General features: G+C 40.2%; 2 protein-coding genes and 1 long non-coding RNA gene across 5 annotated transcripts; 1 reads left to right on the top strand and 2 right to left on the bottom strand.

Moving 5' to 3' along the window:
- The first annotated feature begins 919 nt into the window (after positions 1-919).
- On the top strand, positions 920-48,319 carry LOC131406169 (uncharacterized). The gene is made up of 4 exons (XR_009220079.1): positions 920-1,375; positions 37,945-38,019; positions 42,276-42,330; positions 47,753-48,319. It is a non-coding gene; the product is annotated as an uncharacterized LOC131406169 (long non-coding RNA).
- On the bottom strand, positions 2,478-6,352 carry FBXL22 (F-box and leucine rich repeat protein 22). 2 transcript variants are annotated; one of them, XM_058541820.1, is made up of 2 exons: positions 5,803-6,352; positions 2,478-2,850 (listed from the first exon to the last, which is right to left on the bottom strand). In XM_058541820.1, the coding sequence occupies exons 1-2, from the start codon at positions 6,135-6,137 to the stop codon at positions 2,505-2,507; spliced, it is 681 nt and encodes a 226-aa protein (XP_058397803.1). In that variant the 5' UTR covers positions 6,138-6,352; the 3' UTR covers positions 2,478-2,504. The 2 variants fall into 2 exon arrangements, 1 of the variants encoding a protein (XP_058397803.1); XR_009220078.1 differs by lacking the exon at positions 5,803-6,352 and adding an exon at positions 3,092-4,590 and having other exon boundaries at positions 2,771-2,850.
- USP3 (ubiquitin specific peptidase 3) lies at positions 8,810-105,647 on the bottom strand. 2 transcript variants are annotated; one of them, XM_058541796.1, is made up of 17 exons: positions 105,349-105,647; positions 75,017-75,077; positions 73,812-73,928; positions 70,998-71,129; positions 56,118-56,201; positions 52,933-53,014; positions 51,356-51,438; positions 50,022-50,135; positions 47,253-47,366; positions 40,524-40,670; positions 36,938-37,044; positions 36,679-36,759; positions 16,194-16,312; positions 14,872-14,985; positions 14,645-14,712; positions 11,455-12,563; positions 8,810-9,672 (listed from the first exon to the last, which is right to left on the bottom strand). In XM_058541796.1, the coding sequence occupies exons 4-16, from the start codon at positions 71,024-71,026 to the stop codon at positions 12,398-12,400; spliced, it is 1,308 nt and encodes a 435-aa protein (XP_058397779.1). In that variant the 5' UTR covers positions 71,027-71,129; positions 73,812-73,928; positions 75,017-75,077; positions 105,349-105,647; the 3' UTR covers positions 8,810-9,672; positions 11,455-12,397. The 2 variants fall into 2 exon arrangements, with proteins under 2 accessions (XP_058397779.1, XP_058397778.1); XM_058541795.1 differs by lacking the exons at positions 73,812-73,928; positions 105,349-105,647 and adding an exon at positions 101,765-102,095.
- Positions 105,648-121,896: the final 16,249 nt, after the last annotated feature.

Below are 121,896 nucleotides of genomic sequence, written 5' to 3'. Positions count from 1 at the left end.
AGGGCTAACCTGCCCTGGGTCAGAGGAGGCCAGAAACCAGGATCCTGTTGTTCCCCAGACGAAACTACCAACTCAGGGCAAACAGGACCTGCTGGGAACTGGGGCTTATTGGAGATGATGAAAGCAGGGCCCTGGGGTTGAAGGGGCTCAGTGTTAAACAAACATTTACCCCCCTGGAAGCCTGAGCTTGCTTTCAACATTGTTTGCAGTAGTGAGAAAATAAAATCCCTGCAAGGCCTCTGTCCAGAGTCCAGAGCAATGGTGGGCAAACTGGAAAAATCACCTGAAGGAAGCCTGGTCTCACAGGCTAGTGGCAGGCCCTCTCATTCCACTGCAGCTGGTGGCCTGAGGGGGCTGGCTCTCCCCACACAGGGTTGAGGAGGGATCATGCCCGGCTGGGGTTCAGTGCGGTTACCCCATTTCTGGGCTAAGCACTAGCCCAATCAGGGGGCCAGGGGCAGCAACTGAGGCCTTCAGCAGTCCCTGGAGGGGTTGAGGCCGGTGCGGTGCTACTTGCCTGCCCACAGGTTCTGCCTGGGGAAGTTTCAGCGCCTCTGGGCCTTCACCTGGATATCACCTCTGCTTGGGGCCCTGGCTCCTGCTGGGGGTAGGCTGGGTGGGGGGTCTCCAGCTCTCATTTCATGGTCACAATAACCTGCGAGGCCTCAAGGGCCTCCCCCATCCTTCATTTCTCCCATCTCCTCTCCTGCTGCTTTTCTCCTCACTGGCTCTGCCCCAGCCACACTGACCTCCTGGCTATGGCTATTCCCCAACACGTCAGCCCTGCTCCTAGTCTGGGGCCTTTGCATTGGCTGTTCTCTCTGCCTGGAATATTTTCCTCCCAGATGCTGCTGGCTCCCTCCCTCACTTCCTGTCTCAAACGCCACCTTCTCAATGAGGCTACATAGGTCAACCCCTTTTAAGTTGCTCCCCTCCCCCAACCCTTGCCAGCAATTCCCAGATATCCCCTTACCTTGTGCTTTTCCCCCTAGTACTGACGTTCTTATAAACAAGCTACGTACTGTCTGTTCCCCCACTACAAGGAAAGCTCCACGAGAATAGAATGTCTTTTTCCTTGCTGTTTTCCCAGTATCTGGGCAACGAATTAAGGAACCTGTGAGTAGGGGTCAAGATCTCCTTTCACAAAGAAACACCTGGCCTCAGGTGGGTAAAGGGCCTTGTTCACAGCCGGTGGTGGGCGGAGCCGGAGTGTGAGCATCGCCCACCATTCCACAATGCTCCCTGCCTCCCCACGTACCCAGAACCAGGAGGCTGCTGGGTGGCCGAGAGCCTTTACTTTGGTGGCTAAAGGTGGGACATCAGTGACTAAAGCTCTGACATTGAAGTCCAGGCGTGTGCCCACGCCCAGCGGCAGGTAAAAATCTAACTTTGCATCAGCTTATCTGGTTTCACTATCAAACAGTTTAGCCAGGATTGCTGCTTTTATTTATTTATTTATTTTATTATTTTTTTTTTTTGTGAGGAGATCAGCCCTGAGCTAACATCCGCCAATCCTCCTCTTTTTTTGCTGAGGAAGACGGCCCTGGGCTGACATCGGTGCCTATCTTCCTCCACTTTATATGGGACGCCGCCACAGCATGGCTTGCCAAGCAGTGCGTCGGTGCGCGCCCGGGATCCGAACCAGCGAACCCCGGGCCACCGCAGCGGAGCGCGCGCACTTAACCGCTTGCGCCACCGGGCCGGCCCCTGCTGCTTTTATTTTTAAATCTTTACTTTGGGGTTCCAAATGCTTTCTTTTTTCTTTATATGAGAACGCGAGAAATTAAGGATAACTACGCAGTTTATGTAAGAATCACATCAACAAGCGGATTTTCCAGAATCGCGTGTGCAGTCACTCCTAGGAATGCACCTGGCCAGGAAAGGCGCGCGGGCTGGTGTGGCCGCGGAGCAAAGCTGCGGGTGGGAGCTGGAGGCGGCGGGGCCCCGGCGTCTTCCCAGCCCCGGCGGAGCTTCTGTCTCGGGTTCGGCGGCTCCCTCCGGCCCAAGGCAGCACCGAGGCCACTTTCCAGGGAAGCTCGTGCCCGCGCCGTCGGTGGAGTCCTGGGAGGCGAGGGCCGCCGGCTCGCTCCGCCCCGTCCCGAGGGCGCCGGCGCGCGCCCCGCCTCGCCCCGAGTGCAGCCGGACAGCTCGGGTTGGGCACGCCTCCGGCCGGGATAATTTACATGCCCCCGACGGCCGTCGGAGTCCAGGAGGATGGTGCAGGCGCCTCCCGCCGCTGCGGAGACCGTGGTGCGCAAGAGGGACGGAGAAAGGTGCTGGTGTTTAGTGAGAACCACCCAAGTGTTTTCCAAGCAGCCGGTCATTTAATCTCGCACTCAGCCTGTGTATAAAATCGTAATGTGAGGTAGGCGTTAGTATCCCATTTTTCAAACGGAGAAACTGAGGCTCAGAAGATGTGGCGACAGTCTGGAAGGTGGAGGAGCTGGGTTCGAAGCCAGGTCGCTCCTTCCGCCGGGGGTCCTCCCCGCGGCCGGCCAGCTGGCCTAGCGCGGCAACAGCTTGCGGAGGGCCGAGCCGGGCGCAGGCAGGCCGCGCGGAGGCTGGTCGGGGATCATGGCTGCGCTGTGCTCGGCGCGCAGGGCCAGGCGCGGGCACGCGGCGCGCAGGCGGCGCAGGCCGGCGGCGCTCACGTTGCGGCAGAAGTCCACGTGCAGCGTCTGCAGCGCGCGCCCGTGCGCCGCCACGGCCGCCAGCGTGCGGTTGGTGACGCGCGCGCAGTTCTCCAGGCGCAGCTCGCGCAGGCGCGGGCAGCAGCGCAGCAGGCGAGCCAGGCAATCGTCGGTGACGTGGCCGCAGCCGGACAGGGTGACGGACGCCAGGTTGGGGCACCTGCGGAGAGAACGCGGTGACCGCCGGCCAGGGCCGAGAACAGCGTCCGGCCCACCTCCGCCGCTGGCCCGTCCAGGAGCTCGCGGGCTCGTTTGTCCCCCTAGCAGCCCTGGGAGACGGGGCGGAGGGAGAAATGGGCCCGGAGAGTTTAAGGAACTTGCCTGCGGTGGCGCGGCCGGGATCTGAACCAGGGCTCGTGTCCCATTTCCCCTGCTCTTTCTGCCACTGCACCCCACCATACCGTAATCTCTTCCCGATGGAGAACCCAAGCCCCGGTCCGCCAGAGGCCCAGGGGCTGGCTGCTGGGTCTAGGAGGGACAGCTGTCCTTTCTTTGGTTCTCTCCGGACTGGTTGCCTTGGGTGGGGGCGAGGGAAGCGGTGCGTGGTGACCGCTCAGCTTCAAGCTGAGGCCCTGATGCTCCCGGCAGGACGGGGGAGGGAGGGAGGGTTTCCTGTGGGGGTGGCTTAGTGACAGGCCGATTCCAGCTCTTGAGGCCTGGGGGCAGGCCTCTGAAGATTGGCTCTGGCTTCTAGAGCGCTGGTTGCAGCTCTGCTGACTGGGCCAGTTATAGCATCCCCACTGGGACCGCAGCCTGGAAATGGTCGGGAACCGGAGGTAGTTAGATCCCTGCCTGAGGTGGGGACAGTCAGGGACACACAGGTCGCTTGTCCAGAAAGCTTGGAGGTCCCTCTGCCCCAGCCTTACTAGCACGGGCCGGAGAAAAAGATCTTGAGTAAAGTTAGACTTGGTTTATTTGCGGTGTGACTTTGGCTGTCACTCATTCACTGAACCTTAGCTTCCCTCTGTGTTGGGGGGCGGAGGAGGCTGGGGGAGGGAAGGAATAATGCCTAGCAGTAGGGTTGTTGTGAGGGGTGAGATTTGGGGTGGAAAGAGCCTGCACAGGGCCTTCTATAGGCAATTGTAACCTACTTTTCTGGGAGCAAACAGGACCAGACTGCTTCCGGTCAAGAAGGACCTGTCTCCTGCATGCCCGGGGCCTTGGATCCCTGTAGCCAGAGGAAACTGGAGCCTGACCCAGAGGCTTTCACTTTCCCCATCAGCCTCTCCTTAGGGGCTCAGGAACCAAAGTAGACTGGGCACAGCCTCATTTCATATACTGAGTCCACTCCCTCTTCCCAAGTTCATTAGCTCGCCTGAGTCTTCACAGCAGCTCTCTGCACCCCCAGTTTGGGAATGAGGAAGCTGGCCCAGAGGGCTCAAGTGACTTGCCTGTGACGTATTTGCTGTCTGAACCTTGCTGGGCCACCTCATCTGTCAAATGGGAGAAATTGTTACCTTCAGGGTGGTTATGAGGAGTAGGTGTTTAAGCCCGAAGGGTGTTGAGTGATCCCTTCCTCTCAGAACCTTGAGAATAATCCTGATGCAGGAAGAAACCAGAGAAAAAAGAGCTGCCTCCCTCCCTTCCCCCCAGCTGATTGCCAGAACCACCAGATTCGGTGGACACTTGCTGATACCTACTGTGTGCTGGTACTACTGTGTCCTTTAATCCTTTTAGCCTGTGAGATAAGGCAATTCATCCCTTATCATTTTCCAGATGAAGAAATGAGGTTGAAAGAGTGTAAATATTTGGGATAGGGTCACGTGGTAGGACCGTAGCAGAACTGGGGGACTCGGCACAGAACCCTGAGCACCAAGCCTTTGCTCTTTTTGTGACGCTGGGGCCCTGTGCTGTACCCAGACAGTGCCTGGGAGGTCCACTCCACACCATGCTGGTTTGGGAGATTAAAACTGGTTCTCTTACAGCAAGAATGGAACAGCTTAAGGGCAAGCTTCCCCCCCCCCCCCCCATGCATATCTCCCTCCCGTCTGATTTCTGGGCCTTTTTAAACCCATCAAAATGGCCTGGTCCTGGGGCCCAGCGCCAAGTCCATCTTCTGTTTTCTCCCTACTGCCTTAAAAGAAAAAAGAAAGCAAGGTGGGGCCACTACACTATTTCCTTCCATTCCTGTTGTGCCATCAGCAAACAGCAGCTGTTAAACCTGGGTGGCAGCAAACTGGCTGAGCCTAGTTAGTAACCAAGGGGGACCTTTCCTCAAAGGCAGGACAGGACTGGTAAAGGCCCATTAAGAGCCTGGCCGAGGAAGTCTCTTCTTGCATGAGCTGCTCTAGGCAGGAGGCTGTGACCATGGAGGGGGCCTGGCCTATGGTCATCCTTTGTGCCCACTCTAGGGTTGACAGATCAAATACAGGATGATGTTATTTAGGAAATACTTATACCAAAAAATTATTCCATTTATCTGAAATTCAAATTTAACTTGGTGTCTTGAATTTTTATTTGCTAAAATCTGGCAATCCTAGACTGAGCGAATCACATGACCTCTCAGAGCTTTGGTTTCCTTGCTTGAAAAATTAGGCTAAAACACCCTCCCTTAGGGGTCCTGTGCAGATCAGTAAGTTTCTGATGAGGAAAACCATTATTGTTTATCAGCACTCCTAGCCCTGGAGTCTGGCTGGGTTCGGCTAACCCGGAGCACCGTAGCTCTCCTCCCTCAGCAGCATTGCACAAGCCTTGGGGTTTGCTTGCTATGGGGAGAGCAGAGGGCTGAGCTGATTACTGAACTTAGGAACCCTTTCCCAGGGCCTGATCGTGACAATCCAGGCCCAGCTGGACCCACTCAACACTTAATGGCTGCCAGGGAGGACAGCTGCCCAAAGGACAGCACAGCTGCAGCCAGTTCATCCTCTGCAGCTCTAGGCCCTGCGAGGCTAAGAGGAGGATTGGCAGTTGTTTCCCCAAGATTTTATCCATCTTCCGGGGACTGTGCTGTGGGGGGCCTGGAGGGTCCTCCTCGGGCCTAGTCTGAGGCTCCTTGAAGCGGAGCCATCGCCATCTTGGTCTTGTGATTTGCTCTTCCCTGCCCCCCGAGAAGCCTCACAGAGCTCTAGACGCCAAAGCCAGCAAAGCCAGCGCTGCTGAGGCAGTGGCCTACCTGTCGCACACCTGGAGGAGGAACTCATTGACCAGGCTCTCGTGCCGGCTGCAGATGCTCCTCTGGAAGGCGCTCTTGAGCCAGTCCTCAATGCTGCACACCTGCACGCGGCTGGAGTGCCAGCAGATGGAGAGGCTCCTGAGCGCCGGGCTCAAGAGGAAATTGTCCTTCTTGAGTTCTGTGAGGGAACGAAAGTGCAGCAGGGGCCAGAGTGCAGGGTCCTCAAACACATCCTGGAGCTGGGGGCAGGTCCTGGCCAGGTTCCTCCTGCTGTCCTTGTCCAGGAAGGAGAAGAGGTGCAGCAGGCACTCCCGGTTGAGCTGGGTGATGTGCATGGTGCACACGGCCACACCGAATGTGCTGGAGCCCAGGACCTGACCTAGCCCTGCTCCTCCTCCCTGGCGCGGGGCTGGTGGACATATATGGTTGAGGAATGGTGTTTATTTTTGGCCCACAACTGGTGCTGAAGCTCTGCGGGGGGAGCCAGGACCCAGACATACGTGCAGCAGGCTGTGGTTCTCCTTATGTTCAGAGGAATTGGAAATCCTGGCAGAAGAGCAGCCTATTGAAGTTAAATAGTTTCCTTAAAAGGGATTTCTTTTCCTTTTAGCTGACAATGGTGTTTAGCAGAGAGCTCTTTGGGCTTCTCCCGAGGCATTCTCATTCGAGGTAGCTGGCCAGACCGCCTCTGTCTGGGCTTGCAGTCTGCTCCTTGGGAGGGGCTCTAATCGTAAATGGTAACTATTTTTATTTTTTAGTACATCAATATGAGTCTTTTGCTCCGCTCTAACTAGGAAGAAGCCTGTTGTCTCTTAAAGAGCTAAGCGTGACAGTTTTGTGTTCAGAGCTACAAGCAGAGACCATGGGTAATGCCTCTCTGTTATCTTCGCTCAGTAGCGACAGTTGCCAGGCCAGGCTAACTACCTGCAAACCCTGCTGCCCTCCGCCAGGCAGAGGGAGTTCCTTGGCCTCCTAGCTGGCGCTGTTTTTACTCTGAGTTGTTTCATAAAAGATCTTAAGTAGCTTCGCTTTCCAAGGTTCTTCTGTGTGTATGTGTGTGTCATGTTTTAAACTTAGGTTCACTTGGCTTTATATTTTTCCAATTATGTGTCCCACTGTATCTAGCCCATATTTCCAAAAATGTCAGGATGGATGAGGTAGCTCATAATACAAACTGCTTGAAACAGTTGTAAGTTAAGTATTTTAGTGTAAGCTTGCCCTTTAAGTTATCCTCTTTATGATTACCTTGAGTTCCCCTGCCACCCCTCGCCCCCTCCCTGCGGGTATGACCCATTGTTCTCCCTTCCCGAAGAAACCGGGATTTCTCTGTGCAGTGGCTCCGTTTGCTCATAGGGCTTCACTCCCAGCTCTAGACCCAGCCCTACTGTGAAGTACTGGCTTTGGGTACTGGTTGGTCTGTTCGGGGAATGCTGACAGTCAAGGCATCGTTCTGCTGTTGCAGCAGTGAGGTGAGAAGCAGCTCTTCCTCCGCTAGACCCGGGAACACCGCCTCAGGGGTTACCTTTGCTCGCAAACCCATTTAATTGGAATTGGAATACTTTGTTTTCCAGTTGTGTGGAGTAATACAGATAAGCAACTCTGCTGGACCCTCTTCTGGAATGAAGGCTTGGTCAGGCCTGGCGCAGCTTTGCCTTTAAAAGCAGAAGGCAGCTAAGGAAACTAAGTAGCCCTTCTAGCCAGCTCCTTTCCTCTGAGAAGTCAGTCTCAGCGGTCCTCTGTGCCTCTATCACCCCACCGCTGCAAGGTGAAGCGGAAGGGGTGACTTTTCTTAGAAACAACGTAAACCAAGAAACAGGTAAAAGAAAGAAATTCTCAACGAAAGGGTAACTAGCTACTGCTAATATTTTAAGGTAATCATTTTAATTGTTCACAATTACAGCTGACAGAAGTACAGCTAGCCCAGAGAGGGCTAGTTGTACTTCTCCACTCAAGGCCGTGAACGTGGCAGCACCACAGATGGGTTTAATAGAAGGCCTTATTATGGCCCCTTTCCCTCCCAAGTCCTTTCCCAAGCAATACTTTTCAGAGGGCTGAGCCCTGGAACTAGGCAGTTCTTTCAGCTTCTTAAAAGGCAGAGCAGTGTAAGCACGCTGGCCACTGAGAAGAGTCATTTTGGTTCGTTGTGGCTTCCAAGCTGCACTCCTACAGCCCTGCTGGCACTGCAAAGGACTGGCCCCTGCTGCTCATTCTGGGTGGGTTGTAGGAGGCATCCCAGAATGCATGGTGGGCTCACGTGGCATGCATGCCTGAAGGGAGGGGTCTGGCTGGATGGTGATGACAGCAGCTCCTCCCTTGTTGTCTGTGGCGCTCAGCTCCTTGGCTGCAGCTCCTTGGCTGCAGCAACAGCAGCTGCATGGCCTCTGACCAGCACAGCTGCCAAAAGGGAACGTGCGATTCGGGACCTGGAGGAAAACCATTTGGGCTGCAGGCGCCTGTCTTCAATTTTAGAAGACTGATAGGAACAGGCAAATAAGTAACAGGAAAACGATGGGTGTAGACACAGGGCGGTTCTTGTTTTTTTCTGTTTGCAGGGGACATGGGGGCAGAGAAGTAGTGTATAGAGGCTTACCATAAAGTGGAGTATTTATTTTTTAGCAACAGCGCTTATTTGCCTGTTTTACTTTAAAAGATGTCCAATATCCTTTGCTCAGAGCCTAAAACCTGTTTGCTCAGGGTAGAGTCTAGCCTGAAGGAGGAAGCGGACCTCATTTTTTTATAGGATCTGCTGTCACAAGGAGACAGGATGATTGCATTCTGCACAGGTGAGCCCCTCAGGCTCCTGACTGCAGGCCCTAGAGCATCTCTAACCGCCACCCTCCGCCCCCACAGGTCACTTTAGCCGGGCCCACGTATAGCAGCAGCCCCAGATGGTAAGGATTCTGTAAGAATTTACTGCCTACTGACAGACAGAAGGCTCAGAGCTTGAGCGAATACATCATCATTTACTTGGCTCCACTGAAAAGTGTTCGGAAATAATAGTCAAAAGGAAAGAGTCCAGACCTTTAATGATACTTTCCATAAAACAGTTCAGGTTGGTGAAGCGGAAAAGGGATGTGATTACAACTTAAGTGAAATTGGTCACTTGCACAATTAATCCTCTCGGCATCATACAAACTAGGTTTTAATGGCAAACAGTTACATCACAGCACAACTAGCACTGGGGGAGGGCAGTCTGGAGTCCATCATGCTCAGACCTGAGGGGGGAGGTGCCGCACCCAGTGAGGCGATGCAGACCGTGGACTACGCATGACAGCACCACACGCCCACCTCTTCCTGTGCTGTGGGCGCGCTCCTGTGGTTACACTCCAGTCACCTAGGACCCGGGCCCTGGCTGCAGCAACAGACTTTGCTCGTGAGCTTTTCCAAGACCTGAGTGAAGAGGCCACTTCAGCAACAGAGGGTACATGAGAGAGCTCAGGGAACGGTGGAGGTTGAAGTGGGATAAGTATGTATCTAAATAGACTTATGTACACTAAACCAATGAAGGAGAGGTTTGGCTTTAACAAATAAATATGTCCCCAACCCCGGAAACCACGCTGCTGAGTAGGTTCCACAGGTGAGATACACATTTAACACATAACCAGGGCCAGTACACTTTCCTGGTTTAATTCTGTTATACTTGTCATCATTAGACACTGAGTAGAATACAGTGGATAAGCAAAGGTTTCTCCACCATGGAGAGAGATTTGTGTTGCCACAAACTTTATCACCCACCTGTGTGGGAGGACTTCTGAGAAAGTTTTCTTGTTCCAAGGAGCCATGTGACTTGGCATGAAGCCCTCCCTCAGCGTAAGGTCTGAGCGAGCAGCCACGTACATGCCAGAGACAACATGGCATGAGGGAAAAGCCCTGAAGAGCACAAAAAGATCAGCTTTTAAAATAGGTGTGATAAGGCTACATAGTTAAATTTTCAAAATACAAATAGGCACATTTACATCTCTGGTGTTCAAGTGCACAATTCAAACGGATCCAATCACTTTTCCAAAGAGCCTTCATGATATCAAATATTTCTGCTTAAGTAAAATCAAGCAATTCAAACAGGAGATGTGTTCATCTCTTAAGCCAACAGTGTTGCCTGTCTGAGGACCACTTTCCCCAACAAAGTAGTCCAGTCTGTTGCTAGTTCCATTTGGTATATAAAGACAGCTTGTCTCCAACATCAACACTGCCCAAGGCTCTATTGTTGAAGTCATAACAGCTGCCCATTCAGAGAGACTAACGATCTAAGTGCAAATGTGCCAAGTTACAGCTGTGTACCTTCCAAGCAAAAGAGCCTGGATTCAGAGGAGATACTCAGATCAAAGGAGATGCACATTTCAAGTTCAGTTACATATGGTGTTAATGTATTAGGTCAAATTATGTGAAACTCATTTTTGTCGATCAAAAACAATCAAATATCACAATTTCACATGGTTCAACCTAATTTAGTAATGTAATTCTTATTTATTTTGTAATTTTATTTTTTTTCCCCCAAATCCCCAGTAGATAGATGTATGTCATAGCTGCACATCCTTCTAGTTGCTGTACGTGGGACGCAGCCTCAGCATGGCCGGAGAAGCGGTGCCTTGGTGCGTGCCCGGGATCTGAACCCGGGCCACCAGCAGCAGAGCGCGCGCACTTAACCGCTAAGCCACGGGGCCGGCCCTAGTAATGTAATTTAGCATTGTAAACTATTTTAAATACCATGTTGCCCTCTTAATTACCTTCTAGACCCTCTGTTTTTAAGTTGTAAGACCTAACTAAACATGATGGCAAAGCTCTTTTCTCCGGAGTGAAAGTTTAGGCCAGTGCTGCCCGACAGGACTCGACACGTTGATGGGGCTGCGCTAGACCTGCGCGGCCCTGTGCCCACGTGGCTGCTGAGCACTTGGAATGTGGCTGGTGTGGCTGAAGAACTGAGTTTTTAATTTTAATTAAAATTTAAATAACCACACGTGGCTAGTAATTGGATAGTACAAGTTGAGACAATTGCAATTTGCTCCTGGTCACGTTCAAGTGTTTAGCGGATGTTTTCTGCTCTGAGAAAATGTGGGATTTATCCAGCTAATATTAAAGTGGAAATGGAACCACATCTGCTCTTGCAACTTCAAATATCTGACCTAGGAGAACAGACACTAGACTTTTCTTTTACATTCATATGCTTAAAAAAATCTTGACCATTTTTCCTTTTAATAGAAAAAACAAGATTTTCAAAAACTCTGGCTGGCCGGCTTAACATGAAATACATTCTGCCCCTTGAATTGAGAAGGAAGGAAAATAATGACTAGGACACGAGATGAACATGAAAAGAGTGCATGGTCCCAGGCCTACAGGCCTATTTTGGAGTTCCTTGTCTCTCTCAATAATTTGCAAGTAATGCCACCACCACCCCAAAATCGAGACTGGCTTGGAATACTTGCAGAGCTGGTTCCAATTTCAATTTGAGTTAAATCTAAATAGTGCTTGTACTTATTTTTCTTGAAAGCAATTTTAAAACAAGGACTGCTAAACTCAAGAACAGAAACTCTACTTACTGAAAGTGAGAATATTTTCATCTTGCTCTACTATCAGGATGGGCCAGTGAGAATTGTTAAAACCCAGAGTAACAAAGACTCGAATTTCCTTGTGTAGAAGCAGACCCCACAGTGTTACCTGAAGTGTAGGTCATGGTCAGAATCAACTCTGGAGCTTAGCATCTCAACCTCAGGTGGCCAGGCGAGAAGACTGCAGTGAGCATGCAGTTACTCCCGGTGCTACACTAGTCGGGGAGTTAGATGCTGATTCAAAAAGGCAAACAGAAGTTAGGGTTTCATCTCACTGGATAATCTAGCTGAGTCACAGAATTTTTTAAACATTAAATATATTTGGTCTTATTGGGACTTTTCTGTACTCCTATCTCCTCCATGAAAACACACACAAACAATACCCCCAAACCAAAAAAAAAAACAATAATTCTTGAATTTGCAGTACAGGTACAACTGACCCAACAAATTTATTTACTTAGTGCTGATAAACAGCAACCTTGAGAGATACCAAGAGCAGCAATTACCTGGTCTACTTAGGACGCCCTCTCCGTTACCTTTGACAAGCAAAAAGAATGATTACTGAGCAGTCGCTGAAATCTTGTGGGCCACAAATTACGTGCACACATGATCCTTGATTTAGAGTCAGCCTGATCTCCATGATAGCTGTGGAAAGGCAGCAGGCAGTACGTTGCTCTTCACACTCAGGAACGTATCTTGCTTTCAGCATGTGAGAGTAACAAAGCAATGATGTAAATGTGCCTCAAAGTGAGAACTGAAGACATTAATATAAAAAAGTCAAATAGAACTAAGTTCTTGAAACTACATATAAAAACTGAATTATTACAACTAAAGCAGCAAATCAAAATATCTGCTGAGGTTTTCTGGTAGAACTAAAAAAAAAAATTAGTTGGTGCCCATCTTCAATAAGTCACTACCATTGACAAAATAAAACTAAACCCAAAATAGGACATTGAAAAGTGCATAATGAAATTAAATCTTGGATCAAGTATTTATGGAGAATTGGAAATGTTTGTCCGGTATAGTTGACAAATAAAGATTTAAAGGAGGTATTAAAGTTTATCTGATCCAGCTTTGGCCTGGCGTTCCACATAAAACAAGATGTAGGCCTTTGCCTTCACAACGGTGTCTTCATCAGTCAGTGTTACAGTACTGTCATTGAAATGGAACCAGCGACCTTCGTGAGTTGCATATGCTGTGTAATGTCCAGAACCGACCCTGTAGGGAGAAGTCAAAAGATCAAGGAATAAGACTACAGAAATCACAAAAGGATCTGTGCAACCATATAATTTGTTAGATATATAATAAATTTTAATAAGTACTATAATAAATCCTTGAGACTTGTGGTTTAAGATGGTTGATTGAGCTCACATGTTTATTCTCTTCAAAACCCAGTGAAATGACAAGGAATATATTGACACTGGAAAATAGGGAAGAGTGCCATCAACTGACCAGAAATTGAGGATTTTCCAGAACCTATAAAGTAGTGTTCACATGGCACTGGATTTTTTTTTTCTTTTTATAATTTTTTTAATTTACTTTTCCCCCAAAGCCCCAGTAGACAGTTGTATGTCACAGCTGCACATCCTTCTAGTTGCTGTATGTGGGATGTGGCCTCAGCATGGCCGGAAAAGCGGTGCGTCGGTGCATGCCCGGGGTCCGAACCCGGGCCACCAGCAGCGGAGCGCATGCACCTAACCGCTAAGCCACGGGGCTGGCCCCCACATGGCACTGGATTAATGGAGAAACCAAACAAGGAACCCTCAACTAACAAGCATAGGACAAGGCCTATGGAAACATGGAAAACTGAGAACCAAATTTCCCATCAGAGTCTTAGAAAAAACCTGAGTTTAAGAAAGTAATCTGCTTTCAGGAAAGTGCCTTCCCCCGTACTTTGGCCATCAAGGGCTTTTCTCTGTCAGCATGACCCATCCACTCACACATGGAGCCCTCCAGGCAGGAGAAAAGCCTGCAGGTAGAACAGAGACCTTCATAACCACCAGACAAAGCCTTACCATTTACCAATAATGCTCAATCTCCTCTTTCATTTATTTGATTCTGAACAAACAACCAAATTCATCAAACTCTTGAGGGGAGAAAAACAGCATGAAAGAGAAGTACCAGGAAGAACAAGTAAAGCAGTTAACTGCTGAGGAATTTAATGCAGAAAACCAAAGAGAACTTTAAAAATTCTAATTAGTATCAATGGTTTTTAGACGATACTGCAACCATAAAATAGGAATAGGCTATTATGAAAAAGAGTTATCAGAAATATGTAATGGCCACAGTATAAAAATTTCATGGAGGACCTAATCTTCAATTTGGATACAGATGAAACCCAAATTGGTGATTTGGAAAAACAGGCCATGGCAGTCTTCAGAAAGAGATGGAAATTAACTATCAAAAAATAGTTAAAATGTGTGAAAGACAGATCCAGGAAATTCACTATACATCTAATAGGAGTTCCGGAAGAGAGAATAAGAGAATGGGGTGGAACAAATAAACAACATTTCCATGAACTGAAGACACCAGACTAAGAGTGTCTCTATCAACTACCAAGCAGGAATACATCTGATGTAATTTCTAAGTCCAAAGACAGAGGATCCTACAACCTTCCAAAGAGAAAAAAAACAGGTTGCCTATAAAGAAGTGAGAATCAGACTTGTAGTGGACTTGTCATTTATAACTCTATGAGTGGTGAAGTCAATGGAGCAATGTCTACAAAGTTCTGAGGGAAAAGGATTTTCAACATGGGTAGTGATTTGTTCAAGTATAGCAGTCCAAGTTTGACGGTAAAATTAGCCATTGTCAGAACAGAAATCAGAAGGTAAACACCCTTAATATAAATTTTCAGGAAAAAAGTAATCAAGAATTATTCAACCAAATAAAAAATGAATCTTTAAAGTAGATGACATGAAGTTATTCCAAATAATTTCCCTAATAATTCCAATAATTTCCCAAATAATTCTTCCTCAATTTAAATACCAATTGGCAAAGGAAATAAACAACTTTGGAGTAAAGACTGCTCAGGATTTTGTGGACAAATAAACTGGGTTCTGAGTGCTGGGCTCAAATGAACCATTCTCCATTCTGCTTTCATGTGTCTTCTCTGCATGCTTCACAACATCCTCTTAGGAATATTCTTTCACACCAAGGTTGAAGGAAAGTTCTACTTCACCCACTTTAATGTATCTGACTCCATTTTTTTGGGAGATCAGGGAAAATTATCAAGAGTGGTGCAAAACTGCAGGTCTTCATTGTGCTGTTCCCACCCATGAGAAGCCCACTGCCATACTCACCCGGAACCATGGTGCACCACCACAGCAGCGAGGTCGTAAAGGCAGTTCTCTGGGCCACTGTTCTCAGGCTACAGAACAAGGGAGGAGAAAGCATCCCAGGACTGAGTTAGGACCAGTAGTCAATGACATTAGTATCTCCTACCTCGATGACCTCTACCCTCTCTCAGTGAACTTAATTTTACTGAAGAGTCATCTTTTCACCCTTCTAACAAAAGTAATTACCTTACCTCTAGTAAGTAGCATTTCATGTCTAGGCCTCTCAGTGGAAATTCTACATAGGTATCAACTTTGTTTCTTAAATACGCTGTCCAATGAAACCTTTTCAAATGTAAGCATAGCACCTAGATGAGAGAGAAGGACAAAGATTGTAAACAAACACCTAATTTATCTTTCAATCAAAATTAACTACTTGGTACTAATGTCTCTCAAATAATATTTTAGGTGGCCTATCAGTTTTTCTTTTGATCCTTGATACCATTTTCTTCCACAAATATCTTACTGTGATATTGTGATTTATAATAAATATATATTTGGTCTTTGTCCCCATTGCTGGCACTGAGCTCCTAAAAGCCTTGGAATTTCCTAAGTGATGAGAACGCTAAAGGTATCTTTTGTTATGTTAATGAGCTGACTTTTGGACTGCACCTGAGGATGGGGGCTGATTGCCCGCAGAACCAACCAAGTGACTAGAGGGTTAGAACTTTCAGTCCCACCACCGCCCCCCTCCCCATCTCCAGTGAGGGGAGCGGGACTGAAAGTTGAATGATAATCAATGGCCAGTGATTTTAGTAGTTGTGCCTATGTATTGAAGCCTCCATAAAAACCCAAAAGGACCAAGTTTGGAGAGCTTCCAGGTTGGGGAACCAGAACATTTCCACGTGCCAGGCCCCAAACTCCATGAGGACAGAAGCTCTTTTGTTAAGGACCTTGCCCTATATATCTCTTCATCTGGTTGTTGATTTGTATCCTTTAATATCCTTTGTAATAAATCGGTAATCTAGTGAGTAAACTGGTTTTCTGTTTACTCACTAGAGTAAACCAGAGTTCTGAGAGCTACTCTAATGAATAATCCAACCCAAGGAGAAAGTCGTGGGAACTTCTGATTTCTAGCCAGTCAGAATTACAGATAACAGCCTGGACTTGTGACTGGTGTCTCAAGTTCAAGGAAGGGATCCTGAGAACCTCCAACTTGTAGTTTGTCAGTCAGAAGCATAAAATAACAACCCGGGTTTGCAACTGGCCTCTGAAAGGGCGGTTCCGTGGGACTGAGCCTTTAACCTGTGGAATCTGATGCTATCTCCAGGGGGACAGTGTCAGAATTGAGTTGAACTGTAGGACACCCAGCTGCTGTCAGAGAATTGCTTGTTGGTGGTGTGGTAGGAAACCTGCCCCCTCCACACATTGGAAATTGTGATCAGGACACATTTAATTATGCATTCTCAAAAGGGTTTATTCACATAGTCTAACGTTACAAAAGTAATCTGTCTTCTCATCAATCATAAGCAAATTTTCCTCGAAATTGCATTATAATTGGAAACTCAACACTTACCTTGGGTAGTTTTTGAATCCAAAACTTTTTAGTGGACTTTTGTTTCTTTTTGCATTTGTGGCACATATATAACTCTGTCTCATCAAGTTCTTCTAAGTCGGTAAAACTTCGAAGACAATCTAAAACCAAATTGATTTTGGCAGCGTTAAAAAAGGATGCCTTTGATAGAGGCAGTGTACTGCAGAAAAAAGACTGAACTTTGAAGCTGACCAACTCAGGCTCATCTCTGCTTTATTACCTATATGACCTTGGAAAAGTCAGCTTTTCTCAGTTGCAAAATAGAGACCAAAAAATAATAACAATACCTACTTTAAAGAACTGTTGTGAGGAAGAGAAAGTCACGTGTGTAAAGTGCCTGACGTCACTCCTGATGTCTGTAATGACCATTTAACTGCAGACAGTATTACTGTTGTTGGGTTTGCTATTATTAATGAAAGAATTAGTCTGGATAATTCTGATAAAAATGGTTCCCTAATGAAATCAAAGTTCGAACAGCAATATTCTCCCAATTTCTTACATTACAGAGGACAAAACCCCAAGTTCACAAAAGGACAAATTTAGATCAATTTTAGTCCTAACATTAAAAAATAAACATAGATTACAGAAGGCTACATTATGGACCTTCCTACTATACCCCCAATGAATCCTTTGTTTGAGACTCGACTCTCAATCCCCTGGATAAGCCACAGCTACGTTTTTTTCTTTTAAAGATTTAATTGTGTAATCTGGGGTTTGGTAAACTGCAGCCCCAAGCCAAATCCAGCCACCTAGTTTTGTAAATAAAGTTTTGTTGGGAAACAGACATGCTCATTCATTTATGTATTGTCTGTGGCTGCCTTTATACTACAACAGCAGAGTTGAGTAGCTGGGACACAGATTTTATGTGCTGTAAAGCCTAAAATATTTATGGCCCTTTAAAGAAAGTCAGCCAACTCCTGATGTGATCAGTAATACAGGCATACCTTGTTTTATTGCACTTCACTTTACTGCACCTCACAGAGACAGCATTTTTTTTTTTTTTTTTACAAGACCCTCCACCAGCAGAAAGATTGACTCACTGACGGCTCAGACGATGGTTAGCATTTTTTACCAATGAAGTATTTTTTTTTTTGGTCAAAGAAGATTAACCCTGAGCTAACATCTATTCCAATCTTGCTCTATTTTGTCTGTGGGTCACCACCACAGCATGGCCACCAACAAGTGGTGTAGGTCTGCACACAGGAACTGAACCCAGGGCGCCGGAGTGGAGCGTGCCAAACTTAACCACTAGGCCACGGGGCCGGCCCCGTCAACGAAGTATTTTTTAATGAAGGTATATACATCGTTTTTTTTAGACATAATGCTATTGCACATGTAATAGACTACAGTATAGTATAAACATATATATGCACTGGGAAACCAAAAAGTTGGTGTGACTCGCTTTATTGCGATATTTGCTTTATCGCAGTGGTCTGGAACCGAAGCCATGATATCTCCGAGGTATGCCTGTATATGCAGAAGTCTATATAAAATGTATGTATTGTTCTGTAAAGAATTAATAATATATTCTTTTTAAAGAAGAATATGAATGCCTATGTACCCACTACTCAGGTAAAGAAATGGATTCTCTCCAGTACTTGAGGAGCCAGAATTTATGTGAACGGCATCCCCTAGAGTTGTACAGTGTGGGAGCCCTGTTAGGAGCTTCCATATGCCTCCTCCCAGTCACCAACCCCCCACCCAGGGAGTAGCCATTATCCTGACTTTGGTGTTAATCATTTATTAGCTTGTCTTTATAGACTGACCATATATATGCATGTATGCATCTTTAAACAATATAATGTTTAGTTTGAAAAGTTGGGTAGCAAGCACAAACCTAGCTATCTAAGGGAAAGCAACACTGTCTCTGTACTTGGTTTTCAGGTCATAGTCAGCTTTGGCCTCCGTGAAAGTAACAGGCATACCTCGTTTTATTGTGCTTTGCAGATACTGAGTTTTTTACAAGACCCTCCACCAGCAAAAAGACTGACTCACTGAAGGCTCAGATGATGGTTAGCATTTTTCAGCAATAAAGTATTTTTTTAGTTGCTTTTTTTTAGACATAGTGGTATTGCACACTTAATGGTATAAACATAACTTTTATATGCACTGGGAAACCAAAAAATTCATGTGACTTGCTTTACTGTGGTGGTCTGGAACCAAAACCATAATATCTCTGAGGTATGTCTGCCTTTTTCAGGGGAAGTTAGTGGGGCAAGGTCTAGCAGGGCTTAGGTGTGGACTGGGTACTACACAGGCCAGTATGGGGCAGGTGGGCCCATACGTTCTTTTTTTGTTAATTGAGGTATAATTGACATATATCATTATATTAGTTTTAGGTGTACAACATAATGATTCGATGTTAGTATATACTGCAAAATGATCACACAGTAAGTCTAGTTAACATCTGTCACTATGCATAAACTTTTTTCTTGTGATGAGAGTTTTAAGATTTACCCCCTTAGCAACTTTCACAAATGCAATATGGCATTATTAACTATAGTCACTATGCTATATATTACATCCCCATGACTTATTTATTTTATAACTGCAAGTTTGTACCTTTTGACCCCTTTCACCCATTTCTTCCTCCCCTACCCCCGGCCTCTGTCAACCACCAATCTGTTTTCTGTATGTAAGAGCTTGGGTTTGTTTTTTTTAGATTCCACATGTGAGTGAGATCATACGGTATCTGTCTTTCTCAGTCTGACTTATTTCACTTAGCATAATGCCCTCAAGGTCCATCCATGTTGTCGAAAATGGAAAGATTTCATTCCTTTATATGGCTGAATAATATTCAATTGTGTGTGTGTGTGTGTGTGTGTATATATATATATCATCATTATCCATATATCCATCGACGTACACTCAGGTTATTTCCATATCTTGACTATTGTAAATAATGCTGCAATGAACATGGGGGTGCATAAATCTTTTTGAGTTAGTATTTTCATTTTCTTTGGATGAATACCTAGAAGCGGAATAGCCTGATCGTGTGGTAGATCTATTTTTATTTCTTGGAGGAACCTCCATACTGTTTTCTGTAGCGGCTGCACCAATTTACATGCCCACCAACAGTACACAAGGGTTCCCTTTTCTCCACATCCTTGCCAACACTTGTTATCTCTTCTCTTTTTGTGATAATAACTATTCTAACAGGTGTGAGGTGATATCTCCTTGTCGTTTTGATTTGCATTTCCGTGATAATTAGTGATGTTGAGCATCTTTTCATGTACCTTGTGGCCATCTGTATGTCTTCTTTGGAAAGATGTCTGTTCAGATCCTCTGCCCAGTTTTTAATCAGATTGTTTGGTTTTTTGCTATTGCATTGTATGAGTTCTTTATATATTTTGGATATTAACCCCTTATCAAATATATGATTTGCAAATATTTTTCTCTCATTTGGTAGGTTGCCTTTTTCCTTTTATTGATGGCTTCCTTTGCTGTGCAGAAGCTTTTTAGTTTGATGTAGTCCCACTTGTTTATTTTTGCTTTTGGTGTCAAATCCAAAAAGTCATAGCTAAGACCAATGTCAAGGAGCTTACTGCCTATGTTTTCTTCTAGGACTTACATGATTTCAGGTCTTACGTTCAAGTCTTCAATCCACTTTGAGTTAATTTTTGAATATGGTGTAAAATAGTGGTCCACTTTCATTTTTTGCATGAGGCTCTCCAGTTTTCCCAACACCATTTATTGAAGAGACTGTCCCTTCCCCATTGTATATTCTTGGCTACTTTGCTGTAAATTAATTAACCATATATGTGTGGGTTTATTTCTGGGCTCTCTATTCCATTTCACTGACCTATGTGTCTATTTTTATGCCAATACCATACTGTTTTGATTAATACAGCTTTGTAATATAGTTTGAAATCAGAGAGCATGAAGCCTCCAGCTTTGTTGTTCTTTCTCAAGATTGCTTTGGCTATTTGGGGTCTTTTGTAGTTCTGTACAAATTTTAAAATTCTTTGTTCTATTTCTGTGAAAAATGCTATTGGAATTTTGATAGGGATTGCATTGAATATGTAGATTGCTTTGGGTAGTATGGACATTTTAACAATATTCTTCCAATCCATGAGCAAGAATATCTTTCCACTTATTTGTGTCTTCAATTTCTTTCATCAATGTCTTGCAGTTTTCAGTGTACAGATCTTTCATGTTAGTTAAATTTATTCCTAGGTATTTTATTCTTTTTGATGCAATTGTAAAAGGGATTGTTTTAATTTCTCTTTATGATAGTTCATCATTAGCGTATAGAAATTTAACAGATTTCTGTATATTGACTTTCTATCCTGCAACTTTACTGATTTGTTTACTCTAACAGTGTTTTGGAGTCTTTAGGGTGTTCATATCATGTCATCTGCAAATAGTGACAGCGTTTCTTCTTCCTTTCCAATTTGGATGCCTTTTATTTCTTCTTCTTGCCTAACTGCTCTAGCTAGGACTTCCAAAATTTGTTGAATAAAAGGGGTGAGAGTAGGCATCCTTGTCTTGCTCCTGATCTTAGAGGAAAAGCTCTAAGCTTTTCACCATTGGGAATGACATCAGCTGTGGGCTAGTCATATGTAGCCTTTATTATGTTGAGGTACCTTCTATCTATACCCACTTTGTTGAGAGTTTTTATCATAAATGGATGTTGAATTTTGTGAAATGCTTTCTCTGCATCTGTTGAGATGATCATACGATTTTTATCCTTCATTTTGTTAATGTGGTGTATCATTACCAAATGATTTGTTGACTGATTTGCAAATGTTGAACCATCCTTGCATCCCTGGGATAAATCCCACTTGATCATGGTGTGTGATCCTTTTAACATATTGTTGAATTCAGTTTGCTAATATTTTGTCGAGGATTTTTGCATCTATGTTCATCAGGGATATTTGCCTGTCATTTGCTTTTCTTGTGTTGTCCTCATCTGGTTTTGGTGTCAGGGTAATTCTGGCCTCATAAAATGAGTTTGGAAGCATTCCCTCCTCTTCTATTTTTTGGAAGAGTTTGAGAAGGATTGGTATTAAGTCTTCTTTGAATGTTTGGTACAATTCACCAGTGAAACCGTCTGGTTCTGGACTTTTGTTGGTTGTGAGGTTTTTGATTACTGACTGAATCTCCTTACTAGTTATTGGTTTGTTCATATTTTTAATTTCTTCATGAATCAGTCTTGGCAGGCTGGATGTTTCTAGAAATTTATTCATTTCTTCTACGTCATCCAATTTGTGGGAGTATAATTGTTCACAGTAGTCTTTTATTATCCTTTGTGTTTCTGTGGTATCAGTTGTAACTTCTCCTATTTCTGCTTTTATTTGAGTTCTCTTTTTTTCTTGGTGAGTCTAGCCAAAGGTTTGTCAATTTTATCTTTTCAAAGAACTGGCTCTTAGTTTAATTGATCTTTTCTATTGTCTTTTTAGTCTCTATTTCATTTATTTCCTCTCTAATCTTTCTTATTTCCTTCCTTCTACTAACTTTGGGCTTCATTTGTTGTTCATCTTCTAGTTCCTTGAGGTGTAAAGTTAGGTTGTTTGAGATTTTTCTTGTTTCTTGAGGTAGACATTTATTGCTACAAACTTTATTTATTGCTATGAACTTCCCTCTTAGAACTGCTTTTGTTGCGTCCCATTAGTTTTGGTATTTTGTATTTCCATTTTCATTTGTCTCAAGGTATTTTTTTTATTTCTCTTTGAGACCCATTGGTTGTTCAGTAGCATTTTGTTTAATCTCCAGATATTTGTGAATTTCCCAGTTTTCTTGTAGTTGATTTCTAGTTTCATACCATTATGGTTGGAAAAGTTCAGAAAAGATGCTTGATATGATTTCAATCTTCTTAAATTTATTAAGACTTATTTTGTGGCCTAACATACAATCTCTCCTGGAGAATGTTTCATGTGCACTTGAGAAGAATGTGTATTCTGTTGCTTTTGGATGGAATGTTCTGTACGTATCTGTTAAGTCCATCTGGTCTAATGTGTCGTGTAAGACTGATGTTTCCTTATTGATTTTCTGCCTGGATCTATCCATTGACATAAGTGGGGTATTAAAGTTCCCTACTATTATTGTATTCTCCCTTTAATATTTGCTTAAGTATATTTAGGTGCTTCTATGTTGGGTGCATAAATATTTACACATGTTATACCTCTTGTTGGATTGACCCCTTTATCATTACGTAATGCACTTCTTTGTCTCTTATTACAGTCTTTGTTTTAAAGTCTGTTTTGTCTTATATAAGTATAGCTACCCCAGCTTTCTTTTGGTTTCCATTTGCATGGAATATCTTTTTCCATCCCTTCACTTTCAGTCTGTGTGTGTCCTTACATCTGAAGTGAGTCTCTTATAGGCAGCACATAGGTCTTGCTTTTTTATCCATTCAGCCACTCCATGTCTTTGGATTGGAGAATTTAGTCTATTTACACTTAAAGTAATTACTGATAGGTATGTACTTACTGCCATTTGTTAATTGTTTGCTGGCTGTTTTCTAGTTCCTTGCTGTTCCTTTCTTCTCTTGCTCTCTTCCTTTGTGGTTTGGTGAATTTCTTTAGTAGTATGCTTAGATTCCTTTCTCATTATCTTTTGTGTATCTACTATAGGTTTTTGCTTTGTGGTTGCCGTGAGGCTTACATATAACAACTTATACCAGTCTATTTTAAGTTGATAACAACTTAAGTTTGAACACAATCCAAAGCTCTGCGTTTTTAACCCCCGCACACACATTTTATGTTTTATGTCACATTCTACATCTTGTTATCTTGTGTATCCCTTAACTAATTGTAGTAACAGTTATTTTTACGACTTTTGTCTTTTAACCTTCATACTACCTTTATAAGTGATTAATCCACTACCTTTACTATATATTTACCTTTACCAGTGAGCTTTATACTTTCATATGTTTTCTTGTTATTAATTAGTGCCTTCTCTTTTCAGCTTAAAGTCTTTTTAACATTTCTTGTAAGGCCAGCTTAATGGTAATGATCTCCTTTAGCTTTTGCTTGTCTGGAAAATGCTTTACCTGGCAAAATTATCATTCAGAATTGAAGGAGAGTTATTGTTAGTTGGAAGTATTTTTCTTTCAGCACTTTGAATATATTACCCACTAATTCTGGCCTGCAAAGTTTCTCCTGAAGGTTCTTTTGTACATAAGTTTTTTTTCTCTTGCTGCTTTTAAAATTCTCTCCTTGTCTTTAGCTTTTGACATTTTCATTATAATGTATCTTCATGTGGGTCTCTTTGGGTTCCTCTTATTTGGGACTCTCTGGGATTCCTGGATCTGGATGTCTGTTTCCTTCCCTAGGTTAAGGAAGTTTTCAGCCACTGTTTCTTCAAATAGGTTTTCTGTTCCTTTCTCTCTCTCTTCTCCTTCTGGGAGCCCTATCATGTGAATGTTAGTCCACTTGATATTGTTCCATAAGTCCCTTAAGCTATCTTCACTTTTTTCATTCTTTTTTCTTTTTGCTGCTCTGATTGGGTGAGTTCCACTGCCCTGTCTTTGCGTTCCAGATCCGTTCTTCTGCTTCATCTAAGTGCTGTTGAACCCCTCTAGTGTATTTTTTCAGTTCAGTTATTGTATTCTTCAGCTCTGTGACTTCTATTTGGTACTTTCTTATATTTTCTATCTCTGAAATTCTCACTGTGTTCATCCATTCTTCTCCCAAGATTGGTGAGTATCTTTATGACCATTACTTTGAACTCTTTATCAGGTAAATTACTTATCTTCATTTTGTTAAGGTTTTTTCCTGAGGTTTTATCTTGTTCTTTCCTTTGGACCATATTCCTTTGTTTCTTCATTTTGCTTGATTCTCTGTGTTGGTTTCTATGCATTAGATGAAACAGCCATCTCTCCCAGTCTTGAAGGAGTGGCCTCATGTAGGAGATGAACCTTTTCATTCAACTCTGCCCTAGCTCTTGGTTTTCTCTCAAACCTTTAGATTGTCCAAGCAACCTGTTTTTGTGTGTGTGTGTGAGGAATATCATCCCTGAGCTAACATCCATGCCAATCCTTCTCTTTTTGCTGAGGAAGACTGGCCCTGGGCTAACATCTGTGCCCATCTTCCTCCACTTTATGTGGGATGCTGCCACGGCATGGCCTGACAAGCGGTGCGCACCCGGGATCCGAACCCTGGGCTGCCAGCAGCAGAGCCTGTGCACTTAACCGCTATGCCATGGGGCTGGCCCCAAGCAACCTAATTTTAATAGCTCCCAGTAGCTGAGGATGTGCCAAGACCTGTCAATGTCCCAATGGGGGAGGTCTCATTCAGCACCTAGATTCAAGTCAGGAAGCCAGACCCTCAGGCAGCAGCTTCTATAGTCTGCAAGTATATACATCCCTGTGAGGCTGCAAGCGCAAGCCCCACTGGCCCAGAGCTAGGTCATCTGGAGGTGTCCCCTGGGTGGCAGGCAAAAAAACTGTGGTTGCAGATGAATGTATAAGCTCCTTTCTAGGAGATGCTAGTGAACTGTAGTGAGGCAGAGAGAGAGTGCAAAGATGGCGTCCCCCAGCCTACATTCCCTGGGAGCATCTCCACAGGCCCCTAGATGTGTGCCACACCTGAAGTCTGTCCCTCAGACCGAAGCTCTAGGACAAGGCTGGAGCGAATAGACCTCTTTCACAGAAAGACGGGTGGGGTGTGTTTCAGTCTGCTGTCTGTGCAGTGCCCTGAGGGTGGCAGTCTGCCAAGAACTGTCTCTCCGAGTATGAGTCTGGAGGGACCCAGGAATGCAAGCCTCACTGGCCACCAGAGTCAGGTGATCAGGGGCATCCCCTGTGCAGCAGCCATAAAAACCGGGGTACTAGACGTGTATAAGAGTTCCTGGCACTCTGAAGTGTGGCAGAGGGAGAGTGCAAAGATAGCGTGCTCTCTCTGAGGTCTCTGGAAAGGATCACGGTCAGCCCTCAGCTGTGTGTCTAGTTAGACGCCTGCCCCTCAGGCTGCAGCTGTGATGATAAGCTAATAGGCTCTTTCACAGAAAGACTGGGCTCCTGGGTCTGTTGCCTCTTGTGCCCTGAGGGTGGTAGCGTTTAAGAACTCTTTCTCTATTGGTTACAGTTCTGTGGGACCCACGAGTGTAAGCCCCATGGGCCACCAGAGCCAGGTGATGTAAAAGAGCCCCCTGGCAGCAGCCACAAAAATCGGGGCGCCAGACAAGGGTATAAGCTCCTTTCTGGGAGATCCTGGCAAGGTGTGGAACAAGGCAGAGGGAGAAAGTAAAGGTTGCATCCACTTGCCTCCGTTCCCTGAGGGCAACTCTACAGGCCCCTAAGTGTGCCGAACTAGAAGCCTGCTCCTCAGGCCGCAGTGCCTGGACAAGCAAATAGGCCTCTTTCTTAGAAAGACCGGAGCGTTTCAGTTTGCTGTCTCTGCAGTGCCTGGGGTGGTAGCATGCCATGAACTGTCTCTCTGATTGTCACAGTTCCATGGGACCCAGGAACACAAGACCCCTGGCCTCTAGACACATGTAAAAGCTCCTGTTGGGAGAAACGGGCATCTGCAGTGTGGCAGAGGGAGAGCACCAAGATGTTGCCCACTAGCCTCCATCCCTGAGAGTATCCCTGCAGGTCCCTGCCCCTTGGGCCAGGGCTTTAAGATTAGCAAATAAGCCTCTTTCACATAAAGTCTGGGCGCTTTTCAAAAGGCTGCTTCTGCGCTGAGCCTTAGGGCGAATGAGTCCCTGTAAGAGCCCTTTTAGAGCCAGTTCTCAGTTCGCTACAGCCTTGTGGGTCTCGTGGATGCGAGCCCCACTGGTTTTCAAAGCTAGATGTTTCCTCAGGTGCAGATCTTAAAATTTGGGGTGCCCAAAGTGGAGTTTGAACTCTTCACTCCTCAGGGAGAAGTTCCAAGGTTTGAATTCCCTCCTGATTGTGGGTTGCCATGCTAGGAGTGGATTTATAGCAAGACTGCCTCTCAGCCTCCCCTCCCTGCTTCAATGTGGTTTCCTTCTTGCTTACCCAATGTGCAGGAGTCACTCAGCTAGGTTTTAGGGGTTTTTTTCAGAGGAAATTGTTCCATATGTAGCTATAGATTCAGTGTGTCTGTGGGAGGAAGTGAGCTCAGGATCTCCCTATGTCGCCATCTTGAACAAGAACCACCCCCATGCATTCCTGAATATGCCTTTGCTCCCTGATCCCAACACCTGGAATGTACATCCCACCCTTGTTACCCCCAGCTTAATTCTCACTTCTTTTTTTGAGCCTTTCCCAAGCTCTAATGAACAGTGACCATCTCTCTTCAACTTTGTCCTAATAGATCTCCTGAATACAACATTGCCAAATTGCTATTTTATGTCAAGGATGGTTCCTAGGAAAGGGTATACTGTTTCAACCTTATATTTCCTGAAGCAAGTCTCAAACACTAAACCCAAATTTGCAACTTAGAGTGATGTTGTCCTCAGGGGCCTCCCCAATTCCACATTTCGAGCTATAAGGAGCACTGACTACACCACAGACTGGCTGGTACCATGAATCCCTTTAGACTGACCACTATGGTGCTTATAAGCTCTGAAGCTGAAATCATGGGAGCTTTCATCAGCAAGTATTTGTTGCATCATGTAAAAAGTTGTAGCCTTGGGGTGGGCAATTAGCTATAGAAAAGAAAAACAGAACTTTCCACATTTCAAAATCAGCATGTTCAACACTCAAACTAGGAAAAGAAGGCAACTTCTTCAACATGATGAAAAACCCAAAGCAAACATTATACTCAGATTGAAAGCTTTGAAAGATTGAAAGCTTTTCCCTTAAGATCAGGAAGAAGACAAGGATGCCCGCTTTTGCCAATTCCATTCAACATAGCTTTGGAAGTTTTGGCCAGAGCAACTAGGCAAGAAAAAGAAAAGGCATCTAAATTGAAAAGGAACAAGTAAAATTATCTGTTTGCAGATGACATGATCTTATAGGTAGAAAACCCAAAAGATTTTTTTCTAAATGCTAGAATAAACAAATTTGACAAAGTTGCAGGATACAAAATCAACACACAAAACTCAGTTGTATCTATACACTTACTATAAACAATCCAAAGAGGAAATTAAGACAATTCCATTTATGATAACATCAAAAAGAATAAAATAGTAATACATTTAGCCAAGGAGATTTAACGCTGAAAACTACAAAATTTATGAAGACATAAATAAATGGAAAGACCTATGTTTATGGATGACATAGGTCTTTAACATGACAAAACCACCCATAGCGATCAACAGATTCAATGCAATCCCTATCAAAATCCCAATGGCATTTTTGGCAGAAATAGAAAAGCTCATTCTAAAATTCATGTGGAATCTCAAAGAATCCTGAATAGCCAAAACAATCCTGAAAAAGAAGAAAGTTGCAAGACTCACACTTTTCTGATTTCAAAACTTACTACAAAGCTACAGTAGTCAAAACAGTGTGGTACTGCCATAGAGACAGACATACAGATCAGTGGAATAGAATAGAGAGCCCAGAAATAAACCCTTGAACATATGGCCAACTGATTTTTGACAAGAGCAACAGGAGCATTCAATGGGGAAAAGACAGTCTTTTCAACAAATGGTGCTGGGAAAACTGCATATCCATATGCAAAAGAATGAAGCTGGACCCTTACCTAATACTATATACAAAAATTAACTGAAAATGGATCACAGACCTAAACAATAAGACTCTTAGAAGAAAACACGGGGGAAAAGCTTCATGGCATTGGATTTGGCAATGATTTCTTTGATATGACACCAAAAGCACAGGCAACGAAAGAAAAATTAGATAAATTGGACTTTGTCGAAATTAAAAACGGTGTATTAAAGGACACTCACAAGAGAGTGAAAATACAAACCAGAGGATGGGAGAAAAATATTTGCAAATCATGTCTCTGATAAGGGATTACGAGCCACAATACATAACTCCCACAACTCAGCAACAACAAAAATAAACCACTTGATTAAAAAATGGGTGGGGCCGGCCCGGTGGCACAGTGGTTAAGCGCACGAGCTCTGCTATGGTGGCCCAGGGTTCGAAGGTTCGGATCCTGGGCGTGCACCAATGCACCGCTTATCAAGCCATGCTGTGGCAGTGTCCCATATAAAGTAGAGGAACAGGGGCACGGATGTTAGCCCAGGGCCAATCTTCCTCAGTAAAAAAGAGGAGGATTGGCATCGGATGTTAGCTCAGGGCTGATCTTCCTCTCCCCACCAAAAAAAAAAATGCAAAGGACTTCAGTAGACATTTCTCCAGAGAAGATATACAAATGGCCAATAAGCACAAGAAAAGATACTCAACAGCATTAATAATTAGGCAAATGCAAATCAAAACCACAATGAGATACCACTTCACATTCATTATGGTGGTTATTACTAAAAAAAAAAAAGAAAAACAAGTGTTAGCTAAAATTGGAGAAATTAGGGGCTGGCCCAGTGGCACAAGCAGTTAAGCGCACGTGCTCCACTTTGGCGGCCCGGGGTTCACCGGTTCAGATCCCGGGTGCACACTGACACACGGCTTGTTGAGCCATGCTGTGGCGGTGTCCCATATATAAAGTGGAGGAAGACGGGCATGGATGTTAGCCCAGGGCCAGGCTTCCTCAGCAAAAAGAGGAGGATTGGCAGATGCTAGCTCAGGGCTAATCTTCCTCACAAAAAAAAGTAAAATAAAATCGGAGAAATTAGAACCCTCTTGCACTGCTGGTGAGAATGTAAAATGGTATAACCACTGTGGAAAATAGTTTGGCAGTTCCTCAAAAAGTTAAATACTATATGATCTAGCAATTCCACTCCTAGGTATATGCCCAAAAGAATTGAAAGCAGATAAACAGATATTTGTAAACTTATGTTCATAGCAGCATTATTCACAATAGGCAAAAGGTGGAAGCAACCCAAGTGCCCATCAACAGATTAATGGGTAAACAAAATGTGGTCTATACTTATAATGGAATATTGCTCAGCCTTAAAAAGGAGAGCAATTCTGATACATGCCACAACATGGATAAACCTTGAAAACATTATGCTAAGTAAAATAAGCCAGTTACAAAAGTATTTCACTTGTAATGAAGTAACTAGCATAAGCAAATTCATGGACAGGAAGTAGAACAGAAGTTACCAGCGCTAGGGAGAGGAGGAATGGGAGTTACTATTTAATTGGTATCGAGTTTCTGTTTTGGATGATAAAGAAGTTCTGGAAATAGTGGTGATGGTTGTGAGTTTACTGAATTGTACACTTAAATTATTAACATGGTAAATTTTTGTTTATATTTTACCAGCATAAAAAATTTTTTTTCTAAATATAGTCATGTGTTGCTTAACAATGGGGATACATTCTGAGAAATGCGTCATTAGGCAATTTCATCATTGTGCCAACATCAAAGTGTACTTACACAGACCAGACGGTATAGCCTACTACACACCTAGGTTATATGGTACTAATCTTATGCAACCACCATTGTATATGTGGTCTGTCATTGACTGAAATGTCATTACGCCACACGTAACTATAAGTGAAGATCTGCTTGAAACTTTCCCAAATAAAAGGCCAGGTAAAAATGATGATTCTGAGATGCTCTGTCATTCAGCCTCTCCATCCCATTAACCAGGTGGTTGTAAAACTCACCAAGACACTGCTTCTCACATCTTCCCAGCCACACAACACTGAGAAGCAGAAATGATTCAACAGCGGGAAAGCCTTTTTTCCTATGTTGAACCCGCACTGAACCACCTTCTGAAACAGCCTCTCCGCTGTTTATGGAAGCACAGAGTCATTCAGAGGGGGGAACTAATGAGTTAGCAGGTGGTACTGTAAGTCTCCTGTGGTAATTATTTAGAACCTCTAATTTCAGGAATTTGATACCGTTAGAAGTGTTGAGATTATTGAAAGAAAGAATATGTCAACATTTCACAGCAAATCATTTGCAATTTTGAGACCAAAATGTAAAATGCACAGAAAGACCGGACTGCTCTCCGGTCTCTTCTCCCTGCCCTGACACCGGTGGGCGCCTCTACAGCCACGCTGGCAGCCCTCTCGAGGTGGAGGCCCCTGCCCGCTTTCCACAGCCCGTGGCTGCATGGCCCTACTCCTTTTCTGAAAACAAAGCCCCTCTCTTCAGCAACCTTCCAGTCCTCATCTTCTCCCCAACTCAAAGGATGTTCTTTTCACGTTCCCCTAGCATCTTGCTTTCCAACATTTTCTTCCTCCCTGCCTTTTTGAGAGGCTTAAACTTACTGGGTGACCACCAAGTGGTCCCACAGCCGATTTCTGCACAACACAGTGCAGAGTTCCCTCCTTTTCATGTGAGGCCATGTGATAAAACCAAATGGAACAGAAGACATGAAAGGTCCATTAGAAGATTCATAAATAAGCAATACAAGCTTAGCCTGGTTTTTCAAACACCCAATTAAAAAAATGGTGGCCCAGACTGCCTCTAGGAGCCCTCTTTGTGCTCTCACACCTCTCTCTGCTGCTGCAACAGGCCTAGGAGCCCCACACCTGCCACTGTACCCCAGACAATGCAGCAGCCTCAGTCACAGCTGCAATAGGTCGGAAGACTGGTGTGCCTGTGGGCAGCCTCCAGGGAATTGTAATAAAGAAGCAACATTATAAACCCTGGCTGGATTAGTAGAGGAATAACCCCACCCTCACAGTCATCTCCCTATGGGTTTTAAAAAAGCTTCTTTAGCTCTCCTGAAAACCTAATGCCTATTTCTAATGGTTTCTATGGGTTAAAATAAAAAAAAAAACCCCACAATAATTCTAAAGTTCTGACTGCTGCCTTTTTATAAAATAGCTTTTAAATCAGTTTTTAAATTAAAATATCCTTTTTTTTTTTTTGAGGAAGATCAGCCCTGAGCTAACTAACATCCATGCTAATCATCCTCTTTTTGCTGAGGAAGACCGGCTCTGAGCTAACATCTATTGCGAATCCTCCTCTTTTTTTTTTCCCCCCAAAGCCCCAGTAGATAGTTGTATGTCGTAGTTGCACATCCTTGTAGTTGCTGTATGTTGGACGCGGCCTCAGCATGGCCCGAGAAGCGGTGCGTCGGTGCACACCCGGGATCCGAACCTGGGCCACCAGTAGCAGAGCACGCGCACTTAAACGTTAAGCCATGGGGCCGGCCCTAAAATATCCTTAACCACAGTATTTCTGAACAGTAGGCTTACAAGAGATGTTTATTTTCCTCTTTACGCTCTTTTGAATTTTCCCTAAATTCTACAAAGAACATACCAAGAATTTTCTTTCTTTGTAATAAGGAAAACCATTATCAAAACATATATGCACATTTCTTTAAGAGGAAGACTGCCTACATCTAGCATATCCTTGACATTCACAGATTTGACAATTGCCATTATAATTTGTGAAGAGTCTGAATGACCCTGAAATGTTCTACAGCTTAATATTTTGCAGCAGCATGAGTATGAATTTCACTTCCAAGTTCATATCTGGAAGTGAGTCACACGCCCAGTAAATAGTCTAGGAGCTACCCAGCATTCACATCTCAGCAAAGCTTTGTTGTTCTCTACTTACCTTCACTTCTCTCATTAAGGATCTGAGGAAGCTGCTTAAATTTTTCATTTGTATTTTATTGCATTTCATGAGGAAAAAAAAATATGTAATGGTGGTTTTTGAAACTCCTAAGATTTTCAAAGGTTTCAGGGCATCTCTCTCACAAGCATCAGTCTTCTACATTATATAAACTGTTAAATAGCAACCCTATGGAGAGCAGGGAATACAACTGGTTTGTTGAAGTTATTAGATCACCTTTATACACTATATAAATTTAATTTAGCAAAGCAGTAATTGGGGAGTATACATAAATTAATCCACATTTTGTTTTATTCCCCCCAAATATATAATTATAAAGGTTGACACAATAGCTTAAAAAAATTCAAACAATATAAAAGAGCATGAAGAAATACGTTATGCTTCCATTTCTTCCTGAATCCCACTCCCCTAAGATAATCACTGTGAACAGATGGAGTATGTTGCTCAAGAATTTTAATGCACATGTGAATGTTTTTTACTTACACAAATGGAATCATTTTATATACATACTTCCACAGACAGCGTGTTACTCTACAATATTTTGTAGCTATCTTTCTGTGGCCTGGCAATTGATCAACTTTTTCTTAACTTATACAGAGTACAATTTATTAAACCAATGCCCTACTGGTAAACACATAAATTGTTTTTATTTTTTGCAATAACAAAGAATGTTTCAATGAACATCTTTTACATATGTTATTGCCCACATTTGCAAGTCAAATTACTATGTCTCAGGGAATTCCCTTTAAAAATGGTGATCACTACCCTCCAAAAGCTGCAGCAATTATACTCCTAACACCAATATATGAGAGTGCCTGCTTTCCATAACTTTCACTAACAACGGATATTATCTATCTCTATCATTTTGACCAATTTTGCTTTACTTATGCTTTCTTGAATATAAATGACACAATATTTTTTCAGATGTTAAATTGACTATTTGCATTTCTTTTTCCTATTCATATACTTTGCCCAAGTACTCTCTTTCACATATGTTACAAATATTTGTTTCAAGTTTATCATCTCCTTTTCTACTTTATTTATGGTGTCTTTTATGAATTTTTTCCTTTACAGGTTCTGGCTTTGGTGACATACTTATAAAGATGTCTCCTGCAACAAGATCAAAAAGATGTTTTCATATAGTGTTCTGTGGTTTTATTAAATCTCGAAACCTCAAATTAATTTGGGAAAAGATATGAGTTAGGGATGAAATTAATATTGTCCCACATTTTCATTTACATTAACACCATTTATTGACTAATTTCTTATTTCCTCCACTGCCTTGAAGTTTTTTCTTTGCCATATAATAAATTCTCATATATACATTTTTACATCAGCACCTGCTAAATTAGTACTTCTAGGACATTTCCTACCTTATCACTATCCTGCTCCCTTATCTTCATTTTAAAAACTTTTTAAGCTCCTCTTAAGAATTTCTACTTTTGAACAAATTAGAATAAATTTAGGGAGTAATTCTGGGGAAAACTGACATCTCTACCATATTGAATCTTCCCATCTAAGAATATGACATGGCTCTGTTTGTTCAGGCTTTTATCTGTCCTTTTATGAAGTTTTATAATTTTCTTCATCTAGGTCTTACATATTTCTCAGTAAATTTATTCTTGAGATTTTATTGCTACTGTGAATAGGATCTTTTGCTGTGTACAGGAAAGCAATTGGTTTTTTGCCTATTTATTTTCTCTTTGGCCACCTTACTAAAATTTTTTGCTCCATGTTTAGAACTTATTTATCAAAGTAATACCTGTATTTAATTTTTTAAACATTGAGGGCTTTTAGAAAAGCAGGTCTCCTGCCCAGTCCTGCTCTCCAGAGATAGCTATTGTTAAACATTCTCTCACAATTTCCAACTGATTCTCTTGAAATGTTCTAGATGTGGACTCAGTTCATCTGCAAATGTTGCTAATTTGGTCTCTCCTCTGCATTATTTACTCTTATTTCTCTTCCTTGTCTATCACCTTGTCCCTCAGTGGTAGGTCTCCTGGCTGATTCCTGACTTGGAAAATCGTTAGTGCTTTAAGGTTAACTGTGATGGTCACTGATCGCTTTTGATGGATAATCCTCATCAAGTTAGGAACATTTCTGTTCCTAGCTTAGTAAGAGTTAATAAGAGGTCTTTTTTTCCTTCTTCTTTTAATCAGTAATGGATTTGGAATTTTACCAAAACCTACTTGCTCATTTTGATTTGTCTTCTCCCAATAAATTATATTTTATTTTTTAACTTTTTTTTTTTTGAGGAAGAGTGGCCCTGAGCTAACAGCTGTTGCCAACCTTCCTCTTTTTTTTTCCTCCCCAAAGCCCCAGTAGATAGTTGTATGTCTTAGTTGTACATCCTTCTACTTGCTCTATGTGGGATGCGGCCTCAGCATGGCTTGATGAGCGGTGAGTAGATCCACGCCCAAGATCCGAACCCGTGAACCTCGGGCCACCAAAGCTGAGTGTGTGAACTTAACCACTATGCCACTGGGCTGGCCCCTAAATTATATTTTCTAATATTAAATCAGTCTTGCCTTACTGGAATAAATCCTACTTGATCTCTGTATATTACTGTTTTAGTACAGTACTGGATTCTATTTGCTAATATTTTATTTAGGATTCTTTGATCTATAATATTGGTAAGATGAGGCTACATTTTCTTTCCTTTTTGATGGTATCTTTGTCAGGTTTTAGAACTGGGGTTATTTTAGCCTCTCATAATATGCACACTTTTAAATAATTTCAAATTCCAGAGGTCTTTCTCACCATCACCTTTCCTTTTTAAATGAAAACTAAGCTTAATTACAGATCCCAACAGCACACACACAGTTCTTGCCAAGTAGACTTATAAAGCATGTAAAAGCAAGACATTAGGTAATCACACATATCTAATCAACTGAAATTCATCACATGCTGGACATCCAAGAAAGGCAGTGCCCTTAACTGATAACAGCGGTAAACAAAAAGAGAATGAGGAGTTACCAGACCCTATCATCTACTTTTTTAAGCCGACAGTAAGCTCTTTAACAAAACAATAATCAGGTCTGAGAATTCAAAGGAAAGCCAGCTGAGAATACAGGAAACGTGTTTCCGGCCAAACGCTAAACACTTGAGGATGGTCTGGGCCCCCTGATGCTAATACCAGTCACATCAGATTTCAGTGAGTCTTTGCCAAGAAGAATACTCCTTGGGATGAGATGTAAATGCCATCAACCACCTAAGCTGTGTCATACACTCTCCTCCTGGACGTTCTCAAGAAAGGAAAGTCTCTCAGTATGAAAGCATCTGGGATAGTAGTAAGTGAAATGCTACAGAAGGCAAGTAAGAACCGTGTATATGACCAATTTGGTTTTGGGGGACAGTGCAGAAGAAAAGAAGCCTGAACAAACCAGTGTCTCTGGATCTTCCAACCAAAGAGCATCTTGACTTACTGGGTTTTGTTAAACACTAGGAAATATTGCTCAAATATATATCCACATGTTTATATCAAGAAACAGTATTTTTTACTAATGTCAATATTATTACAGTTCTTATTGAAGAAATTATAAAATGAAGTCATAATCCAATTTAGATTATACAGTTTGAGGTGCTCTAATTCCTTTAATAATTTCTTACTGACTTCCTCTCTGAGCAGATAACATTTGTTTTCTAAGTTAATTTGATATCAAATATATTGTGATATTTTCTTAATCTCAAAGAAGCCAAAAAACTTTGGAGAAATATACTGTAGCCATATATTTTAGGGGGAAGTGGAGTGGATGAGGCTTCCTGAAATTACTTCTGAACTCCTCTTCAAAAGAGACCATCAACACTGTTGCTTAGGTGGGGAACAAACTGAAAAGATCCACAAAATGTTTTATGAATGTTTAATATACAGAGTTGCTCTGCTCTCATTTCTTACAGTAGTCCAGCGTCTTTGACGGTCATCCCGAGAGATTTCAAGAAACTCCCTGAGTAACAGCGCTCTAAGCGAGACTGCTGCTGCTCCTCTTTTAATAAGCCAAATGCTGCACAGCGCACCTGTGACACCAGAAGCCTGTCCTTACCCCAACAGAAAGTCACATTTTTACTAGGATAATTTGATTCTAGAGCACTGCTGTCCAATAGAACTTTCTGCAGTACCTGAAATGTTCTGCATCTGTGCTGTCCAATACGGTAACCACTAGCCATATGTGGTTATTAAACACTTAAAATATGGCTTGAGCAACTAAATTTATTTCATTAATTTAAATTTTACCAGTCACATGTGACTCATGGTTGCCTTATTGGACAGTGCAGTTTTGGACCAATAGAGTCTTCTGTAGGAAAAGATTATATGTGTATATATATTAATCGTTATGACAATACTCCCTAAAATAGCTGAAGAAGAGAAAAGAATTACTTTTAGTGAACATACAATTCAGGGTAAAAATTATGTTATTTTTATATAACTCTTCAGTGAAGAGTTACTTAATGATACAACACACACTAAGTCATTTTCCTTTTTTCTATCCTACTTTCTTTTTATGACTAAGAAGAACAATTAGTCATTTTAGTGGTTGGTCAAAGATAGGTCTTTTGCCTTGACTAAAGCAGTTAATACTCATCAAGGAAAAAATCTGTTCAAAATCTCCCAAAGTAAATGTGAATCTCAACAGTCTTGAAATTAAAAGCAGGGCCTCAGGCTTAACCAACAGTTGGATCATCAATAGATTTCTCAAACTATCAGTCATACAAAAGAATAAATAACACGAGAAAAAGTTTTGTTACAGACTCTTAATTTTAAAACTAGTATTAAAAAGAAGAGAAAAGGTGAGAAATATTTTATGCTTGATCTAATATCTTTGGCAGGCATTCTTACTAAATTTTTTTGGATAAGAAGAGACATTCAGGTTTGACTTTTAAGTTATAACACAAATTCATTAAAGCAATTAACATAGCACATATAGATGGAACTTATAAATCTATTCAGTATTTCAGGGGAAAAGGAGAATTCTAGAACATTAAAATATCTTTACCTCGTAATGAACAAACTGGTCCATTTTCTTGGTTCTTAGAGCGCTTATTTCTGAACTGACTTGGAATATCTAATGAAAGATCTTAAAAGGAAATAGGAAAACAGAGAGCTGTTAAAGGCATATAACCACAGTCAAAAAATAATTTCAAAAATTGATGTATTTTTAGAGATGTATCTTTTTACTGTCTTAATTTTCAAAGAAACATTAAAATTATTATTTTAATAGAATATCATATCTCCACATGCCAAATATATCTTACCTAGGAATGGATCAAACTTTCTAGATTCTGTCCCACATATGAGGCAGTTAACCTCATTTTGGAGAATGCCTCCAAATATAGCCGTGACAACCGTAGATGCTCCATTTCTAAAGAAAATCACCACAAAGGAAAATATCTCAGTGAAAAACTAAAATAAATGTATAAAAGCTCCTATAGGTGACTCCCTTTGGGGGAATATGTATATCATTTATATTTATTTAAATTATGAAAAACAAAAACTTCAAAGCTATATAGATGTATACTAACTAAAAGGTTTAAGCCACTGACTGGCCTCCCCCCAGCCCCTCTTCCAATCCCATTACTTTCTCCAAAAGTAACTCACACCGGACCTTTGCCATTACTAACAAACGGATCACGTCCATGCCTCCACTCAGGGCAAGAGGACCCCTTCCCCCACAAACACATTCCCTCAGAAAAGAGGGAACTGCCCTATATTGGAATCTTTGCAAGGCCTCATATTACAGGGAGTTTTCTCAATTACTTTTCTTTACTTTGAACAACAACCTCAATCGGAGATAGTTTTAGATTTTTCACATGGTCATCTGTCAGATTTGGGGAAAAAGAGGTAAAGAAATTGAACACATTTAGTAATTACTGGCAGAGGTATGACTTTACAATTGAAGTGCTGGATCTCAGTGTCAACAAGACCTTTAAAAAGCTCAGTTAAAACAATGCTGTAAATAATTTCCGTGTGGAGATCAAGAATACACCACTTTAAGAACAATAAAAACCGATTGTCCTAATGTTACTTGACCTGTCTGTGCTTCAGCTGCCTCAAACGCACAACAAGAATAACACAGCTGCCTCAGAGGCCTGGTGTGAAGAATATGCACAGTAGTTTTAGACAAGTACTTACTACAAAGAAAGCCCTTAAAGTGTTGTAAGGCTATTTCATTAGCATAATAATTAGGATCATACCTGCCTTTTGCTTTTATTTTTTTTTCCCCTAAGTATATATCCTGAACACGCACCTCACTCTTTGACAGCTGCATGGTGTGCCACATTGTGGACAGAAAGGACGCAAGAACAACCGAGAAAGTGCACCATTGAAAGCATGATTGGTAAGCGCTTATAAAGCACTTACTAGATGCCAGACTCCATTCTAAGTACTTTCCATTTATTAAATCAATTAATCCTCACAACAACTCTGTGAAGTAGATATGATTACGCCCATTTCACAGACCAGGAAGCTGAGGTCCAAAGGTTAAGTAACTTGGCCCAAGGTCACACAGCTGGTCTGGCCTGAGCAGCTGCTCGTAACACTATGCTCCTTCTCTTAATGTAACCAAAATAACATGAATGGATGTGGACGTCGTTTCAGTTGTTTGCTATCATTAATAGTACTACAGTAAACACTTTTGTGCACTTATGCAGTTACTTGAGCCAGTAAATTCTCTTTTTTGCTAACAGCAATTTGAGGTGGTTTCTGTCACCTGCAGTCAGTAACACTTCTAATATACTAGACCATACTTCCTGAGTTGCTCCAAATTAAACCTATAGCAATGATGAGACAGACAAAACCTACCTGAGCAATTCTATTATTTTAAAAGTTTGCTTCCTTTTCTAGGAAAGGCTTTCCTTCATTTGCTGGCAAAAGAAATATACTGCAGCTTTTTTTTTTTTTTTAAGTTGCTCATAAGATATACAGCTTTAATAAATTATAAAGGGAAGATACATTGGGAACTGTAGGACATAATGGCCATTTCAGGTTTTAGGTTTAATATCTGTGTCATAAACAAAGGATGTACCAAAAAAAATCTACTGAAAATAAAGGGACTGTGACTGATCTTTCCATACTGATGTTCACATACAAAGCTGCATTTAATTAAAATGGAAACTGCTTCATTAAAAAGCAGTCCATTTAAACTCAATGTAGCTCTTCCTTTATAATTTCTCCCTCTGAGAAAAGGATACTGATCAAATCTTAGCTATCTGATGTGCATGGCATTAAGTTTAGTATACAATGACTTAAAACAAGATTTGTAAATAATTTCAAAATCACTGTTCCATTTATTATAACTGCACACCAAGAGTGTTGAAATATTGGCTACTTGGATAGGCTCTTATGCTGCTAGGGTCCTTTATATTGGCACTAATGATTTTCTATGTACTAAAAAGAACACATCTGCCATCTACTACTATCCCCAACCCCACCTTCAGTAGGGTTGGATGTGTTTGTACAAGTAAACACAAATATTGCATAGGAGACCTTTTTTGTAGTTTTAGCAAATATGATCCTTAGATCCTGAAATGCCTCCTCCAATGAATTTAAAGAAATATAAGGAAAACTGAATTTTGAATATTTGATAATAAATTTTTTCTTTTCTGTTCCTAACTCACTAATGGAACTTACAATTACTATTCTTTAAAATATCATGAAAGGATTTGGACTAATACTAAAAACTCATTAGTCACTAAAAGAACATCCTATGACTCTTACACAATGTGACTCCATGAGGGTGCTCTGGGCATCAAATAAAATAATAAAGACATATATCCTCTCACTTCACACAGACTACGCTTGATAGAGCCCAGTTCAATATCCTTTTTGTAGGAATATGCCATCATAAAATACGAAACAGACTTTTTCATTTACTACTATTTTTAATTTGGTGCTGGCAGCAAGAACAATTCTAACAGGCTCAGGTCCTTCTCTTTCTGTATGAGATGCTAATTGGAATCATAGCTACTAGGACCTGGAGGGCCAAACATTTTGACAAGTATGGCAATTCATACTTGTCGGCCAGATTAGCTTTGAGGCTGCTCTGTCATTAAAAAGACCTTATCTTACACTAAATCAGATTTATGGACTGCCAGGCAATACTACAGTGACCGCTATATATTACTTATCCTTTTCTTTCTCTGGGGAGTTTGTCTTATAAATCCCTTTCCTGCATAGGTCAATACAAAACTTTTCAAAAAATTTAAACAAAAACAGACTATAATTAACCAAAACCAGGCTTAAATAACAGTAAATCATCCCTGCCTCAAGCAAAATAAACATTCTAATCTCAATGTATATTTTGGGGTATTAGTATCTGGTAATGCAATCCAAAAGGTTTGTTGTATTCATACTGAGAGGCAAGAAAAAATTCTGAGGACTTACAAATGCCTCAATTTCATTAAAGAACAGAAATACTTTAGGAAAATTCAAGTCCAAAATGAGGCTTTAGGAAAATTCACATTCAAAATATTTTAAGCTTTTGTTTTTAGTGAACAAATAATTATTTGAGTATATGAAAATTAAGCCTCCCATCCATTATTCAATACATTTGGAGGAAAATTTTTCAGTGCTAAATTGTACAAATATTTTCTACTTTTTTCCAAGTTTTACAATAATCTATACCAAAAACAATCAGAACTACACCAAGATACACATACAAGATGCCTCTGGTCTGGAAGCAGGAGGCATGTGCTAGTCCACTTGGTCACGAAGTTCAAGTGCACGAAAGTTTCGGCAAAGGTCCAGGAAAACTCTCCACCTTCCACTATAAATCTAATAAACAATAACACCAACAGAAATATCTGAAGTCCTCTTAAAAAACAAAAGGAAACTAAATCTTACATGCAACATTTGTTACTTGCAGACAGAGTAGAATTCTCCTGCAGAACTGCTGAGCGGGAAACACCATTGAAACCGCCCTGGAGTTCCAAGTGCAGGTGGTCCAAAAGGTAGCGCATGAATTCATGGGCGTCCTGCTGCTGATAACCCCTTGAAGCAAACAGAAACAGTCTGTCACTGGGGAGGCTCCGCCCACCTAGCCAAACTCGCAGGAGGGCAAAGCCCTGCGCTCAGAGCCCAGCGAGGCTCCCTCACCCTCTATCCCCACTCGCTCCATGTTTTACACATAAAATTTCTCTTCAAGGAAAAATTCTACTACTTAAAAACAAGTTTGAAAACACAGAATGTTAGAGCTAATTGGACGTGTAGTGATCTCAACTGACCTCACTTTAGAGATGAGGAAAATTGAGGGTCAAAAAAAACGGAGCGGGGTGGAGGGGTGACTAGCCTAAAGTCCTACAAGAGAGTAACAGAGATGGCACTAAACTCCATGTCTCCCAGATGGACTCTGAATAACCCCACTATCCCACATGGCCTCTCTAGATGCTCAAATGCTAAAATTTCACATCTTACTCTCACCAGAAAACAAAGTATAAACCACCACTATAAGAAATAAGGAATGTAAAACTAATTCTTTAGATTGAAAGATACTAATTTTTAAACATTGGCTGAAAGGAAAAAAAACTTTAAAGCGTTAAAGATGTCTAACAGACTGTACTTGCACCCTAATCTCTGATTCCAAAGACATTTTTTAAATAAATACTTTAAAAGATGCATTGATTTATATACAATATGCTCCAGCCTAAAACTTGAATATATACAGCAATGTATTCTTAGGTTACTTCTTATGTTATATTCAGACAGGAAATTATATGGAATTCTTATACTAATACACATCAATGACAAGTGAACAGTGATGAAGGCTGATAGAAAATGAAGCTGGCACAGTTGGAAGGTCATAGAGGTTTACGTAGATAAAATAAATCAAGTAATGATACATACTTTCATAAAACTATGGATAGAGAAGACTTCTGCCTACGTTTTGTGAGCATGGAAGGTTCTCTTTAGCCTTTAAATTCTAAGTTTTTCTGGCCTAGTATTGAGTCAAAACTTCCACCACTCATCCAGGCAATAGTTCCATAAACAAAATTTCTTTCAACCAGAGTTTCCCTCAATATATATTGCCCCCTTTTTCTGAAATTTCTCCTGGAAATCATAAATTATGAAAACCATCTGCCTAATCAATGGAACTTAAATCAGAAGTCACTTTAGCATTTCACTGTAACTTTTTCTAAACTATTGAACAACTAAATAATATATGTTCAAGTATTTCTTCTAAGACATGAATAATAATGTTAAAAATTCACAGTCAAAAGTATTCAGAGTTGGTAGCTTCTTTATATATCTAAAGAGGTGCTTTAAACTTTTTCAACACAATATCCATTTTTTTTCATGACTCAAGGTAAGATTAGTATTTTAGGTCATATCTGAGATTCTATCACATATAAAAAAGTTTTATTTTCTCACCAAAATAATCTAATATCTAATCATCATTTTTCTAAAATGGATCATGAAAACTAGCACCTTGTAGTTATGTCGATTTGCATTTTCATCAAACACATATCCATCCCTTTTTAATGTACATTAATTCAACGTACATCCCTGCCTGATGTACATTAATGAATGTTTCCAACCACATCATGATTCTCTTTTCTTATATCAAAATACATTATTTTCTGTTTCCTTTACCATTAGAAACTCATTTTTTTGACCTACATGAGATCATGGAACACTTAGCTGTTTTATAAAGGTAAGTTATGGGTTTCTGTTTCAATTTGTGATCTTTACCAGAAAACAGTCTGTGCTGCTTCTAAGACTAGGAAATTTTTCTGATTCTGACTAAAGAGACATTTATAGTTGCATCTTTAAACATTTAAATAAAAACTTCCATTGACTTATCTGAAAATCTTAAATAAATATTGTTTAGTATGTTAAATTCAACAAATTCGTTATCTTTTCAATTATTTTCCAATTATACAACCTGGCCTTCAGGGTTTCGTCTGTGGTCAACTGAGGTTTCTCTTGTTTGGTCATCATGGTAAAGGAAACACTCCTCACATTTGGGTGCAGTGGTTATGTTTTGTGTACAAATTATTTCAGGGATGTCACTCAAACAGGTGTTTGTGAATTAGTGACAAAATGGATTTATGAAGAACCAACTAGCCTCTCTGTGACAGGCCAGAATTAAGAGAGAAAAGAAGACAGGGAAATAACAGCGGCTCCAGTTTTAACACTGTTCCTTATCTTTACTTGTTTGTGACCTTAGCCAAAGACGACCTCCTTCTCCTTAATGTTTACAGAAAATCTATGTCACAGAGATGCTAGGAGAAATAATCATTGGAGAGCATACTGCAAATATAAAAAGCCTAAAAGATCACGAAGCATCCCTTCTGAATGAGGGGCCTGAGAAAGAGAGACACTGCTGAGGCACGATGTATAGGAATGGGCAACTGTATCTTCACAACAATTTTTGGCACAATGAGGCAAACCATATTTACCCAAATAAAACAAGAGACATTCCGATAAAGAATAATCAAAGAAAATGTTACTCTGTACCTGGCTTGAGTGTGAAAAGCACACATTCCAAATAATGAAACAGTCATCACAGAAAACAGGCACACACGAGTACTTGTGTGATGCCCCAACATGCGTAACTGTGACATACACGTGTGTATTATGGACTATTCTCTGCACTTTGGTGGTACCAGTACATAATGTGTAGAATGGCAAAGACCAGTAAGGAACAGGAGACGCTTCTACAGAATCAAATTTTATCCTTCTAGAACAAACTTCTAAAATACCTAGGACACACTAGAATTTTGTATCTGTTGTGTTCATATTAAAATATCTTTAACATTCATAAAAGAATTCTAAGTTATTGTTTTACCCTAATTATCTACAAAACCAAAATCAGTTAAGTTTAGCTATTCCTATCCAGTATGTGGCACCAGTCTTGGCTGAGTTGCTTCAAGACAAAAATGCCAGAAAATTAAAATGACAATGATGAGTCTTTTTGTTGACAAATACAGAAAAAACATAAAATAGCAAAATTCCTAGTCAGAAGAACTAATACTGTTTAAATAGAAAATATCATAGCAGGGCCGGCCCCGTGGCTTAGCAGTTAAGTGTGCGCACTCCGCTGCTGGCAGCCTGGGTTCGGATCCCGGGTGCGCACCAGCGCACCACTTCTCCGGCCATGCTGAGGCCGCGTCCCACATACAGCAACTAGAAGGATGTACAGCTATGACATACAACTATCTACTGGGGTTTTGGGGGGAAAAATAAATAAATAAATAAATAAATAAATAAATAAATAAATAAATAAATAAAATAAAATATTAAAGTATTTTTTAAAGTTCTCTATTTACAAGTATCCAAAAAGATTATTGTTAAAATATCACATGCAAAGACCTATTTATTGTCTACAAAGATCTTTTATATTTTCTACAAAGCCAAGAATAGCTAGCAAATATAAGAGTAATGTTTTAGTAATTTATTCACTCATCATTTTTAAACATTCATTACAAGAAGAACTGATTTAAAAAACTAAAGAAACTCTGTCTTGGGAAGTCAAAGCAAATATATTAGATCAAGTCATACATGAAAGTATAAATTGCATATAAGATGAAAATATGAGAAGTAAAGGAATAGATACTGTGACCTGATTTGAATTATCAAGAGACTTTCCTGGAGAGTGTTAGCATTAAGCTGGATCCTAAAGAAAGAGATGGGGACCACAGGCAAATACGGAGGCAGGAATCACATGACAGTAAAGACACAGAGGCAACAAGACATGTTAAGGAAAGCAAAGAGTAAGAAACACTAGCAGAAAAGACTACCAAAATTACAAAAGCAAATATCTCTTGACCCAGCAATTCCTCTCGTAGATACCTGCATATGTATGTGTGAGACTATTGACTGCAGCTCTGTTTGAAGATCAAAAGAGAAGAAACCATTGGCAGGGGACTATTACGTAAATTATGACACAACCATAAAGTGTAATATTACACAGCCAGAAAATGGACTAAGAAAGCTATTTATATACTGATATGAATCATTTCAAAGCAGGAAAAAAAGATATGTTACCATTTATGTTAAAACTTACACATATGCTTATATATATACAAACACAATATCACCGAAAGGATACACAAAAATCTAGTATCTATGGTTGCTTCCAAAAAGCAAAATGAATGGCTGGGCAATAGAGTAAAAGAAACAACTTTCATCACATATCCTTTTTTTACCTTTTGATATTTTGAACCATTTGTATTTTGCTTATTTAAAAAAAAAAAAACTTTAAGGTATTTTTATAAAAGAATAAAGGACAAGAAAAGCTGGGCATACTAGGAAGCCATAAGAAGTGTGGCAAGTAGATATGTACGTTGGGAAGGTCAAATTTAGACTGCAGGAACAGTTTCCCTGCTGGGTAACTGGCTTTTGGTCTGAGTGGGAAAAGAAAGAATAGCTTTGATGATTTCTATATCCAAAGCTGTTAACTACATTTAGAGTACATTTTTTTCTGCATTTAATAAATGAAAGTTGTTCCTACTTCTACATGCATGTTTGTATTTCAAGGTCCTCATATTTCATTCCAAAGGATCAAATTCCCTAGACACTGTCATATGTTAATCAAGGAAAATGGGCTTTCTAAACTTTAAAAAAAATTTGCTTTGGGATTATAAATGTAATAGAAACATAATTCAAGACTCACTGCGCTTCCACATAGGCGTTATAGGAACTCCACCCTGCATAAGTAATAGGAAGAACAGCTACAAGAAGAAAGCCCCAGCTCCCTGCCTCACACCTGGGCGTTGTGCAGTGACACTGCACTAAGCTTTATCCATGATATAATCTCAAGATCTAGATCTGACCAAGAGAAAATTATTCTATGATTACATGAAAATGGGGAACAATCTCAATTATTACAGAACTAAGAGAAGCCCTGCTAAGAATACACAGGCATCCTATTCTCATCAGTCATTAAGAAAATCTAAGAGTTCATGTGTATTAGGAATCACTCTGGAAACTCCATGCCAAATTCCTCAACCTGGTTACCTTTTCCAAAAGTTCTTTGCCTTCATCGGTAGGAATATTAAAATGTGTAAAATTAAGCAGCTAAAAACTAAATCATGCTTACAGTTGGGCTATAGAAACTAGAAAGGGCAGAGATGTGGGCAAATTTAGAGGAAAAGCAGAATTCTATTGAATAAAAGTTCCATAATGTTTCTAAACTCCCAATGAAGAATGAAGGACCTGAGTCACCACGGGGACCAAGCAGAACAGTATAAAGGTAGTTGGCAGGCCTCACGCAGTCGTATGCACAAATTACCATTAACCGTTAACATATCTATCATCAACCAACTCCCCAAAGACCTGGGTTCTAATTCTGGTCCTAACACCTACTAGAAGTATAAGTTTGAAGAAGTTGCTCCCCCTCTGTCTCAGTTGTTTCTTCTTTAAAATGAGGCTAATACTTCCTACCTTGACAGGAATTTTGTTGTTGTGTTTTTTTAATGAAGATTGGATATAAAATACCTAAAGTGCTAGGCACATAGTAGGCATTCAATAAATGGAAACTATTTTTATATAATAATAAAACACAAAGATTAAATCCCTATCAAAAGTTGAACTAGGTGATAATGTTACAAATTTTATATTAAGTCCAAACCCGATTAGTGGTAACTTAACAGTCATTTCTACCTTTCCTACTTAGAGTGAAAAAATTCTGAAACCCTATGAGGAGATTTAAATGGCATGATATATAAAAGAAGTTTCCTTCAAAACGAGACCAGGGGTAACATTTCAGTAAGGCAACAAATTACAGTTCTTTGAAGTTGTTACCTTTTACACATTTCCCTATACTACCAATATATCTAAACTACTATTGGGCAATAGAGCAAGATACATTGCTAAGTTTTACTACAGCATGCTGATTTTTTTTAAAAAGAGAGGGATGTATATTAGGTGCCAAAATCATGACTAGTGAGAACCGTGACTTGCTTCAGCAGGATAAAATCAGCAGAAGGCGGCAAAGGCTGCCGTCAAACACCAGCAGGGCCCCAAACCTGCGATTACCTGACTCCCTAGAGGGAAGACTGACGGAGGAGAGGGCGTCGACTCCTCTGACAGCTGGGCTGTGTCCCTACTCAAGCGTGGCTCGAGACAGCACAGAAAACACAGTCGCTCTACAGCCACATTAGGATGTGGCCCAGCTACCTTCTGGAAAGTGAATCCCAATGGACTTGACTACAATCTTCTAAGACTTTCAGCACCCAGACCAGAAAAGTGACTATAACACCATGTGTTTCTACTGATTACATTGGATTTTTTTTAGTTGAAATAACAAGACAGTGTATGATGGTAATTATTCTTTATAAGATTTTGAAAGAATCAAGGAAATTCTTCCTAGAGCACATAAGTTATTCATAAGGGCTTTGTTTTTATAACAACAAAATATCCCACCCTTCGTTAAAGACATTTCTAATACATATCTATTACGTAAAGAAACACATTTTAGTCAGATATATCCAACTTCTGTTCTTCTCCTTAAAAAAACTAGAACAAAACCAGTCTTTATTATTTAGAATACCACCACTTCATTGGAAATTGTTTCAGAAAACGTGTAAAGACTAATAATGTTTCAAATATCCTTCATTAAATAATACTTACCTAAAATTTGGCATAATCTTCCAAACAACATAAAATAAGGACTCTGGGCTAAATGCAGTCTGGCTACCTTGCCATAAAGCACAGAGTGTCTTTCTAAACTCTTCCACCAAAGACCTGGAAAACAGGAAGGGACGATACTCTTAGCATTAGTGAGAGGAAAACAGGAAGGGACGATACTCTTAGCATTAGTGAGAGGCTACTATTTCAGTGTATAATGTCCGATTGTCTAAAATTCATAATAAATAAAAAAATGAAAGTATAAAAAGGTTCTGGCCTCCTGAATTAAGTCTGACGGTTAAGGAAGAGCCTCTCAAAAACCCATAAAAATAGCAGTAACTACTGACAAAACTAGTTTTTTAACCATATGGTATACTTTGAGTGTGCCAAAGTACTGCTATACTTGTACATAAAGCAATGAATAAGTTACAAACCAAATTACCTAAGAAGGTACGTTTAAAAAAAACTTAACTCCTGCATTTTTCCTTCTTGCCCCTCACTAGGAGCACTTCCCAGACGTCAGTGTGTGACCATCTGCTCTTCTCTGCCTCAGAGGGTTCATATGGCCACAGAGCTTCGACACGCAACTCGATACCAACGACTCTCAAGCTAAAAGCCAGATTAGCTTGGTCATTTCATGACCACTTTTATTCAGGTTTCTCCAGTTTCCAACAGGAATTTTCTACTGGATGTCCTCTTGTCACTTCAAACTCAATGTATACTAAAGCTGCTCTCTGTACTCTCCTACTGTCCCCCAATATCCATTCACCTCTTCTCTCACACAAATAGATCTTCTATTTTTCGCTTGGCATATGAAATCTTGGAATAAAAATTTAGAGTGTGTCCAACTTCTGAGAAATTTCCTTAAAGAGCAGTCCTTCGTATTAATCTCTTTCTTCTTCCTTCTAGCTGGAATGAGGACAAAATGGTGGCACTCTAGTACCATCTTGGACTACGTGGATGAGAGCCCCACCGTAGGGCTGGTGGAATAGAAAGCTAGAAGGAGCCTGATGATTGTGTGAAACATCCCTAGATATAGAATACCTCCAACTTTTACATGAGAAAATAAACCATGGATGTTTAAGTCGCTGTTAATTTTGGTTTTCTATGCATGTAGGTAAATTGATACATGTCCTCAACTTCAATGACTCTGTCAATACAACTACCATACTCATGGATACCTGACTGCTATCTCAGAGAATCTCAATATCTTCTTTCTCAACTCCCATTATCCAGTAGGTTCCTGGGATACAAATCATATTTTTTACTTCTGGTACCTGAACCCTCTTGCTATGTTTGAGGAACTCCCCACCTTAAGAGTCTGGGTGAGAGTCAGAGCCTGCCTCCCACTATGGAAGCTGAAAAGGCCAGATACTTGCTTTCTCAGCTTCCCTTGCAGCCCGGACTCAGGTACCTGGCCTGGGTTCTGCCTATTTGAAGCAGGAGTTAGTGATGCAAATGAGCTGGGACAGTGCCAAATCCTTTCTGGTGGCAAAGAGTATCATCTGGAGTGCAGAGGCAGCAGTAACAGTAGCATTCACTCAGCACCCAACTCCAGCAGTGCTGGCAACGGGAACTCTGGTGTCACACTGGGTAGTGGAAGCAGTGATGTCTTATGGGACAGTTCTGGGGATGACCGCACCTGTGGTCCTGGATGCCTAGACTCCAGACCTGATTTTCCACCCATCCAGTAATAGTTAGCTCACCAACAGACCTTCAGTAAATTTATTTTCTGCCTAACATGGCCAGAGGCAATTGCTGCAGTTTGTAACTAAATCCTCAGTGACACTAATGCATTAGGTACTACTAATTCTTCCCTTAACTTTTGTGAATACGTGTTTTTTCCTCTTCATTTCAGTGCTATGCCCTCCAACCCAATTACTATCAAGTGTGAAGCCTCCTTGAATGCAGGCATTTTCCAGCTCATCCTATATGCTGCTACCAAAGTAAACTCTTAAAACACCACTTCTAACGATGTCATTCCATCCCTGCTGCAATGCCTGGCTTTCAAGTTCCCCCATATTTTGGCTCTATCCAGACTGTACACTATTCTCAACTTTTATCCTACTCTCCTTCAGCCACCTAGGTAGAACACTGTCAAATTATATGATGGCTTTTCAAAATGTGTGGGGATGGAGTGTGTGGGAGCAGGGATAGACAGGCAGGGAAAATATTACATTAAAATATATATAGATTATAAATCATAGCCCTATGTCAGTAATGTTAAGATACGAAAAAATGTGCCCCTTACAATCATGATAATGTGACAGATCTTCTGAACCCCAAAGAGAATGTGGCTACACTGAATTTGAATACATATTGGTTCTCAATAATCATCTGTCAAGTTTTTCCCTTTCCATATCAATTAAGATTTGACTGTATTGCCCCATAATTAACTTGATGACTACAATTTTATTATCCAAGACAGATTCACCTAACACTATCAGACAAATCAATTCACAAAGACTAATGATATTCATGCTGGTCTACACCTACAACTGTATTTCATATATAGATGTCAATTTTAGAATGTTCAAATCCACAAAGACTCAGTAAGTAGAGCGCTAAATCTATCCTACCTATCAGGTAAATAGAAATAAAATGATTCCAACAATTATTAAGATTACCAGCTAGATACTTAAACACAATTTTTAGCAGAAGAGTTTTTTTAAATGTACGTGCCTATTAACTCACATATTACAATGGAAATCACCAGTAAGAGTCATTGGTTTTGTAGCTCAAAGCCAGAAAGGACACATTCTTAGAACTCACACATTGTTATCCCCTTGGCTCCTGGTGTGGTATGTTCGCCTTCCTGCTGTTTTCCCATTCCTTAACTCCACAGCGGGCAGTTCTTTGAAATAACAGCAAAACTGCTCAATGTTACTATTTTAAAAGGAAGGGAAGAAAATTATTAAAAAAAAAAAAAAAATTTACTAGGACTGTAAAGAAAGTTCTATGTAACATACATATGAATTTTGAAAATGTGATCTTTCAATTTCTCATTTAAATTGTTCTCAATGCAATTTCTTGCATTGAGTTTCTTCATTAAGTTTCCTCATTTACTCTAAGAAAACAGTAATACACAGATGACTTTGTAGAAATGAACAAAGAGCTTAAAGCAAAATCTCTGCTCAAAAAATCCTCAATTCCCCCCTCCCCATAAGTTACTACCATTTCTTTTCAGGGTACTTGTTTCCAGGTATTCAACACTTTCCTCAAATAAAAACAAACTGAAACCAGCCATATTGTTTAGACACACTATACAGAGTAACAAGGAGACTTCAGCAGTGACTACAATTTCTTATCTGAACAAGACTAGATAAGCTGAGAGACAGTACCTCTAAGGGGAAATCAAATGCGGCTTCTGCTCCTTATTAGCAAGGTGGCCTTGGGAAGATAATTTATTCTGGCCTACAGTATACAACTTTCAAAATAATTTCTTCTACATAACTTAGGTCAGCCTTGTTGGCTATCTTATTTTTAATACTTATTTTACATTTTGAAGATCTAAACATTCGATCTTATGACTATACTTAAGACTCAACTAATGAATGAATTAAGTTCTCTGAACTAGGTTCCCTGTAGCCCAGGGGTCTGAAAACTATGGCCTACTGACCAAATCTGGCCCTGGCCAGTGAGCTTTTACATTTTTAAAGTGAGTTTTACACTTGTAAAGAGATGTTTTAAAAAGCAGGGCAGAGGGGAGGGGGAAGAGAAAAATACGTGAGAGAGACTATATATGGCACGCAAAGAATAAAATATTTACTATCAGGCCTTTTACCGAAAAAGTTTGCTGACCTCTACCCCATTCAAGAAGCAACAGGAAATAAAAAATAACAGCTAATAGTTATTTACTGCTTGGCACTCTTCTAAGCACTTCATATAAATCATACTATTTAATCTTCCCAACTAGTCTATGAGGTAGAACTATTATCCCCAATTTTACTGATGAAGAAACTAAGGCACAGGGAATTGAGGTCACTTGCCCCAAGCCATATGACTAGAGAGTTAGAGGCAGAGAAGGATCTGAACCCAGGGCCTTCGCTCTTAACCATTCCACTAGAAATTAACGTCAGATACTTAAGCTCTGACTGTAACATTACCTGAGTGACTGAAGGATGGCATTCATGAAACACGTGTTCCCCAAATTCCGAAGGCCTGTGGCACAAATGGCAGTGGTGCTTCCCTGTAAAATGGGACAAGAAGAGGCTATCAGTAGTGCCAAGAGTAAGGCCAACTGTTTCAAACATCAAAGCAAAGCAAAGGCCTATATTTGAAACTCTAGCATCAAGCCAACCTGGAATTAGTCCTTTTCTGCCCAATGAATATTTAAAACTCTCTTTCTAATCTCTGTATAGGTATCTGGATATTTTTAGAAGGCTGTTTCTGATCCTGGAATTGTTCTAAATGGGAGTACCTCATGGAAGCTTATGAGGAAATCAGCATTAATAAATACCTTGGAGTACACAATGGAAAAACCAGGAAGAGCCTTAAAAGAAATAAAGTTTAAACCAGGAAGAGCCTTAAAAGAAATAAAGTTTAAGACTTAATGCCTTTTTAGGGCCGGCGCCGTGGATTAGCGGTTAAGTGCGCACGCTCCACTGCTGGCGGCCCGGGTTCAGATCCCGGGTGCGCACCGACGCACCGCTTCTCCGGCCATGCTGAGGCCACGTCCCACATGCAGCAGCTAGAAGGATGTGCAACTATGACATACAACTATCTACTGGGGCTTTGGGGGAAAAATAAATAAATAAAATAAAAAAAAAAAAGACAATGCCTTTTTAAAATTCTATTAAAACTACTACAAATTGAAAAATATAAATATATACACCCCAAGTATTTGTGACTCCAAACTTTTAACTCTAAGCCATGCATAAACGAACAATATGTTTTCCTACCAATGGAGTGTCAATCTTAAAAAAACGACTTGAACTTCCCTTAAAGACTAAGGCTTGGTTTTCTGATTAGCTCTACAAACGCAACATGACATCTGGATACTACACCTAGGCCGTGACTCTATGAATCCAACCCAAAGCATCTCTGCCCATAATTCAGATGGGCAGAGAGCACTTTAGCTCTTTCTTCCACAAAATCATAAGACTTTAATTAAGTGTGTGTCTAAACATAGGTAGCAAGACAGCAGAGAGGTAGATGCAGGGAAAATTACTGGTGTATTTAAAAATATTTAGCCATCTTTACATTTTGTTAATCCATTAATAGCTCATACATCTGGTAACAGATGGTTACCAGAATGAGAAAGAACATTCTTCCATGGTGAAACTGTATTAACGAAGTCCTAAGGAAATTTACCAAAATTCCAGACCCACAGAATTTGCACTAGGGACCTTTAACAGAAGGAAGCAAGGATCTTTGGGATCTATAGAAACGGAGCAATAAGGTACATGAGTAGGTGCTAAGAACAAACATTTGCTAAGGCAGAGGAGCACAGTAGTAATCCTGACGGGATTACAGGAAGGAAGGCACCGACAGATGGACTCACTGGGGTATTTAGTCACATCAAGAATCATTAGTACAAGTGGCCAACATTTTGTAAAATATTTCAAATCCAACACATACATTTATAAAAGCTTATAAGGGGCAACATTAATGTCAGAGTTGTAATAAAACAGTGACTAGATCTTAACCAATTCTTATATTTGAATAAATTTTAATTACTTACATTTACTTTTAATAACTTGCTGTTTAGTGATGAGTTTTCCAAAAGTTTTCTTTTTCTATGTCTGTCAGCTGTGAAAGCTGAACTATTAAAATATAAACAGAGTCAAAAAGACATTAATACATACATACTACACAGCAGGTTAAAGAATAAACTTGGCTCTTCTAAGCATGTAGGGAGGGTGTGGAGCCCTGCCTGGCTGTGTAGTAAGGCCAGGAAATGACCCATTAGGCCACTGTGGCCCACAAGCATCTGCAGTAACTGAGGAGGTCCACTTCCCTTGGAAATCCCCACTGCTCCTCCAGCAGGGTGGGGGACTGGAAGCAGCCACCACCAGGCACTTCCCAGAAGAGCTGGCCAGGTAGATGCAGTGTATGAGACCTTCCCTGTCCACTCCCACTCTATCTGCCTAGTCAGTTATGAAGCTTCAAAAATGAGAAGACCCATTCCTCACAACAAAAGGAAAACCCTGATCTGACATGATGGTTCTGAGATTTAACATTAAGTCTCAAATACTATGCTTTCTTCATTACTGTACTTCTTTCTCTACTTAAATACTACACTTCTTTCTTAATTTTGATAAAGATATCATGTTTTACTCATTTGTCGTAATAGATTATGATATGATCTGAGTTTGCAGAATGATAAATTATAGGCATATATAAATTGATTTGATTCAGCTATGCTGCAAAGGATATTCTAAAACAAATCTTAATTAGCACAGAAATTCTGAATTAAAATTATTCAAAAGTTTTCCTAATGAAAGAGATAATTTGCTTAAATTTTATCAGAAAGCAATTCCAACCTTCAAAAGGTCACTTTAAAATTATCATGTATTAGGAGAACTAATCTAAAAGAAGTAAAAATTATCATTAAACAACACAGACTTTTAAGTCTGCCAATTCTTTCCCATCTTCTAAAAGTACCAGACTAATCCAAAGTAAATACACAATTATTTAATTTCCACATGAAATATAATATCTTTGGAACATCAGATCTAGTGACAGTCAATTGCTTCAAATCTAAAAATATTCTTAGGAAACACGTCTTCAGAACTATGTGCATGTCCCTTCTCAGAGTATCGGTGACTACAAGGTAAGAAGAGACCAATTCTATACATTAAGTTGTTAAGTTATTCCTTCAGATTCTGTGAGTAAAGAAGCTGAATCCCAAGCACAGTATATATACTACTTAGTAACAATGCCTAATAGTTAATTTTCAGTTTTAACCCATATAAATAAAGCATTTAGCTTTTTTAAACAAGTTATTAAATTTTACCCTCAGTGATTCTCAAAATGCAGAATCCTCTAGATCCACACTGTCTAATATGGTAGCCACTTACTACACATGGCTATATAAATTTAAATTAATTAAACGTAAATGAAATTTAAAATTCGGTTCCTCAGTCATACTAGCCACTTTTCAAGTGCTCAATAGCCACATGTGACTAGTGGCTATCATATTGAACAGTGCAGATAAGAGAAAATATCCCTCACTTCAGAAAGTTCTATTGCACAGTGCTGCTCAGAGGCACTGTGTTTTACTTAACCTCTAGTCCAAGGTTAAGTAAAATACAAATATAATCATAGTTTTTAAATTGCAGCTTCCACTACAGACTAAAGCCTACATTTGAAAAACATAAAAATGAACTTACGTAATGTTTTTCAAAATAAGGAAAGGAATGCAAGGTAGATTTTTCAGTGGAGCCAAGTAGAAGCATAGACAAGGCAGTCTGTGACATCTTTTACCTGATGAAGTGCTCAATGGAAATGAAAGATTTGATAACTGCATAAATGCGTGCAGGTTCTTGACTGTCCTCTTTTCCCTTTGACTTAGTTCTGATGAATTTATTTGGGATTGAGATGGTAGTCTTTTTCTGACAGAAAACTATATCAATGGCAGAAAAATATTCTGCTAGCTACCCACTTCTATAACAAAGAAGTTAGTAAGATCTTTACAATGACATTACCACACTAAAGAGTGATATTACATAAATTACTGCAAGAATCTCCTACTTCACAGTTAATTGTGACAATTTCAGGCAAAATTAAATATTTTGGGTCTAAAATGTATCTGTACCTGTGTCTCTAATCGGCTCTTGCTGCTCTGTCAAAATTAAAAGACAAGAAGCACTTTGAAAAAGAGAGGAGCCAAAAGATGACAAGCCAAAAAGTACTTAAACCCAAAGTGTTTTAATTAGTTGAGATTTTAAAGAAATCAATTCTTCCCTTATCAGCTTTATAATCTATTTAGTCAACAAGATACACATAAAGGCTTTGGTTAACCAAAACTATACAGTTTCACTCAAAGAACTTAGGTTATTTCCTTTGGCTTTACATTTAAGTTTGCTAAGGGACTCTTACTTTGGCCATGTTCTCACAACAGCTTTTCTACATCAACTGTCAAAATAAATTAGATGGCACCTGATGATTAGGAGTGATTTACACCAATTTCACTGGAGTCAGCAGTCATTCCAGGGCCATGCTTCTATCCACTGCAACTTGAAAGGCATCGCTATTTGGATTTGTTTATTGCTTGAATTTGGGGTACAGTGAGTTTTATCTGAATAATCTATTTGGCTATAGCAAGAAAATTCTATTCACATAAGTAATTTCTTTATGATGACAAAGCATTTCACAGCTTCTTGTAATTTCAAGTGATATGTACTGCCTCTAACAAAAAGGGAAAAGAAGAAACTAGGATCTTGTGCTATCGTATAGATGCAGAGTGGACAATAATATAATTAAACCTAATTTCCCTTAAAAATAATGCATAAATTTTAGTGCTTCTAAGAAGACCTCATAATACATTTGACAAAGATTTTCTAATATCAAAGGTAACGCCATAATAATTTTATATTGTTTTCTGCCCTTTCCTTGCTCCCCTCAAATTCCCCTTGCACATAAATTGAGTAGCTTATAAGTTGGTGGATAATAACTAAAAAACAGGCTCTTGGGCCCTTGGCTGTGGTTTATAATAAATATTAAGTGAAACAAATGCTGAGCAATGACAATTAACTATGGGCGCAGTTTGAGATATCCAAACCCAAAGTTTATTTTATTAACATTTCAATCACACTAAAAACATGATAAAATTACGGAACATATAAACAAAAATACTACTCAAAAATTCTAAAAGACCCCTCAATCCCATTCCATCCCCTTTCTTTCCAAAGGCCTATTACTTACTTTTCCAAGTTCTGTAAGTGTTCTCTGACTTTCTGTACCAATCCCAGCTTGGTGTCATTAACCACAAAATCATCACAGCGATAACTGCAAGGAAAATATTAATCAATGTGTGTAAAGAGCTTGAGGAAACCACAGTAATGAAATCACTAAAAGTCCTGGCTGCTGCCAAGATGATCACATGGCTCTGCAGGCAGCTACTGTCGGTGGTAGGTTTAAAGAGGACTTGGAATCCACAATGGAATGTTTTTTAAGAGCCTTTATTTTAAAAAGCCACGTAGGCAATGAACACTAGCCTCTTTTCACATTTCATTCAAAAGCTCTTCAATTCCCCCTTGGAAAACGAAACAAGCTGCTAGGTGGGTGACATTCTTTTTAGTGTATTCTATTCATGTAGCATTAAGCCTAAAGCTTTAAGGTGATACTCCCCAACTCAAATTAATGGGGAGTTTGGGAGGAAGCGAGATTTAACGGAAGGGCAGGGAAAAGGTAATTAACCTGTAGGGATATTTGAATTAAAAAACTAAAATAAAACTATACATTTTAAACATAATTTAATTAAAATAAATTGAATTCAGACAGTTGAGAAGAATGAATCTTTTCATTCTGAGGTACTATAAAAAGTATAAAACAGTGGCTACATCTTTTAGGAAACTGGTAACTGCTTTGAAGAAAGACGTTTAAGGGGTTCTTTAAAACTGATCGTGTGTGTGTGTGTGTGTGTGTGTGTGTTTTAGCAAGTCAATAAGCAAAAAATATAAGGAATCACATGTAATAAACTTTAACTTGTACATTAACATTTAATTTTTTTTCCTGAGATAACGCCAATTTTAACAAAAACAACTTACAGGCTAGTATCAATATATTCTTTTGAATAGCAGCTTTGTATAAAACCACTTTTTATAACTATCAAAGAATAATGACAATAACACCACCATTCTGAGCAAATAAAACCTAGCATGCACAGCAATTAGTAAAAATTAGGTCATCTCCAGCAGAATCCAAAAAACATTTCTTACATAGCAGAAACCACTCGATAAAAACTGAGATAAGGAGGGGGAAAAGTAGTTTTAAAAAAAAAGGTTACACACAAAAGCATAGCTTGTGTCTTCTGTTCACAGGAGTCAAAATTCTAAGTCAATGCTTTTGAAAACTTTAAAATATTATATATGTAATTATTTAACACCCCTCCTCCCATTAATTGACTATTTCCTGTCAATCAAGAGTCTCTAAGTATTCTCCAAGTTCCCAGGATCAATCCCTAACATTTCCACAAACAGAAAAGCTACTTTTTACATCCTGGACCGTTTCTCCATGACCAAACTATCAGCAATGGCAATAATTCTTTATCGGGTTTATGACAAATACATAAAGGAAATAAATTAGTGAAAAGGTTTAATTCCTTGCTTCCTCTCAGCATAAAGGTTAAGAGGGTATGGTCTACTCTGCCTATAAATTTGGGCTTAAGGCACTTGGTCCTCTGTGAACCTTAGGCATTCGCTGAAGAATGAAATTGCCTTGTTACTCTAATTCCTCCCTACATTTTCATTCTATGTTTGCATAAATTTATGCATGTATTTCAGATAAAACAATACTCAGTGTTCAAAACAAAAACAACTCCAAATGCTAGAGTTCATCTGAGAAAGTCACCTTTCACATATTTACAGGCTACCATGGTATCTAATTGAAAAGTGAACCACTTAACCTCCACAAAGAAGTGTCTGCTTTGTCTAAAGAAACAAATACTTTCAAATTAAGTTAAATAACTGATTTTTTTCTTATTAAAGTAATTCTTTTTGGGGCCGGCCTGGCAGCATAGAGGTTAAGTTCACGCACTCCACTTCAGCGGCCCAGGGTTCACCGGTTCGGATCCTGGGCGTAGACCTATGCACCACTCATGGAGCTATGCTGAGGCAGCGTCCCACATAGAGCAACTACAAGGATGTACAACTATGACATACAACTATCTACTGGGGCTTTGGAGAGAAAAAAGGAGGAAGATTGGCAACAGATGTTAGCTCAGGGCCACTCTTCCTCAAAAAAAAGAAAAAAAAATGTACTCCCTATTACAAAAAAAAGGTAATTCTTTTTGACGTCACATGGATTCAGCCTGGCATATAAAATTACATTTGTAAAGGTAATATTTTCATATATTGAAATATAGATTTATTTATGGCCTTGCTCCATTTTGAACTAATCTGGCTTAACTGGGTCTAGTTCTTTCATCTCCCTGAACTTTCATCATTAAAGTGAATACGTTGGGCCGGCCCCGTGGCTTAGCAGTTAAGCGCGCTCCGCTGCTGGCGGCCCGGGTTCGGATCCCAGGCGCGCACGGACGTACCGTTTCTCTGGCCATGCTGAGGCCGCGTCCCACATACAGCAACTAGAAGGATGTGCAACTATGATGTACAACTATCTACTGGGGCTTTGGGGGAAAAAAATAAATAAATAAAATTTAAAAAAATAAAAATAAAAAAATAAAGTGAATACGTTGCTCTAGACTCTACAGCTGTGTACTGTGGCTAATGCAACCAGGGAACTAAACTTTAATTTTATTAAATTTTAATTGATACAAAATTTCACTTAACAATCGAAGCAGTATAAAATATTTTTCCATTAAACACAACTTTATGGTTTTGGTAAAACTATATTTCACTTTTATTATTACATCCATAAGATGTATTGCAGTGAACACGATGGGTGCATGTGTCATTTCTAGTATTACACATACGCATGTCACAATCTAGTTTGTGTCAACAGAATGATTCAGTTCAAGTTATTTTTCTATGCAACAATGTAGCACTGTGATGTGTTTGAGTATTTTATGCAGACAGCACAGAGTTACAGGGATACCTATGTAAATAGCAATTGGTAAACTGAATTACTTATTTTAATTACAATATAATTAAATTATTTTTCTAGCTTAAAAATTAAGAAAGAAAAAATTTTAACTTTCAAATGAAGGCACACTAATGAGGCAGAATCGATTGGAGAAGATCTGTCACAAATTTTACAAAGAATGGCAATTACAGCAGAGCAAAATTAATAAGTTATATAAAAAAAGTTTTAAGATAATAGAGTAGACAATATTGAGTCATTTTCAGCAAATGCATATTAATTGAATAAGAAGGTGCCTCTCAACAGTCAAAAATAATCAATTTTTATTTATTAGTCAGAATCAATGAAATCAGAATTAAATGTATAACAAAAAAATCTCCTAACGATTATTAAAGGATTTGAGCTTGTAATTTTGGCCAGCTATAAAATGACTTGAATTCTTGCTCAAGAAAGAAAACTGTTTTCAGGTGGACAGATGAAACTTTTAATTATTATTTCAGTTAAGGGAATTATGTTTATAAATTTGAGGAAAACATTAAAACAACATTTTACAAAAAGTGAAAGATCTTCGATTAACCACCAAGCAAAAATATCAGTGAATAAAAGACCTTTCTAACAATAATAAAGATCAATCAATTCAACATTTGAAAAATTGCAAGTACTTTTATTTTTAGCTTTAGATGAGTTTTACAAGATAAGAGATACTGGCCAATTAATACTTTTGCTACGTTCTGTCTCAAATGACTTCCAAATTTACAAAGAAATGTCTTTGCCTATTTGCAACCTTAAAAATAATCAATCTCATGTTGCAGATATTTGTTAATCTTTTACATCTGTCACTTTCAGCAAGACAGGAAAAAGTTAGTTCCTATCAAGACAGACAATGGGCCAGCTATGTGAGATCAAAAATCTAGATTTACTGGAATTATTACATTTGTTCCACTATGCGATAACATATCAAAAATATTTCTGCTCTGAAGTAGGCTGTATCACAGTTTAATAATTATCAAAATTATTCAGTATATATGTGCAAATGCTATAAATCATCACCAGTTTATGGAACTGTTGTAAGAAATAGAAGATAATGAATTTAATGACCGCATGTTCTTTGCCAATGTTCATGGCTTGAGTCATGGAAGAGTTTTACACAGATTTACTGTACTGTTAACTCTAATTCAAGATTTTCTCGAAACAAAAGAAACACTCGCCAATATTCAACAGTCAAAGAGCAACATCACAGTGTGATTTACATTTTCTCACTTTATCAGAGGGCACATTCGAATGAGCTAAATTTAAAGATCCAAAGAGAGAAAAAGCTTATTTGTGGCCTAGCTAGATAGGTTCAAGAATTTATGTTAAAATTTAAGCTTTTCATAATACAAATCAATAATGATTTTACACATATTTAATGAACAAATATCAGAAGATTTTAATTGTAATGGCATTATGTAAATTGGCTGCAAAATATATGACAAAAATTTAAGAACACTTTGTTGGTATGGATAAATCCAGAGTCGATATTCAGTTTAATATATAGTGCCCCTTTGAATTCGATGCTGATAATACTGAGTTGTTATAAAAGTTAGTAGATTTACTCAGATGTAGTTTTGAAACTGATATACTTTTGCTTCACAGTCAAATCAACTGTTCTAAAAATATGAGCCAGTTTCGTCAATACAGATGCAAATATTAAAGAAAATGGTGTTTTTGTACTTCATTCATTTATTGGAAAATTTTTAATAGCGTTTGGAATCTACTTTTTTTTTTGAGGAAGATCGGCCCTGAGCTAACATCTGCCAATCCTCCTCTTGTTTTGCTGAGGAAGCCTGGCCCTGGGCTAACATCGTGCCCATCTTCCTCTACTTTATACGGGATGCCGCCACAGCATGGCCTGACAAACAGTGTGTCCGTGCTCGCTGGGATCTGAACCGGCGAACCCCGGGCTGCTGCAGCAGAGCGTGCGCACTTAACCGCTTGCGCCACCGGGCCGGCCCCAAGGAATCTACTTTTTTAACTGCAATTTTTGTGAATCTAAATAGAGATCAAGCATTTCTGATGAAAATTTAGCATCTCAACAGAGATGTGCTGTAAGTGTAAAATACACACTGGATTTAGAAGGTTTCATTTGAAAAAAAGAATGAAAACTATCTCTAATAATTTTATATTGATTACATGTTGACATAATAATATTTGGATAACTAGGTTAAATAAAATATACAATTAAAATTAATTCACCTCTTTGTTTTTGCTTTTTTAATGTGGCTACTAGAAAATTTTAAAATACATATGTGATATATTATTTCTGTTGCATAATACTGCTAGTCTAAAGGGTATCTAAGACCCTACCTGCTCTAATATTCTATAATACTACCCAGTATCATAAAGAGGTAACAAATTCAACTTTTTGAACTACAAGAAATCAATTTTATTTCAGTTGGATTTTTCACTGGCTTAAAACAAATTTTTTTTTTAAGTTTTCACATCTGTCCCTACTTCTCGAGCCAATCTTAGGTTCTCTTACAGTCATTAAGAAAGACACTTATTTCTAAGATTATAACTTTTGTACTGTCTGAATTCACCACACTATACGAGCGTTATTTGATGATAGTGATGATGATGATGAAAGGAAAGCAACTGCTTCCACAGGTCCAAACTTAGAAGAGTGCCTGGCATATGGCAGAGGGTCAACAAATGTTAGTTTCCTTCCTCTGTGTAACCAAGAGCTGCCTCACAGCACACACCTCTCTAACTGGCCCCATTCCCCTGTTTTGATTTCTTCTCCCTCCCTGGCCCAGAGGTCAAAAGAAAGTAAGTAGCAAAAGGAGGAAATAAATGAGAATTTAAATGTTGTCTGGTTGCCTTAGTCTTTAGCTGAGACACTGCTCAAACTGGATACTATCCCACTAATATTGGTATTAAAAAGTCCCAAGGCAAACAGAAGAATTTAAAGTAAACAAGTTCTAAAAATCTCTTCCCGGTTTACAAATGTTGAAGCTATTTCTCAGAATTATGCTTACCTCTAACACCTGGAAAAAAATTTAGCCACTCTTCTTAGTTTTCCCTTCAAGAAGATTACACCAGAATAAGAAGGACAAAAAAGTAGTACATAACTTATAGGTTGTGTTTCAAAAGCTTGTAGATTGGTCCTCTGAAACTTGGAATGCATTTCCCATTTTGAAACAATGTTATAAAATATGGTTAAATGTCTGTAGGTGAAAATACACCTAGTTCCCAAAATATAGTTGAAATAATATAAAAAGTTCCACTCCTCTTTTTCTTCTTTCTCTACTAGCTGGCACTGAGCAACTGTGATAGGAGAAAGCTGGGCAGGGTCCAGATAACTTGATTAGTGCTTCGCTAGGCAAGGAGGTCCAGGGTTCAGCACCTCTTCATACACATAGTACATCATGTGTCTAACAAACAAAAGCCAGGAACTACCTATATTATACGACCAACTTTTAGGCTATTAAATTTATACTAAAGTTTTTATTTAGTGATTGTAGGTGATTTTTCAAGTAAAGATGAACCCTACTTCTAATAGACTACATGTCAGATAAGGAAAAGGTCCGCTTCTGTATTTAGTAAAAAGAAGTTTAAGAAAATTTAAGTAAATTGAACATTAAAGACAAAAAATAACACTCAGAAATCATATTAGGCAACATATTAGAGATATTAGATAAAGAAATAGGATATAAAAAAGCAAAGTAGGAGGGGTACTGGTATCTTTCTTTACTTCTAACACCTTGAGACAAACTACACTATCATCTTGGCTACGTAAAAAATTAGCCTCAAACCCAAATCCCTTGAGCCAAATATGATTTTAAAGTAGTTTTAAATTACTTTAAGCTGATAGTTAATAAACTAATTAAGCATACAGTGTGGTATTATATGTACACCGCTAAGAGTGGAAGATAAAAATTGATTTTACTACCTTGCACTGAAAGAACATATATCAAGTAGCAGGTAAATTTCCATAAGAAAAACACAAGTTATTTATACTATTATATAATTAGGAGGTTAAAAAAAGATAAAATCACAGCTTATTTTAAATTCTTAGTCTAACAGCAAAATGAAATTGTCCAATTTTTTCATTACATTGATTCCTTACGTGTACATCTTTAGATTTTGAATTATTTCTATTTCTAGCATCTAATCACGCCTAATCCTTTCTACCTCTCTTCCTGTAATCTCACTCAAACCCATATTTTTTCTCCTCCATTTCAATTAACCCTCTATTCTATAGTTTGGTTATTTCCTTTGGTGTGATCTTCCCCCCCGCCACACCGTGACTTTCCAATCCATAGATATCTAAAGCCGAATTAAGCTGCAGTATTTGATGGTCCCGCAATGTCAGCCTCACCTAAATTTTCTTCTCTCTCACCCTTCCCTCCCAATCTTCCCTTTCACTTCAGTATCACCTGCTTTACATTTAGCTTTAAGCTTTTATCCCATATACCACCAACTCCCTTACCCTTCCTTAACATTTTCCATGTAGCACCATGCACTTGTTCAGTGGCAAAAAATATGCCTCACTCGGTCATCCGAATCTGTACTTTCTTTCCCCATTCTCCAAAAATGAAAACATGCAGCATGGCTCAACCATCTTCTTGTCCTAAACTTAATGTAGGTTTACTTCCTTTTAAAAATTCTAACTTTAGCAACACTTGTTTCCTTCCTATTTTTGCCCTGCACTACATGCCCTCTCTAATTCTAAAAGGCAAAACACTAGTCTACTAAGAGGAAATCTTCAAATTATTTTCATCAGGCTCCTAATCAAGTTAAAAAGTAAACCACAGAACTGAGCACCCACCACCCCCAAAATATTTATACATATTTGTATTAATAAATTATATATGCAAGTAAATCTAAATGAATGTGTACAATATAAAAAAGAAAAATTTTAGAGGAATAAGCTAGAGAAGATATAAACTATTTTAAAATGTCTTGCTATATCTTCATACTATTATTAAACGAATATCTGAAAGTACAATATAAACGTAGTGCAAGGTGTGACATTAACAAGAATAATATAAATTCATACTTCATATAGTTTTTTAAACTTTTTGCCCAACTTATCAGATCTGATTAGTCTGTGTTTTTATTAGATAGCCAATATTTTTACCTTGTAATGTGTTTGATGAGCTCAGAGTAAGAAAGTCTGTCAGCTTGCCTTTTTCACCAGTATTTGCATTATTATTATTGTTATTATCTTGCAGGGGTTTTTTTTTTGTAAAAATCTTTTAAAATGTGTATCTGTTTGATGAGGGTTGATTTTATAAAACTAAGTAAATCCATATAACTAGGCAGACAAAAAGCAACATACTGCAAAATGCTAAAAGTGAACAGGTGTGACCACACCACATATGAAGCTCTGATTCAGGGGACACTGAGTGGTTCATGTCACACGACCATCTAACCTACAGACCACTGACAGCAGGTATATTAAATATTTGCCAAAGCTTTTTTTATTTTCAAATGAAGGTTCTGAAATTTTCTTCCCCTACCCTCAAGCACATTATTTTGGAGACCGTTGCACTAAAAACTAGGTCCCCAGCACATAGCGGGGTTCTCAATGAATATTTATTCATTGAATAAAAGTAACACATCCGCTGCTCTGACTTCAACATTGTCCACATTATGTTTGAGGACCATCATGTAAATTAGACTCTGTCTCAAGTAAAGGTTTTGAATGTAAAAATTTGGTGGAGAAAGAGACTGCTTATAATACCAAGTTTTCGTTATAAAGGACTTATATCTTTGCTTTGTATCTTTCTTTAATACATTTATTCCTAAAGAGAGTTTATAGTTTTTGTCATTATGTGCAATGTTTTTTTGTTTGTTTGGTCATTTCCATTTTTAACTGATGAATGCCTATGAAGACAAAGCTATTAGTTTTTGTAGATTTATCATATATTAACATTTCAAAATTTTTTATTAATTCTACTTGTTTTCTACTCAAGTCCCCTTGAATTTTCTGGGCATTCTATTATAAAATTTGAAAATAGAAATAATTTCTTCTTCTTTTCCAATATTTATACTAATTATCTTATTTACTTACTGTCTTACTTCAATGGTCAGAACTGCCAAAACAATGTTTAATAATAGTGACAATCATGTAGACGATGATAGAAGGTATTTCTGTTCTAGTTTCTGATTTTAATGGACATAGCTTTAGTATTTTGTCAATTAGTATATGATGTTTGCTTTCTTTTTTGTGGTGGGAACTATGATATTTTAATAGTTTTATTTCATTGTTATTAGCAGTTTTTTAAAAAACAGAAATGGCTATTTATAAATGTACTTTTGCTTCTACTGGTACAATAAACTGGGGTTTCCTTTAATAATGAATATGTTGGCAGACTTCAGGTGAAATTAACTCAGTAATTATATAATTTTTCTTTTTGATACATCTTACTGAGTTAGAGTTGCTTTTTTTTTTATTTTTTAAATAATTTTATTTATTTATTTATTTTTCCCCCAAAGCCCCAGTAGATAGTCGTATGTTATAGCTGCACATCCTTCTAGTTGCTGTATGTGGGACACGGCCTCAACGTGGCTGGAGAAGCGGTGTGTCGGTGCGCGCCCGGGATCTGAACCCAGGCCGCCAGCAGCGGAGCATGCGCACTTAACCACTAAGCCACGGGGCCGGTCCTAGAGTTGCTTTAAGCTATAATTATTTGCAACTATTTTAATTAGTGAAATTGACTTATTTCCTTTTTGGAGTTTCTATCAGATGTTTGTCTAAAGGTTTTGAAAGTTGCATAACATTAATACACTCACGTTAAATTTTAATCGTTTGAGGCTGCACTGTAATATAACAGCCACCAGCCACATGTAGTGATTTAAACTTATATTAATTAAAATAAAACATTCAATTCCTCAGTCGCACTAGGTACTTTTTTTTTTTTTTGTGAGGAGATCAGCCCTGAGCTAACATCCGCCAATCCTCCTCTTTTTTTTGCTGAGGAAGACGGCCCTGGGCTAACATCGGTGCCCATCTTCCTCCACTTTATATGGGACGCCGCCACAGCATGGCTTACCAAGCAGTGCGTCGGTGCGCGCCCGGGATCCGAACCAGCGAACCCCGGGCCGCCGCAGCGGAGCGCGCGCACTTAACCGCTTGCGCCACCGGGCCGGCCCCACACTAGCTACTTTTAATTGCTCAACTGCTACCATATTGGATGGCACAGATACACACACAAAGCAGAGAAAAATCTCTCTCTCTCAGCTTTAAAATTCTAGAATTTTTTTTCCCATTCCTATTGTTAGTGCTATTGAAGTTACCCAAATCATAAGGTTCCACACTATATTCTTGAAGAACTAAGAAAATATTCCCAGACCAAACCATTCTTCATCCATCTGATTCAAGAAGCAATTATCGTACAAATGAACCTCATATTTTTATGCAACAGTAAAGAAACAAGTCCTTTAATGTACTGGCCACAAAGCGATTTTTATACAGTAAGTTGTGTATAATACTAACATCGAAAAAAACTCAAACAAAACAAAAACTTTTATGCAAAATGTACCCCTCAAGAAGGGGACAACGGCAGATCAGTCAATAAGTTTTAAGTTCCTTTCCATTCCCTTGCACAATATTTTGATATCTAGAGGCAAATTTGATCTCTGGTTTTATTATAAATGACAGATACACATACAGAAAAAAAAAAAGCTGATATTCTAGTGACCTCGTCTATTTGAAACCAGGAAAAGTGAAAATCCAAAAGAACTCCTTTAGAAAGCAAGCTTATTTTTAAATTCTCTTTTATTAAATTCTCATATATTGCCATCAAATAAGCCAATTTATTAGAAAATTAGAGTAATATCTGCAGAGAAAACCTATATGCTTTGTTAAAAGCAGACAAGTACCAGTAAGGAAGAGCATGTTTTCAGACCACCTCTATTAAAAAGTTTCTTTCTAAACTTCAAAATACTGTTTTTAAATAAACAAAACTCTCTCATTTCCAATCTTTACAACACTGAAAATTTGTGTCCAAATAGTTTATAATGATAGCCAACAAAAGATTTTCTCCTTTTTAATTTTTAATCACAACTGCCTTTGAATACAATTCAGTAGCAATTTAGGTTCACAAATAAGAACTTTCTTATTATTAGTTTTAATATTAAAATTGCTATTTGTTACAGGTGTTTAAAATCTGAAATACCAGTCTTTTTTCTAAACAAATCAATTGATTCACATTTCATAATATTACTTTGTTTGAAGGACTGCTACTAGGAAGGAAAAATTCTAGTAATTTAGTATTTCTTTTTTTTTAACGTATTTTCTTGTTTCCAGTTCTTTTTTTTTTTAATTTTTTTATTTATTTATTTTTCCCCCCAAAGCCCCAGTAGATAGTTGTATGTCATAGCTGCACATCCTTCTAGTTGCTGTATGTGGGACGCGGCCTCAGCATGGCCGGAGAAGCAGTGCGTCAGTGCGCGCCCGGGATCTGAACCCAGACCGCCAGCAGCGGAGCGCGCGCACTTAACCGCTAAGCCACAGGGCCGGCCCTAGTAATTTAGTTTTAATATTCCTTTTATACTTTTCTATTCTCAGAAATTCAGCTATTGTTGATAAGCTGACAAAACTATGTTAGATGTCAAAAATTATTTGTTCACTATTTTAAAACTATTAACTCCAAATGTCTATCTACATAAGAAATCAAATAAAAGTTTCTAATTTTAATCTTTATTTCTGTCCCACATTTCTATCAATTTTAATCTTTGGGTTTTTTCGATATCATAATGCATACCACATACAATTCCATTTGTACTTACTGGGGGGGAGAGAAGTTGGTATGCGAGGAAAGGAAATATTACTTAACAAACAATAAACTGAACACTAGCCCTTGTTTGAAAATTTGGGGAAGATTTTCATTTTTATTGAAATCTTCACTTACCTCTAGCTCAGTTAACATGATTTATCTCCAAAAGGAGTGGGTTTGTGCCAAATCAAAATTATTCCTTTTGGTGTTGCTTTCCCTCTTTTGAAATAGTGACCCGTTTCATGTTGTTTTATGTTGTTCTGTTTGGTTAATATGTGCTTCTTGTTGACACCCTGTTTATTTCAGACAGGAAGGGAGCTACTCTGCAAGAGTGTTCCTCTTGCGAGGTAAATGAAATAGCTCACATATGCCATGATTTAGGTCTTCTTCAGGAAAAATGTTCCCTAGCTCTTCAGTCCTCCAAGATGATCCGAGGATACAATGTTATAGATTTGGTGTAACCTTCCCCATTTTCAGAAGATAGTTAATAAAAGGCAACCTTTCAAACATATACTGCCTACTCTGCACCAGACACTGAATACTGAGAAAGATACAAAGATCTGACATATGGTTCCTACAGTCCCCAAGGACATTTACAAATAACCAATGTGAAGCACGAAATTACAAGTATCCCAAGAACTATGAGTTAAGGAGAGATTACGTCCAGCTACAATTGGAGCTGGAAGGGGCCTATGGGGACAGTTCAGTGATAACTTCATAACAGATACGCAAAGATAGGACAGGGCAGGGACTCTTGGAAAGGGGAAAATAAGTATAGAAAAACTGTAAGCCCCAGAGCACGTTTCAACTTCTTTAGAGCACAGAGCACATGGAAAAGGAGCTTTAATATTAGCTAAAGTCAAAATATTTTGACTACAAGCATAATAATTAATAAGCAAATAGGTTAAAACTAATACACAAATATTTTACCTCTGAAGCAAATCATTCGGTCTAACCACAAGAAATTTATGCACAGGAAAATTTACAAACTTAAGTGAAAATTACTAAACTGCATTGGAAAATACACACACACACACACACACACACACTCCCCCATACAGAAAGAAGAAATCTTTTTTTGTTTGCTTCTTAATCATAGTGAGGTGTGGGAAAAATGTTAATTTAAACCACAGCTTCATCAGTTTGTAACTGATTCCTTTCAGGCCATCAGTGTAATGCTACAGGGTGACTGCCTGGCATTTTGTTCTAAAACCCACAAATGAGACGGTAATGTGACCAGCTGCAGCTCCCTTCCTGCATTTCAGAAGCTCTGGGTGTCCACACACTTGCAGTTCTGTATAACTTCACACAAAAGACTGGCAATTGGCCAAGAAGCCTCTGCCATGGTGTATATTCCCCAAGGTTGAAGATCTGCCATTTAATTCAAATTCAGCCATGAAACACTGTGTACTTTAGCACACCATACCAATAAAAAACGAATTAAATTCCAATTCTAGTTAATAAAGGTATTCCTCCAAAATGTAATATATAAAGACATTAAAGTATATAATCTACATTTTTAAAGAGACTTATGAATATCATTCCACTCCATTAAAATAATTCTAAGATAATTCTTAAAATTTCCTCAAAGAGTTACCATTAGCTCATAATCTTACCAATAACGAGAAAACCCACTGCACAGAGATTTAATTGTATTTCCAAACTTCCCCATTAAGCATTTCATGCACATCCTAACTGAAAATCAAGGAGAATGTTTTCAACATCTAGTATGTATAGGTTAACACGAACTACAACAAATGATTGTGAGACAGACACCTCACGAATGATCTTAATTTCTGCTAACGAGAAATACTTACAACCTTACAGAAACCCATGGTTCTGTCAATTAGATAGCTATGTCATTCCTGAATGAAAAGGGGAAAAACTAATGAGACCTCTTTAACAGCTTGGCTAATGCTTAACTTTCGTAGGAAGGGTGTTTTACAAGAGCAAATAACAATACACTGAGCACTAGCCCTTGCGTGAAAATCTTGGGAAGATTTTCATTTTTATTGAAATCATCATCTACCTCTAACTTCTCTCTCTTCCAGGTCTGGACATCTTCCACACAAAGCATCACTGAAACAGTAGTGATCTGAATGACTAAACCTTAGGATGTGTTATTCAATAGCCACAATTTAATAATGTTAAACCTGTCAAAATTTAAAAGACTTGGGAAGCCACTGACCTTTTTTTCTTCTTTTTGATAGACACCTTTCTACAACACAATTACCAACTAAGATAATTAAGAAAGGATTAGCACACAACGTCAGCAGAAAGTGTGAATTAAAAGTGATATATGGACTTTAAATCCCCATCCCTGCTCAGTACTGCCTTCATGTGACATTCAAGGGCTATACGGAAAAAAATATCTCCAAAGGGATCCTTTAAATGGCTTGTTTTTTTTCTATTTTTCCTTCAATGTCAAAAACCTTTTGAATTGAGAGTAAACTGACTAAAACAAGTATAGAATTATTCATCATAATTTACTAGTCAAAGAAAGAAATTTGCTTCACACAGAAGTTAAAAAATACACCGACTTTCTCAGCATACCAAAGAGATATGGACTGTTAAACATCACTATAGCCTAAATAACCTAGTTCTAAGTAGTCACAAACATAGACACTTTATTGTCATGTACACGAATCAGACATGTATATCATATTACAAGGAGAGAACAGGGCCTCCAATCTCCTGTTAAAGAATGTGACACTTTAAAAAAATTGCCTGAAAGGCTACACAAGAAAATTTTGACATTTATCTACAGAGGAGTAAAAGAAGAAAGTGGAAGTGAACTGGGAGAGGGGAGACCATCAAAATAATTTTTTAAATAAAGAAGTTAAATTTTTAAGATTATATAACAAAATGTTTACTGGACAATAGGAACACGTTTTTGTTTTCTTTTTTAACATGGGTTTTTATCATATTATTCTTCAATTAAAAACAAAACAAGAGAAAGAAAAGGAATCATAATGAACAAAAACAAAGAAATAGATACTTTTCGTTTCCCTGAGGCTTACGGGGATGGACAAGGAACAGGGGATGGGAAAGAAAGGGAGCCTGGAAGCTGAAGAGCACAATGCAGAGTAAAACCTGAACACATCAGGACAGGGACTCCTGACGGCTCCAGTCCCCTGCGAACCCCAACAGGACTAAAAGGAGGTAACAGCAGTAGCAACCGGCTTAGAGACTGGGGAGGAGGAGAAAGAGCAAGGAAGATGAGAAAACACTTGTACACACGTAATAAGGAATATCATTTCCAGAAAATATTAATACTTACCAGTATGTACTATAGCTACTGCAATCCATACACACTGTGTGCTGAACTTTATCTTGCTTTTCTGATTTCTTATGGTTGGTTAAGGGTGTTTGTGCATCTTCATAATGTTTTTTTGCATGGCCATTCACATACCTTATAAAAACCAAATGAAAATTTATTTTAATCTAAATATTGCTCTGGAAGTTAAAGCAGTAGAAGATGATGATAAAAATTAGATGGTAATTAAATCAGAATGAGGAAGAATTCTTCCTTATAAGAGCATTCAAGCCTATAAGAGCATTTAATCATTTAGTGATTTATTAAGCTGAGTACTTAAAATATGCTCCTTTTTTTGCAATCAAATGTATCACAGTCAACTTTTAATTATACACAAGACTAAGGCCAGGCAAGGAAAGGAAAGGAAAGGCATTATCTATGCAAATAAGTTTCAATACCATAGATATTATCACTTATCACCTCCTTTGCTGATGCTTTTGCTTTAGCTTTTTTCTTTTTCTAAGCTTTTCTCACACTGCTAACCGCCAACTCAGGCTATTATCAAAGACAAACTTTGTAAACTAAATTACTAAACCACTTCCCACAGGGCCATAGGCTCTGCTTGGGTTGCTGCTTCATATAAAACATGAGAGTATGGAATACTCTGGATAATAACGGAAACAGGATAATCTTCCATCTCTTTCTCAACGCTATGGCTTCAAATCTTTTATTTTAACACCTGAACAATCAGCTCTACTCATATGGAAACGCGTTTATTTAGAAAAAATCCAAACAAAACACAAATCACCTTAAGCTTATATAAACCGTTATTTTTCTGCCCGGACAAAGATAATCAAAGGTTGACTATACTCATAAAAATTTTATAACACTTTCCAACTCATATTTAATAAATCGTTGTATTATACAAAGCAAAATGAAATTGAAACCGGTTCATATGCACATGGTGTGCACCCAAATTCATCTACACCTTCACCTAAATACTGTATAATGCTATAACTGACCACTACTATGAAGACCCTTATAAAACAAAAACTTCCCAGCTCCTAGATAGCAGCCAATTTGTAGAAGGCAAGGCCTAATTGAAAACTCAGAAGGGTCAAAACAAATGCTGGTTAAATGGTACCAAAATAAACACACTCAGAGAGTTAAGGTAACATTTTTGTCATGAAGTGCCTTACTGGTACAGGAGCAACACTTACCCTGGGGAAAGCAGGATGGGTGTGTAAGTAGGGAGGATCAACTTTAAGCCCAGCCTCTATACTCCAGGAAAGCTGGAAGCATTAGAGGCACTACTAACCTCAATGCAGAATTTTATCATGTTCTTTTCCCATTTTTTCATTGAAGTAAACATAACCAACACTTGTGTACATGGGTCCTCTGTCCACAAAAGTGATTTTTAAAATAAAATAAAATGATTAAGAGTATAAGCTCAAACACCAGACTGCCTAGGTTCAAAAGTAGGCTTTATCATATGCTGGCCACGTGGGCTTGGGTGAGTTACTTAACTTCCCTGTGCTTCTGTCTTCTCATCTATGAAATGGAGATATTACTACTTATATCTCATGGGTTGTTCTGTGATTAAATAAAATAATCCATGGCTCAGAATGCACGGATGGATGAATGAATGTGAGCAATTATTTTATTCATATTTTCCTTTATATGCTTAAGTAATATTTATTCCGAATCCAAATAACATAATTGCTTAGAAAGTGGTCATATTAAGCACATACTTCGATATAACACATTGTATAGGTCAAGAAACATCCAATATGTAATTAAAAAGGTAAACTCTAAGGCATCATATAGGTTCAATATCTAATCAGCTCAATTTCCTATGCTTATATATATTTATACTGTGCCATCAAAAACAGTAATATTTATGAGTACCTTCAGAATCAAATAAAAAGCAATACTGAATAATAATAATAATAATAATAAAGGTATTACCACTTTCAAGTCTTTGAACACTGATAATTTGTACATAGTACATATAGTTCATTTAGCCACCAGACTGTAGTCTCCAAATGTACTAGACGTTTAAATCATTACTGTAAACGTCAGTGATGAAGTAAGAAATGTATTACTGCTGACATTAAGATTAGCAATGCTTTGGCTAATACTCAAATACATCAACCAGAAGTTAATAGTTATGTATAAACTGGCTAACATAAAAATAAATATTTCCCTCATCTAGTTTTAGATTTTAACTAGACAATTTGGTCTAAAAAGGAAAAGTGTCAATATATATGTCACAGATTTCTAACAACAATTGCAAAAACTTGAAAAATAATTTAAATGGGATGGTGTCATGAACACCAATAGAACATATAACTCAAATATGCTACTGATAAACTATGTTTCCTAGTTAAAAGAATATTCAATTTAAGACTTTCCTGCAGACAAGCGGTCTAAAATTACCAAAATTCAGAATCCTTGGCAATCAATACCCAGGATTACATGATAAAAGAAAATTAACCAATCAGCTGTGTAAAATGAAGATCCAAATGCAGGCTACTCTCCTTATCTGTTTAATCTACTTGATTATATTTCTCTGAAACAATGTCAAATTTCTAAATTTACGATTGCTTGCATTTGGAAACAGACTACCAGCAGAGTCTAGAAAATTTTCAACTGATTTTTTCAAAACCTACTTAGAGAACTGTTTGTTGCTTGCTATTAAGAACACTAATCTCTTGACTTTTTGAGAGTTTGTGAGGTCTTTTCCTTGGCATATGACCTTCAAGATTTAGGCTGTAGAGCACTATGAGACAAGTGGAGAACAGAACTATATAAATTTTATTGCATTATAATTCTCACCTCTCAAAATCTAGGAGAGGAATCTGTCTCTTCAACTGCAGAATTTAAGTGCTTCTACTTTTCTTCTTTTTTTAAAAAAATGTTATCTGTACAAAGTATTTTCAGGTTCCCCAAATCCTAGAGATTTCAAAACCACAACAGCCACAATTAAGATACGCATTTAACATTTTCCAAAGGTACTCTTAAGCGTACATGGAAAAAATACTCAATTCCAGGACTCAAAATGTGAAAAATCAAAAGTTAACTGAACAAAGATGCTCTCTTCATGCATGCGGGTTTAAAAATAACAATGGGGAGACAGTTCAAATAAATCAATATAGATTTCAGCCGGTGTGACTTAGTACGATTTCCCATCTCCTTGCAGCTAAGCTATTAACTTCTGAAGTACATTCAAAGTAGGTTTTCTAAGCTAAAAGAGCAATAGAAATAAATGCACTACTACCAGGCTAAAAGAACACAAAGGTTGATATTTATTTGATTTTGTGTTAGAAGAAAAGAGTTACTAGAATATTTAAGTAATGTCATTTTGAAGCCAAGAATGGGAGGAAATGCTCAGGATGAAAGGGGGGTGGGGGAGGAGGTAAGTCTCTGCAAAGCAAAAATGTCCTAATGGAACAATGAAACATTTGGTAGATCTTAGCAATTAATAATGAACTCCACAGTGAGACCATTTTCCAGGGAATTCCTTTATCTGTAAATATTTTAGTGTTTTGTGATATCTGAGATTTGATTCAAAAGTCAGTCAAGATGGGGATGGAGTGGGAAATAGATCAAACAAGACTGGCCATGTGTTAACTACTGAAGCTGGGTGATGGAAACATGGGTTTCAATTATACTATCTCTCTACTTTTGTGTAGGCTTAAATTTACCCTAATGAAAGGTTTAAAAAACAACTGTAAGGTAAATTTTTATTTCAAGATTTCAAAGTTCCCTTATTTCATCTTTTAAAATATTACTAGTAGATTCTCTTGATCATCAAATTAATTCTTCTGAGTATCAATATAAAAGGTTTTTTTCCCCTAGATTTTCCTCAGTTCTCTCATGAACAAAGGGATTCTATTGGGAGAGGAAGCCCTACAGAGAATTATACGCTATGATTAAGCAATGGTGCTAAATAAATCCAAATCAATAAAAGCCTGACATAAAGCTTAAAGGCAAACTGAAAAAAGCACTTAGGGTAGAGAGGTAATAAGCATGTCACTTACCTTCCACAGTGGACACTCGAACAAGTCAAACAGACCCAGGGGCTTTTGTTGGACCGGCACACTAATGAAAAGAAAAATACACAATATACCAATTGTATCATATTATTTCCCAGTTTCTCCTCTGATCTGCAATATCATATCCTGTGATTCAGTTATAAACTCCATGGCTGTTTAGGTGTACTGAAATCACAAATCCCTGCTTTGTGAGTGCATGTACACAAAATGGCTGCCCAATTAACATCATACTGAAAGGAATTTAAATAAATGTCCGCAACAGCTGCTTATTTTAATTGTTGACTCAACTCAAATAGTTTAACCACAAGTTAAACACATACACATTTTTCTCCTTTATCACTTATTCCTTTTTACCACAGTCTCCAACAAGGTAATGACAGTCTGTTTTCTTATTAAAAACATTTTTAAAGTCTAATTTTTTAATCATATATCTTCGCCATGCAGATCATATACTACTATAAATGACACCTCTTTCAGTTTATTTAGTGAGAGGCATAACCTAAGGATACAATTAGGAAGACTAAGCCCAGTTTTTCCCAAATTCATGTCTCAGTTGCATAAAACATAATTCTAAATACGGCAACTGCATATAATTCTTGCTGAGGGTGTATCAGGACATTAATTATTACAGTTTAGGGGTGGGGCAGGCAAGAAGGGGTATGGAAACTTTTAAAATATTGGCTATAATTTTGCTGTTTACTCAATTTTCAATTTAAAAAAAAAAGCCCAGTAAACATAACAATGATTTTCAAAAGGGAAGGGATATACAAATCGCCTGGAAAGCTTTTTCAAAACATGTATGTTTTACTCAGACAGAGATATCTACATTGAGGTGCAGAGAGAAGGACAAAGAACATGTGTATTTTGAGAAAAGCAGCTTCCCAGGTGACTCCCTAATACAACCCCTTGAGAACCACTAGTCAGTCTCCAAGGGGCAATGGGAGGGGCACCACAGCACAGCCACACACTCAGGATTATAATAAATCCACCACCTGGCACATAGTAGGTCCTTAATAAACACCTGTTGAAAGAAAATTTAAATTTCTTAGTCTAGGATAGCAAGCTCTTCCAAGACCTGGCCCATTATGACAGTCTTTCTCACTATTAACAAAAATTAACCAAAACTGGAAATGAGGTGAATCAAGAACTGCAAGCCCTTTCAATGTATAATGAAACACTGTTTAATAGATCCTCCCAAAGATATGTAATTATAGTACCATTGTTTGACCTGCTGCTTACTGTTTTTTTTTTAATAATTTTTATTTATTTATTTTTTTCCCCCAAAGCCCCAGTAGATAGTTGCATGTCATAGCTGCACATCCTTCTAGTTGCTGTATGTGGGACGTGGCCTCAGCATGGCTGGAGAAGCGATGCGTTGGTGCATGCCCAGGATCTGAACCCGGGCCGCCAGCAGCGGAGCACGGGCACTTAACCGCTAAGCCACAGGGCCAGCCCTACCTGCTGCTTACTGTTGATTAAGACCCAAATTCTATGAAGTTACAGGTTGACTTGAAGATTTTCATTTGGTAGAGACAATTTCTGTCCAGCAAACTCCAAAGGTTATGATTTTACTACCCTGTAGGACATTAACCAATTTTGTATCTAGTCTAGCAATTTATTTCAACGTTCTTTCTTCAGTGTCTACATACACTCAATTCCTCAAATGCCCTTGGAATCACTTTTACCATCCTGCTGGTTCACTCATTAATGAATCTCTGGCATAGGTTCATTCTATACGTGTATGGGAGGGAAGAGGAGGGCAAGGAAGAACAGGAGAGCGCAGTGACATACTACCCAAGGGACAGGGCTCTAACTATTTTTGAATATAAAAGCTCTGAGTTTTCATATTCCAGTTAGCCAAGGGCCCTACCTTTCCTTACCTCATTGACACCTTTACATTAACTGCCACAGCCATCCTGAAGGCACGCATTTGAGTTTTTGACTCGATCCGGTCCAATCCTGTTATATGCGCATGTAAGCCACACGACAGAAAGGCTGAGAAGAATACCTGCCAAACTGCTAACAATTATTTTAGGCAGGTACCTGAGAAGACTATTGTGAGGGGAGATTCCTGGCTTTTTATTTGTACACTCCTGTGGTATTTGATTTACGGCAGCAAGAATATGATATTTTTATAGCTTGAAAAGAAAGTCCTTTCAAGTATATTTTTAAAAAGAAAAATAAATTAGAACACAGTTACTTGACAGGTATTCATGGTTTGAGGTATAATTTGGAAGACTGAAAACCTACAAATATTACAGTTTTGTCCTCCAGCAAATTTCTCTTTTTCTCTTAGTAAATATGAAGAGACATTGTAACTCAATCTGGGAAAAAAAAAATGATGAAGTTTAATATTATCCTGAAATAAATAATTATATTACCATAGTAAGTTTAGGCCCAACCTTTTAACTACCTAGAGTTGTTCTTTTTTTTTTTTTTTAATTATGAAAGGTTTTTTTTCCTCCTTTAAATGAGAAAAAGAAAATCTAGAGCAAAATCACTGTTAATTTGGTATGTTTCCTATCAAGTGTTCCTTTTTCCCCTTATAACTGTAAAGATATACACAATACAATGTGCACACAATTTTGTGATCTAATTTTTCCGCCATCAGTATACTGAATGTATTTATGTTACTAAATTTAGAACAATGTATTCTAAATCCAGTCTTATAATATCTCAATTATCTCATAAAGTTTTATTAACTTTTTATTTTCTCAATTTCAAAATTTAAAAAAGGTACTCTAAGGCTGAGAAGAGGAAGGAATGGGAGTAACTGCTTAATAGGTATGGGGTTTATTTGGGGGTGATGAAAATGTCTTAGAACTAGATAGAGGTGGTGTTATAGATGTACTAAATGCCACTGAATTCTTCCCATTAAAATGGTTAATTTTACATTATGTGAATTGCACCTCAATAAAATAAATAAATAAGTAGGTACTTAAGACAGGGATGAGGAGAGAGAATAAAAACAAATAAAATTTTTGGGCCAGCCCTGGTAACCTAGTGGTTAAGTTCAGTGTGCTCCACTTAGGCAGACTGGGTTCAGTTCCCAGGCACAGACCTACACCACTCAACTGTCAGTGGCCATGTGGCAGCTCACATATAAAAAAAGAGGAAGACTGGCAGCAGATGTCAGCTCAGAACAAACCTTCGTCAGCAAAAAAAAAAGCAGGAAAGTTTCGACTTTCAAGAACATTGGAAACAAGTAACTACGCCTTTTAATAAATCTCAAAAATTTCTGAGTCAAGAAATCCAACTTCTTTTATCATGAATATTTACAATAAGAGAGTTAAGACAATGTGCGATAGGCTATTTAAATGACAGTATTCTCTGAGGGCTTAATACTTTCACACTGGAAAAACATTTGAAGGCTAGGAAGCTATAGAGAATAGGTATGATGGGGGATTCTGAAGCCATTTGTTGCATTGCTTTGGGGAATATTCACTGTTTATACACATCTGATCTAAATTAAGAATCTTTAATGTATTTAAGGCAATTATAGAATAGAATGAAAAATATTGGCTTTAAATTAAACAAACTCAATTATTGCTTAGAACCGATCATAGCATGAATAAATGAACGCTACAAATAATCTTAAAATTATTTATTTTAATCACCTTAAGGGGAAATATCTTACTATAAAAGAGAGTCTCAATTTATAGACAGATGAGTTTCAAAAGTTTATCTGTAGGATGAACACGTTTCCCATGGAAGCCATGGAAACAGTATTAAAGGTTTCCAGGCTCTTCTATAAAACTCTACATGAACCATAATATAATTGATATGGGGTTTATTCTGGGGTGTTGAAAATGTCTTAGAACTAGATAGAGGTGGTGTAGATTTACCAAATGCCACATTTTTATATACATAAAAAGTAAAACCATATAGTCAATAAAAATATTTTTAAGCTATGAATATACATTCAGCAAAATGTAAAAATATTAAACTGAAGGTTTTTAATTTTTTTTATCTTAAATGCTCATACTTGAGAGAAACAGGGTAATAAGGATGGAAACTTGTACAAGTTCAAAAAGATAAGTCTGAGAACTTATAAGTGCTCTTTTTATGACACCTAATTACCCTTCAAGGTGATGTCAAGGCAAGGAAGCCACGCAGTGCATTTCTCACACTTACTCTTGGCCACAGCAGAGTGACTGCAATCTCATCAATGGAGTCTTCTCTTCTTTCATTTTAGATTGTAAAATTTCCTCAAAGCAACTCTCTCCTCCAGCAATCTCTCCTGTTTACTTAGATTCTCCCAGCCCTAAGCTTAGTGTCTCTTCTCTCAACCCCTGGGCATCTCAGTCTGGAGGTTGGTACTAGACTAGGCTCCCTCCACTCTCTTCCTTCGGCTATGGCCTCAGAACCTTCCTCAGGGCCTGTTCTCACCTCAGCCACAAGCTCCGCAAGTTGGCACATGGGCCCCTTTGGAGGGAGTGGGGAATCCTGATCCTCTCCTGAGCTAAGGCCATTCTCCTGAAGGTAGAAGCTAGGCAGAGGAGAGGAGTGGAGGAGCCCCATCCTCTGAAACACGCTGACACTCACGTCTTCTTCCAAAAGCCCCCAAAAGCTTTAACTCTCCTGGAAACTGGGAGGTGAGAACTGATGCAGCACAGGGGAAGAGGGAGGCATCCCAGTGATCTACAGATCAATGTAGTTTTCCTCCCTACTATTCCTGTGAAGGGAATAGTCTACTCCTTTATCAAAAGATAAAGAAGGGCAGAAAACTAGGGAATTCTGTGCTTAAAGGGACCTATTTACACACGAATGTTTCCAGGTTGCATTTAGAAGACAAGGAATTCATAAGACAAAATGGGATCCACGCTGAATATAATGTTCTTTCCACATAATCACTGATCTTCAATATCCTTAGTATTCACCACATAGAACCTAAAAATAAACAGTACATTTGATATTCAAGGCCTATCAACAATTCTCCTGGAATTCTAAAAATTTTTTATAAAACACGCACTACTGCTTATGATACAACTTAGTCACTGTCTCTATACACAAAATAGTTCAAGCACACAGCACTAACAGGCAAGTCATTTATAGTGCATCCACTATTCAATAGTTGCTTCAACTGGTAGAGAGGCTCTTTATCTTCTTAAGAATTCAGAAAGGTGAGGATCCAATGACCAGGACTCTAGTCTTGGCTCTACCGTCACTAGCTACAGAACTGAGAAAAATCACTACTATTCTGGGCCTATTTCTTCATTGTAAAATGAAGACTAGGTGATGAGCATGTCCCCTCTAATCATAAAACTATTCAAAGAATATAAGGCCAAAAATAGATGAAACAATCATATCATTCTCCCCTATAGATAAAATTCTTCCAACTCTACTCTCCACCTAATTTTCTTAAAAAGCTTAACAAAAAGATTAATTGCTAATGTAGTATAATTTTCTAAATCAATGGCTTTCAACTTTTTTTCCTGCTTCCCACTACCCGCAAGGGGCAAACACATTCCAAACACATTGCCCATCAGTAATAGCAACTCATTGCCACAATGGGGGTGGGAAGTGTGTGGAATTACTGTTCAAAACCGTTACAGACAAACATGCTGCCATGACAGTGAAACTCAGAACAACCGCCAACACACAAATTTTAAAGTGCTACACTCTAAAAATATTAGCAACCCATAAGAAAACATCCATAACATGTGTTTTTAAAAAAGCAAATTCATTTTTATCTAGTTAATTTATCTAGTGGATACTATGTGCCAGGTACTACTGCAACCACTTTATGCATATTACTACATTTAATCCTCTACAATCCAATGAGGTACATGCTATTATTCTGCCTCTTTTATGGACAAGGAAATTGAGGCACAGAGCATTTATGTAACTTGCTAAGTTAGTAAGTGACAGAACTGGAACTCAAACTCATATAGTGTTTGAAGGCATGAACTGCTTCAAAGCAGTAAATCCAGAAGGTTGTCATTTTTGTTTTAAAAAGATTCCATACTGTTTCTGTGTATATATTATATACCTGTATAAATTTTTAAAAGTCATAAAACAGTTATGTAAAAGGAATAGGATTGGAGCCACATGGACCTACTTGCAACCATACTGTTGGAATTTTTTCAGAAAGCACTACTTCTTTTACACTAAAAATAAATTTTAAATGTCTTAAATTTAAAGATACTGGTATTATAAAGTTGTCCTAACGAAATGGACTTGTTCTAAATTATTAAGCATGAATGGTACATTAAACCAAAATCCAAGATTACAACTCTACGGGTTTGTAAAAACAAGATCAACGAAAACAAAATTTTTGCAGCTCTTATTCAAAACACACAGAGTCCATAAAATTATCAATAGTGAAAGTGTTATTCCTCTTGAAATTGGAGGATAGGGCAGTATTATCATAAAAATTATATAAATATTCCAATACATATAAGTAGAAACACATTCCAGGACTAACCTAATTTACCCTCCAACTGATATATTTTTAGATGTTTAAGAGCAAGGCAGATAGTCTTCTTTATACCATAAATGCTCTTTGAACCATATGCTCACAAGCCTATTCTTTGCTAAAAGTTCTGAAGTCTATCCTATCTTCAACTTGAATCCTCTGAAATTACTGGGGGAAGTTATTGGTAAAGTCACATAAAGAGAGCAGGAATTGGGCCATAATGTAGTCCAGAAAAGAAGAAATCAAGCTATAATAAGCAACTGCCAAACGTGCTAAAGCAGCCTGATTGCAGCCAAAATTATTGTCTGTCAATGCCCCTCTCCCACTCCAATGCTGCTCATTTTGGGAGTGGGCATTGGATTCTCAGGGAACAGGCAAACAGGAGAATTCTTATTAAAAGCAACAGGAGGTGCCCAGGGCCAAAGGTGTGAGCCAAGGCAGAGCTTGGGAGACTAAGCAGAGGTCCACATACTGGAGGAGAAGGAGACCAAACATGAGCACCAAATCCAAAGTCGTCAGAAGTGGCAGGTTGGGACTCAAGGCCAAGATCACGGAACCAAGAGTTCAGGGCCAAGGCAGCAAAGACAATTATGAAGCAAAGCTTATCTTGGGTGTCTTTCCACTTCCCCCATGAGAATCTTTTCCACCTACCTCCTGTTACCAGCTCTGTCTTGCCTCAGTCCCATTCTTAGTCAAGGCTAGCAATCAATTAATCTTCCCTGAATCATTAGATAAGTAAATTGTTTTCTGGTAAAGTCACGATTCAATATTTCTCATAACCATTCTCTCCTTTCTGTTTAATGCCCTGTGAGAGATTCAAGATGGCCATAAATTCTTTGACACTCCTCTCATTGAGAGGCAGGTCTGTGTCCTCATTCCTTGCATGTGAACAGGCTCTATGATTGCCCTGACCAACTGAATATGGCAGAAGTGACTCCGTGTCAATTTGCAGATCTAGGACTTAAGAAACTGACAGCTTCCTCTTGCTACTGCATGGAATGCTTGCTCTCAGGGAAGCCAGCCACCACATCAGAAGTCTGATCACACTGAAAATAACACACTGGGAGAAGCTCACACCACATGGAGAGATCTTGGAGAATATGACACCATGGGGGTGCGGGGGTTGGGAAAGAAAGAGAGACAGAGACAGAGACCAGGGAGAACAGAGGTACCAGACATGCAAGTTAAGAAGCCATCTTGGACGAGGATGCTCCAGCCCCAGGTACTCCAGCTGACACACCACCGGCCAAGTTCTTCCTGAATTCCTGACTCGCAAAATAAAATGGTTGTTTTAAGCCACTAAGATGTAGCAGAGTTTGTTATGCAGCAACAGATAACTAGAACACCACCTGTAGAAGAAAGGGTGTCAATGATATAGCATCCATCACTCACCCCTGCCAAACAATTCACTGGAATGACTGACAGTGTTGTTTAGTAGAAGTGAGGATGACAATCTTTAAGAAGTTCTACCCAATAGGAATCAAAACTATCCAAAGACCAGACTATCCCCTCCACAACAGAGGTAGTAAGAGAGTAAAGACATATCAGTCTATCATCAACTACGCTGCCATCATGCACTAGACTGGCTCTTTCCGTATCCTATCAATATTTTAATAACTCAAATCCGTATGTGCTGTCACTACCATAAGACAACCTAATTCCTTCTTGAGCACAAACATCACTCCTAATGTTGCCCTATATTGAACAACAAACTTTAACATCTCAAAAACACTATTAACATAACAACCCAAATTCTGGATAAAGATCCTTAAGAAGGTATCATTGGCACTTGCAGGAACTGCTTTTCTCTTCATTAAAGCTACAAAGCCTTATCCTTCACTCCTTTTGCCTCTCTGGATTATGTTCTTAAATAAGCACTCTGGAAAACCTCAGATTTTAGTGAAGGCTGAGTTTGAAAAACTGACTCGGAATAATTAATTGTAACAGTTGAGAACATCCTACTCCATATCTGTTTCCAATTCTATCCTTACCCTAAGAGTTCTGGCATATTCCTCAGCCAGTCTGACTTGATCCCCATCACACCCAGCAATGGCTGATCCCAGGCCTTTATAACTATGATGAAGAGCCCACATCATAATCAGAATCCCAAGATTTCTGAGGAAGCACTCACACTTTTCTCTTAAAGTTCTTAGCAAATTGTTCCACAGCCAGCCCAGAAGAAGGAGGTAGACGAGGGGCACACTGACAGGAACTCTGCTTCACATCATTTTGTTTGAAGTAGGCAGAGGCCTTGATCACCCGCCCTTGACCCCTAATCCTGCCAAAAGAACTCCTTCCTTCTTGAATACAAAAATGTACCAAATGGACTGGGTTAAGCTCATAGGAATTTAACTGCTACTCTGTAGACTCAAAATAAACATGGTAGAGGTAGTTGCTTCATATAATGAAGCAACTATGGCCTTCAGAACCAACAGAACAGAACCTGTCTTACCTCTGCATTCTAGCTTTACCATTCTTCTATTCTACGACCGTAAGCAGTTGGTTCCAGAGCCTGCTTCCTCACCTGTAAAACGGGACAAATACCACCTCTTCCTCACACGGCTATGGTAAGGATTTCCTGAGACAATCAATATAAAGTGCACAGCAAAGGGCCTAACAAATAGAAAGCACCCAGTGAATGCCAGTTGCTTTCCCTTAAAAATATATTAAAAGGAATAAAATGGCTGTCAGGGGTTAACTCTGGTGGCTGCTATCAGATACAACACAGGTAACATACGTCCACAAATATCATGACTACTAATTTTCAGAATTTTTTGCCTCAGTTTACACTCAAAAAGAATTTTAGCTGATAACTCCTTTTCATAGAAAAATTCCAAATACATAAGTCACATTAAAGTCAGCAAAAATCCCTCATAAACTCCTCCTATATCTGACCCAAAGTTAACTTATATTCAAAACATCAAATGAATGAGATAAAAATACTCAATTTTAATAAGCTTATTTCAAAATTGATATAACTACTATAACCACCTTAACATTACATTTTATATGAATAATGTGAAATAAATACTTTAGGAGGCAAGCGCATTTTAGAAGCATATTTTGAGAGATGTGCAAGGAGGTTTAGACAACTTAATAAGATGCTATTCAGATAAAACATTTAAGTACAGAAGCAACTTAAGTGTGAAAACCATACTGAAATATACCAAACTCAGAGATATTTAGAACAGAGATTAAACCGTGGTTCACCAATCTAATCAATCAAAATACACCTTGGGTATCTGCTTCATTTGTCAGTACATTATCAGTATAGCAACGAGTGAAAATGTCAAAATACAGACTAAGAAAGTAAGAGGCTAAGGTCTTAATGTGAACTAGTCTATATTCCAATATCCAGTACAATGGGGTTACAGGTCAAGTCATTTTAAAATATATTCTAATTTCTAACTTTTGTTTTAGCAAAGAAGTAAATAGGGATGATTTCAAATCATACCAGACTTAAGAAATGGTGATCAGCTTGCTTTTAGGAACTGGTAGGTTTAAACTTCTATGCTAGATAATTCAATTCTTCTTTATCCACCTTATTACCTGGTTCTCTTTCAGGGGCAATGTCCTTGCTCTTAGAGGCTAATTTTGAAGACTGTGCTCTAGCCTACTTTCCCAACCTTTTCCAGGTCAGGGCATGCACCAAAAATGATAACATCTGTATGGCACATGCTCATAAACTGAGGAGGCATCTCAGGGCCAGCAGTGATCTGCTCGGAGGCTCCAGCCACCCCTAGGCTGGGGAATCATTATCTCAACCCGTATGTAATCCATTTGTGGCCCCTCTGATGAGAAGCTCTGCTTCTCAATGTAAAAACAATTTTTTACATTGTTATCTAGCAATGCAGGAGGAGATCTCCCTCCTACTCCAATGCCCACTTGTTGGAACAAAAGACTGGAAGACATCAACCACCTGAGAGGGCCAGCAGCATTATCTGGGAATCTGAGATACCATTCCTCTGAGGATCTGCAATTTATAATACTCACTAATGCTCTGAGACCTGTAGAGAAAATGGATGCCCAAATCCTTATTTCTAACCTTTGTATAACTGTCTTGTCCTACTGCCATTCTATATCCCAGTCAACAATACGACATGAAGAAACCTAATATGAATTGAATTAGAGAAGGACCAGAAACAGTCGGGTCTGAGTACTCAGGGGGTAAAACAGCATTGATGAGCATGTACAAGGAACAGTCAACTGCTTAAAATGAACCTGGACCCAGAGCATATGTTTGGCTACTACTGACTAAAAACGTTTGCAAGGCCACTTCCAGCTCTTTGATTTCAAGGTTTCCCAGACAGAAAAATAATTACAATAAAGTATTTCCCACAGCAGATGGGAAGATAGGAGCAGGCAGACAAATAGCTTGAAGTATTATTATAAAATCACTTACATATTACTGCTCACACAATTAAAAAGTTAAAACTTTAAATTTTCCCTAAAGATACCCAATAATACAAAAATACATTTGTACAAGGCTATCAGTTGCAGTATTATTTATAACCGCAAAATATTGGAAACAACCTACAAGCCCAAACATAGGAGAACAGCTGAATTCACTGTGGCACACCCACAAACGGAGTACTACGAAGCTGTTAAAAAATAATAAGGAAAATTTCTACAAATGTGGAGTGATATCCAGGATATACTGTTAAAAATAAAAGAAGCAAAGTCCAAAAGGGTATACTTAGCTACCTTTTGAGAGAGAAAATAAGAAAATACTCATGTATCTGCTTTTTTTTTTTTTTACTGAAAGGATAAATCAGAATAATCGGTTGTCTACAGGACGTAGGTGGGATTGGGTGGAAGGATAGGGTAGTAACACTTCTCAGTGTAGTTTTAACTTGTGGATCCACGCTAATGTCTTATATAGTTAAAAAGTAAAATAAAACCAGCAGTGATAAGGTAAAAAAAAAAATCTAAAAAGGAAATCAAACATAAACAAACGAATCTAACTTATGTCAAATAAATAAGTGTATTAAAAAAGGGAGGGAGGCTGGCCCTGTGGCTTAGTGGTTAAGCACGCGCGCTCCGCTGCTGGCGGCCCAGGTTCGGATCCCGGGTGCGCACCGACGCACCACTTCTCCGGCCATGCTGAGGCCGTGTCCCACATACAGCAACTAGAAGGATGTGCAACTATGACATACAACTATCTACTGGGGCTTTGGGGGAAAAAAAATAAATAAAACTATTAAAAAAATAAAAATAAAAAAAATAAATAAAAGAGGGAGGGAAACAAACCCAAATAACGTTTGAACATAATACTTTATATAGTATTTATATAGTGTCAGTATAGACAAAAAGAACTGTAAACAAATATCGAATTCTAGTTATAAGGGGTTTTCTTTGCAATAGCATGGGTTAGCAGTTGTGGAACTACTTTCTCTGATTATGACATTGAGCAAATGAGTACATATGTTGAGGAAAACAGGAACCAGATTCTCACTATTGGCGAAGGGCATTACAAATATGGAAAGGGGCAAGACTAGATCCGTGGTGTTGAACTATAATTATAGGAATCAGTATGAACTCATGGTTACACACATACACCCATACAGGGACACATAAATACATGCAGACATGTCTTTTTATTTATACTTCTTAGCTCTTATCTGCTGAGAAATCTTAGTTTATAAATATTATTCCCCACCAAAAGGAATGAGGGCTACTTGGAGAAATGGCTGACACCAAGGCTGGGGCAAGCTGAGTACAAGATGAGCCTGGAGCATCTTGCTTTGCCAGAAAGAACAATAGAGACATGTCAAAATTACAGCTCAAGGGGGCTCCCACTAGCCAAATCTAAGACAATTTGAGCCTCAAAATAAATAATAACAGAATATCACAGAATAAAATAAAAATCTATGAGTTCATACTAATTTAAAAAAATGAATAAACAAGTAGAGGGGAAAGGAAAGCTCTTCCTTGTAGTAGAATACCAACTAATATACTAGAAGAATATGAGTTAGAATATCATGCAACCATCCTAGTAAGAAGTGATTTAGTCGGGGCCGGCCCGGTGGCGCAAGCGGTTAGGTGCGCGCGCTCCGCTGCGGCGGCCCGGGGTTCGCTGGTTCGGATCCCGGGCGCGCACCGACGCACTGCTTGGCAAGCCATGCTGTGGCGGCGTCCCATATAAAGTGGAGGAAGATGGGCACAGATGTTAGCCCAGGGCCGTCCTCCTCAGCAAAAAAAGAGGAGGATTGGCAGATGTTAGCACAGGGCTGATCTCCTCACAAAAAAAAAAAAAAAAAAAGTTATTTAGTCAAGAATCTTCAATGTATGCTAAATTGTTGAGTGAAAGTTGAGTGAGGAATAGGAGCTATACATATATAAAATCTCAAAGCATCTCCCACAAATTACTTATTAATAACAAAGGGAAAAACAGTAACTTCACAGTGGAATAACCTAGCAAATATTACCTTAATAAAGTAATCAAAGTTAAAATCACCAAAAATGAGACAAATTAACATCATATACCTCTTGATATGATGCCCTGAGAAGATACAACATTACTTCTGTAGTATTCCTACCCAAAAAATGCACAACCTGAATCTAATCATGAGGAAACATCAGAAAAACTCAAATTGAGGTGCATTCTATAAAATAATTGGCCTGTATTCTTCAAAAATACCAAGATGTGAAAGACAAAAAAAGGCTGAAGAACTCCTCCAGATTGAAGGAAACTAAAGAGTTATGACAACTAAATGAAATGCATGATCCTGGATTAGATCTGGGGCAAGTGGCTTGGGACAAAAAAGGGAAATAGCTATAAAGAACATTATATAAAGGATATTATTGGGACAACTGGGGAAATACAAATATGGAATGTGCATTAGATAATACCATTGTATCAGTATCAAATGTCCTGATTTTGACCGATATCCTGTGCTTATTGAAAAGAAAGTCCTTGTTGTTGGAAAACAACAAACTAAAGTATTTATGGATGAAGGAGCATTATGTCTGCAAATTACTCAGGAGAATATACATAAACAGAAAGTGCATACATAAATGATAATGCAAATGGGGCAAAATGTTAACAATTGGTGAATCTAGGTAAAGGGTACATGAGAGTTCTTTGTACTATTCTTAGCAATGTTTCTCTAAGTATGAAATTATATCAAAATAAAAGGTTTTTTGAGATAAAAAAATTTTACTTCTTTACTTCCAATTAAGAACATACTTTCTTAAGGGAAAACATAAGGGAAAAAGGTTAAATTACCAATGTGCAGAGCCAGAGAATCCTATAAACCTGGCATTAACTTTCCTTTATTGATGGATATGAAATAATCCAGTAAAAATAATACAACATATTAATTTCAGTAGTCCAAATGACCTTACAACTATATTTCTTTTACATATCCAAAGTCTGGCTTGTAACCTGGCTTCCCAAGCAAATCCTCTGGCTTACCTACTCTCTCTGCTGAGTCTGATAATAGCAAAACATTTTGCTCTATTCATCAGAGAAGGTAAATCTGAGTTTGAACTTTTACTCAAAATAGAGTAATGCAAAATTTCAGTTTTAGTGATTTAACTCTCTGAATAAAATCCATTTCTGATAGAGCAAAGCATTTTGCCCTAAAAACTGGATTAAAAATATTTCATTTAAGGTGCGCCTGGCGGCGCAGCGGTTAAGTGCGCGCACTCTGCTGCGGTGGCCTGGGGTTCGCAGGTTCAGATCCTGGGTGCGCACTGACGCACCGCCTGTCAGGCCATGCTGTGGCAGTGTCCCATATAAAGTGGAGGAAGATGGGCACGGATGTTAGTCCAGGGCCAGTCTTCCTCAACAAAAAGAGGAGGACTGGCATCGGATGTTAGCTCAGGGCTAGTCTTCCTCACACACACACACAAAAATATATATATATATATTTTTTTTTCATTTAAAAATAGACACCAAATTAAACATGGCAGACCAACTTCTCTCTTATCTCCTCTCCCTCCTAACATCCCACTAAGATGACAATAAAGGAATTAAATAGATACTAACTCACAAGAACAAAGAGAACATGTGAGGCAACCAAAGCAGACAAAAAATTTTAACACGGTTTTGGAAGTCAGAAAGAAGTTAGAGGAGCAGTAACAATCTTAGTAGTGCAAAGGAAGCTATAGCCTAAGTGTCAGCAGAGAAGAAGGGAGGGAGGGGGGTGCTCTCGGCTCAGGGACACTGGCCACAGGATACAGCAAGGGTAAGGATAGGACTGAAAACAAGGGGTCCAAGAGCTGTTAAGGAACAAGTGAATCGTGGAACTGCCTACAGTCTGATGTCAGAACATAAGTGGCCAGAGGGACAGTCCCCAGAGGGAACACTGAAAAACTAAATAATGCTAAAAAAAATTCTCCACACAGACATCTTGAGTCTTCCTCTAACAAAGAAGGTGGCTTGCTCCCCCAGCTCATGGTGAAGCCCACTGTACACAAGCCCCACTCACTCAGTGAGCTTTTCAGTGCCTCACTGTCATATGAAAAGACAGACAAAGATAAAACAGATCCTTGAAGAAAACTTCCAGTCTGAGAGAATTATTTTAAACAGAAAAAGAGGAACCTAGAAGAAACAGAAACAATGCAGGGAGCACAGAAAAACTTCAAAACAAACTCTAAAACCCTGGAGTAATAAGAGAAGATAATGCAAAACAACAGCAACAGGATGTACGAAAAATCAATGGCCAGAATAATGAGAAGAGGCTCTTGAAAATTAAAAATATGATTATCAAAATTCAATAGAAGGAGTGGAAGAAAAAAATCAAGGAAATATCTCAGGAACTGGAACCAAAAGGCAAAGAAATAAAAAGATAAGAAAATTACAGGTTCTACCCAAGGTGCCCAACATTTAATTAGTAGGAGTTCCAGAAAGAAAAAAGTACAAATTAGGAGACGTAATTATGGGAGGATGAGTGTGCTATCAAACCTATACGTAGATTGAAAGGTCCCTTGAGTACACATCACAATAAAAGAAAACTACCCATGCCAAGACATCATTTTGAAATTTCAGAACACCAAGGATAAAAAGGACATCCTAAAAGCTTCCAGGAAAAAGAATAAAAGGATATGTATGAAGGAACAGTAATCAGAAAGGCATCAAGTTTCTCAATAGCAACAATGGAAGCCTAAAAACAAAGGAACAAAGCTTTCATAATTCTAAGAAAAATTGTTTTTCTAACTAATATTCTAGAGCCAGCCAAGCAATCAAATATAAAAGTAGAATAAAAGTGTCAGACTTGCATGGAGTCAAAAACTGGTGGCCCAGGAGAAGGGACCTAAATGATGTACTCTAGCAAAACAGTCTAATACACCAAGAAAAAGAAAGATATAGGATCCAGGAAACATGAGAGCCTAATACAAGAGAACAGCAAGGGGAATCACAGGATAAAAACTATCCAGTAGGCCTAGAGAATAATTAGTTCAAATGGTAGCAAGAGGGCTCTAGAAAGGAGGTCTTCAGAAAACAATAGTACTTAGAGATTATCTGTTTAAGTGCTTAGAAAATAATATTCACAGACATTTGACAGATTTATAGGTACATGTGGGAGAAAAATGTGTAGAAGGTAAATTAAGCAATTTTTTTAAAGGGCAATTATTAATTCAAGGAAAAATAAAATGCTGGACAAGAAAAAAAAGTAATCACCATATTAACTAAAATTTGTCATCTAATTATATTGAGAAATGGAGAGAGGGGCAGAAAGGAGAGTGGTGCAAACACTAATGTCCTCATTTACTATAGCAAGACGGCAACAGATAATGCCTAAAATTGATAAATTAAGAAATAACTGTGTGTTACTTAGAAGTATCAGGTCAATATGAGAAAGAAAGCTAAACAGAGCTTAAAGTGGTTGTCTGCAAACAGTCAGACTAGGGGTGGAGGGGAGGGAGACCGCCGTTCTATTTTAAACCTTTTGATACTGTGACTTAACTGTGTATATATATATTACTTTTAGAAAACAGGAATTAATCTTTCAAAGGTAAATTGATACAAGAGTCATATCAATTTATGAAATTGCCCAAACCACTTTTTTCATCTTAAAAAAAAAAGTATATCTAAAATCTATTACAAGGCATAAAAATTATAATAGCAGTTTATCATTTGGGGCCAGACACCTACTGAATTCCCTATATACTGCAAGGCTAATTTGCAGAGCTAATGATATGTGTCCTCTACCAGAAAATGTAATTTCAGAGCTGGCCAAAATTTGTCACCTATATGTTAACAGATCCAGATACCTACAGAGCGAGAAAAGAGAGGGCATCTGGTCCTGCTGACTTCCCACACAGAGGCAAATTCTGATCCATAAGGCTGCTCCCTTCACTGGCTCAAGCATTTTACTCTATTTTGAAACGGATTTCTGAAATCAGTTTTCAACATCAAATGAAAACAACATATGGAAACAATGTATGTGAAACTACATAGTCTCAAAAACTGTAATGCACTGAACAAATTTGTTATTATTCATTCTTTCACAAACTCAGACTTGTTCAGACCTATTTTGGTGAAAAACACCTAGGGAAGCTATTATGCTACATCTACTCTACCAGTCTTCAGCTAAATACTGGAACTGTGCCGCTACCTCCAAATGAGGGGAAAGGGTAGCAGGGAGAAGGATTAAAACTACTAAGGCCAAAGCAGATTACTAAATCAGAGTCAAAATGAGCCACTTTTGCCTTTGGAAGACCAGACACAAATAACTACAGAATAATTACCAGGAGTTTATATTGTCTCAAAAATAACTTCCCCTATGAAGCTGATTACATGGAGAATGAACACAAAAGCCACAAATCACTTAGGAAAAATTCTGACATCCAATATTTGTATTTATTTAATATAGCAAGATCTGATGCAATTCCATGCTTTTGCCAACAACCCGAGTAAGCAAATCCATGGTTAAACAACAGTGAGATCTTCAAAAGAATAAATCAAGTCATAAATGTAAACACCACACAACTATTATTTCAAAACAACAGTAAGTTCATGCAACATAAGAAAAGATTCTTATACATATGTTTTTATAGGAAGCACTCCCTCTCATAAATAAAATAATTAAGAGGTTTGGGGAGCTCATATTATCAAGACTTTACTCCGAGAACAACAGGTTTAATACCTGCAATGCACAATTCTCTTTCTAGTCTTTTGTGGTTATATAATAAAGGTTAGTGTGAAAGCACAAAGCAGGGGAAAAAATTACCACACTTGTATTTACTGGTGTGCTGGGAAACTCTTTATTCTTTTAAAATCAATGGGACTACTTATGAAGAAATGGAAAGAAAAAAATATAAACTGGACACAAACTTATACTCTGCTTAAAGGACTAGATACCCAATATTACAGAAAATAAGCACCTGCAAACTCCAATAGCTGTTCTAATTATTTAACAAAAACCAAGAGTTGGATTTGTTTTTTTTAACAACCAACAGGCACAATTTTAAAATCTGACCCACATTTTCCCAAAACTCTCTATTAATTATTCAAAGAAAAAAAAAAGCCTTTTTTAAAATGAGGCTCTAAAAAGACTATACACAAACCAAACACTTGCGATAACTGAAATGAAACTGATGTAGTTAAGCGCTCAGAATTAAATTCTCATGGCCTGAATCTTGAGTTCTTGCAGTTACTTCATATACATAAGGTGAAGTCTGAGTCCTTAGTTGTCGCAGAGTTAATTTCTCCAATGTTAACACATCCCATTATTAACATTCAAAATAATTCACGTGGAAACTAGAGTTAATCTCAATTAAGTGAAAGGACATTTTACCATGTGACAATAAAATAAAAAATCAATCAAGAATATGCATTGGCCCCAGAGTTGGCCCCAGAGTCTCTAAGTTATACATAATATAAGTTCTTTTTAAAAAATATTATATCAGAACATTTCTCTTTCATGTTATCTATCAATTATCTCAGAGAAACATTCTATCAAAAAAAATTGTTTCCTAGAAATTTCAGCATCTTTTTTTTTTTTTAATTTTTTATGTATTTATTTATTTATTTCCCCCCAAAGCCCCAGTAGATAGTTGCACACCACAGCTGCACATCCTTCTAGTTGCTGTATGTGGGACACAGCCTCAGCATGGCAGGAGAAGCAGTGCGTCGGTGCGCGCCTGGGATCCGAACCCGGGCCACCAGCAGCCGAGCACGCGCACTTAACCGCTAAGCCAAGGGGCCGGCCTGGAAATTTCAGCATCTTTAGCCTTCAATTTATTTTCAAAAACTTTGATCAAAATATTACCATCCCAGGGGCCGGCCCGGTGGCGCAAGCGGTTGAGTGCGCGCGCTCCGCTGCGGCGGCCCGGGGTTCGCTGGTTCGGATCCCGGGCGCGCACCGACGCACTGCTTGGTAAGCCATGCTGTGGCGGCGTCCCATATAAAGTGGAGGAAGATAGGCACCGATGTTACCCCAGGGCCGTCAGCGAAAAAGGAGGAGGATTGGCGGATGTTAGCTCAGGGCTGATCTCCTCACAAAAAAAAAAAAAAAAAAAAAAAATATTACCATCCCAATATTGTGCAACAAATGTTCAAAACAAAGGAATGGACAATAATCTATTGTTAAGAATAAAAACAAACCTGAGCATAGTCAGTAAGGATAAAGATTTAAAGAAGCTACAACAATAAGTGTACTACCTTGTAATCAGCTAAAATAAACCTGCAGGAATATGACAGCTAATCGCCAGCCTGCTCTTCTTGGGAGATTATACAAGAACAGTCCATAAAATTAAGAGACTTCAGGGCGGGTCAAGGATAAACAGGCAAGCAGGTTTCTACAAGGTTGTCTAAATCCAGCGAGGACAAAGAAAACGTCAGGAAAGAACGTCTACTCAAAATGGAAAACAACCCACTGATAGAGCTATTCAATCCTAAAGCAGAGTACAAAGTCTCCAGATGAAATCCAGTTGGTTATAATATCTTTTCAAAGACACAAGCTGGTTCATCTTAAAAATAAACTCTCAACTCTCTCCTCAAAAGGGTCTTATAAAATTTGATTAGCTAGTATTTATTAATCGTGAAGCATTTAGCTAACACAAACACTAAGACAACAATAAACTTCATTTTTCAATGTCCAAGTTTAATTTCAACAATAGTTTTCAAAATCTGAAATTGCCTTTCTAAGCTCATCTGCATTTTATACATCTGTAAATAGCACACATATATCTATTTTTCAGTGTATCTTAAGAAGAGAGGGGAATCTGTTTTAAGCTCTGCAGTCTAAAGACCATAATTAACTTTTACAACAAATACAATTGGAAAATCTTAGAATGTAACTAAATGGAATCAACAAAGTACATTCACTGCGGAAAAGCAAAGATTCAAATAACCTCTGAGCTACCAGAGGCAAAAACAAAATTCCGTATTTTAAGAATTCTCCCCCTCCCCCACCCACAACAAACATCTCCAAGAAGAATCTCTACCAGAAACAAAATGAAAAAATGGGAGGGGGCAACTTCAAGATGAGAAGCACATTTAAAAAAATAACCAAAAGCTAATTGCACTGTATCCATAGATATGTTGAGAAGGCTGGTTTTATATCTGTATTAAAGTAATGTGAATTTCAGCCTACAAAAAAATTAGATCTGAACTGTAACAAAGTTAAGACATTCAAAAACAGTTGCTTTCTTCCAATTGCATTACCAGTGTTGTTCCAACTTGCCTGCACTTTAATCAATAAATAGGGGGAGGAAGGGCTAATCAAATACAGAATTTTAAAATAAATTATTTTCAAAATGTGGAATTTAAAATGTATTTTCAAGTCAAAAATCTTCAAAGGAATTATTTCAAGTATGTTTCCAAACACTTTAAATCCTTTAATTTATCAAGCATTAAGTTACTAGATGACAAAATAAAGACCCTGCTTTTAAAAATGAAAGCTAAAAATATGATTTGAATGGTATTTGAATTTAAGCTTTGGGCTATCTCTAATACCCCCAAGCATCTTAAGCAATTCTCTTAATCTTTGTCTCAGTTTCTCAATCTATAAAACAGGAAAAACTACAAGGATAGGTAGTTAATTAAATTAGTCAGGATTAAATGCTAGCAAGCTGCTTTGAAGTTACTTTAGGTTGTTCTCAGTTCTCCTCCTACTCAATGAAACTAATAGATGAGAAAACATCTGGAATTACTAGATACTAACATCTGCAGACTCACAGCAGTTAAAAGATGATCTCTACTTACAAGTTTCTAAGTCAAAGTTCATTCAACAACCCCAAAAGATTTCAGGATACAAATGCAATGCACAATTTTTTAGGTAAATTTCCTTTCAGTCTGAAAGATACGTACTCTTACCTATATTCTCAAAACAGACCATTACAAATCACAGAGCATCTTGAGAGGTCTTGGCACAAAACAATTCTAGGTAAGATGAACAAGCTGTTACTGTTGTTAATGCTATTCTCAGCATTCTAAACTGTCAATCAAGGTAAGCTTCATCATAAATACACCCTCCAAAAAGCACTAGCCCCTGCTGAGAATCTAAGTACTTCCTTCTAAGCCATCTGTCTAGGAAAACTCTATTAAAACATCTAGAATGCAGCTGCTCTCACATCTAAAAGAGCTATTAATAAACATAAAACACTAACACACATTAAACCGTATACATTTTCCACTTCAAACACTGATATACTACCTACCCAAGTCTATTCTGATGCCTAGGTTGAACACAAAATCCACAGACAGGTAGGTCAGAAACTGCAGCTTAATTGAAGGAGACTAGTATTTTTTTTTCAAAGAAGAAAAAATAAATAAAATAGCTCAAGAAGGGGGAAAAAGCTCAAAAAGAAAAAACAAACAGGCTAGGGGGAAATGTACAAGTAAATTACTCCCTGATGGAAGAGGGTCTTACTTAAATTTTAAAACAAGAATTTAAATTACTGAGCTACAAACTAAACTACTCACAGTTCTGCTTATTGAGCTACAAACACTATAAAAACACAAGTATTTCTAAATCTAGTTTGAAGGATCCAAAATTAATCTATTATATTCCAGTAAAGAAAGAAATTGCATAAATTTCAACGAGGAAAAAGTAGGATTTATAAAAGCCTAAGGCTAATGCTGTAAAAGCAAAGAATGATGAGAAGGAATTATTTTGAGAATAAATGAATAATGGGAAACTGAAACAAACAGTTCGAATTCTCCCCTCAACCCATTCTTTCTTTTGCTTAGGCTATGAAGGATATTCTTTGTATACTACTACGAATAGTGTTTAGAAAATAACCTCTGATCAATGTGTCCAAAACTTCTCCACAACAGCAAAATGTTAGGCTCAATCCCTAGACTGTAGCTCCTTTCAAGCAAGCACACGGAGCACATTCTAAATTCCAGTTCTTTCACATCTATTACCAACTACTTAGAGACTTTGGAAATATGCTGAGGCTGCTTTAAGGTTCTGGGGGTGAGGGCAGAATACTGCCAGAAAAACTATAAAGACAATTCCATTTGACTTAAACTTACAAATATTACCAAAAAAGGTTAAATTCTTCAGAAAAGTATATAAAATTCAAACAATTTTCAGAATTAATGTGAAAAAAACTATCCATGGATTTTTAACTGCCCCATCCACATTTACTATTAAAATGTCAACCTGCCCATCTATAAACACAGCATGACAAAACAATACAAATTCATTGTGGTAACAACATTGCAGATGGTCATGCGCTCACAATCCTGTCAAGGTTTACTTGACAGACTAAAATACCAGGAGCCAGGACTGGTGAAAGCATTCTAAGGGGAAGCTCACTTACTTTGCATTTATTTTCAACATAAAGTTGAAGACCATTTCAGCCATGATATAAATGGAAGAAAGTTCCTTCATTCATTAGGCAAATATTTACCAAGCATCTTATTACATTCTAGGCACTTAATAAATACTTAATAGACTATTACTAAAGAGCAGTAAATGCATTTGACCTAACGATGAACAAATGACTGATCCTATCTAGAAAATTTAGTCTACTGGGCATACAAGAGTCTTCTTTAGAGGTACGTTGTGAGAGAAATATGATACAAAGTAACCCATCACTCCACCAAGGTGATTTCTCACCTTTATCAGAAGCTTTACCACAAATTACAAATTTATTACCACTGACAAGGAATCAATAATCAGCACCTCATCCTACCAAACCGATCTTCAAAAAAAGGGTTTTTGAAGGGTTCTCCAATATCCGTCCAAAATTATAGCACATTTACTTAATCTACACTTACTTTTCTTGGGTAGAGTAACGGGAGGGCAAGCGTGTACTGGAAACTTAAAGAGGCATTCTCAACTCTTTGAAGAATTAATCAGGGAAAAATTCTCATGTCCTTGCTATTAAAATACCTTCAACTTAACTGGCTATTTAACCCAAATCCCTGAAGTCCAAATGCTTGGTCTTTGGCTTTCCTTAGTTATGAAAGCAGTTGTGTTTAGGGCATCTTTTTAAATAATTTGTGTTTTTTTTCCCCTGTATTTTGCCACTGGTTCAACTCTTTTACCCACAAAAATAAGAAATGCCCAAGTCTCCAGCTTCTGAAAATAACATCTGGCAAGTGCACATAACAAAAAGCTTAAGACAATGTCCTAGTTTTTATTTAAAACTTTTTCATTTAAAATGAGAATGCCTTTAGCAAAGATTAGACATAAATCAGCTTTTACCTTATTAGGAGATTGCTATTTTCAACATTTACCTTAAACCACAACATGGATTTATCTTCTAACCAGTTAGCTTCCTGTCTCTCCCCAACTAGATTAGACTGTAACTTTTTTGAGCAAGGGAATAGTGGACTGCATGATCTGTTCCTAGCTAATATATTTCAAAAACTCTGTAAGTCTCCATAAAGACATCAATGTTGCTAGCCTTAAGGATTTCTCTAATATTTTAAAGCTATTTTGATAAGAGCAGACGTCCTTAACTGTTATTATAGTTGTATATTAGTGGGTTCTCAAAGTGTGGTCCTGGACCCCTGAGAATTTCCAAAACCCTTTGAGGGGGTGAGGTCAATCTATTTTCATTAATAATAATAATATGTTACTTTTATTTTTTATCCTCATTCTCTCACAAGCATGCAGTGGAGTTTTCCAGGGGCTACATGATGTGTCTCTTAGGAGAGTGAACGCAAAAGCAGACATGAAAATCCAGCTGTCTTCTGTTCAGCTAAACAACAAAAAGACTTGCAAAGATGTAAAATAATTCCACCTTTCTCACTAAATTTTTGTTTTGAAAAGTATATTTTATATAAGCTATTATTTATGTTAACAGGTAATAGATTATTGTTATTTGTAAATCATTTAATAAATACATATTTCAAATTTTTCTGTTTTAATTTCTTGTACAGCAAATATCAATAGATATAAGCCATACAAACAAAGGCTCTTTGGGTTTTCAATAATTTTTAAGAGTGTAAAGGGGTCCTGAGAACAAAAAGTTTGAGCTGTAGTACACAATTATATAATCTAATACACAGTGCCTTCCACAGATAAGAAGCTCAAGTTAATTCTGAAGAATAATTACTTCTTACACCCCCTAATCTTGTTGAGTAATATATCTTCTTGTAAAGCATAATTCAGCATACAGCCAGTTTGTGGCAGGCCCTATTTAAGGGGCTTTAGATATTTAAGTATTTAGAGTCCTCTTTATATTTTCTGACCTGTAATACCACCTATTTACTTGAATAGTGTATAAGGAGTTTCTCAATGTTCTCACAAAAATTACCTTGTTCATCCTAACAGCAACTTGTGAAGTAAATGTGAAGTATCACCGTTTTTTACAGATGACATAATGAAACCTGTTTAAAGGGAACAGAACCACTTGTCCAAGGATGTATTGCTAGCTAGTAGAGCCTAGGATGTTGGTCTTTTGCAATTTGCCTGGCTGCCTTAAGGTTGTTTCACTGTGGTGTAATTGCAAGTTCCCGAAGAAAACAAGGCAAGGGCATTACTTTTACTGTCTCAGTGCCAAAATAGGGATTTTTCCCTCTTTAATAAGAATGTAATCAGACTCAACACCCAGTCACAGCTTTATTCAACAGATTGGCTACCCTTTTGGTCCTCTATCAAAAAAACAAGAAAGAAAGAAAAAAGAAATTCAAGAGTGTTGGGGAATAAATACCAGAATACATAACACTCTAAGACGAATTAGTTAAGGACTCACAGATTTACTAATCATTTAATCACTGAAACAACAGGCAGGCAAGAACAAGATCAAGCTCAATACAATAACACTAGATTATATCAATGAATGGATGCCAACAGGTTAAATCGGGAGGCCCACACGAAACGGGTTCAATTCACAGAATATGGACAAAAGAAAAAACCCACATAAAGTTGCGAAACGAGCTTTATTGGTTCTACAAAGCCAAGCACATGACTAGAACCACCCTCACAAAGCCATGTCACAGACAAACTTGGTTGTAAGACGCAAAGACGCCATCCTATCCCTTGGACAGAAATCACCCCTCCCTTAGGGCTAGACACACTAGTTTGTTCTTGATATCGGCACAAGTCTCTTAGTTATGTTCCATTTTAACTTAAGTTCCTCAAGAGATACTCAGTTTTCTGCATCTCTTTTCCACACACAAGGGGACTCCCTGACTGACAAAGGCAAGACTGACTCACAACAGGGTATCTGCCACTTACATAAACTCTTTACCTTTTTTAGATGCATGTGCCCAGCGAGGCCATTTTTAAATTTGATGTGCTTCTACCTAGAAAAAGCCAGAAGTGTGCTAACTGTCCACTTTGTATCCCTGTAGTTTACTACAGATGGCAAGGGTCATTTCATCATTCCTCATGGGGTATGCTTTTCCTAGTGTTTCCTTTGGTCATTTTTTTTCAAATCTCTTTTGGAAAAAAAATGAAAAGTTACAGTTACAACAGCACAGCTATTGCTACAATTTCAGCTGCACCGCCAACCAATTTGAAAAGCAATTTGATACACCTTATTCGTTGTTCCATGCTCAACATTCACGGTGGAAGATACATTCGTAGGTAAGCTAATTTATACCAGTTTCTACACTCTCATAAAAGAAGTGCAATACTGTAATAAACTAAAACCAATTAACCGGTTAATCTTTAAAGGCTTCACGCAGAGAAAGATAAAGCAGCAAACCTCTACGAGCTTCAAGAAACCGCGGTTATTTCTATTCCTTATCCTAGAGTACATTTTTCTTTGTGGTGTTACCCATGTTTTTTTCCAAGGACATAATCACTCTTTAAGAAGTAACCTGTCAAAAGTGTTAAGGCATTCTCTAAACTATCTTCCCAGCTCTGGCCCACAACGAGAAATGTCACCCAGCTAAATCGTACCATTGCTGTCTTCCTATATTTCTTCAAGTGAATTTAAGATTTTTGAAACGCACAATTCAAATTTTACACTACCACCCAAGCTACCACTGAACATCTCAAAGCTAATAAACAAAGACGCTGGCGGCGGCACCAGGGCCCTACCAGGAAGTAATCAAAGCAGTGTGGCCGGTGCGATCCTAAGTCGCTGGAGCAGACAATAAGAGGACACTGGGGGTTCCCAGGGGCCCGGAGGAAGGAGTTAAGATGCTTAAGCAACGCAAAACATTACATAAACCTAATAACTGTTCTACAGCACATGGACTCGGGAATCCCAAAGCAATTTCAGACAACCCAAAAGATCTGAAAGGCAACTCGAGCCGCCCCTTCAAAGCAGCTGCTGGCTCAGCCTCCCGAGCTTTTCAGTCCGCAGCCTGTTTTCCAACTTCACCCTCCCCGGCTGATGAAAGACTCCGACCTCGGCCGCCCGAGTTCCGAGCGCCTCTCTCGGCTTGGGGCTCCCGCCCGGGTGGATCGGGTCGCCCGAGTCTGCGGGGAAGCGACAGGAAGCGGGGCAGGCGGCGGAGCACCCCAGCGCACCCCGTAGCCCAGACAAAGCTGCGCCCGGAGAGCAGCGCTTTTCCCGTCCGGGCGAGGAGGGGACGCAACTCGGGCCCCGCCACACGTGCGGCGCCTGGTGGGGGCCGGACACCCGCTCCCACAGCCCTCGACCCCGCACCGCCGGCGAGCACAGCCCCCGGGCACTGCAGGGCGGGGCGGGGCCGCGGGGCAGGGTCCCCGCCCGCCGCCGGCCCCACGCGCTCGTGGCCCCGCAGCCTCCCGCCCCTCGCGGGCCTCTCTTTCGCCTGCCGGGCCGTCGGGCCGCGGGAAACAAAGGAGCCGCCGCCGCTCGGCCCGCCGCGCCCGCCTCACCGCGTACCCCTCGCCAGCCGCCGGGCCCGGCTCGCCCTCACCCCTCCCCGAGACCGCGCGTCGACCGCCCGCGGCCCCTAGACGGCAGGCCCGGCGGAGCCGGGGCCTCGGGTGCGCGGCCGGGCCGCCCGGGGCCGCACTCACCGCTGCAGCACCAGGACGACGGGGAGCCGTTGGGGAACTTGGCTGAGTCCGGAACGATGCAGACGCTGGAGCTGAGGTGCGGACACTCCATGGCCACGAGGAGGGCGGCGAGGAGGACCGAGGCTCCGGGGCCGGGCGAGGTGGGGGCGGAGGGACTCCGAAGTCTCCGTCTGGTGTCGCTCCTCGCCGGGCGCTCGGCCGACGGCCGCTGCGTCCCGAGCCCTTGCGTCAAAGAAAGCAAAGGTTTCCGGGCGCCGGGTTTTCCCACCCGCCGTCTCCAGGAGCCCGGCTCCGGAGAACGTGGAAATCCGGGATCCGGGTTCTGCCGCCACCCCTAGGCTGGGGGCTTCCGTCTTCCCAGGCCGGCCCCGCCCCGGGCAAGCCCCGCCCCCAGGCTCGGCCCCGCCCCCGTCCGCTCCCGCGGGGAGGCGTCCCGGCGCGCGCGGGCGGGTGACCCTGAGTCAGGCCCAGCTGGGAAGTGACTTTCCGAACTCCGCCGCCCCGGGCGGCCGCGGCTTCCCCCGGCCCCGAGAAGGGTGGGGCGCCAAGCCCGGGCACGCCGGGCGGGGCCGCTGCGTTTACCGCGGCCCAGCGAGCGCTCGCAGTCAGAGAAGACTGATTCTGCGTGTTGTGGGGTCATCTGACTACACGGTGGTAGAAAATCTGGCTGCTCAGGAAAGTGTGAAAAAGAAAATAAAAACCTCTAGAGCTGGCAGGCACTTTAGCCCCCATTTTACACACGGAGACAGAAGCTCAGAGAGGTTAAGGGCCTGGCCCCCGGTGGCCCAGCGGGCTGCATAGGTCCCGGAGCAGTCCTGATTTCGTGTTCTGCTCCCTGCGACAGGTGCGATACTGACCCGCTTCTAGGTTCTGAACACGTGGCCTTAGCCAGCCACCTGGGTGCTCCGTGGCTGGGGGCGCCCGCGAACCTGGGTTCAAACGCTGTCACTGTGGCTCACCATCTGCGTCACCTCGAGCACGTGGTCGAACTTTCCTACCTCATCCACCGGTGGGAGATTACGTGAGATGAACGGAACCTGGGTTTGCCGAGCGCAAGGTCCGGGTCACCAGGTGATAAAAAGGGAAGGGATCTAACGTTTGTTAAACACCTACTGCAGTCTCCTAGCCATGCACTTTGCACACAATACCTCAGTTAAACCTCGCAGCACCCTGCCAGCTGCAGATACCGTCCCCTTTGTTACCTCCGGGGAAACTGAGATTGTAATCGGTTAATCCGTGCGGGGCTTGGATCCCCGGCTCTCTGACCTCTTTGTAGAAAGGGGTTAGGGCACGCCTCAAGGGGCCGCTTGGACAGGCATTACACCCGAGCTAGCCTGCGCTCTCTCTGGGGCACGGCCTTGAGGACGTCCCGGGCTATTACAAATATTGCCTCAAAGTTGGGGCTCCTTGTAAAACCCGGAGAAGGAGCAGCAGGGCCAGGAGGCGTGCGGGGGTAGGCGTGGGGGGGGGAGGGCTCGCGGGGAGGCTGATGTGGCAATTCTGCGGGCAGGGCGAGAGGAGGAAGGAAGGTCAGGAAATGATTAACCGGGCCGGGCCTGGTAGTGGTTAGAGCAGGGCACCTCCCCGCAGTGCAGTCCTGGAGCAACCCAGGGACGCCCTCTCGGTCCCTTCTCACTCCTCCCCATCACCCCACAACCCCCGCCACCACTCGGTTTCTTCTGCTCACTCCTCTGCCTAATGGTGTCCACTCACCTGAGGCATCTCTGCCGACCCTTTCCCCAGTAATATTTCAGAGTCGAAGCTCTTTTGTAGCTTTCCAAGTTTTGATTGCTGTTAGAGCCAGCCCCGGTCTGGGGATTTTAAGGCAGTGAGTTGTGGAAAGTGCAGCAGCTCAAATTCTAGCTCTATTGCCTACTTGATGGCCAACTTTAGCAAGTGTCTCTAGTCCTCCCAAGCCTTTTTCTCCATCTGTAAAACTGGAAAAATAATACTTCTCTCTCAAGAAAGCTGTGAGAATTGCCACCACGTAGTAGGTCGCCAGTAATTTATAGCTTTTTTTTTTAAATGACAGCAGTTGAAAGCATAATTCCCCAGGAAGGGGGTGGGTAAACAGTAAATCTGACCTTTGCTCCAGCTCTTCCAGCCCTCTCCTCCTATCAACCAATTGGTCTTTCAAGGAAACAGAAGGCTGCACCAACTTCTGTTTCTCTCTGGACACTTTCCCCCATTTAGTAGCCATACCCCCTCATTTCGCCATGGAGCATGCCCTCGCTCATGCCAGCATGTAATGTTTCTTTTTTCACCCTCAGAGACTCAATTTCCTAATCCTCTAGACCTCATCTTATACATCACTCCCTCCCAGAGGCCTTTCCTGACCCTGATCTACCCCCAGGTTACCTCCAGGTGTGTGATGCCCTTGTCTGCCCCTACACTCTGCCTTTTTTAAACACTCTTCATGCATGTAATTATTTGTTTAATGTCTGTCTTCCCCTTGGAGGTCCATAAGGGTAGCAAACAAGTCTGTCTGGTTTCCTGCTGTATTCCTAACATAACATGTGGAACATGGAGGGTGTCCAATAAACGTGTTCAATAATAAATGAATGAGTGAGGGATCGATTAGCAATGTCTACCATGGTGAGGAGCTTAGGAAGTTGCCCAATATTTGCCCTCCCCCCTTCAAGTGATCTCTAAATTTCCTTTCGCCTCTGAGTTTAAGATTTTTAAGGGCATCAGGAACGTGAAAGCACCTCATACATAAGGTGAAAACTGCTGGAAAAAAAAAAAGGAAAAGAAACTTTTTTTTAGTGTCTTCTCTCCCCACCCAGAATAAAAACCCCTCTGAGAAAGGACCTTAATGTAGTCATCCCTGACTGCTATAGTCCCCAGAGACCAACTATGACCATCACGCGGTCCAGAGAAGCTGGACAAAATGGGAGAGGCCCTGCTGGGGCTTTCACTAAATTTCGCTAAAACATAGGGAACGTTCCTGTGTCTTTGAAAGTTTTCATGATTAAAAAAAAATCTTTTTAGAGAAAAAAAAACTCGCGGTGAGTCAATGTGTGAAACGGGGGAAGACCACGGGGCACACAGGGAAATCTGCATAGAAGACAACGTTCGCTTTTTTGTTCTCGGCCCGCATCCCTCTGGCCCTGAGGAGCTCTGATGTACAGACCAGCGAGCCCCGGTGCGGAGGCGCCGGCCTCTGGCTCGGGCGCGAGGGGACCGCGCGGCCACCGGGATTCCCCAGCCAGCCCGGAAGCGGGGGGCGCTCCTGCCAGAAGCGGCGGGAGTATTTTACAAGTTTGCATCTTTCAGAGGAGAGGAATGTACAATTTCAGCCATAATCTCAAATGTTTCTCTTCTAAAAGAGATATATACGTATATAAGGGGGGAATAGGCTGGGGGGGGAGGGGAGAGATCATACGTTGCCATGGGAACCATGATCAGGAAAGTTCTTAAGGTTGCTGTGACCTTCCCCTAGCCTCAGACCTGAGACTTCTGGTAGATTCGGTGGTCCTGAAGCAAGGATTACAAGCTGAGCAGGCCAGGGAAAGACTAGCTCTGACTATCCCCACTCAGTCAAGGCTATTGGAAGCACCCAGAGAGCTGGGTTAATTATTTACCTTAGAGATTTTTCTAGGAGCCAAGCCTCCTTGGGGAACCAAAGTTAGACCTAGAGGAGGCCTGGTGAGTATTCAGAAGGAGGGGAGCGGAGTAGCCGCTCAGGGACTCTTTTATCAGCTGGTTTGATTTTCTAAGCGGCACTTATCTGACACTTCCTTGCTTGTTTCCTTGTTTATCTGTTGTCACTCTCTTCCAGAAGAACAGAAACTTTGCCAGTCCCATCCATTGCCTGATGTCCAGCTCCTGGAATTCAGCCCGGTACATGGCAGGCCTTCAGTAACTATTTGTTGAATCACTAAATGAATGAAGGAAGGTGGGCGTGGGCACCAGCCAGCCAGCCCTCACTTCCGCACTCAGGAATATCCGCATTCTCCGCTCCTTTCCATTCAACTCTTTCGCATTATCTCCCTGCCCAAATTTTTCGGCGGCTCCCCATCTCTGGCAAGATAATATCAATAGGAAGCCCACTGACGTCACAGTCACCTGTCCCTTCTCTTTCACTAAAGCTTTTTTTTTCCTACTGTTCTAGCAGTACCTAAAATAGTTCCCTCATTATAGAAAATGTGCTGCATCACACGTCTGTGTCCTCCCCCACCTCTTTCCTTTCTACCTGGCCAGCTCCTACTCCTTTCCCATGAAGCAAATAGCCTCCTCTGGGAAGCCCTCCCTCACTCACCAGAGCAGACTTCTAAGCCTCCACTCCTCCCAACCCCTGCCATTTCTGTCCCTGCAGCTTGTCACATGGTGCTGTTATTTTCTGTTTACGTTTCAGTCTCCCTTGAGAACAAATGGTTTTCTTTTCATCTGTGGATCCTAGGCACCTAGTTCAGCAATTGCAGGTATTAAACGATTATATTTGTTGATTAAATGTTAGAAGTGCCCCTTTTGAAAGTAATTACATCATCCTTACGTATGATGGTCTCCTAGGTATTCACAGAAAGGACCTCAACTATGTAAGAACAGAAACTTACATTTATTGGGTCCCAACTAGGTGCCAGATACTGTATCAAATGGGTTTCATTTCTTCTTTAATCCCCACACAAACCTGAGAGGGAGGTATTATCAACTCCATTTTGCTGATGAAAGAACTAATGCTCAAAGGTTAAATAACTGCACAAATGTTTGCAGTTAGTAATTGATCTTTTATCAAAGGTGATAGAGTTTCACCCCTCATGCTCACGGTCAGCTAAGTGATTTTGCAGTATTGTATGGGGGTAGCTGAAATTCCTAATAATGAAGACTCTTAGGGACCTCAGGACACAGAAGACCCTTCTGAGTAATAAAAAAAGGAATCATTTAGGTTCATTACCTAAATAAAGAATCATTTAGGTTCAGCATCATTGTAATAATCATTATGTCATCAACATCTTAATTTGTATTGCTTCTAATGGTTTCTTCTTTATCATTGAAATGTGAACCTCACAGCACTTTTATGAGGGAGATGAGAGGTTCTCTTGCTTAAAGACCCACTTTGCAGATAAAGCTCTGACTGATTAAGCGAAGCAGTGTGGCTCTAGCACCCAACAACTCTGAGGATGAAGGAGTCACTTCTCTCTCTGGGCCCCAGTCTCCCATCTGTAAAATCAGGGGGTTGTACTAAATGATCCCCAAGGGCCTTTCCAGAGTGAGCATCCAGCGATCCTGGGACACTGCCAGATGCAAGATGGTCCTTCTGCCCTGTGGCAGAGACTGCTAACTGTTCACTGCAAATCTGTTTTCTCTTCCTTCCCAGTTCACAACTAGAATTTTCTCAGCTTCCCTGGTCGCTAGGTGTAGCCATTTTTAGTCAGTGCAGACTGAGCAGAAATTGCAAAGATCAGCCTTGGCTGGCAGTGTGGACAGCTGCCCAAGACAGAAATACTTCAGTGTCCAGTTTTGTTTATCAACACATGGAGGAAATGGGGGAAATGTATTAGGTCAGGTCCGGAAAGAAATGTAGGTCTTCTAGGCTTCCAGTCTGCCCTTTCTGTGTTCTCTCTTCAATCAGTCCTTCATGTATTCAACAAATGTTGTCTGTGCTCCTGCCACGTGCCAGGACTGAAGATACAGGGACTCAGAGCTCAGTGTTACATGGGGTCCTCTGCTGACATCTCTTTTCCATTATCAAGATGGAAAGCATTGTGGTATCACTCCGTTCCCCTTGCTTGTTCGTTGCCTGACTGGCCATCAGAGCCTCTGAGTTTCAAAGTGCCGTCCAGACGTGGAGCTTTAAGGCTTTTAATTGTGAAAGTGGCTTCACATGTAAAGGGCCTGTCTTGATGCTTGGCATACAGTAGACCCTCAATAAATGTTTGTTTCCTTGAGACCTTGTCAAATAGGAAGATTGATGTGGGAGATGGAAGATGATGGCCTGAAATCATTGATTCTAGTGTAGCTGGCACAGAAGGTTATATTTTTGTCCTTTTAACGGGATGTGGGCCAGATCATTCATTTAACAAATATCACTGATGCTCAAGGCTCATGGGATATAAAAGTGAACAACACAAAGTCTCATCCTCAAAGGGATGAGGAAGGGGCAAAAGAAACAGACCAGCAAACAGGCAATTGCAACACAGCGTGATAAGTGCTAGGAGGGGAAGCACAGGATGTCGCTTAGCCACAAACAAGGGGCAAGTAACCCAGGCTGGTGGGTGGGGGTGGGGGAAGCATCGGCAGGGCTTCCTGAAGGAAGGGACATGTGACCTGAGACTTGATTGATACCTAAGAGTTAGCCTGGTAAAGTGGGGGTGGGGTGGGAGTGGGGGGTGGCGAGGCCTAGTGTTCCGAACAGGCAGAGGGAACTGTATCTGCAAAGGCTCAGAGGCTCGGAGAGGATCTGAGACTGCCAGTCTGGTTGGAGAGTCATACGCAAGGAGGTAGAAAGCTGAGAGATGAGGCTGGCAAGATAGGCAGAAGACAGACAGTGAAGGGCTGCTGACTCTCTGTAACAGAAAACTGCCAACGCACAGCAACCTGGGTCCCCAGGACTCTGGCATCTTTCAGGGCCACACTTTGCCAAGTCTTGGGAGAGAGGATAAGAGTGCAAAGATGCAGAAAGATAAGAGATAAGACAGAGTAAAGAAAGGAACTAACAATTATTAAACATCTATAAGATGTTTGGCTGCATTAGTCATCTGGGAAATGCAAATTAAAACCACAGCGCATACTTACCTAGAAACAAATAGGCAGGGATTAGAAGGCAGATGTGGCTCCCCCCTGCCCTAGTCATTACTGGATCCCTGAGACTGTGTCCTTGAGGAGTTTACCATCCACTGAGAGGGAGAGGCTCATACACTTTAAGAGGTAGAATTTTGATGGGGAAAAGAATCCTAGGCTTGGAGAACCTCCACCTCTGCCTTATTCCCTTTCCTAACCTTAATCTGACCTGACAATTCAGCTATCTGAAATATTCAACTAACCAGAAAATGAATTTCTCAAACCTCCAGAATGTAGATTTTCATTGTCCCAGACCCTTCGGTGAGGTGCCTGACGCATTGGGAAGAAGCGGGGCTCTGGGTCCAATCGGGCTGGAGTCCTGCTTCTGCCACTGGCCTGCTGGGTGACCTTAGGTCAGCAGTCTGACCTCTCCTGAGCCTCCATCTATGAAATGGAATAATAATAGCTTCCAAAATGGTGACCTCCCTGCTCTGTCTCCCTCAGCCAAATACTTAATGTTTAGAAAGAGAGAATAGGGATTCACATGCTTTGATCAGAACCATTTTCTGAAGTCGCCAACACCCATAATTTATGCATTTATGTAATCATACCAAAGGTTATAAGCATACTTTATAATTATATTATCTGGAAAGCTCTGCTGTGCAACAGCAGGGAAAAAAGGTATTTGACGTGTTACCATCCAAAGAACAATGGTGGAAAGTAGGAAAGGGCCTTAGAGCCCTTTTGGCCTTGGTAGGTTACCCATGGAGCAGCTTTTGCCTTCAGGCTGGAAATGGAAACCAGGAGCAGCAAGGCTTCATGGAAAATTCCCCTTCCTAAGGGCCCTTCGGGGAGAATGATTAGAGAGCTGGAAGGGCAGGAGTTTCACGGAGGAGGAAACGAGTCCAGAGCAGTGACACATCTGACCAGCGCTCCACGGGGTCCTGTGATCGGCGCCTCGCACCGCAGTGCTCCTCGCTTGCCGAGTTGGAGAAGAGTTTTTTCCTGCACCTTGCTTGGCCTTTCCTGTGCTCGGGATGTACAGGCTGGTTCTGTTGGGGAAAGAGGTGCTGGTTCTGAGGGAAAAGCACTTAGTGCAGCAGTCAGTGTAGCAGGTCCCTCCATAAGTAACCTCCAGACTCAAGCCGGTGAGCCCTCTGAAGGCAGCAGTAGCCCCAGCATTGAGTACCTGGCACATATGAGGCACTCAGGGAGTTACAATCGTCTAGTAAATAAATGTGTATTAAGCAGTGAGAAGCTCAGTCTAAAGCTTCCGCTGGAAGGACATACTAGAAACTGGTAATAGCTATTGGCTCTGGGAAGGGAGACTGGGTGGGAGAAGAGAAGGGAAGGAAATTGACTTTTCACTGTACACCTTTTTATTCCTTTTGAGTTTTGTACCACTGATTATCAAAAAAATAAGTTATATTTTTTAAAAAAATCAAGCCTAATGTGATTCCCTGTGATTCACGGAAATGTGCACTGCAATCGAAGGGAGAGAGCTGGGTCTTTAGAGTCAGATTAACTTGGCTTTGACTCCCAGCTTATCCTGCTACTTCCTAGCTGTGTGTCCTAAAACAAGTTACCTACCTTCTCTGAGCCTCACAGTATCTAACTGGAATGGGGACGATGATCCTCCATTAGACTCTTGTGAAGGTGGAACGTGATAACACAGCAACACTTTCAGAGACTCACCATGTGCCAGGCACTCTTCTGAATGCTTTATGTCTGTGTATTGACTCATTTCATCCTCAGGACAACCCAACAAGAGGGATACTATTCTTTTCCCCCTCCTCATTTTGCAGATGAGGAAACTGAGGCCCAGAGAGACTAAGGAACTTCCTTCGAGTCTCACAGCCAGGCCGGCCACTTCCCGAGCCTGGCTCTTCCCAGCTGCACTCTGCTGCCTTGAAATGTTAGCATCTTCTCCTTTTCAATAGGGAATTCTTAAAAATACAAATATTTTTAAGACTCCTCCAAAATGTCTTTGTAATGGTGGGCTATTGGATATGGTGACAGGCTAATGCTGGTTAAGGAATCAGCAAAATAGATAAAAAGAAAGAGAGAGAGAGAATTCAGTTCTAATGAATTTAAGAATTTTGCAATCTGAGAATGTAGTTGAATTGTAGCTTATGTGTAATTTTTGTTTTACACTTTATTTCTATTATTTTAAAATTTTGAATTGTATATTGGAGGAGGACACCTTGAGTTCTTCAGGACTTAGGGCCTCGAAAACATTAATAGGGTGGAGTAACCTTTTAGGCAGAGTTGTTTTCTCCACACCCTTCAAATAGGTCCTAGGCTGAGTCATCTTCTGCTTACATTGCTGATTCTGCCTGTGGTATCCACAGCAGGTGTTTTTATGGTTGACATCCAGATATTAACTTGTCTATGGTCGTTTACTTCTTTTTCTTCTAATTCAATCAAAAAACAATTCCAGTGAATTGAATGCCCGGGCAATTGGGTTCTCAATTTCATTGAGTTTTCATTGCACTTGGAAGAAAAGTTCATCTGCACTTCCTTAAAAAAGATTTTTAAAGTCAGAAATGAGCCTGAATTTGTAAGAGGTGAGGGCCCTTATTTTGCTTTGGCTGAGTGGAAAAGACTTCTTCACCATGTCCCAAAATGTGTTTCCTTCCCATTTCCCCTGCCCATGCCCACCATCTCCTCCTACCCCAGGACCCTCAATGTTTCCTACAGCCTCCACCCCAAAAAAATCAGGCCACTGTCTCCTCTGAGTCCCTCCCACAGGCCTTGAAGGGGCCTTATGTGCAGCCTGTGCTAAGATAGGGGGCTCCCACCGCTGGAACCAATCCTCGTTGTCATGTCCCCCCTGAGTGGCCAGCCTGGCAGCAGGCGGTGGCGAAAGAAGGGAGGAACCACACAAAGGCCTCATCCCTGCCTCCCATGGCCAGTTCTCACTGCAAACTTGCATGATCTCTTCCTGCCTGTGCTCTATCAAAAGCTTTCAGCAGCTCCTTGTTGCTCCCAGAAGCAAGCCTGGAAACTTCCCTGGCATCAGAGCTCCCCTACATTTGGTCCTGACCAACGTGCCAGCCTTGCTTCTCTCCACATCACCCCCACGGGCCTGATTGCTGAGCAGATCCTGAATGCTCTCGCCCTGGCTTCTCCCTCAAGCCGTTTCCTCTGCCCTCTTCATTCCAGCCTGTGCAAGTCCTGCTTATCTCCTAAGACCCAATACAAAGCCCATCTTCTAGAAAAATTCTTCCCAGCACCCATCTCATTCATGTTTTCTCTCTCTTTTCCTCCCTCTTTCCCTTTTCCTTCCCTCCCTCCCTTCTTTCCTCCTCTCTCTCCCCACCCTTTCTCTCACACACACAGTGTGGATTGATCTCGCTCCTTCATCCACGTTCCTATGGGATTCTGCTTCTGTTTTAGAGATAGCACTTATTTAAGTCTGCTTTGGAATAGAATTCTTCATGTTCACACCACCTCCCAGTTAGAAACTGAGTCCCTGGAATTCAAGAGCTACCCATCCCTCATTCATTTGGATATTTACCATAGTACTGGCCCCAGGGTGTTGCACACACTAGGTTCCCCATAAATGTTTGCTCCTTGAGTGCAGTGACTTGATGGACAGAGCCTTGGCTTTGGCCATGAACAGAACTGAGTTTGCGTGCCCCTCCACCTCTTAATAACTGTGTGATTCTGGACAAGTGACCTACTCTCTCTGAACTTTTTGGGTCCAAAACCTATAAAATGGGGGTTATAATAGTGCCTGCCCCATTGGTTGGTCAGCGTGTGTAGAACATGTAACTCTTACCATTCATAAAGTAGGTTCCTAATAAACACAAGTCACCAGCTTCATCCTATGCACACTTTTGAAGCTCTTACTTTTGCCCTGGACCCCCTGGAGTGGATATCTGGGGAGAAGGCTACTAGAATATTCACATTGGAATTCGAAGATGACCTACTTGCAACCTGGGCCTGGTTACAGAGGGGTTGGCAAAGACTGAAAGGATTCGGAGGAAAGAGAGGTGGCACAAAGCTGGCAGCCCCAGGCCCTGTAGAAGTTGGGTCACACTCTTCCCAACTAAAGAGGTCAGACACTGCCCAGGAAATCAGCCCCTCCAGTCTCCTTTAGGATACATTAGCATCTACTAGAGACCCTCCCCAAAGCCATTTGCATGCCTTAACATGAGCCTGAGTAATTGGGGAATAGGAAAGGCAGCTTGGGGCATGGAGAAAGGACATTTTCAAAGGAACTTGGCCAGTGTGTTTTGGGCACTAGGGTGAGGGGAATAAGACTCTAGAGGGCTAGGGAGTCCCCCCACATCATAGAGACACTCACACTTGCCAAACAGCCTTCTGATCTTACCTTGGTTTCCAGAAGCAGCCATCATGGAAAGAGGTGATAGGGGACAGGGTACAGTGTTGGGGGCAGAAGAGCGGGGTGGCTGCAGAGCCATATCCTCTGTTTGGCAGCTGTGGTTCTCAGTACACATTATTGAGTGCGTATGTTTTGATATATTTCAGTCCCCTGAGAATTTGGGCAGGGCCATCAGCTTTTCTCAGGGCCGAGCTCCTTTGAATAAGCTGATCTACTTCCTTCTGTGCACCATCCCCACCAGCCTATCCAAAATCTAGGTCCCTGTGATGGTGCAGCGTGGGATTGCAGATGGTGGTAATACTAGTTTGCAGGGTAGTCACTGTGGGAAGATTTGAATGCCTCGTGGTAGCCTTTCCTTTGGAGATAGGATCATGGACTAGGCACTTGAATGACTTTTGAACATCATCTAGTGCTCTTTAACAGATGAGGAGACTGAGACCTAAAAAGGCCAAACCCGTTCACAATGTATATGTATATCAAATCACCACAATGTACACTTTAAATATCTTGTAATTTTATTTGTCAATTATACCTCAATACAGCTGAAAAAATAAATTAAAATTAATAAAAAGAGGCCAAGCCAGGAGGAGAATCCAGGTCTCCTCATCCCCAGTCCAGGGTTTTTATCCTGTTTCTCTATGAAAGCCCCAACAAGACATTTTGGTATGCTGTGATGCAGGTGTCACCACGTGGTTGAAAATGATAAATCTGGATTTGACTAGAAAGTGTGAATCTTACTTATTCTAATCTCAAACTGGAGCCCCAACTTACTCCTTGCCTGACTTCTTGTAGCTTCTCATTCCCATGGGGAGGGGTGAGGGCAGGACTTGTGCAAACAGAGTGTGTCTAGATTCACACTCTGATAGAATCTTGGGGTGGATTTGGGGAAAGTCCAAGGCATGAGAGTTTTGGCTTAATCAGCCTGCTCTTTTGAGTGCCAGGTGGGCAGGCAGGTATTCTCTTCCTCCTTCCCTAAAAGATCTCTAGCCTCTTTAAGTCCAAAGCAAGCTGGTGTGCAATGAGACACGCTTGGGAGGTAGCACTAGGCACCTCTCCCGGGGAGAGAAACAGACAGAGTGATAAAGTGACAGTAACTCATATGGGTTCAAAAAAAAGCACAAGTAAATGTATCAGACATGGGTATGACCATTGGAAAGACTAAAGGAAGGGGGATGTCAAAAGTCTCGATGAGGGCCGGCACCGTGGCTTAGCGGTTAAGTGCGCGCACTACGCTGCTGGTGGCCCGGGTTGGGATCTCAGGCGCACACCGACGCACCACTTCTCCGGCCATGCTGAGGCCGCGTCCCACATACAGCAACTAGAAGGATGTGCAACTATGACATACAACTATCTACTGGGGCTTTGGGGGGGAAAAAAAAGGAGGAGGATTGGCAATAGATGTTAGCTCAGAGCCGGTCTTCCTCAGCAAAAAAAGAAGAGGATTAGCATGGATGTTAGCTCAGGGCTGATCTTCCTCACACACACACAAAAAATGCTAATGGGCCTTAGGTCTTTAAAAAAAAAAAAAGCCTTGATGGGAAACTTACAAGGGGAAATTCATTCACTCATTCCAGAGATCTTGAACTGAATACTTAATTAAACCAAGCACAGTTCTAGGCACTGGGGAAATCAGACCAAGAAGTGTGCAGAGACCCATGCAAGTGCCCCAGAAGAGGAAAACTCAGAGTAATGGGCAGATTCTCAGTTAAATGTAGAGCGAGGTTAGAGGAGGACAGTGGGAGGAATGAGGTCTTGAAAAATTGGTCAGAGATTTCAAGAGGAGAACATCTGCACAGACAATGTTTTATAAAACCTGGAAGGGAGGAGGCAGAGGGAGATGCAATTCAAGAGCTACTTTAGCACTCTAAGGACTAAACCTAAGTGTTTGCACTGCATGCTGGGAAAATTCATTCACTCAGCAAGTCCTGACTGAGCGTCTCCTAGTTCTCTGGCCACACCAGGCTCCTTGCTGATCCTCGCCCTCACCAGACACACTCCCCACCCCGCCTTCAGTCTATCAGTGTCCTCTCCTTTGGAGGGCTTACCCCCAAGGAATAGCACCATTTAGCAGACATATAAACAAGCTGAAAATGCTGTGACAGGAGAAGGAACAATATCCTAGAGAGGACCCTGTCTAATTCATCTTTGTACCCTAGTGCTGGGCATAGACTAGGCATTTAGGAAATGTTTGATGAATGAATGAATGTCCTTGCTAGGCACTGAGGAGGCCAATTTTTTTGACAAGAAATGTTACTATGATTACAACTTTGCAAAAAGTACATTTAAAAAATGTTTTTAAAATCCACTAGGGCCGGTCCCGTGGCTTAGCGGTTAAGTGCGCACGCTCTGCTGCTGGCAGCCCGGGTTCGGATCCCGGGCGCACACCGACGCACCGCTTCCCCGGCCATGCTGAGGCCGCGTCCCACATACAGCAACTAGAAGGATGTGCAGCTATGACACACAACTATCTACTGGGGCTTTGAGGGAAAAAAATAAATAAATAAAATTATTAAAAAAAATCCACTAAAAAACACTAACAGTAGCTGAATGATGGAATTGTGGGAGATTTTCTTTCTTTTCTCTATTTTCCCCATTTTGTGTACCGTAGCAACATTTTTTATAATGAAAAAAGTATATTTTAGCCCCATCCCCCCTGCTTCCTCCTCAAAAAAACTTGTGAGAATTACAACTTACTACCTAATTTTTAAAAAATTTTGTGTCATATAAATTATGAAGACTGAGAAATCATGACCTGAATTTCATAACGCAACCGAATAAAATTTATCACCACACTACTCAGATGCATTTGATGATATGCATGATCAATTGTGTGGCTGGGCGTAAACAACAGTTCTCATAAAATGCTTTGATTAGTATTACTTGAAACAGCCAAACTGGGCTTTTTGTCAGAGCGCTGGGGCAGGGGAGGCGAGAACTGGGCCAAGGGGGATGTGGCTCTGTTGGCCCCACTAGGGACTCTGCTTTTCTGGCAGAGAATGTCAGGATCGGGGAGCTCTGAGGACCTCTGCATGACAGATGTGCAGGCCTCCAGCGCTGGCAGCAGAACAGGCAGTAACTTGGGCTGCTCAGGCTTCACAAAGGAGCTTTCACCCCAACCGGAGTGGTGCTGCCACCCAACTCTCTTTTCCTTCCCTTCCCAGGGTCAGCCTTCTAGATATGAGAAAGCCCGTAAGGATACTGTCTAAAATGTCATCAATAAAGATTTATTTGGGCATGGGACCATTGCCTTTGAGAAGGCTAGAGGAGGGACATAGTCATTCACACTACAAATATTAATTGAGAACCTATGATGTGCTAAACATAAGCAAGGTCCTGTACATTCATGATACATTTCTTTCTTTCATCAACATTATGTAGACGTTATTATCCCCATTATACAAATAATGAAACAGGCTCAGAAAAGCCAAGTAACTGGCCGTAGGTCACACATTTAAATAAGTGGTGGGAATTGGGTGGAGGGGGGAGTAGAGACGGAGGGAGGGATCCAAACTCAGCTCTGTCAGACTTGGAAAGCCACTCTCCCCACACTTCCATTGCAACATAGCTGAGGTTTCCAGACTTGGTGTTTCAAGTCTGTGTGACCATCAGCAATCTCTCTGAGTCTCAGTCTCTTTGTTTATGAAAATAAAGGGCTTGAGAAATATGTTTTCCAAGTGTCCTTCCAGTGCTGGATGCTTTGTCACAGCGCTTCCTCTTCTTGCCTTTGTAAAAGCTCTGCACAAGGAATTCTCCCTGGCCACCAGCACAGAGCAACACCCGGGCGTTGGGTCTCTCCTGGGGTCGCCCCCTAGAGGGCATCTGTGGTGGTTCGAGAGTCAGGGCCCCCAGTGAGAGTACCCGCAACTGACAAACCAACATAACCAGATGGTCGGAGCCAACTTTTAATTATCGCTTAATCTTTTTTTTAAATGGATCTAGAAAACATTCTCACAGCCCTTCCCACACTCACCAGGGCAATGCTGGCGAAACATTTAATGATGGGGAGCATTTGTAGCCTGAAGATCTACTGGTTCTATGAGTCATATTTTAAAATTGGATTATATTTTACTTCCCGTATCTCAGTTTCTTTTAGGCCTTGTGAGGCTGCTTTTTGAACTGACGCCGATTTTGCAGGGCTGCCGAACTCTAATTATGAACAATATATTTATCTCTACTTAGTTATTTTTATTACAATAGTCAATGTTTGTTTAGGAAATATAGGCACGTTGTACAACATTCAAAAGTCACTACAGAGTTTTCAGTAATTATCATATGACCCATCAATTCCACTCCTAGGTATATACCCCAAAAATTGAAAACAAGTGTTCAAACAAAAACTTATACATGAAAGTTCATAGCAGTGCTATTCACAATGACCAAAAAGTGGAAACCACCCAAATGTCATCAGCTGACAATAAACAAGATGTGGTTTATTCATACAATGGAATATTATTCAGCCATAAAAAGGAATGAAGTAATGATACACGCTACTACTTGGATGGACCTTAAAAACATCACGCTATTTGGAAGAAACCAGACACAAAAAGCCACATATGTCATTCTGTTTATCTTAAATATCCAGAAGAGGCACAGCCATAGAGATTTTCTTATCTGCAGGTTAGTCGTTGCCAGAGTCTGGGGTTTGCAGGTTCAGATCCCAGGAGTGGGCCTACGCACCATTTATCAAGCCATGTTGTGGCAGGTGTCCCACATATAAAGTAGAGGAAGGTGGGCAAGGATGTTAGCTCAGGGCCAATCTTCCTCAGCAAAAAGAGGAGGATTGGCAACAGATGTTAGCTCAGGGCTAATCTTCCTCACCAAAAAAAAAAAAAAAAAGCTGATTGGAAAATCTGTGTGTGTGTGAAAGAGAGAGAGAATAAGGTTATTAATTAAAAGGCTTCAGACAGGATAACTAGGCAGTAAGCCCACTGTTTATTAGGTGACCTTCAACTGTCAATCTCTTAAGCCTTTTCCCTTGGGCACATTTCTCCTGAGAAGGAACCTCCAGTCTCCTGCTTAGTGGGGTTATATCTGGCTGCCTGCTCCTAGGGAGTTAAGCTAGAGAAGAAACTGGGGGGTGAAGGGGTGGCCCTGGCAACACAGGGACACTACAAAATGGGAAAATCTTTTGGGAAATAATTTGATATTTGGTATCTCAAAAAAACATTAAAGTACTACTATGTGGAAAATCTATGTTCGAGACCAGTAAGTTTACTGGGTAAGGGCCTCTGATACATGAGGTATCACTGTATTATTAGCTAATAATGTAAGTGTGTGTTTGAAGTACAGATACAACATGAATCTTTTATTACACCCTTCTCAGTTCAGCCATCTCTGGCCACTGTAATGCTACAATTTGCACCTATACTCTGAAAAGAGTACACTATGCAGGACCTGTGCGAGTGTCCGGGGGATGGGATGGTGGTGATGGTGCAGCAGGGGTGCCCTTTGGGAAATAATTGCATTCATAGGAATCCTGGGTCTACTTCCCTATAACCTTTAGGATTTTGTGCTGATGAAGGTCATTTCCGTGGCCTGTTTGGCCTCTATAAAGCTCTCAATTGTTCCTTCTTCTCTTTTAACTGGGGATCAGATGTGTAGGAAGATTTTGTTTTGAAATGTTTTTATTCCAGCAAGAAGGCTCAGTTTTAAACACAAAATGTACTTGTTTTAGCTCTGTGCTGTCAAATTTCCAAAGGGAAGATCTTTTCATAAATTTGCTGAATTCTCTTTGAGCTTGTGTTTATGAAATCCCACTGTTTGCAAAGCATTTTGCACTGACATAAACATCATTTTAAACCAGGAAGTTAGCTTTTAATCATTAGTCTGAAATCAAGTGTTTCAGAAAATAAAAAGGCTTCAGCCTGAAAATTTAACATGACAAAATTCACAGCAGGAAGTCAGGTGACTGGCTTTGCCTCTCCATTCACAGCCTTTGGGCATGTTTGTTCATTTGTCCATTTCTTTTCTTTTCTTTTTTTTCCTGAGGAAGATTCACCCTGAGCTAACATCTGCTGCCAATCTTCCTCTTTTTGTGTGTGAGCTGCCCCCACAGCATGGCCAGACAAGTGGTATAGATCTGTGCCCAGGAACCGAACCCTGGCCACCAAACTGGAGCATGCCGAACTTAACCACTAGACCACCAGGGCCAGCCCTGCCCATTTCTTAAAGACCTACTTTGTGCATGGCCTCATTTAACACTAGTCCACTCCCATCTAATGAGCTACTCAGTCAAAATGCAAGAACTCTCTTAATATATAGACTTCCCATATATGAAAATGGGGAAAAGATGCTTTATTTTCACTGCTGTAAAATAGTCCATTGTGTGAATGAGCCACAAATCATTTATTCATTCTCCTGCTGATGGACAATGTTTGGGTTGTCTCCAGTTTTCTCCGTTATAAACAATACCAGAATGAACAAGCTAGCACATCTCTCCTGGTGCACATGTGCAAGTGTCACTAAGGCAATGGTTCTCAAAGTGTGATCCAGGAACCCACAGGGGTCCCTGAGGCCCTTTTAGGAGTCCATGAGGTCAAAACTATTTTTATAATAATTTTCATTCTCCTTCTGTTGGCAAATGCAGTGGAGTTTTCCAGAGGCTGCATGATATATCCACAATTATCAGAAAAGTGTCCACAATACTCCTACCTTTTCCAATTACATATTTGTATAAGGCTGTCTTCTATTAAGCCAGACAACAAAGAGATTTACAAAATGTGAAACAATGCCACTCGTCTCCCTAAATTTTAAAGTATATATAATTCTTTTTCATAAAATATATGGTGTGAACATGTAATGAGTTTATTTTAAAATTAATTAATATTTTTAAAATTTTCAGCTTTAATTTCTTTCTTTTTTTTAAAGCAATTTTTTATAATTTTATTTATTTATTTATTTATTTTTCCCCCAAAGCTCCAGTACATAGTTGTATGTCATAGCTGCACGTCCTTCTAGTTGCTGTATGTGGGACGCGGCCTCAGCATGGCTGGAGAAGCAGCCCATATGTGCACCCCCGGGATCCGAACCCAGGCTGCCAGCATCGGAGCAGGCGCACTTAACCGCTAAGCCACAGGGCCGGCCCAGCTGTAATTTCTAATATAGTAAATATCAATAGATATAACCCACATAAATAAGAACTCTTTGGGATGGGATCTTCAGTAATTTTTAGAGCATAAGTGTCCTGAGGGGCCGGCCCGTGGCTTAGCGGTTGAGTGTGCAAGCTCCGCTACTGGCGGCCCCGGTTCGGATCCCGGGCACGCACCGACGCACTGCTTGTCCGGCCATGCTGAGGCGGCATCCCACGTGCAGCAACTGGAGGGATGTGCAGCTATGGCGCACAACTATCTACTGGGGCTTTGGGGAAAAAAAGGAGAAGGATTGGCAATGGATGTTGGCTCAGAGCCGGTCTTCCTCAGCAAAAAGAGAAGGATTAGCACGGATGTTAGCTCAAGGCTGATCTTCCTCACCAAAAAAAAAAAAAAGAGTCCTGAAACCAAAAAGTTTGAGAACCACTGCACTAGGGTCTATAGTGCTGAGGAAGGGAAGGGAATTGCTGAGTTGTGGGGTAGGTGCACGTCCATCTTTAAATTGTGTATCTCATAACCGCTGAAGATTAAATTCAGCTTGATATTATTTACATAGAACCCCACCCCAAAATACCCAACACGATTAAAGTATATATGGCTCAGAAATGCATACATATTTGCTAAAACTGAAAATGAAGAATTGAGGGCAATATTAAGCTCAAAATACAGGAGAGTGGTTACCTTTTGTGAAGAGACAGGGGTAGATGGGAGGAGATGGATTGGATTAGTTCTTAGAGTGTTTATTGTTGTGCTTTATAACTTACAGATATGCTGCATTTTTCTGTTATATGTATTAAGTATTAGGTAAATTTTTTATTTACTAAAAATAAGAAAGAAATAGTTTCTGCCCTCAGGGGCTCCCAGTCTGCTGCTGAGGTCTGAGTGGAAATCACACTCCTCTTCCCTCTGGATTTCAACCAATTGAGAAATTGACCCAGGGCTACAAGGATTGGCTTTATCGTTGGCAAAGCCGGATTTGAGAAAGTGCAGGCCAAATGACTTTCTCCTCCTTTCTCACCTGATCCAGGTGGTCAGGTGCAAACTGGAGGTCCCTTGCTGACCTTTCCCCGAGTGGCAGGGTCTACCTGGGGGAGGAGGAGGCAGGAGAGAAACCCCTGAAGAGAAAAGGAGAGAAGGGGCCTTCCTTCCTGGGGAGTGGCATGGAAGTCCCCTGGAGGAGGCACACCCAAACTACCGGGATGCAGAGCAGGAGGTGACAAATGCTATAAGAGGGCCAATAGCAAGTGAGCAGTACAAGGCAGAGTTATTTGCAGCTAACAGTGTGATGGAAGGCTTCCCAGAGGAGGCCACAAACATTTTGCCTCTGCGTGAAAGGTGGTGGGATCTGCGTCAGCAGGGGGGACAAGGTGAGTATTAACATAGAGGCTGAAGTGGCGAGACCCATCAGGGCTGAGGTCTGAGTTGGGGCTTCTGTGAGTGCCATACGAGAGAACTGGCCCTTCTCTGGATGCTAAGCATGTATCACCTGACAGTGAGTGCAGCAGAGGGGTCACCAGGCTGGGTCAGTGAGGCATGGTTTGGGGAGGGGCACTGGGAGGGAGGGGAGCTGTCTAGGAGCGTGGAGAACCCCCTCCCTGTCTCCTCCCCAGGCGTGGGAAACTCCTTCCAGATGCTGATTCCTGGGTAGGGACTGGGAGACCTGAGGAAGCACAGGAATCCTGCCCTAAAGCAGGGTCCCCCCTCACCCTCCAGGAGGACAGGTGACCTGGGTTTGTGACCTGTGGCTTGCTAGCTGCTTGACTTTGGGCAAGGAGCAAGAGGAGTCACATTCAATAAAAACCTACCTCCAATGGGTCGGGTCTTGTTTTCTGTGCATCATTTACTTTCATTATGTTTCATCCTCACAACAACTCTGTGAGGTAGGCATTAATATCTCCCACTCACAGATGGGGAGTTTGGGGGGTCCAGGAGGGTAAGAGGTTAGCCAAAGTCACGCAGGTTGTAGGGGATGG

The sequence above is a fragment of the Diceros bicornis genome, chromosome 5 (assembly GCF_020826845.1).
Source record: "Diceros bicornis minor isolate mBicDic1 chromosome 5, mDicBic1.mat.cur, whole genome shotgun sequence".
In the NCBI taxonomy this organism is placed as follows: Eukaryota; Metazoa; Chordata; class Mammalia; order Perissodactyla; family Rhinocerotidae; genus Diceros; species Diceros bicornis.
Note: the sequence above shows the minus strand (reverse complement) of the source record. Positions and strands in the feature narration are given on the sequence as shown.

Bases quoted from the DNA above. Each gene is read 5' to 3' on its own strand.
- FBXL22 (XM_058541820.1), bottom strand. From the start codon at position 6,137: ATGCACATCACCCAGCTCAACCGGGAGTGCCTGCTGCACCTCTTCTCC. The intron at 2,851-5,802 runs GTAGGCCACTGC...TTCTCTCCGCAG, and splicing joins CTCCTCCAGGTGTGCGACAG to GTGCCCCAACCTGGCGTCCG.
- USP3 (XM_058541795.1), bottom strand. From the start codon at position 101,855: ATGGAGTGTCCGCACCTCAGCTCCAGCGTCTGCATCGTTCCGGACTCA. The intron at 16,313-36,678 runs GTAAAGATATTT...ATTTGGTTTTAG, and splicing joins ACCAGTTTGTTCATTACGAG to ATTGTCTTCGAAGTTTTACC. The intron at 14,986-16,193 runs GTAAGTGTTGAG...TCTCTCATCTAG, and splicing joins GGATTCAAAAACTACCCAAG to GTGCTATGCTTACATTTGAA.